Source organism: Pithys albifrons, chromosome 2, assembly GCF_047495875.1.
Source record: "Pithys albifrons albifrons isolate INPA30051 chromosome 2, PitAlb_v1, whole genome shotgun sequence".
In the NCBI taxonomy this organism is placed as follows: domain Eukaryota; kingdom Metazoa; phylum Chordata; class Aves; order Passeriformes; family Thamnophilidae; genus Pithys; species Pithys albifrons.
In genome coordinates this window covers 3,001,990-3,123,885 of record NC_092459.1, presented here as the reverse complement: position 1 = coordinate 3,123,885, position 121,896 = coordinate 3,001,990, and the positions used below count along the sequence as shown (strand labels likewise).

The 121,896-nt window shown below is 41.9% G+C and overlaps 2 protein-coding genes across 4 annotated transcripts; one reads left to right on the top strand and one right to left on the bottom strand.

Annotated features, from left to right (window-relative positions):
- Positions 1 to 518: 518 nt before the first annotated feature.
- ENPP4 (ectonucleotide pyrophosphatase/phosphodiesterase 4) lies at positions 519 to 9,818 on the bottom strand. Of its 2 annotated transcripts, none has more exons than XM_071548215.1 (4): positions 9,733 to 9,818; positions 7,215 to 8,063; positions 5,476 to 5,646; positions 519 to 2,393 (listed from the first exon to the last, which is right to left on the bottom strand). In XM_071548215.1, the coding sequence occupies exons 2-4, from the start codon at positions 8,023 to 8,025 to the stop codon at positions 2,029 to 2,031; spliced, it is 1,347 nt and encodes a 448-aa protein (XP_071404316.1). In that variant the 5' UTR covers positions 8,026 to 8,063; positions 9,733 to 9,818; the 3' UTR covers positions 519 to 2,028. The 2 variants fall into 2 exon arrangements, with proteins under 2 accessions (XP_071404316.1, XP_071404315.1); XM_071548214.1 differs by having other exon boundaries at positions 9,681 to 9,760.
- Positions 9,819 to 21,811: 11,993 nt separating this feature from the next.
- Positions 21,812 to 106,635, top strand: CLIC5 (chloride intracellular channel 5). 2 transcript variants are annotated; one of them, XM_071548211.1, is made up of 6 exons: positions 21,812 to 22,434; positions 73,872 to 73,981; positions 74,317 to 74,442; positions 75,743 to 75,849; positions 94,659 to 94,840; positions 97,626 to 106,635. In XM_071548211.1, the coding sequence occupies exons 1-6, from the start codon at positions 21,910 to 21,912 to the stop codon at positions 97,791 to 97,793; spliced, it is 1,218 nt and encodes a 405-aa protein (XP_071404312.1). In that variant the 5' UTR covers positions 21,812 to 21,909; the 3' UTR covers positions 97,794 to 106,635. The 2 variants fall into 2 exon arrangements, with proteins under 2 accessions (XP_071404312.1, XP_071404313.1); XM_071548212.1 differs by lacking the exon at positions 21,812 to 22,434 and adding an exon at positions 43,341 to 43,672.
- Positions 106,636 to 121,896: the final 15,261 nt, after the last annotated feature.

Genomic DNA, 121,896 nt, shown 5'->3' with positions numbered 1-121,896 from the left:
AATCAGTTTTAGCTTCTAGAAAAACCCACTAAACTCACAGGTAGAGACAGTACAGTTTGGTCTTACCAAGTCTGATGGAAAGGTTAGCTCAGTCTAGTCCAGCCTTTCCAAACAGATGATACAAAATATCTCGCAGTAATTTCACCACATTCTGAGGATCCCAGCCTGTGTTAGAATTAGGAGAACCTAACAAAGAACTCTCTCCAATGTCCTGCCTTTTACAGCATGTCTAAGCCTGGGTTCTACCGTGCAAAACATTCCCTTTGTAGTTGCTCATTAACTTAACCTCTTCATGCATCTAATTAATTACTTTAAACTTCCGGCAGGATAAGAAAGTGACTGTGCTCAGTCCAGCTACTGCTCTAGGATATCCGCAGGGTAGAATCCAGTACCCTGGCAGTAACAGCACACACTTTTTCTAGGGGCCTGAGCCTCTTTCAAGTTCAGATTTATCCAGAGTAAAGCATTAGTAAGTAGTAACTGGTACTTTAAGAAGGAGGGGAAAAAAACAGAACTGGTTAAGTTTTGGATTGTGTTTTTAATCAGTACAACAGAAGCCCCAGAGAGGAAGACACAAATTAGTACAACTTCCACACATTTCTAAAGCCCAAATGTATTTTTTTTTCAGTGGACAGTTAAAAGTAACCCTTCCCTCCACAGTCCCTGCTCCCTCCCTGCTGCATCAGTAAAAGGCAGGCTCTGGCCAATACCAAATTACACTGAACTGGAGCTTGTGAAAGAGAAACCACATTACACACTACCACATACCTCTGGCACTTGAAATTATTTTTAAAACCATCAAACTTGTAGAAAAAAGACTTGGTAACCAAAATTCTCTTTTGGGTGAGCATTAACAACCTCACATTCTCTCCTCAATGAAAGATAAGGTAGCATTTAAAGCTTTCTACATAAAATCCAGTTTTTTATGTCAAGTTACAAGATGGCCATTAACAAATAAGTAAGAGTTTTAAATAAGAAAATCATTAGCATTGGTCTTCATCAGAAATTTACATCTATACACCTCAAACACCACAGAGTATTTATTTCTTTTTTGAGATAAGATCTGTTAACTTTTCCCTTTACATTTCCAGGGTTTAAAATAAGATTTTGGAATCCTGGCTTGACGACTGCGTGTCAAACTTTCAATTGTTGCCTTTTAGCATGACAGCCTTCAAAAGACAATTATCAGCTTTATTACAAAACCACCTTCAGCAGAGTTCACATCTGAGAAACTTTCCCCGGGGTTTAGAAGCAGCAATTTCACGCCTACAGCCCATGAAACTGGGTAGTTCAAAGATTCTCAGATTAAACTGACAGCCTTGAGATAAGGTAGCAGTGCCATCTCAACTGGAACTGTGGATCTAACTCATACACAGACACATGTCCAGAAATGTCAGAGCCACCTGCTCAGTGTAACTGCTGAACCACATGGCTTTGCTCAAAATAGAAATGATACACACCACTCCTCACAGACTTCCATTTTCTTTCTCAGCAGTTTCTTGTTGTAGTACTGGCTTAGGGTAGAAACAAAAGTCTTGGATCTTTCTTATACACTCTATCCCCAAATTTAAGAGCAAACCAGAACATATTCTCCAAACAAAAGTAACTTTGAGCTCTCATAAAAAGAGATCTTCTCTCCAACACAGGTCCAAAAAGACTAAAAGACGTCAATATTAATTTTAATTTAATAAAAAAAGGAAATATAATTTACAAATATTAAAATATATTTAGTCTCTCCTGGCTAGTCATACTCTAGAATTTCATTCTGAAAGTGCTCAAAGGTTTTAATGAAAAACTAAGCATCTTTATTGTGTTAAGCAGCTCTTCCAGTGAAAAGCCAGCAGTTTCACTATTTTGTTCTGAAAATATTTCTACAGGACATTAATCAGGCAGAACAGAAACAAGTCAGCAAGGCCTGGCTGTACAGTATTAGACACAGATAAAGTGCATCACAGAATGCCCCCAGTGCAAGTTCAAACTGTTTTCCTGAAATCACAATGTAGCAAGCGAGGCTCTGCTCCCTCTGTGCTATCCAATTAAAGGTTCATCATCATCACTTTGCAACTGTAGCCGGGCAAAGGGCCGTGGGTGAACGACTCTGTTCTTGGAGATGATTATGATGCAGGTGAAGGTACTCAGGATCACGAATGCCCCAATAACTATCCCAATCGCTTCGGGAAGATTGATGCACCACTGGTCAGCCAGCAGGCACTTGGTGTTTCCCAAAGTGCCGTTGTGGGGCTGTGGTGTCAGCCCCAGGATGTGGCACATCATGGGATAGATGTCCACGTTGTTGATGGAGCTCTGGGTGTAGCCGCGGCGGAAGGCGGGCCCGTGCGCGGCCAGGAAGGGGTGCATGCTGGGGAGAGCGTTGTCATAGCCGTGGTCACCCACTGCAGGGAGCAAAAGGGATCAATTAATGTCACAGGGTCTGTCTGCACATCCAGCACCCCCCTCCCTATCTCCCTCCCCCCCTCCCAAAAGTGTGTTTTAACTAAAGCCTAGTGCAGAACATGAGCCAACAGTGTGCCCAGGTGGCCAAGAAGGCCAATGGGATCCTGTCCTGTATCAAAAATAGCGTGGCCAGCAGGCCCAGGGCAGTGACCCTTCCCCTGCACTCTGCATTGGTGAGGCCACACCTTGAGTATTGTGCTCAGTTCTGGGCCCCTCAGTTCAGAAAGGATATTGAGGGGCTGGAGCGAGTCCAGAGAAGAGCAACAAGGCTGGTGAAGGGACTGGAGCACAAGCCCTATGGGGAGAGGCTGAGGGAGCTGGGGGTGTTTAGCCTGGAGAAGAGGAGGCTCAGAGGTGACCTCATCACTGTCTAGAACTCCCTGAAGGGAAGTTATAGCCAGGTGGGGGCTGGTCTCTTCTCCCAGGCACTCAGCAATAGGACAAGGGGGCACGATGGGCTCAAGCTCTGCCAGGGGAAATTTAAGTTGGATATCAGAAAAAAATTCTTTCCAGAGAGAGTGCTCAGGCATTGGAATGGGCTGCCCAGAGAGGGGGTGGATTCACCATCCCTGGAGATTTTTAAACTGAGATTGGACGTGGCACTGAGTGCCATGATCTGGTAAAGGGACTGGAGTTGGACCAAGGGTTGGACTCGATGATCTTGGAGGTCTTTTCCAACCCAATCCATTCTATGGTTCATGATAAACACACACATCAGACCAAGCACTGAAGGAATCCAGAGTTCTTTCCCCAAACCCCAGAAGTCTTTTCCCATATTGGCCTTCAGCCACAGTTCTCCCCCTCATTATCTCTTTTCCTTTCAGTCCTTAACATTTTCAGCTATCCCCCTTCCCATTCCTCAAGCCAAAGTTGAAAAAGGAGGTTGCCACTCCACCACGAGTCAGTAGCTGGAATGGAAAGTTTTACTTCTCAGATTTTTGGTAAGTCATCTCTCCCTTGCATAGCAGATACTTTAATTACTTCTTAAAAGTCACACACCTGTCCCTTGATAGTGTTTGGTTTGGACATCTCAAGTACCCTCAAATCATGCTTATCAAGATTAAGTACTTCTGGTGAAGGGACACAGAGACAAACCCAAGAAACAAAGGATCACTGTGCCTCTGACAGACACACAATAAAACCTTTGTGGCTACGAGGTCAGCAGTACTTGGACATTCTGTAGGTTTTTAAGACGGAATATAAAAGAGCTAAAAAGCAGCCATAGTCAAATTTCCTAACAATATTGCTGAAAAACCTGTCCAAGATGCCAAAATTTCTCATAGCACACTCAGCATCATGTATGAGTGACTGCATTTAAGTCTGAGTCCATTTCTTAGTAACAGTTGACAAGATTCCCCGAGAACTGTCTCCTTGGGTGCTTCACTGGTGATGCAAAATGTCCAGACTCTGATTACCTTACACCACTTCAGTGAACTTCCACTAATCCCTTTTAATGTTTTCCACCATCCCCTTTGTTACCACAGAGATACCACTGCAGCACATCTTGTTTGTTTTAACACAATCCTATGTTTCTTGATTTTTTTTTCCTTTTTGCTACTTGGTTGTTTTGAGCAGAGCTCTTTCAACCCTGAGATCAGCTCAGTTGGTTAAAACTTGGTTTTAATAATGCCAAGGTCATGGGTTCAATCCCCTGTGTGGGCCATTGACTGAAGAGTTGGACTCGATGATCCTGTGGGTCCCTTCCAACTCAGAATAGTCTGTGTGATTCTGTGAAATGCTCCCCAATGAAGTTCCCAATCTTTCAGTCTGGAGTAGGATTCTGGTGTGACATATTGGTACACTTGGCATTCACTTTGTCCATGAAGACAATTAAACAGGATTTTAGGCTAAAACCTGCCATGCCTGATTCTGAGAATCAAGCACAATTGATTTGAAAAGTGATTCACTTCAACTGATACAACACTGTTCCTTATACAAGTTACTATCAATTTTAGGTTCATGACCAGAAACAAGAGACCTCTATTTGAGAACACCTGTGCTACATATTGTCAATAGGAAGATAATTGTAGCAAATCTGTGGGGAAATTAAAATGTAAACACATGTTGCATGAAAAGCAGCACTTTGGTACAAATGATAAGAAAACCTGAACTCAAATGTGCAAAGGGCAGACAGTAAGAACAGCCAAACTGGGTGAAAATGAGTTTCCACTGCCCAGCACCCTGTCTGACAGCACTCCTACAGGGAGTCTGGGGGTCTCCAGCAGGGAGAGCCCTGACATACCAGCCAGCCTGAAACTGTTGGCTGCTTAGAAACTTCCTGGAAGTTGGTACCTTTTAATTTAATTCCTATTAATGGATTTCCCTTCCAAAAATCTGTCCAATCTCTTTCTGAACAAATGTATACATATATATGTACACACACATCTGCAACCAGAATTATAAGTTGAATTATCTTACTATTACAACAATGAAATCTCTATGGAATTTCTTTTTTGAGATATACTTTTATGTGACTGTTGCATTTTTTCAGTAAATTATACGTGCCCCCTGTCTGCCAAAACAAAATCCTGCACATGGAACACCTGGAAAAATACACACATATGTATATACACACACACACTTTCATCAGGAAGCATCCAGCAGGAAGGAACAGCTTAGCAATGCACTGAGAAGTAACACCTGTTTTGAGTTTTGTCTTTCAAACATGCTATTTGATGCCCCAACAGGAAGAACTCTGACTTGTTATTATTGTTGTGTTCCTACTATTTCCTGCCATTTGGTTTTGCTTCCTAGTACATGTACTCTAACATTAAATGTTGTGTTAACTTGAACATGACAAAGTGTTTCAGCCAACAGAATATCCCCCACCTCTTCCTTGTCTCTTAAAACACTCCAGGCTCAGGCTGAGAACATGCTAGAAAATGCTGAGCTGTTCCCAAATGTGCACAGTGCCACGACTGCACTTGCTAAAAGAGGACCATCCTGCAGCTGGCTGGAATAGAAACAAGGGAGATTACCAACATAAACCACAGAGAGCACCAAAGGGGAACATACACTTACATTTGGAAAGTGACTCGTTCTGTACAATCGTCCAGCCTTCGTCTGCAACCAGAATTATGGGTTGGATTCTCTTGTTATGACTATAATGAAATCTGTCTGGAATTTCTTCTTTGAGATACACTTTCATGTGACTGTTGCATTTTTTCAGTAAGTTATACACATCTTCTTTGTCTGCCAACAAAAAAAAAAATGCATGTGAAACAGCTGGAAATTAACTCCTGTTTACTACAATTACGTGTCAGGAAACATAAGATCCATTATTTCAAAACAATCATATTTTAAAAAACCAATAGCAAATTATTTTTGTCATATCCCTAATGAAAGCAACATATGTCAAGGTGGATTTCACTATTTCCTTTTATTTTAAATCAGACACCTGACAGCTGTGGTTTTGGATCAACAACTCAACTTACCCTCTGGGCTTGCAGGGCAATATTCAAGCAGAGAAATCAAGAGAAAGCAATTCTCTCCAAGTAGTCAATATTTTATCCAATGCAGTAAATATCTTTTTTTTTTGTTACTGTATGAATCACTTTGTTCATTAGTCTGGCCACAGTTTTGGCAATGGAGGTGAGCAGTGTCATGGTTTGAGATAAATCTGTTGGGAACTACTCTGAGATACAAAAATTGAATACACACCATGAAACCTGAAGTTTCTCAGAAACAGAAGTGGTGAAATGTTCACAGTTGGGGTTAGATTTTTACTTTGATATTTACAGAATGGCATTTTTTATTCTAAATAAACACATGGGTTTATTTCATGCTCACCTTAAATTACAACTGCACAGACTAAGTGAGCAACAAGAGAGCAGGCACATGAAGTGCTTATCTAGTGGATGAGAAAGTAGATGTACCAGGATCATCCTTATGATGATAACCCATAGCAATTTGACAAGAAACTCTCATTGGCCCACTGATTACCAAAGCAAAGTAATTTCTAAATAAACCAACATTCCTTAGCTTATTCATTATGTTCTGCAATATGCACTCCACTGGCTTTGCAAAAGATGTGAACAGTCTACCATAGTGTGTACTTTTTAGAGGTAAGATAAACAAGACTTAATTCTCAGTGTATGACTGTCTTGGTTTGAGATAAGCAACTGCCAACCCCCCCAAGCACAGAGAGAAAAGCCTCCCTCATAACACCAGGGAAAGGGAGGAAAAGAGAGGGGAAAGAAAAAACCACTTCAAACCCCATTTATACTAAAACTGCATATATTTTTCACAGAAAGAAAGAGACAATTAGAAGAGAGCACAAATATTCACTCACACAAGTCTGCAACAACAAGTTCCCCACTTCAATTTCTTAACGAACACACAAATTCTACTGTCTTAACTACACATTACTTAAGAAAAGACTTATTGCCCAGGGAGACAAACTCAAGCAGAAAGGAGAGACCCAGAACAACACATTTTACTTTCCTGAGATACCCTGTGAGCCAGTGGTGGGCCTGGTCCTCTCCACCCCCCCCGGGACAGCATCGTGCGTCCTCCCAAGAGGAGGGCTGAGAAGCGACTGCCTTAACCACTCCCACACTGGTTCCTACTGCCCTGGAGATGATGCCATAATGTGGTATGGAATACAAAGTTACTGGCTAGGAGAGGTCAGCTGTTAGCTCAGCCCAGCTAAGGTCAGGTCAGCTGACAGCTTCGGCCTAGTCCAGACTTCAGAGCCCAAATCTAGGCCCACCTGGGTGAACCCATAACAATGACATTAAAAACAGCCAAACAAAACATACTCTGCCTTGGCAGCACTGCAGCAACCGGAGTCCTGTCTATCAGAGTGTAGTTACTGCGCCCAATGCACTTGTCCAGGACAATCAGCTTCTTTGCAGAGCAGGAGGCCATTCCATGATCACTTGTTATTATGATATTAATCGTGTCCCACAAACCTGATGCCTTCAGTTTATTTGTAAGGAAACCAATATGTTTATCCACTTCTTCCAATACTCTGCGCATGTTGGTGGTGTCGTCTGGTCCGTACTTGTGCCCACTGGCATCCGGTTCTTCCCAGTATAACACGGCAAAATTGACCACTGGGTCGGAGCTGTTCAGCCACGCAACAATCTTCTCCACTCTGTCCTCAAACTTCACTGAGAAGTTGTACTTCATAAAGAACTGAGGGGTTGTATCGTTGATTTTTACATCAGTAGCAGGCCACATTGCAGCAGCACTCGCTCCCTTTCCCTGCTGTTGATTTGTTACCCAAATTGGAACTGCCTCATCCCACCAGAAGGGATCTGAATCATTGAACTGTGAAAACTTTTTCCTGGCATCTGCATCGTACATGTCATTAGCCACGATGCCATGGCTTTCCTCATATAATCCTGTCACTATGGTGTAGTGGTTTGGGAAAGTTTTGGTGATAAAAGAATTCATGACTTGTTTTACAAGTACACCATCGTCAATGAGCTCCTGAAGATGAGGAAGTTTGTAGGTTTCCAAATAATCTGCCCTGAAGCCATCAAAGGACACAAGGAGTAACCTGGAAGCACCAGCTGAGCGAGCACAACAGGCAACTATTCCAGCAAAAAACAGTATTAAGCTCATTGTTGAGACTTGTACTTCCAGCAGGTAATCAGATGCACCTGAAAAATTAAAAAAGATAAGGCATGTAACCAAAATACTTGTACTGGAACCAGGTTCACTGGCTATACATTATGTACATCTCCCTTCTAGAAGGCCACCCAAGTCAACAGAAGATTTCCCTACTGACTTCAGAGGTTTCTCACACTGTCATGGTTTTTCATATATTAAAAGAAATGAGCAATGAGATTTTTTTTTCATTGCAGACTAAATGAAAGGAAGAATTGTTTTCTCTCTTTTGAGCATTTATTCCATCATTCTGTGTGTCTTACTACAATTCTACATTCCAAGACAGTCAGTATTTTGGCTCATGTTCAAGCACAGGCACCTCAACAATTCTGGCTCCACATTTAAGAGTCCTCTGCAGCTCTAAATCCTTATTACACATCACTGCTCAGACCAAAAGTCTGTTTCCTACTGTTTTTCAGCCCACCTTTCCTTTTACAGTTTCACCCTCTCAATTTGCTGGAAGACTTCTGAGCCTTTCAACATTCCTATTAATTCAGTACTTATTCTATATACAGAACTGCCAGGGGTAAGTTCTACTTCTGCTTTCCTTCTAAGCTCTTGTACATGTACCACAGCAGTATTTAAACCTGGTTTTTATGTATCATATTTTTCTCAAAACATTTTTTTTAAAAACCATTAGAAACCTTAACTACGAGACTGGTATTTCTCACCAAGGAATTCGTGACTACTACGAATGCAAGGTATGATGTGTCACCTTTTTATCCCCCTAAATTTATTATGTGTGACTGAAGCACTGTTTGGGAAGGTCAAGAATGATCCTCTGTCTTTAAGAAAGAGGAAGTGAAGTTCCAGGTTTCACAAAAACTTCTGCAATGTTGTTAGACAGTGTATTTTCTTCTCAATAAGAGCCTGATTCCAGCAAATTTCTCCTTTATCTCACTTCCACAAAGTGGGTGATTGAAGGAAGAGCAGCAGCTGTTTTCTCAACTTTTAATAACATCAGCCCTTTCAAACTGCGAGTGTATTATTTTAAAGGTGTAAGGAGCTTTAACTTCAGCTGTAGCTTTAGCAGTGAGGGGGATTCAAAGCATGGGAAATCATTCCCTCCGTCTCTAACAGTTAAAATTCCTTTAGAAGATACAAAAGTTAGAAGAAAGGATCATCAAAAACAGCATTAAAGCACCTCCTAGTAGAGAAGGCTTGGAGCACGGAGCACCTTTAAAGAAGAAAAGAAAAAGGAGACCAGAAATGAGGAGCGAAGCAGCGAATCACCCGCCTGATGTCCGGTGATTCAAAAAGCAGAACGAGAGTTTTGAACAGCGCGCTAAAAGGCAAAAACACAGCGTCCGCCTCCAAGTGCTCCAAAGCCGCTCAGCACTTCTGTTTTTATACGCAAACGTCGCGGTTTAACCAAAGATTCACTCCAGCCCAGGCAGAAACAACACCACTACCCAGCTGCGAAACGCTGCCAGCGCTAGTGCCACCTGCTCCGGAGCTTCCGCACGACCCGGCCGGGTCTGGGAGCTGCGCAGCCCGGTCAGGACGGAGCTGTCCCACCTGCCGAGCGCCGATCCCCGGCACCGCCGCCGCTCCGGGACGGCTCCCACACACCCGCCCCGCACCCGGCACCGCGCTCGGACCGGGCTCACCGTCCCTACAGCCTCTCGACGCGCGACACCCCCGCCTCCGCCCGGTGCCCACCGTGAGATCCCGCTCCGGCCCAACTCGGGAGGCGGCGCCGGAGGTGACCGGGGCAGCGCAGGGGGGGCCGGTGGGGCACTCAGCGCCTGCGCACCCGCCGCGCCCGCAGCCCCAACCGGCACTGACGGCCCGCGGAGGGGGGCGCGGGAGGTCGTCAGTGCGCGCGGCCTCCGCCCGTTGCGATTGGCTGCGGGCCCGCTGGCGGGAGATCCGATTGGCTGCGGCTCGGGGGGCGGGCGCGGGGGGCACGGAGGGTGGGGGGGGCGCTGAGGAGGGGTCATGGGAGGCAGCGAGAGGGTTTCACTTTCGCAGCGTTAATTAGATCGGAAAGCGGCTTTTTGTGCGACACTGAGTGGTCAACACTGTCAACTCAGTGTCATGTCCAGGGACGGTGACTGCACCACCTCCCTGCGCAGCCCATTCCAGAGCTTGACAACCGTTTGCGTGAAGAAAATTTTTCCTAATGTCCGATCTAAACCGCCCCTGGAGAAGTTTGACGTTGTTTCCTCTCGTCCTACCGCTGTTACCCAGGGAGAAGAGACTGACTCCCACCTGGCTACAATCTCAGGAAGCTTTAGAGAGTGAAAAGGACCCTCTTTGATCCTCCTTTTCTTCAGGCTGAGCCCCCCCAGCTCCCTCAGCTGCTCCTCATCAGACTTGTGCTCCAGACCCTTCTCCAGCTCCATTGCCCTTCCCTGGACATGCTCCAGCCCCTCAGTGTCTGTCCTGAACTGAGGGATCCAGGACTGGACACAGCACTGGAGCTGCCTCATCAGTGCCCAGCACAGGGGACAGTCCCTTCCCCAGTCTGGCTGGGCACACTGTTCCTGGTCCAGGCCAGGATGAGGGAGCAGAGCTGAGGGGAGCCATGGGGGCTGTGGGATGCAGCTGTCACAAGCTGGGAGATGTGACAGGTTGCAGAGAGCTTGGGGTTTTATGGGGGACATAGAATCATGGAATCATAGAATCAGTTGGGTTGGAAGAGACCTTCAAGATCATCAAGTCCACCCCTTAATCCAACCCCACTTTGATTACTAGATCATGGCACTAAGTGCCACCTCCAGGCTCACATGTTGTCCCCCAGGGCCGGCGGGAGGGTCACTTGGGGTACAGGGTGGTTGCTGGGTGCCCCTTGGCTGCAGAAGGCACCATGGGGTGAGATGAGGCTGTGATGGGATGAGTGAGTCCCTGGGAGTTTCCGTGTTTTCCCAGCACGCCCATAATCTGCCTCCTGTGTCCTTTGCAGGTGCCGCAGCAGCCCCAGGCTGTCACCTTTTCAAGGCAGTGGTGGTTGCCAGCGTGTCTTCTGCACCTCCCTTTTGGTCACACAGCTCTGAAAGTTGGCTGTTCTTACTCTTTCATGCATATGACCTTTTTGTAGTCTCTTGTGAAAAAACTGGTTTACCCTGAAACTCAGAATACAGGCAGGAAATAGTCAATGTATGTCGAGTGTACTCTCAGTGCAGCTTTTAGAAAAGCAGTGTGTGGTACAATGGGTTGAGGTCTGTGTTGGGTCCTGGTGTTTGCTTCATAAATTAAGGCAAATAGTTTACCTTCCCATGGTTTTTGTTTTTATTATAAGAAGGGATGAGTAATTCTGCAAAACCTGTTAAGTTACTGGTGCTGAATAACAATGAGATCTGCTCTATGTAAACGGAGAAATTAAATGTCCTTTAATAGCACAAAGCACAAATCATCACTCTTTTTCAAATTTCATCTTAAAAACTGAGAAAAAGACATGCCTGTAACTTCATGATTGACTGAAGCAGATCTGAATTGCATTCTGTGTATCCTGCCAGTGTGTTTATTCTGAATCCTGCATAGATTTCAGCTTGTTTCTTTCTAATGGCTTTCACATATGTATGAGTTAGGCACGTTGTGCTACATGCCTGTTCCAGCTGTGGAGTGGCTCCAAAATTGGCACAAAAGATGTGGTACAATAGGCTGAATAAAGTGACACGCCTTTGATTCACCTTAATTTATGGAATGTAGCAGGAGTGGCAAAGCACAAGACTGTCAAACGGGGTAAAAAAAACCTCCAGGTGAGCGAGATAAGACTTCTTGCAGCTTTTCAGGTGTTATGTGTGAAGGTCAAGTCAAGGTCTGTGTGTATTTTTTTCTCAATTTGGTTACACTAATTCAGCTTTGTGAATATGCACATGACAGTTGATCATATGGAGGAGGAATGTGCCCTTTACGAATGACTTTATTGTATTAAAGTAAATATTTATTACACAGAGTGACCTGGAGCTAGAGGAAATTCATAACAGGTGCAATCTTTTAGCCAGTTTCATCAAATTATGATTGAGTTCTTGTTACAAATTTTATGCACAGATTCAGACAAATTTTAAGCATCAAGGCTCTCCTGCCAACCTAGTTTGGCAACATACTCAGCCATTCAGTCCTGAAGGTGTGAGTAATCTCTTGTTTACACTTGCCCACATGCTTTGAAACCTATTTGCAGTATTCACCTATTCCTGAGCCAGCCTAATGTGATGTGTCCGATTTGTCACATCATGCAGGCAGCACAACGTACCAACTCTGGACTCTGAACTGGGACAGCCAATATGTATCTAATCATGTATTTAATGCAGCTCTTGGTTCCATTTGTGGTGTTTGCCTACAAGTTATGTGTATATTTACATTAAGAGAAGTAAATCTGGGACCTACCCAGATGTTTGTTTTTCATCACCTTGATCACTCTCTGTTTTGTATTTCACCCCACATTTGCCTGTAGAGACTGCAGGTCGAAGCAGTAGACCATCCTAAATCCTGCCAGAAACTGTACAGATTTCTTTGTTGGAGTATAACTGAGCATGCAGCTCGAAAATCATTGCATGCATTTCTTATGTCAGTGGAATTTAGTGAATCCCAGGAAGTAAAGTGTAGGCAAGCTCAAAATATTCTCGGTATTTGTTAGGTTTAATAAAGGACAATTACTGAATGGAAAACTATACTCTCCTCTTGGCAGTGTTGTGAAGGAGAAGCAACTCCAAAATTATTTGAATGAACTAACACTGGGTTTAAATTTGGATGAATTTAATTGGGATTTTTCAGCCTAGAAAAGAGAAGGCTTTGGGATGACCTGATTGCAGCTTTTCCAGAACCTGAAGGAAACCTACAAGAAAGATCATGGCCAGGCTTCGCGAACAAAGATATGAGAAGGGCACTACCCAGGCTTGCTGCAAGCTGCTGGTGGCTGAAAAGGCCGATACGGGACAGGCAGGTCCGGTCACAGAAGGCACAGCGGAACGTCTCCCTGGGTGACATTGGCAAGGAACGGTTCTGTCTGCGGTGTCTTTTCTCCTCCAGTCTGACTCTCCGTGCATTCTCAAAGGAAGCAGCAGCGTCGTGAATGGTGTGTCTCCATGAATCCCGATTGGAGGCCAGAGTGGACCACTGGTGGCAGTCAATATGGCCAAAGCTGAGGTGTTGTTTCAGGGAGTCCTTGTATCTCTTCTTCGGGGCTCCTCTCTTGCGGCAGCCGGTGGCGAGTTCACCATAGAGCACAATCTTTGGGAGGCAGTGGGTGATCCTCCATCCTGGAGACGTGCCCTGCCCAGCACAGCTGCGTTCTCATCAGCATGGCCTCCATACTGCTGACCCTGCCTGTTCAAGAACAGACACATTGGTCACGTAATCAGACCAGTGGATGTTTAGGATTGAACGAAGGCAGCGCTGATGGAAGCGTTCAAGAAGCCGCAGGTGGTGGAGGTAGATGACCCAGGATTCAGACCCATACAAAAGAGTAGACAGTACAATGGCTCTGCAGACACTGATCTTTGTACTTTTCTTCAGGTGTTTATTGGACCAGACTCTTTTATGGAGTTTTCCGAAGGCTCTGTATGCCTTTGCCAGCCTGTTGTCTATCTCTTTGTCAATCTTACCCTACGAGGAAATGATACTTCCCAGACAGGTGAACTGCTGGACTGACTTAAGCTCTGAATTGCCTATGGTGATGTGAGGATGATGGAAGACTTCTTGAGGTGCAGGTTGATAGAGAACTTCCGTCTTCTTCAGGCTGACTTCCAGCCCAAAAAGCTCAGCAGCCTCTGCAAAGCAGGATGTGAATTGCTGCAGAGCTGCTTCTGTGTGAGCAACGAGGGCGGCATCATCAGCAAACAGCAGCTCACGGACAAGGTGATTCAGGGGCTTGGTGTGGGCCTTCAGTCGCCTTAGGTTGAATAGGTTTCCATCAGTACTATATTGGATGTAGATGCCGTTTTCTTCATCGAGGTCTGCTGTGGCTCTTTGGAGCATCATGCTGAAGAAGATTGTGAACAAAGTTGGTGCAAGAACACAACCTTGTTTCACACCATTGGTTATTGGAAAGGGCTCAGAGAGTGCATCGCCATATCTGACTTGTCCACGCTGATCCTCATGTAGCAGGATGATCATTTTGAGGAACTTGGGGGGACATCCTAAACGTTCCAAGATCTGCCACAGGCCTTTTCTGCTCACAGTGTCGAAAGCTTTGGTGAGGTCAATGAAGGTTACATAGAGACCTTTGTTCTGTTCCCTACACTTCTCTTGCAGTTGTCTGAGAACAAACACCATGTCTGTGGTGCTCCTATTGGCTCTGAAACCACACTGGCTTTCAGGTAGAAGAACTTCTGCAATAGTGGGTACTAATCTGTTCAGAAGTATTCTTGCAAGGATTTTACCAGCAATGGAGAGCAAAGAAAGATAGATTATTTACAAAAACATGTAGTGACAGGACAAGGGGGAATGGCTTCAAACTGAAAGAGAGTAGGTTTATATTAGGAATTAGGAAAAAATTCTTTACTATGAGGCTGGTGAGGCCCTGGCCCAGGTTGCCCAGAGAAGCTGTGACTGCCCCATCCCTGGGATTGTTCAAGGCCAGGCTGGATGGGGCTCTGTGAAACCTGGTCTAGAGGAAGGTGTTCCTGCAGTTCCTTCCAATCCAAACCATTCTGTGATTCTTTGATTCTATGAAAACTTGATGTTGCACGTAAATAGTTCAGATACTTGTCTTAAGTCCTTTCTTAAGAAAAAACAACGCATTTTCACTACTTAATATTGAACAAGAAGTATTTCCTGTGTTTCTGATTTTGTTCTCAATTTTATCCACCTGACAGAGATATCTGCGATCATTTTTGCTCAGTGGTTTCTAAATCTGTCATTTACTGTGTTTTGATGCATCTTTATACAATTGAGAAAAAAAAATAAATAGAGAGGTTTAATGAAACCATGAAAGAGTTGGGTGACTTACAGCAGTTAAACTTTATTAGCTACTAAGCTTTTAGTGCCCATTTAATCCAAAGCATTGCTTGTATATGGAGGCCATAAACAAAGCAGGGCTCTTAACCTTGCTCTTTCTCTAAACTGTGTGAAAGGAGATCTCTAGAATGCATGACAGGCTGATACAGAAGACTGTGGCCTTCTCTGTATTGGTCACAGAGCCTTCACAGCAAACAGGGTTGGAGCTGGGTTGCTGGGCTTTTTAAAAGGGTGCTTAGTTGCAGAGATAGACAAGGATGTTGAAATGATGCCAGATCTTAAAGGTGAACAAAAATGTTTTGCTTGGAGCAGTTGGGCACATAAAAAGTCAGTATTTTGTAGTCTCTCAGGTATTCTAATGCAGTTTCCAACCATGGGGCTAGAGACCAAACCAAGTAAAGTTTTATAAAGGCAACTGGATGACCACAAATAAAGGACTTTGAAACATCCAAATTGGGAATAATTGTTTAAGCCTCGCAGCAGGTAAAGCAGGTTTTCAAATGTCGGTTGACAACAACTCCTGGTATTTTTAACAAATAAAAGCAGTTGGTAACATGAGAGTTGAGTGTCCTGTTCAGAGTAGTTTTCTAGTGTTTGTCTAGTGGAGAAGTGTCTGCCTAAGAGGATCAGATTTATGGATCTGTTTGCTTTAAATGTTCCTTTTGTGCAGTCAATAGCAAAGGAACATCTGGGTGAAGCCAAATCACCATTACTACAGTGGGGTCCTGTATTTGTGAACCAGCCCCTCCAGACAGCAGAATCCAGGTCAGTGTTAGCTGAGCCATAAATGGATTTCTGCAGTCCTGGATGTGCTGGCTCCTGTGTGCAATGGTGTCATGACTAACATCTACCAGTCTTCTGAAAAGTTTTTTTCCTGTGTGTTTTGTTTTCCTTGCTCCATTACAAATTGAATACAGATAAAGGTATAAAACATGGGATAAAGGTATTATCATCACGCTGTTTAGTGCAAGATTGGCAACAGATAAAGCATTGCCATTAGTGGACTGCGATGAGATGAGGTGCTGCTAACAAAACAAGTAAAAGCTGAGGCTGGAAATTATGAAAGGAAGTTTTTTTGCAGGTGATTTCATGCAGATATTGAGTGAAGCCTGGAGTGAAAACAAAAGTGTCATGATTTTATTTCAAGCCCCTTGTAATACATATGCAAACCATGACCAGTCTCTCTCACAGAGCCCACAGTGTAGTTGTGATAATGTCCTTGAACTACATGTTGCAAAGCTTTGAAAATTTTTGAGCTTTACAAATCAAAAAAGTTGCTTTTTTTCTTTTTTTTTTGTTTGTTTGTTTGGGTGGGGTTTTTGTTTTGGGTTTTTTGGGGTTTTTTGGTTGTTTTTTTTTTTTTGTTTGTTTGTTTGTTTTTTTGGTAAAACCACCATCCTGACCAGGAGCATTCATGATTTTTGCATTGAGTGTACTTAAGTGTAATTGAAGGGTCTGATCTTATGGGATGCCAAGATCCCATAGTAAAATTTGTTGGCCATCATTCAGTTTCAGGGTTAGCTGTTTCCAATAACTCTGAGTATTTTGTTTTAACTATTTGGGGGTTTTTTTGCAATTCTTCTGTCTGGAAAAAAAGACCCTTTGGAGTAAGTAAATGAAGGACCTCAATTTGTTGAGGTTATGAAGAAAGATTTACAAGTTCTTAAAATGTTGCAAGTATTTTCATGGAGGACAGATAAAACTGAAGGACTTAATTGAAGCACTAAAATCATAGCAACTGGAAATGATCTGAGAAATTCCAACAGAAACACGCTGCTATTTCTAAACAGGTGTTATGGGTTCACCCAGGTGGGCCTAGATTTGGGCTCTGAAGTCTGGACTAGGCCGAAGCTGTCAGCTGACTTGAGCTGGGCTGAGCTAACAGCTGACCTCTTCTAGCCAGTAATTTTGTATTCCATACCACATTATGACACCATCTCCAGGGAAGTAGGAACCAGTGTGGGAGTGGTTAAGGCAGTCGCTTCTCAGCCTCCTCTTGGGAGGACGCACGATGCTGTCCCAGGGGCGATGGAGAGGACCAGGCCCACCACTGGCTCACAGGGTACCTCAGAAAAGTCAAATGTGTTGTTCTGGGTCTCTCCTTTCTGCTTGAGTTTGTCTCCCTGGGGAATAAGTCTTTTCTTAAGTAATGTGTAGTTAAGACAGTAGAATTTGTGTGTTCGTTAAGAAGTTGAGGTGGGGAACTTGTTGTTGCAGACTTGTGTGAGTGAATATTTGTACTCTCTTCTAATTGTCTCTTTCTTTCTGTGAAAAATATATGTAGTTTTAGTATAAATGCCATTTGAAGTGTTTTTTTCCTTTCCCCTCTCTTCTCCTCCCTTTCCCTGGTGTTAAGAGGGAGGCTTTTCTCTCTGTGCTTGGGGGGCTGGCAGTTGCTTATCTCAAACCAAGACAAGGGGGTTGTGAACCACTGAAGCTATTTGTGGCACTGATGGATGAGTTGAATTTTCCAGTATTATGGAATGTCTAGAAGACATGCGAGTTATTTGCTTTAATAAAGGCGTACCCAGGTAAAAGTCTTGGGAATCTGTATTAAATAGTGTAATGTGGATTTTTGCCTCAAATAATTAATATCTGAGCAGATGTGAGGTATGCTGGTTAGAGGTCTGACATTTTTGTTACTCTTCGTTCTTTCCGTCCTTCTCTTCCACTCTGGAGGTGAGGGATAACTGACTCCAGCAACGCAGGAATTTCTTCTGCTTGTCATTTTAGAATAAGCCCAAGAGATGCTGATTTCTGTCAGGGTGACAGGATGAACAGAAAGTTTCAGTGGTTTTATTTTAACATCTGTTCTCCATGTGCCAGGGCCTTATTCTATCTACAGTTCTTCAGATAAAATCAAATTGGTCTAAGTGAACAACTTGAATACCAATAAATGTCTGTGTGTCTTTGGGTTGCTGAACTGATCTCTGTGTTTCTCTGCAGAGTGAACCCAGCAGTTATCTACGTTCCTAGTGTGAGTTTTGATGTCCACTTTTTTGGGCATCTAAATGTAGGTGAGTTCCAACCTTGCTGTCTAAACAGACATCTCTATTTTAGGGCTGTCTAATCACTGGGTTTTGCAATAATAAAGACCATCTCCAGAATACACTTAATTCCATTTTGATGGAATTATTTTCATCTCTTTCTGTCACATACTTTGAAATATCTATTGCTGTCCATTGGACTGTAAAGAGAATAAGTGTTTTGCTTATTCTAGGTGCTGGACACTAACAAAACTATAAGTTGTGTCTTACATATCCTAAGTGGAATTGTAGTCATGTCAACTCCACTATGCCTTGCTTTAAAAACAATAAGCTTAGAGTAAAAATTGAAACTCAGTCATAAAATAAAACATAAGCCTTGAAAATGAGGAATTCTGTTGCTCACATTCTTTGTCCTTATATGAATTTTGCTGCTTATATTTTTGTGGTTCTCTGTGTTTCTGCAAAGTGTTACCAATGGCTCATGTGGGTCTGGATGGTACAGACAATGGTCAGTGACACAACTTGCATTACCGAACTAACAGTACAAAGCGTTGGTATTACTAATTTCCACATTAAGTCAACGGTTTCTAGATTTGGGAGCAGAGGAATTTAGGGAATGGATGAAATTGGTGATCTCTGTTTTGTAATCTTCCATTCTCATGGCTTTGGGGCTGGGACTGTTTTCCAGAGAGCTTTGTTTAGTTGTGCTGAGATATTTTTCTGCTCTCCTGGCTTATACAATCTCTTCCCTCTCACTTCTGTGCAGCAGAGAAGTCTCATTTCACCTGACAGGTGTGCATGCAGCTCCTCTGCCCTGTTCCTTTGGTGGAGCAGAGTGGTTTTGGCTGGGGAATAGGGAGGGAGCAGCACTGGACATGGGGGGAGCAGGGCAGGATACCAGTGTCCCAGGTCATGGTGAGGGTGCCTCAGTTTGCTCAGATTTTGTTTGCTATCCTCAAACTCTTGAATTGTAACACAAAAACTGCTTCTGTCTCCTGCAAATGAAAAGTGAGGGTTGTAAACCAGCGGTGGGTTTGTGTATTTGTGATGTGAAATGCACCTGGGTTTCACCTGGGTAGTTTCCTACATGTGGTCAGGTTTCCTCTGGGGCTTTATCACTCTCTCACAAGAGTGACGTTGGGATCTTGGAGTGACTGATATTCTTCTTTGCTCTTGGAGTCAGGCAGAGAAAAGAAGAACTTGGGTAACTCACAATAAAGAAAGGCACATCAACTGAGTTTATTTTAAAATAATGCTCAAGTTACACTCTGATTCCTTGGTTTGCTTGTGATATTTTAAACCCTCCAGCAGGTGCTGCTGCATCCTGCAAATGTCATCTTTGTGGAGCAGAAAAAACCCCAGTAATTTGATTTAATATGATTGGACTTCGCTCTTTGTTTTGTGTCATGAATATTTCTGTGCTCTCTTTTTTCCTCAAGCTATTTGCCAGCAGAGTTACTAAGGAGGAATTTTTATGATCCCAGTATACTGTATCCTGCAAATACACTTTAAAATGGGGTTGAAGATCAGTGGGAATTGCTGATCAAGGTCATGCTCAGAGCAAGTTGAACTGACACAGGTAGAAATATGTTTGTCTTTCTGCAAAATATGAATAAATCCAAGTATTTCTTAAAAGTAAAAAAAATAATTAAAAAATAAATTGAAGTTATCAAAGTTTCTAGTTGGCTTACTGGTTTTCCCAAGTTTCTAGAACTTTGGTGATTTAGACTCATGATTTTAAAAGTCTTATCTTCAGCCTAGTAGCTGGTCTTGGATGCAAGAATTTTACAGTACAGATTACACAGCACACATTTCAGAATCTCTGATTATTTAGGATTTCCACATGAAGAATTGTTGCTGAGTTACATACAGAAAACATAAAGAATAGATGTGCTTTGTACTGTTTGCTAATGGACCACTTGTGCCAGGCAGGAATTTGTGAGTAGGATAACATATTCTTGAAGTCCTTGAGTTACATCAGGCCAGAAATGAATTTGTGAGCTGAGAGATCTCATTGATCTCTGATACTTACCTGCATCTTGTACTGTATGATCACTGTGATTAAATTTGGTTGTGACTATGATCCTGGCACTTTTCAGGTTATCTGGGAGCCTTGGAAGGTGGATCCAGGTTTAATAAGGTGAAAGATTGGTTTGCTTCTGATATTTAACTTTAGTAGTAATCTAAACTGTTCAATATAAGATTAAACTTGTTAACAACCATAAATCCCAGGCAGGCAGCACCTGCTACTCTCCCATGTGAACAGGGTATGTTACCTTGGTTGTTGTGTTTGGGATGACTGGAACTGCTGTCTTTATCTCTCACCTCTCTTCTGTGTTCAAGAAATCCGACTCGGCTGTGGCAGTTACTTCTCAGGAAGTTACAAGGATGGGTCAGGAGGAAAACACTTTTATCTTTGGGCTCAAATCCAAAACATGAAATTTAATCAGATTATAAGAGTTAGAATCATAGAATCATAGAATCGATTGGGTTGGAAAAGACCTCCAAGATCATCGAGTCCAACCCTTGGTCCAACTCCAGTCCCTTTACCAGATCATGGCACTCAGTGCCACGTCCAATCTCAGTTTAAAAATCTCCACGGATGGGGAATCCACCACCTCTCTGGGCAGCCCATTCCAATGCCTGATTACTCTCTCTGGAAAGAATTTTTTTCTGCTCTCCAATTTCCCCTGGCAGAGCTTGAGCCCATCTTGCCCCCTTGTCCTATTGCTGAGTGCCTGGGAGAAGAGACCAGCCCTCACCTGGCCAGAACTTCCCTTCAGGTATTTCCAGACAGTGCTGAGGTCACCTCTGAGCCTCCTCTTCTCCAGGCTAAACACCCCCAGCTTCCTCAGCCTCTCCCCATAGGGCTTGTGCTCCAGTCCCTTCACCAGCCTTGTTGCTCTTCTCTGGACTCGCTCCAGCACCTCAATATCCTTTCTGAACTGAGGGGCCCAGAACTGAACACAGTGCTCAAGGTGTGGCCTCACCAATGCAGAGTACAGGGGAAGGGTCACTGCCCTGGGCCTGCTGGCCACGCTATTTTTTGTTCTTGTTATAATCTACACAACCCAAATGCATTAAACATTGAGATAAAAAGTCTTTAATCAGTAAGGTCTGAAGTTCTCATGACTTAAATAAATGGATAACCTTGTACGGTTTGGATCTTTGGGGAGTTTCAACTCAGTTGATTTCAGTTTCTCTGGAATGTGTATCTGTCCTAGGAGGGTAGTTCATTTTAGGCTGATGCTGACAGCATTGATCCACTTTAGATTCTGTGCAGTTTGGTGTGTCTCTCCATTCTCTAGAGAAAAGGAACTGTATAGACAAGGAGGCAAATTACATGGCTGAAGTTACATCCTGTGACATGGATATACATAATCTAAATGTGATTATAATTAATCAATATATTAATTGTATGTAATAATAGCTAATGCTTATTCATTGCTCTTTCTTCCTACATTCCAAGGCAGCTCACAAGACTTTTTAGAGTTTGGCCCCAGTTTATAGATGAGAGGAGAAAATGGCTAAATGTGAGGTGTGTGGTGCCCAAAGTGAGCCAGTGGTAAAGCTGAAAAGACTTAAAATTTACCACTTCGTAATTTTTTTATTTGTAGGGTTTTTTTCAAATGATCATCATTTGTTGATGATGTTGTAAGTAACTACTGAAATGTTGCAAATGATTGTCAAGAACAACTGATTACAGCTCCTGAGATATCATTCTCAGCAGTCAGATCAACCAAGGGGTTAAAGTGAGACAGCTCTATCTTGTGCTTGATCCAAAGCTCTCAGTAAATGATTGTTGGAGCTCTGCCATGTGTAGCAGAGCATTTAGAAAGCGCACCACAGACTCTGCTTCCTCCTGAGGAGTGCTTGTCTGTCAACATCTCACTTTAGCTGCAGTCTTTTAAGATTCCAGCAGGCAGGCAAATCTCACCAGGCAGCAGCCATGGAAGATCCAGTCTTTACTGGCACCAGTCAAAATGTTAATGAGACCAATGTCTGTGAGGTCTCAGACTCTGAGGAAGGTAAAGGGGGTAACCTTTATGATGATGTCCACGAAGATTCAGCATCTCATTCTTCCATCACTAATATCCCAGAGAACATGGATGGTAGTCAAGAGAACTCAGAAGGCAGCTGTAGTAATTCTGTGGCATCTCTGCATGGAGATGATGAAGAGGATAATTCTTCATCTCACCACAGAGCTAATGGAGAAAATGATTCTTCATCTCCCCATGGTGCTGGAGAAGACCACCCATACCAGCAGATGGATCTGATAAGTCCAGCTCTGGAAGATACACATGTAGAGGGCACGATGTTTCAGAGCAACCTGCATTTTCCTCCAGATTTCCAGTTGCGTCTGAGACAGAGCACTTTTTCCAATTCTTCAACTTCCCTCAAGTTTCCCCTTAACAATAACTCTGGAAAAACTAACAACTTTCAGGAAGATTTTGAGATTTACATTTTTGTAAAGGTAAGAAATTGGGTGCTCCTAAGCATACCCTAGTTTTAACCCCCAAACCAATGCCTGTGTCCTCCAAATCAAGGCAATACCCTAATCACTGATTTGTTCCAACTCTGCTGCCTGTGTGCTGCAGGGAGCCAATACCTTCACTTACCTCTTGCATCTTAAGGCACAGAAAGAGGTGGTTTGTGTTATGTGGAGATGCTTGGGATTTCTTCATTTTGAGTGGAATTATAGTGAAAGTATTCTGATTGTTGCTGCAATTAATTTATTCTGTTAAATCTCCCTGCTGTTACAGCAAGACAGCTACTACTTGAATTGGTTTAGTTGATTTAGTTCAGTTATCCCTGCATTTCACTCTCTATGTAGTTGCTGACTGCTTGAAAGTGATAGTGATTCATGCTATGGAAGAAACTGAATATATAGTTACATAAAGCTTATGCCTGAAAGAAGTCTTTCTTCTATCTCTTTCAGTATTTAAATTGATGTATTTCTGTGACTTGTTGGATTAATCTATTTCTGTAACAATTTCAACATGTAATTTTCATTGATTTCCAGTTAGGTATAATTTACTGAAGGACTTTCCCACTTTCTCTAACCTTATGAAGTAATACTTACATTTTAAAACTGTAAACACCTGTGTTCTTGAACAAACACTATGTTTCCTTTCATAAAAACACTTGTATTTAACCATTCTCAGTATTTATTAAGCTGACAGTTCCTTCTTTTTAACTACATAAAAAAAAATAAATGTTTAAGGTTCTTGTTTTCCTTGAATAGGATGACAGAGCATAATACTCTGTTCTTTCACAAGAAGTCTCATGAAACTTGTCACATTTTGGCATAAATAATATTATCAGAATCTGTTCCTCACTTCCATGGGGTCTATGAAAGCAGGAGAAGGGATTTTGTCACCACACATAGTGAGAAGTGTTTTCAGCGATGTCATTATTTGGTTAGTTTAGTTTATTGAAGCGAGAATACACTATAAACTTGTGCTCCTGATTTCTGTGGAAGTGGCTGTGAAAGCCATGTGTGAGGGACCTTGACCTTTTTGTTACCTACACAGTACTTACACTGTGTGACTCTCTGAAGCAGCAGCTCCCCTATTTCTGTGACTGGATCATAGTCGTTGCTAAAAATATGTTAATGATACGGTCAAAGGAGGAGCTGTGGTGTTAGTTCTGGTTTGTATCTTTGCACGTAGACCTGCATGTGTGTGTTAAAAGTTGCAACAATTGAGTTTACTTTGTTAGCATCTATATGGTGTAAGCAACCTGAGTGTTGTATTTTGGCTTTAAAATCATCTCTATTCCTTATTCTTTCATGTTCCTCTTGCAAAATAACAAAGTCTTCTTTTCCTATTGATAAGAAAGGGATGGAGATGCTCCATTCAGGCAGAGTTGTTTAGGTTAATCTGAATTTCTGAAAAATGAGAAGGGGAGCATTTTGAAAAGAACTATCATGGAGAAGGTCTGAGGAAGTCCTTTTCCTTGCTTTTGTTGTGCAGAGTTTTTTATTATCCCATAAAGGAGCTTATCAGATAGTTTAGAAAGAAAGGCAGACTTTATACTCTTTCACTTGCCAAAGGTAAGTGCCTGGTGCCTTTGAGATGTCCTTGAATCCCAAGACATCCCTACCTGGCTGGGAGATGAGACATGAGGCTGTCAGGTGATCCATGCTGTGATCCTGATGGGCAGGGCACTGGACACTGCTGGGTGGGTGGCTGAACTGAACTCCTGTGACAGTGTTTTACTCCTTGAGAAATTGATGACGTTTAATTTTTGACTTTTTGCTTTTTCTTTCTTTATGATATCAAGGTAATAAAATGATAAGTCCCTGGAGTGCAGATCCAGCTTTGCTCTTTTTAATTATCTAGATAGTAAAAGTCAGCCTATAAATGAAAGGTCATAGAGTAATATATAACAAGAGTAGTGAAATACCTTGCACATGGAACCAGTATCTCAGTTGTGTCAATAAATATTACTCATGGGTGGTTCCCTTCTTGTCTGGTCTCTAGTCCACCTGGGGCCAGTGTTGCTCTGAAATTGGGTTCATCTTCTGGGTTTGCTCTTTTCTGCAGACACCAACAGTGACAGCAGGACGTTTTGCTGTGGGACAATAGTGGTCATGACAATTCTGCCACTATTTATTCCTTCCTTTGTTTGTAGCACTAATAAATCTCTGTGAGTGGCTGTAAACATGAGTGTCAGAGGTCACTGCTGACTGAAAACCAGAGAAAGTGGGAAGATAAAATGGTATCTAACTTAGAGTGCATCTGGCTAGAAGAGAAATTTAACTTTATTAGTATATTGCAAGTTCTGTTCCGTTAAGATCATGGTTTCAGTCAGGCTGGATAATCTTTACAGGAGTCTATTCTGTGTCATTAGACACCAAGAAAATGTTTACATAATATTAACTCATCTTTCACTGATTGTCAGTACTTGGTAACTGTGTCACATCAGTGGACTATTACAGGATGAGCCATAAGTAAAAAAAGGAATTCCCTGTACCTTTAAGAGCAGAATGTAGCAAATACCAACATGGAGATGTTTGTGTGAATCCAGCATGTCCAGGCTTGTCACAGCCACCTTAATGCCCTTTCAATAACAGTGTAATTTCTTCAGACAAAAGCCTTAGCAATTTGAGCAGAAATATGATGGACACACAGGCTGTGTTCCTGAGTGTACAGAACAACCTGATCTAATCAGAGCTCTGAGGTCCAGCCTTCTCTCTTGTACACTGTATTTCCCTGTTGAGCTGCGTGTTTGTCCTGAAGGTTTGGATTTCTCTAAAACTTTAACTTTTTGTTATCCTGGAGCTTGAGTTTTTATTTAAAGAGTAGTCCTCCTATTTTCTTTTCAGAAGGAAATTATCTCCCTTCTGGTTTACTGATGACCTGACAGGTTATACCCTCTCTGTACTCATTTGTGCCCTAGGAGCAGAGTTCCCAAGCAAAGGAAGGTAATTCTTTACCCGAGCAATAAGTGCCTTGTGTCATGCAGAAAATACCAATGCAATACAGTGGTTCAGCATCATGAACCTGCATGTTGGATCACTGCACTGGGGTGAGAGTTATGGATCCTGGAGGGCACCTCTGGAGGTCATCTGATCCAACCCCTTACTCAGAGCTGGATCACCTAGAGGGGGCTGCTAACAGCCAAGCCTGGACAAGTTTTCAACATTTCCAAAGATGAAAAATTCAGAATTTCTCTGTGCAACCATTCCAGTGTCCTACCCTCATGGTAAAGATGTGTTTTCCTATGTTTAAGAAGAATTCCTCATAGCTCAATTTGTGCTTGTTGTCCTTTCCATGGATACCAGTGCTTAAGAATGCTGTTTTGGGGAAGATATTTAAGCTTTTAACTTCTCTGCCTCAGAAATTAAACTTGCAGTGGTTTCCATGGGGATTATATCGTGCTTGTAAATTTTTTTAAGTCAATACCAGGGAAAGAAAGGACATTTCTGGTTTTCCAGCAAGATGCTTCCACTCCCTTATTTCCAAGTCAGGAAAATCTGAGGGCTCTAACTTGCTGACACAACCCTGTTCTAGCTCCCAACTGACACACAAAATTGAGCTGAATGACAGACCATTTTCTTAGTGGAACAGTGAGATTAACTGTTGTATCACTGCAAAAATCATGTTCTTTCCCATTGAGTTGGCTTTTTTCTTGTTTTATGGAGCATATTGGTATCTGTTGAGAAAATTCTGTTAAATGTTTATTAGTAGATTAGAACATGAAGTTACAGGACATAGATAATTTTCAGCATGTGCTATTTGAAGAGAGCAGAACCACATGGATGTCCAGTCATAAGTCAGTGGTTAAACTGGTGCTTTGCTGAACAGAACTGAGCATGTTTTGGAAGATGAAAAGTAAGAGAATTCGCAGAATAGATGAACCTTTCTAGCTTCCAGTAGGAAGACCTGCAGAGGGCTCAGATAAAGGGTGACAATGAGAATGCAAGTTTTTCAAATTTTCAACCACTTGTGTTTTACTACAGTCTTAATCTACAGAGTAGGCAGTTAAATGCCTCCCTGCCATCCGATCCCGTCAGATCTCGGAAGCTCAGCAGGGTCAGCCCCGGATTAGTACTTGGATGGGAGACCTCCTGGGAAATGCCGGGTGCTGTAGGTTCTAGTCCTGAGGAACTTCACTGGCACTGTCCAAGCTCGCTCGGCCGTGGCAGATGAACCTCAGGACTGAAACGGTGGGGCCAGTTCTGCGCACGCTGAGCCTCACCTAAAATCCACTGCGCAGGCTGGAAGGGCCCACCCACGTGGGGACAGCCCTGCCCAAATCTTCGTTCGCGAAGCTGAGCCACACACACAATCTACAGAGTAAAGCAACTGGATTTGCAGTTTTGGGCTGGTACATATTTGCAAGCACAATTGGGTGTCCAAGCACCTTTTAGCAATGCAAACCAGGTAGTATTTTAACTGACTCCAGTGGAGCACATAAAGATGGTGTTAAGCTATATCTTCTCCACTGAGGTTTGCAGGTAGTAAAATGAGTTCAGGCTGAAGCCAGGTGGCAGGTGTAACTCTCCATATGTACATAAAATTATAGTAGTTTGGCTTTTATGGCATTTTAGCTCTTGAAAATATTTTCATAATAAATCTAATGGAAGTAAGCAAATATTATTTTGGTCTTGTGAATAATCTTAGAAAAAGGTTGAATGTTTCATAGTCCACCTTTTAAACAGTATTAACTGAGCAACTTGAGCAAGGAAAAGATCCAAGAACTATTTTAGGAGTTTTCCAGTCTTGGCAGATTTGCAGAGCAAGATGCAACATGCTGAAGCTGTGCACAGCATGAAATGACTCATGGAGAGCCAATATTCATGATGTGATACCTTTTTTGATAATTATACTTAAATGGATAGTTGATTATTCCTTCAAATGGTCTTGAGAGAGCTTACAAGTACAATTAAGTATAGAAATACAAGTCTGAAATATCGAGTGATAAGATGTGTCCTCCTGTGCTCAGTCTTATCCAGACTATCCCTAACAGATGCTTCTTTGGTAACATTCAGTGATGCCAATTCAGCACTTCTACCAACTAGCCTCTGTCAGGGCTTAATTATTGTCCTGAGACAAACATTTTCTTTTATTAAAATTTAGTTTCTCTGAATTACGCTATTTTTCTTTTTTATAGACACCTCCTTTATGTGTATGGAAGATGGATAGCAAATGTACTTCCATCTTTGCTTTCTTAGACTGAAAAATTCAGTTCCTTCAGCTTGCCTTCAAGCTTGAGTCATCATTTCTAAATGTTGAGTGGTTTGGTTTCTTTTACCTTTTCTAGTCTTTTTCCAGTTAATTTATATAATTCTTAAGCTGCAGTTTTCAGGTACAGGTAGTGTATATAGCATTGCCAGTAAAAACTACTGCAGCAATTGCCTCTTTATTTTGTTATCTCTCCAAATTTCTAGTGAGAACACTTCATCTGCTGCATTTTAGCATATTTTTGAGTCCTTTGACATTTATATAGTTCATCTAGCCCTGGTGTTCTCCCAGTACATGCTTCTGTATGAGTCTTGACCATTTATTCCTCGGCCATTTGCAAGCAGGTGTAATGCACTACTGTTGCCCAGTTTGCAGCTGCTGTTTGATTTTTAGAGTGTTAGGTGTGCTGGTTTAAAGGTGAACCAGCAGGGGAAATGAACTCACCACGAGAGAGATTATAAGTCAGACCTAAAATTTAATAATAATATTACAATAAAAACACTGACACAAGAGGGAAATTGCTTTCAACTCACAAAAACCCAGCAGTATAACCCAGTGTCCTGGGGCACAAACCCAAAGGGGTTTGTTTGCCTTTGTGCTGAGACCCCTGTGGCTCCCCCAAGTCCAGAGCAAAAGGAAATGAAAAAAAAAACTGTTGGTGCAGGCAAGGCCTGTGGTCTGGGCAAGAGCGGTGATCTCCTCCTGTCGAGGTCCTGCTGCTCCTCTGGATCCGACGAGAAGTTCCCGAGGTCTTCTTACCCACCGCTTATGTACCCTCAGGGAGCACCCAGTCCCTCCCCCTGGGCGGGGACTCACACAATGGGTGATTAACTCTGGGAGCCAGGGGGTGTTGAACTGTTGATGGCCCATTGGCAGCTCTGCCCCCCTCAGGCTGGGTGTGAAGGTGCCAATGACTCCCTGGGCAGCTGCTGCTAATGGTCCATTGTCCTTGGGGAATGAATAGAGGGGGTAGAATACACAGCTTTGATCACCCCCACACAGTGTCAACTGGTCCCTCCTGCTCAACTAGGACATTAGGTTACCCTTCTGTGAGTGACAATTTGGGTTTCTCTTAGTGGTGTGATCAGACTCTGATGACTCGTCATTGAAAACAACATGGGTTTGGAGTCAGACAACTGCTATGATATAAATGCAGTGTGAAGGACACCACTACCAGTGCAGAAAATAGAGATATGACTCCTATAGCTCCACACCACACTGTGCAGACACAACGTGGCTTTATGGCTCCCTCCTCCACCCTGTCGTGGATAGGACATGGGTAATCTCTTAAGTCATAACATATAAACCTAATAGTTTGTAACCCCTATTTCAGAGGAGGAAAACTGTGCTGTGGGTCTCTTCACAGCTGGATTTCTGCCTATCCAAACTGCTCTGTGTGTGTGAGAGAGAAGATTTGCCAATGGCTGTTCTGTTACAGATAACATCCAGTTCCCCAACTATCAGTCATGAGCAGAACATGTCTTTTAGCAGCAGGGCAGAGCAGTTTACTTAATCTTTTGGATGCAAAGGGTAAAAGGTCTTGCTTCTGACCCTTGCTGAGGCTGTGCCTCACTCAGGCACCTTTCCTGCCTGCAGGAAGGTCTGTGAATCAATTCTCAGGTGACAGTCCTGTGCCACCCTCAGCGTGTGGCTCCAGCCATGGCAGTGACTGGGCACAGCACAGAGCAGTAGCATAGCAACAGCTTCAAAATACAGACCCGTATTATCTGGGAAAGGGTTCCTGCACAGTAATTGCAGCAATGGCAGGTACAATGCAAATATGTACATACAATGTAAATATGTAGAGAATATTAAAACAGGACTTATTGACTCACTTATTTTTCCATGTATTTTCCCTTTTGTGGTGCCTTCTTTGATGTTCTGAAAGCAAGACTATTATCCCAGCTTGGAATGTTCTTTTCCTTTTAAACATCTCAGTGCCTACATTTTAGGGTGTGAAAATGTTTGGATTTGTTGATTGATTACTTCCTTGCTGTTCATGAAAACTTATCTGGTAGCAACACTGTTATGTCACCTGTAAAATGGATTCTGTCCAATATAGACTGATATGTCTTGTTTCTAATTGCTTATTGCAGATGTACCTAAACAGAAGCTCTACTGAGACTGATGTTTTACAAACACAGAATAACATAATCCTTGCAAAGAAACTGGCAATGATATATGTAAATTATTTTGGAGTCTGCAAGAGGAAAGTAGCTTTTCTGCTCTGCCCTTTGTTTTCTTCAGATATCAAGGGTCAGATTTGGCTTATCCAACTTAAGGTGTGTCTGTAAGCCATTAACTACATCTCTGCAGGATGTCTAGGTTCCTTTTGCAACAAAAAGCCATCTAAAATAGCACAGTGGGATGTTAATTCCTGTGGCCAAGTGTAGGCATCTGCTCTAGGGTGAGGTTGGTTGTTCAGTAGACTCCATTTGTTGAATGGAGTAGGGGCCTTACTCAGTTTTCCAACTACAGGCATCCAGTGATGGTTTAATTACCTTAAGGCTTCCTTCCTGACCTCCAGCTGCCTCTGCAGAAGGCCACAGGTCTCCCACAGATCCTTTCTTGTATTTATTTTCAGATTTCCTCAGCTATCCCAGGGCCTTTCAAATGCTGCTGGACACTGAATGCAATGGCCTGGTCACCTGAAGTTAAATAATCCGAATGCCACCAGTGACAGTTTAAAGACCAATCTTGGATTACTAGATGAGACCAGAAGTGAATTCCAGTAATGGATATTTGGAAACAAACTTCAGATTTTTTTTTTCTCCAGGATATTTAATTTTCATTTTTGGTTCAGTCTCCACACTCAGCAACAATTAAAGTGCAATACTGAACAAACATTGCAGTGTTGGACATGTCTGCTGTTCACTGGGCAGTCTAACTTCACCAGATAAAATAATCTAATACATTTTAGCACCTTCCTGAGGCTGAGAACCAACACTCTAACTTCAGTCAACCTTTATCCTTTATCCTTTTTTTAACAGCAACTCCCATTTATGTGTCTTTCAACTGTATTTGTTTTGTAGTTTCTTTTTATTGTAGACACCCGAGTAGAAGAGGAAAGCCAACTGAACATACAAGATTTGAATTCCTAGGTACCAGTTAAAACACAGTTTAAGATTTTAATCATGAAAGGAAAATATGCTTTCTTTCCTTGAGGCATAAGACCCTGTATTGGAGAGAAGTTTTCCACTCTTCTGTCACTATTTACTGGTTCATTAAGAAATATTTTTGATATCTTCTCATGCCCTGTGGTTGTGGCTAAAAATAAACATTTGAATATTTTTCTGTATCAGTGGCAGTTTTAAAAATATTTCCCCCTGCTTAATAGCAAATGTTACAAACCTGTATGAAACTACCTTCTGTGGGAAAGAAAAAAAAAAGAGGCAGAACATCTGTCTAAAATGAATCATTGATTTGTCATCTGCAGGTGTGATTTTTATATTTAGATCCCAACAATCATGGTTGACTTCTTACTGATGGTATATCTCTGATAAGGTCAGACGTCAGTGACGTTCATGAAGTTACAATGATACAATTAGGGAGAGATGAGAAGGGAATTGGTTGGTGCACAGGTCTGGTTTCAGTACATCCAACTGAATGGTTTTTAATTCACAAGGTGATTGATTTTCTGTTGCAGCCTCCGTGCAGTCACCCCAAACCAGTCCACAGGTGCTAATGAAGCAAAACTTGAGAATACATTTTCTGAGAGAAAAACAGTATCTTCCTTCTTATATGTTTTTAAAAAGCAAGGCACAGAAAAATAAAAAATCTCCACGGTGACCAAGATGATTTTTTGAGGGTTTCTGGTAATCGGAAAAAGAAAAAAATGGGGGACTGGACGTGACCTTTTGGGACACGAAATAGGGTCCTTTTCTGTCACAGGCAGCCTCATAATGTAACACTTCATAAAGTGATCAAGGTCTATTTAGAAACTATTACTATTATTGCTATTTTTGGAAGTCTGTTTCAGAACATCACTGCTCTGATGGTTTTACTCCTTACTCTAATTTCCATATGACCTTTATTCATGTGCAGCTAATACATCCTTGCTCTTATGCCAGCATAAGCCATAGTCCATTCTTGCATTTAGCTCTTTTTAAAATCAGTTTAGCCTTAGGCATCCTCAGGTGCTTTGGGGCTAAACTAGCCAATCCTTTTTGTCTCCATTTCTGCCAGTTGTTGTAGTAATCCACTACTGCACATATTTTCTTTCCACATAGGTGCCTTTTCTTTCACAGCTGCATCCTGTCTCAGGTTGCTTCTGCTTTTATAGCTAGACTAAACAAGCAGCAAAAAAAAAAAAGAGATTCTTTTAATAACATCTTGGTTTGAGATACCTATGATTGTTTAAGTAAACATATCATTCTATTTGAGGTGAAATGTCTGTTACTGTGCTTTGGAAAATCTCAACACTGTATCCCTATAGCTTGAGGGCTGATTGAGAAGCAAATCAAAGAAGTGGAAGGTTTGCATCTGAATATATAGGTATTTGATCACTCTTCTGACTTTTGCTCACATGTATTTGTACCATTTTTTGTTTTATTTTAAAATCTAGTTGCTTACAAATCTGGCCAGCAGAGGCAATTTTTTTGCTCACATGTATTTGTACCATTTTTTGTTTTATTTTAAAATCTAGTTGCTTAAAAATCTGGCCAGCAGATGCCATTTATACTTGCCCCACACTTATACTTGCTCTATAAATATGTGCATCCTTGTCTGTAACTCTGATACTTTGGTGGCCCCTCATTACAGGAGTGTCTCTGTTAGCCAGAAACAGCCAGTGAAGTGTCCAAATAATAATGGCAAGCCCTTAGTCAACAAGAATACTAGGAGAAATAAATTAAACTTATAAAGTTTTTCTTTTTATTAATGTCATTGGAAATTTTTCCTAATTTTAATATCTATTAGCTAGAAACTTTGCAGATAAATACTGGAGAAAATCATTCAAGAATACTCAATTTCATAGAGTAAAATTGTTGAACCTGTGATTCAGGCATGATAGGTAACCTCACTTGCACATTTCATGGGCTTTTTCACAGGCAAGCAAGTGCCATTAAGAATGAAGACAGAACTTGTATCCCAGTTGTTTAAAAAAAAATTAAGTTGTCCAAGAGCTCAGTGTTGCAACATGCTGAATGCTTTGATGCTTATCCCTGAAACAAATAAACCACATGCCTAATGTTTTAGCATAAAAGAACTTTAATTCACATTTTTCTCAAAAAATTTTACATTAATAAAATTCTGTAAATACTTCCTTGTTTTGGGATAAGGAGGAAGAGAGAATGCCTCTTTTAATAAGCTAGTGGATCTTCACAGAAGAATCATAGCAGAGAAGAATCACAGTGTTTAAGATAAAGAAGAAGTTAAATCATAGAATCATAGAATGGTTTGTGTTGGAGGGGACCTGATAGACCATCTCATTCTGGTCTCACTGCCATGGGCAGGGACACCTTCCACTATTCCAGGTGGCTCCAAACCCCGTCCAACTTGGCCTTGAATACTTTCCAGGATAGGACATCCACAACTTCACTGGGCAACCTGTGCCAGGGCCTCACCACTCTCACAGTAAAGAATTTCTTTCTAATACCTAATCTAAACCTAGTCTCTGTCAGTTTGAAGCCATTCCCCCTTGTTCTGTCACTACATGCTGCTTCCTCCATCTTTCTTGTAGCCCCTTCAGATACTGGAAGGCCACAATTAAGTCACCCTGACTAATGGGGGACTCTGATCACCTGATAAATCTGGCCAGATAACATCTGAGGAAAAGCATCTTTCTTGAGGAAGTGATTCAGCTGCTGGGACACATAAGGCCTGATCCTAAGAAAAGCAGTGGCTGGAGGTTGGGCAGGATACCCCAGGACATCCAACACAGTTCTTGCGGTCTGTGTCTGAACACTCTACCTCACCATCAAGTTCTCAAAGTCTAAGGTTACTACAAGCTCAGACAAAAAATTGGAGAAAAGTCCAGTAAAAAATCTGTTATACACCATGTGGCCTATTTTGAGGAGGCTCCATTCTGTCTTCCCTTTCTTTGGCAAGCACACGGATTTGTAAATAATAAGCAGTAAGTAGTTTCTAGTTACATAATGCATAGTTACACAGTGATATAAAAAAGAACACCTTTGTAAAAGCCTCGCAGATTATTTTATATATATCACATTGCAGGGTTGCATGATTTAATGGGCTTTATGAGGCACCTTAAATTTCATAGAATCATAGAATCGATTGGGTTGGAAAAGACCTCCAAGATCATCGAGTCCAACCCTTGGTCCAACTCCAGTCCATTTACCAGATCATGGCACTCAGTGCCACGGCCAATCTGCGTTTAAAAATCTCTAGGGATGGTGAATCCACCACCTCTCTGGGCAGCCCATTCCAATGTCTGATTACTCTTTCTGGAAAGAATTTTTTTCTGATCTCCAACTTAAATTTCCCCTGGCAGAGCTTGAGCCCATCGTGCCCCCTTGTTCTATTGCTGAGTGCCTGGGAGAAGAGACCAGCCCCCACCCGGCCAGAACTTCCCTTCAGGTAGTTCTAGACAGTGATGAGGTCACCTCTGAGCCTCCTCTTCTCCAGGCTAAACAACCCCAGCTCCCTCAGCCTCTCCCCATGGGGCTTGTGCTCCAGTCCCTTCACCAGCCTTGTTGCTCTTCTCTGGACTCGCTCCAGCCCCTCAATATCCTTTCTGAACTGAGGGGCCCAGAACTGAACACAGTACTCAAGGTGTGGCCTCACCAATGCAGAGTACAGGGAAGGATCACTTCCCTGGTCCTGCTGGCCACGCTATTTTTGATTTTCAGCAAATACAGGCAGGATGCTTATCTGTTGAATCAGTAACTTCATCGTGGTCCGAGCTATTCACGTACTCGGTGTTCCGGCGCCTTGCCTTGTGTTAACGAGCTCTTATAACGAACTGCAGAAGTTCAGAGCACAAAACTCAGAGTCCCTTGGCTCCTCCCTGTGAGATTGCTGAGATTGAAGTTTGGACTGAGCAGAGTTTCTTGCCGGCATCGGGCGCGGATTGGCCCTGCACGCCACGGCTGATAACAGCTAAAAATAGCACCGCTATAAAAGCCTGGCCAGCGGCTCAGCTGCCCTGGCATTCCCTCCTCGACTGCCAGCCAGGGAGGAGACCGTGTTCTCCAAGTCCCAAATATGTGACCAAAGAACACCCTGCTGCCTAATTCCACTTAACAATTAACTTGTCAAGTAAAGACACACACTGGACTGTGTGACTCATGGAGGCAGTGACCAAGTTCTGGTTTATAGGAAAAGAAAAAGACAAAAACTGAAGGTCAGATTTTCCAAGCAAGTTTTCCAAGCACAGCATGACAGGTGGGCTGGTGGAATGTCTTTGGAAGTGTGCCCACAGAATATCTGTGGTTTTGTGTGCAGGAATGTTGTATATCTACTCACACAAACACCTGTATGGGGAGCATACTCTGGCGATGGAATTCTGAACACTTGGAAAAACAAATGTGTTTTTATTTGACAATGGTTTGACTAAGCTGGCATTGAGGAGTTTAGAAGTCTATTCTTAGCTTGCTGTTGATTCTGGGGAAATCGGGTCACTTCCTTGCATTTCTGTTCCCTCTCAAGCTCTGCCTGTCTTCTGTTTTAAGCTGTAGGCTTAAAGTGGCTGAGTGCCTTGCAAGATAAACCTTTGCTTGTCTGAATCACTCTGGATAAATAAAGAAGACTCTCCTTTTAAAGTCTGACAAAAGCTATGCTGAATTGAAAACAGGATGTAATCAGGGAAAGCATTAGGAAGTCTTAAAAATCAGTGGCACTATCAGCCCTAACAATAGTAAACTATTCCCACATATATTACTTGAGTTGCTTGAGTCCTCCTCTTTGATTTTCTTAAGCTTTGTACTGTGAAGTTTGAATGTGTGGATTCCCCTTCATTTTAGTTACAGTATTTTGTTTTTTCTGGTTTACAATAATACAGTGCAAGGTTCATAGTATCCTGCAAGACTGACAGATGACCTGGCTAACTTGCCTTCAGTTTTGATTTGATATACTTAATTTTCTGAAAAGGTCACTTGTAAGGACATTAAATTACCTTTTATTTTATTGTTGTAATTGCTAGATCTCTCATGGCAAACAAGATAATTGCTGAGGGTGATGGTTTGGTAGTTCTATAGCCTGAAGTCATCTTTTTTCTGGTCAGGAGACCCAGCAGGGGCAGAGGTGGTAGAAACTCTCACACACTGACGTCCACCTAGTTGAGATACAGAGCTGAGAGGAGTCAATCCTTACAACACATTTAACTTCCCCCTTATGAACTCTTTGCTTCTCCTTTCTGAAGGTCAATTTTCTGTGTTTACATGTAGTCAAGAGTTAACTGGAAAGTCTCTTATTGTTTCCATCCTCTACAGGGGCATTTAGGCTTCCTCTCAACATCATCAGATACCTTTTTATATATTATTAATTAGTCTGGCATAAAATCTGACTTGATGCTTGGCTAGAAAGGGGTTGAAGTTGCTAAAAATAAGTAAAAGGCTCCATGTCTCATTAGCACTTTTCTAACTAATGCAGGTTCTAGTCCCTTTGCTACAGAATTGTATCATCAAGGTCAAAGCAGTGAGACTGCAAAGAAGACCCCGGGTTTTGGTGTCCCAAGGGTTTATGAAGTTGTTTCCAGTTATTGCAGCTGGTGACCAAGGGTCCACACCTGCCTTATAGAAGTGATATCTGTTACATGCTCTATGAAAATTTTGTGATTTGGGGAAAAGATTAAAAATTGTTTGGAAAATCTTCCAATTAAGAGGAAAAAATCTTACGTCTTTGTAGTTAAAACTACCCTGTATTCCCAATTCTCACAGACTTAAACAAGACCCCAGTGCTACTGAGGCTGTACTCAGAGCTGAATTTCACAATAAGATTTATTCTCAGCCTTAAGATAAACTCTTTAAAAACTGTCACCACTACCTTTCTCTTAAGGATGTGGGATGTGGTCTCTGTGTTACCTGTGCTAACATGAGAGTGCACTTACAGAAGAGGAGTTCACAGAATCAGAATCCCAGACTATTCTGAGTTGGAAGGGACCCACAAGGATCATTGAAGTCCAACTCTTAAGTCAATGGCCCACACAAGGGATTGAACCCATGACCTTGGCATTATTACAATCAAGTTTTAACCAACTGAGCTAATCTCAAGGTCACATTTATGCTTATCTAACCACCTTCTTCCAGTTCATCCTGGTTGTCTGCATTAACTCTGCAGTGAAAAGGGTCCTCCAGTAAAGGAAGACTAAAATGAGATATCACCAAGTCAATGTCAGATGCTTCAAGGTGTTGAACTCTTATGGTGAAGTTCATAAGAAGGAAAAAAAGAAACAAACAACTCACCATTCATTTCAAAACAGCTTGAGGTGATGCAGTAAGGAAAGTGAGCTGGCAAACTTTGTGGAAACTTTATCACAGAAGAAGTACCAAAAGGTGAAATGAAAAATGAATGAGGGCAATTTTCTAAGGAGAATAGAAGAGTTCTCCAGTTCACTGTAAGGTTCAAGGTCTGCCAGCTGCATTAACCCTGCCATGCTGCACTGCCTTTGACCAGGTGGACCATAGGCAGTGGTTAAACTTTGCTCCATAGGGAAGTGTAAGGATGTTGGTGCACTTACTCACTTATGAAGCGTGAGTTTATCAGGGATCCAGAAGTCATAGGCACTTTTCTTAAGCCAAATAGTACATAGACCTCAGAGAATCCTGAAATCCACTGTACAGCTCCATGCACATAACCTGCTGTGCAGTTACCAATGCCAACATATGAACCCATGGGAATTAGACTGAGTCATGAGTAATTTAAAACTGAGTTGCTGAAGGCTTCATCTTTTAGAAATAATGTGCATCAGATTATAGAAAGTAATTCCTGCTTTCAGCCAAATTGGTAAACAAGAGTATGAAACACAAAGATATCCAATGAAATCAGCAGCAACTGTGCATTCTTTGGGTCTTATTTACTGGGAGAAATTGAAACCTACTCTGAGATCTGCATGGGTTGTACATGCCATTTTAAATACTTTCTGTAAATAATAATTCATAAATTGGGATTGGAGAAGTGTGTTGTGTGCTGCTCTTTTGCTTTGGGGGGATTTAATCCTAGTTTGCATTTACATGCTTCAAATCCTAATTAATTTAGACTTAGTTTATGACAAGAAACACCAAAAAGTGAACAGAAATAATCTAAACAGGGACTTGCAAAATGAACTGTTGTAAATTAAGACAGGGATTGGCACTAGTTACTGTGTTGCAGACTTGTAAGTAAAAACATGTAATTTTAGTTGTATGGCACTAGTGAGTCAACAATAATGGATACATCACACTTACCTGGTGCTGGTTTTCTTCATCATGCTTAACAGCATGGAGGATTTATTTTCAAAAGCAAAGGCTGAGGATTTCTACATTCCTCCTTTCATCAGCTACATTATCCATATAGCCCACAGGCTGGGACAATCTGTAATGCTCTCCATTGTATCCCCTACAATACCACTTTCCAGAGCAGTCTCAGTCCTGGTTAGAAGTATCTTTTGTTTTTAATTGAAATGACAGTTTTGGAATGATAGTAAAATAGAGGAATAAACCACTGTGCTCTAGAAGCCTCTTTACTGAATGCAGCATTAGGAGATGATTTTGTGCATTTTCCATGCCATTTCCTTGTAAAATGGGTACCTGTGGCTGTCACAGTGCAAGCACTGAGATAATTATCCATAATGAAATCCCTCTTCACACTGAACAGCAGTGGATTTTTCTCTTAAAAGTGTTAATGCTTACTAATGTTACATCAAAATCTGATACTGCATCCATGTGAAAACATGATTATATATAAAAATAGCTTCACGCTTTTGGACTAGAACATACTTTGCAGAACTCCAGTCTGAGCTGATTCCAGTGGTGTGCCTTTCTGTTAAACAGAAGAGTTTCATCCAAAGAACTTTAGAGCTAAAATAATATATTTTCATAATAAGATAAAGTAGAGCTGCTGTAGATCATGGCTGTGATGGATTCCTGATGCTTGGGTCTGAGTGTCATCTCAAATTTGCCAGTTGATGGAGTGCAAAGTTTTCTGATCTAGGTTTTGCCATCCCATCCCATCCCATGCCATGCCATGCCATGCCATGCCATGCCATGCCATGCCATGCCATGCCATGCCATGCCATCCCATCCCATCCCATGCCATCCCATGCCATGCCATGCCATCCCATGCCATCCCATCCCATGCCATCCCATCCCATGCCATCCCATGCCATGCCATCCCATGCCATCCCATCCCATGCCATCCCATCCCATGCCATCCCATGCCATCCCATCCCATGCCATCCCATGCCATCCCATCCCATCCCATCCCATCCCATCCCATCCCCATCCCATCCCATCCCATCCCCATCCCATCCCATCCCATCCCATCCCATCCCATGCCATCCCACGCCATGCCATGCCATGCCATGCCATGCCATGCCATGCCATGCCATGCCATCCCATCCCATCCCATCCCATCCCATCCCATCCCATCCCATCCCATCCCATCTTGTGGGACATTCAGGCTGCACTGCTCTTGTATTGCTTGATGTCTTTTGTTCCATGCCCTTGAGTGGGACAATTTATAAGAAGGAAAAAAAATTCCAGTTCTTTCATCAAACCAACACACTTTGAGGTACTGTGCATTTCTGGAGCTGAGGAGAAAATATCTTCTTGCCCAGCCTTGGCATGAGTCTGATGAGAAGAGCTTTGTACATCCTTACATGTCCTGTACATCTGTGAAGGGGAACATTCTGTCTGACCCCAAATATCTGAGACAAATCCTCTTGATTTTTCTGAAGATCAGTCAAGAAATTTATAGTGACACATTGTAATTTAAAAGCAATCTAAAATTACTGGATTGATCTGTGTCAGTTGTTGTTCAGTAACTAGCATGTCGAAGCTACCAGCATGCAATAAATGCAGCTGCAAATTGCCAGTAATTGAGAACTTTCTCTGGGAGAAGTACTTTCATAATCCACTCAAAGATGCTGGGTTAGTACCTGATTATGTTTAGGTGTGGGGGTTTTGGCAACTAAGCAGCTAAATAACTCCCAGCTGAAATCATAGCCCCACATACCATCTTCTGTAACTGCACCAAGTTTTTACTTCTTTTCATCACAGCGATGAAAAACATTGCCTTATATTGTATAAAACTTGGAATACCCCACTCTCATGGAATGAGCTGGATGGAAGCATTGGGAGATGGGTGTCCTTCGTGCCCTGATCCTTCTTGGTAACTTAGTGGTCTGCTGGAGAACTGCAGGATAGAATTACATTCTGGATGCTTAGCCTCTGATTCACCCCCTCAGGACAAATCTTTGCTGGAAGTGAAGCTTGGATCAGGCTTGTGTAAGCTGATAGTGCATCAGTTCACCTACAATAGGTCTTACGTGGAGACGTGGCTGTTCCTTTTCTGAAGCTGCCCTCTTCTTTTATTAATGGGATGACGTGCTCATACTTCTTTATATATCTCATAAACCTAAAACTATAATGACTTGGCTTATGAGGAGTTCATAATTCAGTGTCTAATATTCTTGTGTGTAACTCAAAGCCTCTGCTACTTCTGACTTGTGAGAAAACGATAGGCCAAACTAAGCAACTCATTCTTTGCAGTAAAATGAGAGTGTACTAATTATTTATCAGTAACTTACCCTTAATTTGTCTGAAGAAAGGGCTGATTTCATAATACAAAACTGAGCTGTGTAGGCAATAAAAACTATAATAGTCAAAGAGGTTCCACCCAGATGTAAGCAGTAAGTCAGTTTTATATGACAGAAAAGCAATAAATGCATGAATAGATTCCTAAAGTAGTGCATATATATATATATATATATATATATATATATATATATATATATATATATATGTATTCCCTCCTACTCACTGCCTTCTGCAATGTTTTATCCTAAATTCAGCTTTCAGGATCTCTTAAAAAAAATCCTTATATGAACAAGGACTCTCTTTTGCTTGGTCTCTTCTTGGGGTTCCATAGCGAGATTTTTGAAAATCAATTTTTGAAGTGGGCTGGATTATTCTCTGTGGATGCCTAAAAGCAGAGCTGGAACACCAGATGTGCAGTATTCTCTCTACAGCTTCTGTAGCCACTGAGCATCCCATATCACATCCTGGGGCAAGGGATGAGTGCAAGGTGGTGCCTTACAGGTGAAAATGGATGGAGAAGACACCTTCCAGGGGCACCAGTGTCCAGAAGCACCTTGAACCAGGTGGGGTCTGGCCCTTTCCTGCAGTAGTTTAGGTCAGGATGAAAATGGGTCCGGGGCATCTTAGCTCCTTTTCTCTGTATTGCAGTTTCCATTCTGCTTTGCTGAGTCTCAGCACAATAATCTTTATCTGCAAACTAATTATAACACACCACTAAACCAAGACAGTAATTGGGAGGGAAGGATTTAAATGTTTTGACACGTTGAGTCTCTACTGAAATTGCTACATCTGGAGTTTAACTTTCAGAAGCACAAGGCATGCACAACTTCTGAAGTGGGAGATGGCACGTGTGTAAAAATCAGACATCAAAGCCACAGATTTCTTTTACTTAATAATTACAGGAGAATTTGTCTGACCATTATGTGTTTATCTTGTTGCCCTGGCTTCCCTTTATTACCAGTGGAAAAAGTTAGACACTTCTAGGGCACATTTTTTCATTCTAAAATAGACATCTAAATAGGTCACAGGCATCACATCTTGTAAGTGCTGGTATCTTGAAAGCTGATTTTATTTCAACATTTTGGTTTAGCATTAGCAGTGTTATCTCCTTACTGTGCTCACAGCCTGTGGTATTTTCTTTTCCAGAGCCAATATATATGCTCCTGTGATATAAATTGTTCACAACACTTGCCTATATCAATACAGTGTTTTCAGTGAGGCTGGAGCTACAGGTAACCTCAGTCAAGATGACCCACTTCCCATAATTCCAAGGAAACCTTATTAAAGGGAAATTACATCATTGTGAGGTGCTAAACCAAAGCAAATTTTTAGCAAACCCCAAAATCTTATAATCTTATAGTTGGTAATACAGTAATTAGGGATGCATTTTAGAGATAAGGTGACTACACTTAAGTTTTGGCAGACTTTTATAACTGTAATGCCTAATTACCAGGCAATGATTCTTTCTGCCACATGTAAGTACACTTAGCCCATGTCCTTGGAAGCTTGCCAGTAGGCCTAAGAGTAATCATACTATAAATGTTTAGTAATTAATGTGCCTAGTCCAAGAATTACACTTAGAAATTTGAAATCAAAGGAGTAATAACACTTAATTCTCTTATAGTGAACCTTCCAGTTATTTGAATGAGTGCTAATTAGATCTAAAAACCATAAGCACACTTTTATAGTAATTATAATGTTGATTATGTTGTAATTGTGGTTGCAACAGCATAATGAGATTTACTCGTTAACCATTTCAGTCCTTCATGCACTGCATGTGAAGAAGGTGTTTTGGGAAATTCCCACAGAGTTTATCCAAGGGGCTGTGGAGATGTTGGCTGTGACTGCTCTGGATATGTGTCAAACGCCTAAAGGTCATGGAGGGAACTAGAGATCATCACAAAAGCACACAGCTAAGAGCACTTTCAGGAATGGCAAGTGTTTGATCATGTCAAAACCATCCCCAAAAGGCCTGTCTGTGTTGGAAGGGGAAGGTGAAACTGCTCGTGTCTGGCAGCTTGAGCAGCCAACAGCCTGCAAGCTGCTCCCAAAGCAGACTCAGGGGGCAGAAGTGCAGAAAGGGATTTCCCGAGGGCAGGTGGATATGATGTCCCTCCAGGCAGTGATGGTGATGAGGAGGAGGGCCCACTGCTCCCTTTGCCTCTGCCCACTGTCCCCTCCCATGCCAGCACTCCCTTCCTCCATGCCTTTTGGCTGTGTCAGGCCTTTCTACCCTGTGCCACCTTATGTTTAGGGTTGCTGTGCTGTGCCCTCTGAGTCATGCAAGGAATGCAGGGTGAAGGAAGGGAGTAGAGATGACAATAATATGTCAGCAGCAGGCTGAGGCCTTTGGAACTGTTCTCCATGCTCCACCTCAGTGAATCATCATTCTTCTGTCCCCCATCTACAACCAGCACCCCAAGGGACACACTGAGAAATAGTTATGGGGCCCAAACATTCCCCTTCCTCTGCTCCTGAACTCCATCAGCACTGCTGGAACCACGGGTACTTCTCTCACCTGAGTATTGAGTTTTGGCTTCTGTACCCCTTTGTACCACACACACGGTGGGTTTTGCTGAGGCAAAGCTCTGCTTTTCTGCACCCTTCTTGCACCGATGCAACAGCCAATGCACAGGCTCTGTTTTCTTTACCATTCTTAGCAAAAACAGCATTAGGATTTTGTACAGCGAGGTGCAGGGCACACACCCCTCAGAAAAGCAGGAATAACCATCACTGTTGCTTAAAGCACCAAACCCAGCCTTGCTGCAGAACCTCCTTCTCCCCTGTCCCTGGTGCTTCCAGCTGTACAATAAGGGAGGCTTATTCACAAGAGCTGAAAACGGGGAAGAGCAGAATTATTTGCTCAGAGACTGATTCTGCCGTAGGTACCAGGAGCTTGTCTCCTCCCCTTTTAGTTAACCCCACCCTCTTTTTTTATGCTCTGGGCTATTTTGGGCAGGCAGCGAGGACGGCAGCTCTGACAGATGAGGATACTGTACCAGAGCACAGCAGCACTTGTTGCTCTGAAGAACTACACAGCCGTAACAGGGACTGCTTCTCTGCTGCCTGCCTTTTTGAAATTATTATTAATTTATTAACCCGCAAACTTGTTTTCTTCACTGCTTCTGATCTTTATCATTACAAATGATATTTTAAGAGCTTTGTGAGAGCGGCTTGGAAGGGAAACCCACCTGCTGTGCAGTTGCAACCTCCTTTTGCCCCTTAATAGTGAGAGGTCAGCTGGTAGCCTTGGGGGTGAAAAATGACAGACTCTGTTGCTGCTAATGGGGAAGGAAAGGACCCTGAAATCGAGCTCTTTGTGAAGGTAAGTTGCACTATGAACTGAACACTGGTGTGACTCTCACATCAGCTCAGCTTCTACTGAATAATCAAACTTTAATTTTCTGGCACTGAGCTGAGGTGGTGCTTTGACTGCCTGTTATCTCTTGCACACACGCTCACACTCCTTTCTTCTTCGTGACATTAGAATTAGGTAATGTTGTGGAGGGAGAGCCAGAGTTCCTGTGTTTTATTGTTAATTCTCTCCTCATGAGTTTGTTCTGTTATTCTTAGCCTGCTGCCTGCAGTGTTCTGTGTCCTAACTTTAGACTTGGGGCTGTAGACTTCAGGTTTTCCACTCTGAATCCTGACTGGCTTCTCCATTTTTGGGAATTGCTGAGTGGTACCATGATTTGGTACTTCAGCAGAGGCTGTAAGGTCTGAAGTGCTGATGGACCATAAAACAGTAAGGATTGAGATAAGGTGTCAGTTTTCTGATTATTTCCTGCAATATTTTTTTCCCTAAACCAATAACAACTAAATCAGTTTTTACTCTCTATTTTCTCAGCCTGAAGTTCATTCTGATTTTATAGAAGGGTAACTGAGAACAGAAACTGATTTAATGAAGATAGAGAAAAATGAGCACACCTGTTATGTAGTAGAGTTTCAGAATGTTTCAGGTTGGGTCCGGCTGTTGCTCTTGTGCTGTGAAAGTCTTACCATTCAAATCAGTGGCACAGTTCTGACCCATGACACATACAACATTATTAATAGCAAACTTTGTGCAAACTCTGTCCCAGTGAAGAGCTCAGACATTTTGATGTTCAGAGCATGTTTTAAAGCCTCTACACATATTGAGGCTGAAATCTGCTATGCCCATGTAAAATTATGGAATCATAGAATGGCTTGGGTGGGAAGGGACCATCTTGTTCCATCCCCCTGCCATGAACACCTTCCACTACCCCAGGCTGCTCAAAGCCTCATGTAGCTGGCCTGGAACACTTGCAGGTGTTTTGTCTCTTCATGTGTAAACCATCCCTGTAAATCAATAAGATTATTATTAACATACAGGAGTTACCTCTGACTCTTCACAGAGTACTGAATGACCAGGAAAGCAAATTCCAACCCCTCCCTTCTGTCAGGTTGAGGATATATAATTGCTTTGCACTCCCTGATGGATGTTTTGGGCTGTAAGTTGAAATGTCAGCCACATCCATGATGTGTATACATGGCCTCTTCACACATCTTCCAAAACCAGTCAGTTCAGGTGTGGCTGTTGTGACCCAGCCAGCAGTGAGATACTTTTCCCAACAAACAAATTTTACTAGTATTTCTGGTTCTTAAATGCCCAGCAGATACTTTGTGCAGAGCTTAAGGTATTAAAATGGACCTAAATGTGTCCAGACATCCAGATACCTCTCTTCTGATATCTAGAAACAAGTTATTTCTACCAAAATGAGTTTAGTGGAGACATTTGTGGGCTAAAAAATAAGTTGGTGGGGTTGTTGAGCACTCTGTCATCACAAATGTATTCTGGTAGCCTTCAGACACTGGTTTGTTTTAGTGCCCACACTGTTTTACTGAGGCAGATGGGGATGTCTGTGATAGGTTGTTCCTTGTGACTGCATCAGCTGTTAAAGTGAAGGTCATTGCCCAGATTCATGGCATGAAGTTCTGGATCCATAAGATAGTGGAAAAAATGTGCACTGCATTAAACCAAGCCATGATATCACCTGAAGATTTATAACTCCAGAAAGAACATTTTTAGTAATGTGACTTCCTGCATAATGCATATTACAGAATTGCATAGAAACTCTTACATAAAACTCATCATTTGCAGAGCTGGAGCAAAAGAATTAATTGATATGTTCCTGGAGACTTTCCATTTGGAGTGAAAAATGTCGATTCTTGATGTTTTGGAAAGGTGCCACTATTTTAATAAAAAGTTTAAAAGGTTGTATAGTAAGGCATGTAACCAGAGTATTATATTATACAGCTCAGAAGCTGGAAAATAAAAAAGAGGAGAACACCCAAAGGAGAGATGAGCAGAAAGCTGAAAAATAGGAGCATGTAGGAGAATCATGAACAGGTGAAAACCTTTCTGGAACATGAATTTGAAAAGAATAGGATATTAGTAAGGGAAAATAAACAGGAAGGCTGATTCAGGAGAGACTCTGCAAAGGAAAAGGCACTTGGTCTGTCTGTTTTAAGGGTTAGAAGAAGAACAGAAAAGTTGCAGCTTCTGGAGGAGTATGAGATACTGGGACAAGTGGCAAATCTAATATACTAGACCAGACTTGAGGCAAGTTTTAATAGCAGAGGATGTTGGGATCATTCATGATTTAACTTTTTGAAATTATACTTAAGGAAAAGAGTTCTGTGCTGCATCCTTGGATGAACACAAATCCAGAAAACACAGAGATCAGTGAGAAAATGTAGGACAGTAGATGTGGCATGGAGGAAACTGTATCTTCCACAAGCACAAATAAACCAGAAAGGGCTGTTTTTTACCAGCCATAGAATCTCTAATAAAAGCAGTTTCTGTCCCAGGTTAAAAAAAAGAAAGGTGTTACACAATTGCTCTATTTCCCTTTTCTACTTGTCAACCAGCAGCACAGGAGCCTCAGAAAGACAAGCACAGAGCTCGTTGTAAACAACAGAGCCTCGCTGTAACCTAATGCAGGTTGGCTCAGGATCTCCTGAGCTGCACAGACAGGCTGGGCACTACCAGGACACAGCTGAGGTGCCGTGGCAGGGACAGGTTAAGTGGTTATCACACCTGTTTGTTATCATACCCATTGATTTCACTCTTCCTGACCAGGAGCTATGAGACGCTTTTTGTGTGCACAAGTGTTTGTTCTTGCAAGGTGCCTGGTTGAGAGCAAAGCATCCCAAGTCTGGGGCAGGACACAAGGAGACTGATGGTGGGAGCGGGCAGAGCTGAGGAGAGGTGAGGTCTGCCACTGCCTTGCTCAGTTGTGCAGTTTGTGTAAGCAGGCCTCTGCAGAACACTGAAACCCTCCAGCAGCAATTCCCTCTCTAAACTTGTTTGACAGGGAATTGGAAGAGGCTGCCAGAGGCTCGATATGTGGCAGTGTGAGATGCTGTCAGCAGCAGCTCTGGGGACATGAACATCAGGAGGCTGCGCTTGATCTGTGCTTAACCCAGCTTGTTGTAACTCAATTTTAATTCTTTGTGTGCTGGAGAAGCAAAGTGCTTCTGCATAAATGCCATCCCAATGACAGGTATATTTAGCTTTTCCTGGCAATCTTACACCTTTATACATGAACATAATGACTAAACTGAATTTGGGCTCTTTTCACATGCAATAACAAAATTCTAGTCCATAGGGGAGGTTTGCAGGACTTTTGTGGCTTTTTTCTGTTTGCAGTGGACACAGGTGTTTGGATATACATTCCTTGCCTTTCAGGATTAGAGTAGTGCCTCATGTCTAGAAAGTTACTTTAAAGGGAGGTACATTGTACCCATAGAAAACAAAACATGATGCAAAGAAAGCTGTCTGTTTGCATTGCTCAGAATGAGTGCAGTCTAGAAAGCAAACAAACCACACAAATGGGCCAGAGTACCTTCCATTTTAAAAATCCTCCTACTTTAGAAACATTCTTAACAAGATACATCCTAATCCATGCTTCTGGTAATTAAAAGATTGTGGTATCATCATGGTAGTAGGAGAATGTGTGGTGAGCTGGCAGGCAACTACTTCTAGAAGAGTTGTGGTATCAACAGATTAATATTATGGATATGTTCGGCAGCATCCTGGGCTGCATCAAGAGCAGTGTGATCAGCCAGTCGAGGGATCAGCCCCTCTACTCTGCTCTTGTGAGACCCCACCTGGAGTGCTGCATCCAGCTGTGGGGTCCCCAGCATAAGAAAGACCTGTTTCTGTTGGAATGAGAGTCCAGAAATGGCCACTAAGTTGACCATAGGGGTGGAGCACTCCTGCTATGGAGACAGGCCGAGAGAGTTGAGGTTCTTCATTCAACTTGGAGAAGAACAGGCTCTGGGGAGACCGTAGAGCCCTTCTAGAGCCTAAAGGGCCTCCAAGGACCTGGAGAGGGACTTTTGATGTGGGCATGGAATTATATGACAATGGGGAATGGCTTTAAACTGAAAAAGGGCAGATTTAGATTGGATGTTAGGAAGAAGTTCTTTACTGTGAGGGTGGTGAGCCCCTGGAACAGGTTGCCCAGAGAAGCTGCCTCATCCCTGGAAATGTTCAAGGCCAGTTTGGATGGGGCTTCAGGATGCCTGTCCTAGTGGAAGGTGTCCCTGCCAGTGGCAGGTGACTTGTAATGAGATGATCTGTAAGGGAGGGCCCTTCCAACCCAAACCATTCAATATTAGGTGTGCAAGAGCTTTTGCTTAAAAGGTGTAAGGCTTTACTTCTCAAAGTGTTCACCCTCAGTCCCGTCCAACACCCATCTAGAGAAAATTGGAAGGTACAAATCAAGAGCTCTCTCAAAGGTCTTGAGCTGCCACGCTCACTGCTTCAGACATTTAACACATTCCTAAAATGCACTGAATCTTCTGATCCTGTTCCTGTGTGACCAGGCACAGAGATGGCATGTTTGCAACATCTCAGGGAAACTGAACCAAGGTAAGGTTCAAGGACTAGCAGCAGCCAAGTATTGGTAGGGCACCTTGTGGTCATCCCTTGTTACAGGAGGATCAAAAAGAGAAGGGGTTAGTCCTGGAAGGCTCTTGGTCTCCTGGAACAGCAAACAGACATCCAGGGAACCTGTGAGTCCTTTTTCATCTCCACTGTTTCATTTCATGGATTTTTAGGGGCCTGTTAGGGTTATGTTTAAAAGCAATGGCAAGATTTAGCACCAAACTTCCTCTCCCTGAATGAATGGGTCAGTCAGAGAGAGCCTGCCTGTCAGGACAGAGCAGTCATCCTGCTTGTTTATTGTGCTTCATCAGAATCCCAGGATCTGCTGCTTTTGGGAAGAGGTTGCTGCTCCTCTTTTGGACAGAATTATCCCAGAAATTATCTCAGGGAGGTGCAAGATGTTTTTTGTTTTTTGAATTCTGGGATTTTTTTTGTTCATTTTTTAAAGTTACCTCTTCCGAAAGGTGATTTCAGACTAATCTTGGTTTGGAATTTGGTGAACTGTTGCCACATAGTCTTAGAGGAAGATGTAAATGTTACTCCTGGTACAAACAGTTGCCCTCCACCATTAAGGCTTTTACGGTTTTAACATAAGAGAGTCACTCTGGTAAGAAATTTGATTTCAGTTTTAGAATTTCAGGGTTATCAAACCCCTGGCTTTACAATCTGGGAGAGATAAGTTCATAGGAACCTTTTAACCCATTGTGGCGATATAGATTCTATAATGTATTTGATTCATAGACTGTCCTCAAGAAGTGTTTTGGTGATAAGTAGAAATCAGCATCAGATCTGGGGAGTGCAAAGTTAGTTTCTGTTTCTTGAGAAGTGTGAGTATTTCCTGGGTATTCTGAGCTCAGCTTTTGGCTTCCATACAAAGTCATTTGTATGTTTAGGAAAACTTTCTAAATAAAGAGAAAATAGCAAAGATAAAAAAAGCAAAAGGAATAATAATGATTCTGAAACATCTCCTTCAACCTGCCTGGTGCTCCAAGACTGACAATAACATTTTTTCATATCCTTGATATTGAGGTTGGCCAAGCCTTTCACATTTTGAGAGAGCCACAGCCACCCAACAAAGCAGACACATACAGTGTGTGCAGTCTCTGTCATCTCTCAGCTGTTGCCCTGGAACTGGCAAGAGCACAGACTTTTGTATGGATCTTGAATTTTTACACATTTGAAGCTGGCAAGCAGGTGATGGGCAGCACAGTTCTTGTCCCTTCCAAACTTGTTTTGGTGATGCAGTGAATGATCAGCAGCCTGAGTCTCCTCCTCCAGTGTACTGACCTTGTGCTTTGGTATTAAGGTTACAAAATTTACAAGGTTTACCTGTAGTCTGGACACCAGGGAGGAAAATAATTTTGTTAGATTTATTTAAATGTAAGTAAATGTGTTTCATAAGTTCCATGCAGGGGGACTCAGGTATTTCAGTGTAACCCTGGCTCTGATTAGAGTGACTGGCATGACAAATCAATAGCAACTCCACTACCAACCCAGTTAAATCAGGGAAATGCTGCCTGGGCAGATAGTTGCTTCTCTTCTCTTATTATTAAGCATTTCCAATAAAATAATAAAAATGTAGGGAAAAAATATCTAACTTGGCAAGACTTAATTTTGTTTTAAGCTTATGTTGTTAAAAGAAAACAATAAACTACCAAAAGCTGCCTAGCAAATGTTTTAAAATTATGAGTTGCTTGTTTTAGTTTGTGACAAAGAAAAACAATTCTTTAAAGAAGCTTTAGCCCAAGTTATACAACCCAGCGTCTGTGTGTCTGTGTGTCTGTTTTCTCTCTGAGCATTTGCAATTTTTGTTTTGTGTCAGGACAAGTGCCTCGTTGGTGGGAATTTTGGAAATGGGCAGTAAATAGTTCAAGCAGGCCAAGTTTATAAAAGGACTTGGCAGGGAAATATTCACTATCCCTGCTACCTTGAACCTAGTTTGGAATGCTTTTGAGATTGCTTGGGAAACTGGATCTCAAGTAAAGATGGGATTTCCAGCTCTATCTCATCCTGCCTAAGTTCATGATCTAATCATTATTTTATGGCTAAAGGTGAATGACACCCTGATCTGCCATGGTTTGCTTTCTTCCCCCCTCATATAAATGCCTATGATGACTTGCTTTTCATTAAACTTAATGGCACTGATATATATGTTAATTGTGATCGAAACTTCTGATTCAAATGAAACATATTCAAATGCTGTGTTCAATATGCATAACTTTACTTCTTTACATGCCTTGTAAATTGGATCTCTTCAAACGGACAAGAATTCAGAAGCATTCAGGTTTGGCTCATATCCCATGGCCATGAAAGCCAGTCATCTTTGTATTGCTGAGTTCAGTGGCAGCAGAGTTAGGCCAGCTTAAGTGTATTTGAGATCTTGTTTAAACTCACTTGCTAACTCCTTCCTTCATTCCAGCTTTTCTGCGCCTCGTAGTCAAATTGGGTAAATACTGTGCTTTAATTTTGCGATGAAGATCTGGTGAAATTCCTAATTTTTATTGCTTGCACTTAGAAATGGCCATTGCTGTGCTTTGGGTGCTCTATGTTTAGCTGCAGGTCGCTCTTTCTCCTTCTCTGGCAGCACACATCTCGCCAGGCTCACAGGTTGTTGTGTCGTGGTTCAGTGATGACACTGAAGCTCCAGTGAGTGTCCTCAGGGAACTTTTATCAGCAATATATGGCTCTGCTGAGGCTATTCCAGAGCAGCAAATGCCACCAAGATCATTTGACATAACCTCCCAAAAATACACAGGGCTCCTTTCCAAAAGAGCCAGTAGGAAGTGTGTCTGCTGATGCTCCAGAGTTTAATGTTAGTGTCAGTTCCCGTGGTTATGCCAAATAGAGTTTGATGGAAGGCTGTGTAAGGATTGCTTAGGAGGACATGCTGATCATCACAGCAACAATATCACTTACCTCTTGTGTGACACATAATTCTTTAAAATATGGCAGCAAAATAATTCCAGCAGTGATGCAAAGAGGTAACAAACACTATTTTATTACTAGTATTTCCATTTTTCAGCCTAGATCTCCAGTAAATTTTTCAAATTGCCCCTTTTTAACAGAGCCAGGTAGACATTAAAGGTCTGTGAGTTTGTGGGTTAGTTTTATACATGAATAGGTTTCAATGATAATGTTTTTTCAGCAAAGGCTGACTCAAAGTCAGGGAGAATCATTTGGAATAAGGAAGGGTTTTGTTTTGTGCTGAATTCCATCTATAAATCTTATGCACACTAGGAAATCCAAGCAGGTACCTAAAGTGCTATAGTAGGTACTTTGAAAATAGCTTGAAGAGATTTATTTGACACAGTAAAATTTAACATGGACACAGTCCAGAACAGATCTGTATTTCCTTTTCTCCCTTGTCCTTTGCTCTTCCCATTTGTTTACACTTCTGTATTGCTGACATACAGTAAAATTCATGTAGATATGGTAAAAGTGATATATATATATCTATATATATATAGATATATATATATGGAGCTATGAGTTAGAAAAAATCTGGGTTTTGTAGGTCTGAAGAGTTGAATCAGCACCATGTGTTCCTGGCATATTTTTTATACTAAACTTTAAGACTTGGAAATTATTACAGTGGAACAAAAGTAGTTCAAACTGTATCCAGCTGTGTTTTGCAGTTCCAAAGCCAGTAATTTTATCTAATAATACCTAAGAGTAGAACTTTCCCTAAGTGATTACATTTACAACGTCATTGCTGTTTGTTATGCAGCTTGATTGCAAGTTCACACATAAATGTAGAATGATGACTCCCTTAGATGTTTTCTCTCACTCTATTAAACTAAATTATTCTTTACAAATGAGTTTTATTCTGTCCCTCTTAAGAATAATTTCCTAACTTAGTTTTCAGGGTGTTAATGATTTTACCCTTCTATGTGCATTGCTTTTTAATGGTGGTCACTGGCTGAAGAGGATTCCTTTTCGATTCAGTGACTCTGATGCACCACAGAAATGTCATGGCTACAGTGTCAGAAGCAGATGTGCTCAGAAAAGAGACAGAGAAAGCACCTGAGATATAGTTCTGTAATGCACCATAGCAAAGCTTTGCCATGTTAAAAAGGCCCCAGTGTTGTCAAAATCCAAACCAACATTTTCTTTGACTTTCTATTCTGCAAACAAATCAGCATTTCAGCACTTTATTATAATAGAAAACAACAGCACAGCTCCCACCAGCTGTAAACTCTGATTTTTATTGTTTTTTTTTCTAGTCAAACTATGAAAAGGTCCCACCATGCAATTTTTTCAACATGTTAAGCTCTGTAATGTTGCCAGGTTTCTATCCAAATTCTTGGCAGGCTTTTATGACTTTTGGGCATTTCTGCTTCCTTCAGTGATCCAAGGCAAGGTATTCAGGCTTTGCTCACCTTGATAAAATGCTGATATCAGTCCTTCTCCAGCAGATGTGGACACACAGTAGCATCAGGGAACATTCTTCACCTTTAACTCAGGTCAGGTTTAGCATTCTCAACACTACTTAAAATAGAAGAGAAATATATGATGAGATCAGATCTCTAATATAGAACTGTCTCCTGACAAAGTATATTTAAAATCTCGATTTCCTGGGCATAAATGAAATCAAAGCAGAGGAAACTGTGTGTTTGTCTGCTGTTAGGTACAGGCTGTTGGGTGCTTTATTGTCTGGACAGGAGCTAGTTGTAGCTCAGTGTTTGTGCACGTGTGTGTTGTATCTTCTGTAGGACCAACTTCTCTGCTTTTTCTGATTCTTCTCACATGCATCCAGACTCATAAACTTATACCAGTCTCCTAAATCCCCATAATTTCTATTTTGGTCCCCAGGGTAACCTGGTTCAAGTCCTTTAGAGGTAGTGTATATCTGGAGCTCAGGTGCTTCTCCAATTTTTTCCCCCATGCCCCTGATTGCCAAAATATGTTAAAATAGATCCTTTGTATGTATTATTGGCAACTCTGAGAAAAGCTGAGATAAATCACTAACTGAAACTCATTTCAGGAGGGTTGTGTTGTCATAACTTATTAATGCATCTGTAGGATGGTAGAAGTTGAAGCTATTCCTCATATAGGTACTCTGGCATGAGAATATTATATTAAGGATGAGGTTGCTCAGGTAGTGGCAGTTGGCTCTTCTAAATCCTCATTCTGGATAAAAACTATTTTTTATATGCACAACAGATGACAGAAGCCCATGTCATTCACCTGCATGTGTTTGCTGCAAAATGTAACTAAAATGTTCACAGCCTAATATCCAAGGCCAAAGCTGATTTTCATTTACTTTAAGTTCTATAAATCTTACAAAGATTATATATGAGAATAGTAATATTTTCCCCCTTCCTTATGTAAGTCAGGCTGTAAACCAAACATTTCTTGACTATTTTTTGTTGTTTCTCTTGCATTTTGTAGAATTATAAAATCATAAAATCCTAGAGTGGTTTGGGGCATAAGAGAACTTAAAAATCTTTCAGTTCCAACCCCTTGCCATGGGCAGGGACACCTTCCAATAGACCAGTTTATTCAAAGCTCATCCAGCCTGGCCTTGAACACTTCCAGGAATGGAGCATCCACAACTACTCTAATTTTTTTGTTTCCTCTGCACTAAAAAAGAATTGACATGACTCAGTTCACCATTCACCAATACTTCAGGTGTTAAATCTACTCATGATGCTGTGAAGGGGGTTTATGTACATAGGAATTTTGCTTGATTTAGGTATGGCTTTAGTTTCCCTTTCTCTTAACCATGAAGATGCCAAAGCATATTTAAATTTGTCTAACTTCTGCTGCTAGAAAAGGCATATGTCTGTAATGCTCTACTGCTTGGAAAGTTCAGAGTATGATGAGCTAATCCATGTATGATCAATCCCAAAAACTACTGGGCAGCTAAGATCAACAACTGTCTGCAAGTCAGAAAACATAGTTTAGCACCCATTTTAAATGTTTTTGTTGTAAGTGTGGGTGTTTTTAGTACTTGGTAGTAAAAGGGTGATAATAGAAGATCTCTGCCCTTCCAAGATGCTGGTTCCTATTGCGTGTTCTTAGACTGCAGTTCTGAGAAGGGGGCTGTGCAGGCTGCTCTGTGCTTTGCCAACCATCTCTGAACATGATTGCAAAACCCAGTCCCTGAGATAAAAAACTACAGATGCCCTTTTTTAGCAATTCTGAAGCACTGCACAGTCATGGGCAGGACTTCAGAGGTGCAAAAGCTGAGAAGCAGTGGCCTTGTGGAAGGAGATCCAGCAAGAATTTCACTCTAGTCCTGTGCTATGTCCTTTAGCCATAGCTCTTACATATTTTGTGGTTTGTACAGCACTTAGCATGACTGATTCAGTGTTCATGTGCCACACCTGCTTAGTAACTCACAGTAAATATTCCAATAATAAACACACAAATCATACTAGTCAAAGCTGTGCATGTTTTTCTTTTTTATTTTGCCAGTACTACTAGTAGGGAGAGGTCAAGGTTTGGATTATCTTTTGGCTTGTCATTTTAAATGCACAGAGAGCTAATGTATGTTATGATATTGGAAAAGATGTAGAGAAGAATAATTTTAAGGCTTAAAAATACTGAGGATTGCCCTCCTTAAGGCAGTCTTTCTCATTTAAGTAAAAAAAGCAAACATCACTTGACTGCAGTATGAAATGTATCCTGGGGGCTTTTTAATACAGTAGTAACAAGTATAACAAGACACAGAATCATAGAATGGTTTGAGTTGGAAGGGAACCTTCAGGATCATCTAATTCCAAGCCCCCTACCATGGGCAGGGACTCCTTCCACTAGAACATGTTGAGGTCAAATGTAGTCAAGTTAGGAATAAGCTTAATAGTAGCTGTAAAGGTGATTAACTATTGGAATGAACCACCAAAGGACTCATGCCCTTTTTCCCTCTGATTCAGATCAAGACTAGATATGCTGTAATGAACACACAGGGTTAGGGACAGTAAAGGAATAAACAAGGCACAAAATCTACAAGCCAGGAAGGCATTACAATGGAGGAGATCTTGCCAAAGCAGAAGAAGGTTTGGTTCAAGCACAGAGGGAATCCTTGATTTCTGTGTCTCTGAAAGACAGTGCATATTTGGTTGAGGGTCAGTCTGATAGAAATGATGCTGAGAGGCTGCTTAGTTGTCCTGGTTGTGATAATGGGATGTGATTAATTCTGGTGGTGGTTAAATATGTGGTTGCTTAGCTTATATGCTTATCATGTCTGGGTTTGCAAGGGCCAGACTTTGGAAGGACCTCCAAAGGCTGAGAAGATGAGTGATGTGTGAGAACAGGTCAGACCTTGAAGATGAGATGAAGGAAGAGCTAAACTGGGAGATACGAGAGCTGAATTCCTTTACTGTCTGTCATGGTCTAAGTCACACCACAGCCCTGTGGCTTCATTTCCTATGAAACATTTGCATCATCAATCATTTTCATATCTGTATAGCCCAGGAGCATGTCCAGCTAAAATTGCATCCTTTCTTTTCTGTTTACATAGAGGAATGACTGTTAAAACTACTCAAATGTTGTGGTTTAACTCCTCACAAAATACAGAAGCAATTCTCAGGTTGGGCAGGTGCTTCTTTATATGAATTGACAAGCTTGTCCTCCCTATGACATTTTAACACCCAAATAAACACCCTGAATCTTGACACCCACTGCACAGAGCAGTCATTTTCTGTGCTGGTGCAAGTCTGTACCTGTGTATTGTTTAGAACAAGTGGAAATCAGAGAAACCAGCCCCAATGGATCATCACTATTGTTGTCAGTGTTTTTTCTAGATCATGATTCAATTTGTCTGGGTCAACAGGCACGTGGTGTTACTGCTTTCCTTTTGCTTTTAGCTGCTGAATGGGCAACTTCAAACAGATACGAATGCATATCATGGGAGAAAAATATTTTCTTTCACTGCCCTGTGTTTTGTGATGAACTGTTGCTGCTGATTCAGTGTGTGTGCCTGGAGACCTGTTTTGTTTGTTTATTTATAGTATTTTTTAAAAAGCTGTCCTTGTATGAATAGGGGTTGAAGCATGGCATATTCTTGCAGGTTCTAAGTTCTCTAGAATGGCAGTTTTAGTTGCTTTTCCATGCTCAGTTCTTTTAAATGTTCAGGACATGCCAAGAGGATCCAATGCACCAAACTCCTTAATTATCAAGCCTATTTTCAGTCTTCAATTAACATTTGGATCATTTTAATTCTCTTTTCATCTCTGAGTGCTGCCTCACCCATGCAGTTTGATAAGGAATTCCATTCCGCCTTGAGTTCCTGAGTTGCTATTTTTCATTCTGAGATGCTCTAACTTTGGATTTTTGGTTTTGTTTTCTCTATCAAGTCAGTATCTCTGAGTTTCCCATTTAAGCTCTAGATACAATCCTGCCTCCCTGACATCCGATCCCATCAGGTCTCGGAAGCTCAGCAGGGTCAGCCCTGGATTAGTACTTGGATGGGAGACCTCCTGGGAAATGCCGGGTGCTGTGACAGTCCTGAGGACTTCACTGTCACTGTCCAAGCTCGCTCGGCCGTGGCAGATGAACCTCAGGACTGAAACGGTGGGGCCAGTTCTGCGCACGCTGAGCCTCACCTAAAATCCACTGCGCAGGCTGGAAGGGCACACCCACGTGGGGACAGCCCTGCCCAAATCTGCGTTCACGAAGCTGAGCCACACACACACACACAATCCTGGAGCTATGTCTTGTTTGAGGTTCAGAAATGATCTGTTATTTTCTCTTCATTAAGCACTAAGAACTCCCCCTGCTCTGAGATGGAGCCACAAGATGCTTCTCAGAGTGCACAAATAATCTTTTGGGGTTAGATCATCTCCAATTATATATTTCTCTAAACACCCCATAAGTCTTCTCACTACTCAGGCTGTTCATAAAGGCAGATCGACATAAGTGAGGAAAATTTGTTTCAGACTGGGGAGGACCCACCTGCCCACCTTGGTACACTGAAACCAGCAGCCCCACGATATGTGTCCACAGGAACACCTTGTTCTCTTACCGTGCTGAGCAGAATCTCTGCCCAAAGGCCTCATGATTCAGTGTTATCTCAAAAGAGATGATTCAACAAGAATAATAATAATGTTAAAAATGCTGACTGTAGACAGCTACTCAGGTCCAACCTTGGAGAGCCAGGGACGGATATGACCAGGACAGGAACTTGGATGAACTGCAGTCCCAGTCTCCTGACAAAGAGACAAACCTTGAAACACGGATTTTCTTTCCTGGGGAAGGGAAATGCCTCTCTCCCCCGACCTCGGCCACTGCTCCCAGCCCCATCTGCACATATGGCAGCACCTTACTGCAGCTCCCATGGGCAAGAAGGGCTTTTTACTATTTGTCCCTGGACATCTCTTCCATCCTGGGCAGAAAACATTTTTTCATTTCTTAATTTATTTAAAAATTTATTTGACTGTTTATTTAACGCTTATTTAAAGCCATTTTCAAGGTCTTTGAGAATGAGTGTGGTTAGTAGTAATCACCTTGTGCCATGTTATCAGAAAGAGGGATTTTGTACTAACAGATGTTTAGCTTTTCAGTGGAAGTGTGAAATTATAGGATTTCTCAGTATTTTTTGTTTTTCAAGAACCACCTGTGTGCTTGACATTTCACAGTAATAGAAAAAAAATAAATCTTTGTTTCAGAGAGAATTGCAAGTAAAGATGAAAAAATAGCTGGTTCTGCAGAGCTTACTCAGGTACTTGAGGGAATTGGGCCTAGCCATACACAAAGGTATAAAAAATGTTCAGAAATTCCCTTGCCAAATGCTAGATTCTCAATTACCTCATTAACCTGGGTTTTCCAATAAGCTTTTTTTCAATGAATGTGTGGTGTGTGGAGTTCCAATGGCATTCTGCAGGCTGCAGCTGTTCAGGATAACAGCCCTCTGACAGCCTGAACGTGGGAACTGCTGTGGGAGCACAGGACAAGCCAAAATGCTGACAGAGAAATTTCTCAAATGAAGGAGAGTGAGATTCAGCCCTTCCCTAGATATGATGGTCAGGCCCAATTACCTGTGTAAGAGTATGGCACCTGAAGGTGGTAAGGTGTGAGTTATAATTGATTAACCAGTCTGGGAAGCAGGTTAACTAACCATGCCTCTTACAGACTGCAGGACAAACTGGAAACATAAACACATAAAAATAAAATAGTTTACGTAAGATAGAAATATTTAAGTATGACAGATATAAAAGTGATGTAGAGGACTAGAAAGATTGTAGATTGATGACATGAAATCTCTATTTAAGTCATGTAAGATAAAGTCTGTGTTTGAAGCACCAGCGTGGCATAGAAAGTATCATGTGCTCCTATGGAGAGCAGCCAGGCAGAAAGGGACCTTGGAGTACTAATTGACAGGAAGCTCAACATGAGCCAACAGTGTGCCCAGGTGGCCAAGAAGGCCAATGGGATCCTGGCCTGGATCAAAAATAGTGTGGCCAGCAGGAAAAGGGCAGTGACCCTTCCCCTGTACTCTGCGTTGGTGAGGCCACACCTTGAGTGTTGTGTTCAGTTCTGGACCCCTCAGTTCAGAAAGGATATTGAGGTGCTGGAGCGGGTCCAGAGAAGAGCAACAAGGCTGGTGAAGGGACTGGAGCACAAGCCCTATGGGGAGAGGCTGAGGGAGCTGGGGGTGTTTAGCCTGGAGAAGAGGAGGCTCAGAGGTGACCTCAGCACTGTCTGGAACTACCTGAAGGGAAGTTCTGGCCAGGTGGGGGCTGGTCTCTTCTCCCAGGCACTCAGCAATAGGACAAGGGGGCACGATGGGCTCAAGCTCTGCCAGGGGAAATTGAAGTTGGATATTAGAAAAAATTCATTCCAGAGAGAGTAATCAGGCATTGGAATGGGCTGCCCAGAGAGGTGGTGGATTCACCATCCCTAGAGATTTTTAAACGCAGATTGGCCGTGGCACTGAGTGCCATGATCTGGTAAATGGACTGGAGTTGGACCAAGGGTTGGACTCGATGATCTTGGAGGTCTTTTCCAACCCAATTGATTCTATGATTCTATGATTCTATGATTCTATGATTCTATGACAGCCCAAAATCCAGAACTGTCAGCCCAAATGTGAATGTTCAGACTAAACTGTAATGACAAGTCTTAGTGAATTTAGTGATTGTTTTCCTGTGGAACAGACAAGAGGACCAAGAAGGTTCAGATTATATTTTGTGTCTATTAAGCTGGAGAGAGGAAAAGTTGAGAGAAAGAGCTTGTTTGTAAGAGTGCCCAGCAGTGGTTAGGTCTGCAGGGCAGCAGGTCGTGAAGGAATCATGAAGGAATCATGAAGCCAGGGGGAAACAGGACAAAGATCTGACTTACAGAGTTAGGTTGGAGATTGTCTCCAGAGGAGAAGGTGGTACCTCCTTGTGAAATTAATGATAAATGACTGAGAGGAATTACAGGGCATGATCCCTATGGCACTCTCTATTTCCACCATATCAAAAAGGATTTGATTGATTTGAATAAAGCACCTGTGTGACAATGTCAGAGAAACAGATTGGACAGTCAGAGGAAGGGGTGGGAGGTGAGGGTAGATTTCAGTGTTGCCGACACCAACTCATTGGTGAAGCCAGTGAATGGGGTGTGGCTGGAAGGTGAGAGACATAAAATGAAAGTGATTATTTTTGTGGGGTGAAGAGAGTGAGCAGGAGAGATTAGGGGAGAAGGCTGTGGATTGCTTCTGAGGCAGGTATGACAGGGAAGAACCATCTGAAGGTCACTGCTGGTCTTGGAGAGCACTTCACTTGGAGCATGGGGGGCCTGGGTGTGAGAGACGCTCAGGAGTGATAAGAATAAAGAAAGAGTGGTTATATTGAGAATAAACAGCGTGGTGAAGGATCCCAGAAACCAGAGGACAGTAAGACTTGAAGAGGTGCTGTGCAATGGCATAGTTAAATAAGATTTTGTATAATGGGACAGAAAGTATGAATTATTTTAATAAATAGCATTGAGTTAAAGGCAATTAAGGCGTTTGGGGTTTTTTAATGCTGGATAGTAGAATAAAAGAAGAGAAAATTCAGTGTAAGCATCAAGTTAAAATGTGGTATGAGAAAATTGTTAAAATCATTTTCTATAGGAAGTTTGTGAAGTCACATCACTGGAGGCTTTCAGATGGATCCAAACAGTACAGACATGGGGGTTTAAGAAATCATTCTGCGCTGGGATGCTGTGTAAACAAGAAATGTAATCCAAACTCCACTCACTGATCCAACTATTTTTTTATTTACAACATTTATGTGACATTAATTCCAGAAGTCTGTACTGTAAAATACTGTAAATTACACTGCTACTAATGTACACACTTGTTCAAAATTTCTCAGTAGCTTTTGGAAAGCATCAGTGTTTGTTTTCTCCAGCATTTGCTACTGAACACAAGAATTGTTTTGCTTTTTGGTGAGTCCCAAGGAGTATTTGCTTGCTGGTTGTGAGTGTGCCTTAGACTCTTGTTTCCACTGCTGGTTTTTATATTCATAACCTCAGAACTTACACTCTGTTTCTTGGTTCATGAAATAGAGTTGCATCCCCCTCCTTTGTAGGTGGCTATCAGAAAAGACTGCCTTGTAGTGTAACACCCCTTTAATGGCTAAATATGTCTGTGTGTACAGATGATCAGATGAACAAATACAGCAATCCTGGCAAGTAAGAAGATGTTGAAAATGAAAAAACACTGTCTAATGACTAAACTCTTTAGTTATTTTCCTTTGAGTAGCTGGAAACCGGGAAATTTGTTTATGCTGCATTTGTATTCTCATGACAATAACTCCTGGTCAAAATGCTGGTAATATTTTATTGATAAATAGTTAATTTGAGGTATTGTGGGTTGCACAGGGAAGTCACACCGAGATGCAAACATCAAACCAAAGACTAGTCTGAGCCTGCCATGTGCTGCCCCTTCACAAAACAACTTGAGCTGCTTTTGGTGACAGTTTGAATCATAGAATCACAGAATCATAGAATCGATTGGGTTGGGAAAGACCTCCAAGATCATCGAGTCCAACCCTTGGTCCAACTCCAGTCCATTTACCAGATCATGGCACTCAGTGCCACATCCAATCTGCGTTTAAAAATCTCTAGGGATGGTGAATCCACCCCCTCTCTGGGCAGCCCATTCCAAGGCCTGATTACTCTCTCTGGAAAGAATTTTTTTCTGATATCCAGCTTAAATTTTCCCTGGCAGAGCTTGAGCCCATCGTGCCCCCTTGTTCTATTGCTGAGTGCCTGGGAGAAGAGACCAGCCCCCACCTGGCCAGAACTTCCCTTCAGGTATTTCCAGACAGTGATGAGGTCACCTCTGAGCCTCCTCTTCTCCAGGCTAAACAACCCCAGCTCCCTCAGCCTCTCCCCATAGGGCTTGTGCTCCAGTCCCTTCACCAGCCTTGTTGCTCCTCTCTGGACTCGCTCCAGCACCTCAATATCCTTTCTGAACTGAGGGGCCCAGAACTGAACACAACACTCAAGGTGTGGCCTCACCAACGCAGAGTCCAGGGGAAGGGTCACTGCCCTGGGCCTGCTGGCCACGCTATTTTTGATACAGGACAGGATCTCATCTCAACATGGAGCTTCTCCTGTACCCTCTGCAGCACCTTGAACTTTGGAGATGCAAAAGGAGATAGAAAAGGCCAGTCCTGCCCACTGGGGGACCCCTCCTGAGTGTTGCCAATTGCTCTTTTAATCCACTTAAGGTCACTGATGAACAATATTTCTATGATATTAAGTAAGATACAAAATGAGCCCCGCAACAGATTATGGCCTGTCCTGGGGTCAGCTGATGTGGTAAATGCCCTTTACCAGCAACATCCCACCATCTAGAGCTTTATTTGCAGTGCCTGCAAGTGACTCTGTCTTCTAATAGTGCAAATGAAGTAATGGAATTTCAATAAATAATTCAGCCCAGGATCTTATTTCGGGTTCAGCATTAACTTTCAGCACCTGGCTGCTGTTATTATTTGTTAGTCTGATACGCTGCTTAGGGGCTTGGAAATTTGGCTGCAATTCACCAACATTTGCAGAATATGCCATATGACCAGGTTACCCTGGTCAAAAATCCCTGGCTCAGAAGTTTTTAATGGACATGCAAATTCCAGATGTGCACAGATTTAATTCTTACAAGAAAAACTGCATTCAGGATTCTGGTACTGTAATGGGAGCTCTGCATAGAGCTTGCTTTGGAGAAATGACTCCTGTATTTGCACCTGATCTCTAAAGGAAACAGGAATAATTTGGCTATAATTTGCATTGCCTGTGACACCTTCTAACAGTGATCTGTCTCATTTTATTTTCTGCTGCTTTCCTGGGGGAATGGGTTTTTTATGTATCTAATTAGCTCTCAGGATACAGAATCATCAATATATGAAACTGTTAAAATTGGTACTTTGTGAATAGCTAAATAAGATGAAATCCTAAATTCTTTCTCCAGAGCACATAAAACCATATGTGGTTTTAGTAACTTGTTAGAAAGAAACTAGTGAATCCAAAGTATGACTCTGTTCTCACTTAGTCAGTGGGATATTTATCATCAGTGGGAATATTTTGTATGAATATTGACTGTTCTGAAATTAGATCAGGTATATTATCATAGAATCCTAGAATATTTTGGGCCAGAAGGGACCTTTTAAAGGTCATCTGGTCAGTCTGACTCCCCTGCAATGACCAGGGACATCTTCAACGAGATCAAGTTGCTGAGAGCCCTGTCCAGCCTGAACTTGAATGTTTCCAGGCATGGGGCACGTGCTACCTGTTATATTAGAATATAATAAACTAATAGGTGTGGCTCTAATAGGCCAAAACTAGAATATGACCATATAGGCATAAGTTTCCAAAATGTAGGAGCTGCATTTTGTATATACAGAGCATGAACAGCCACCCAGTATCAATACTTTGCAGAGCAAGATCCTTCCAGTATCTGAAGGGAGCCTACAAGAAACACAGAGCCTTTTTACAAAGGAAATTTGGTTAAAATTGAAAGAAAGTAGGTTTAGGTTAGATATTAGGAAGAAATTCTTTACTGTGAAGGTGGTGAGGCCCTGGCACAGGTTGCCCAGAGAAGCTGTGTCTGCCCCATCCCTGGGAGTGTTCAAGGCCAGGTTGGATGGAGCTTTGAGCACCCTGGTCTGGTGGAAGGTGTCCCTGCCCATGGCAGGGGGTTGGAATGAGATGATCTTTCAGGTCTCTTCCAACCCAAAGCATTGTATGATTCTATGACTCTAAGTTAATTTTCCTAAAAAGAGGATTTGTGACTTTCTTGTTCAGTGTCCTTACCTCTTCCTATGAGATACACCGTTGTATCCAAAATAACCAAACAGTAGCTGATGTTTCAACATCTCTTATTTTTTACTGAAATTGTAATGACTTTCTGAATACTGCTGTGTCCTGACTCCCCAAATCCTGTGAGTAAGGTTCCTTCCAGAACTGAAACCCACATGTGTAAACGCAACTGATAGATATGAAAAGAAGATTACACATGTAAGTGATGTGACAAGTTACCTGCCTTTAGGAAAGCCGCACAAACGGGATGGTGGTGGTGACTTCCCTGGGAGCAAGAACTTCTCCCTGCAATGCAAACAGGCAACGCTAGAGGGGATTTTACTACCACTCTATGTCAGGCATGTGCCTCTCCCGAAAAACCTTCCAAAACATATGTTCTAGTTCAGCAACAAGATGTTGCCTACAGGCTGAGCGAAATCTATGTTTGTATGATGCAAAAGGTCAGGAAAGATTATTATAATTGCCCCTTCTGGCCATGAAACCTCAGAGTGAAATTCTGGTCCTGTCAAAGGCATGGGCAAAACTGCTGATTTCATGCAGCCAGACTTCATCCTGTGCAGGTCAGAGCGAAGCAAAAGTCTGTGCCACCAAGCATCCAGCACTGACAGCAGGGACAGCTTTATTGTGAGTCACTAATACAGACTGTTAGAAAGGATTTTAAAAACATCTTATGCTCCCTCTTCACTCTGCAGCAGGATAAAATAAATCGAGACCAGTTTGACCAACTTCTCTTCTTTTGAGTTCTTCAAAGCCTCCACTGAATGCAGATTGCACAACCTCCTTAGAAAGCCTTTTTTGTGTTTAATTAGTCCTATAATTACACTGGATTTCTTTCCCCCCCTCCGAAAGCTTTATTGTTGCAAATTAAGCAAAACACTTAATCCCATCCTCTGTAGGCATGAACAACAATGGATCATCATCCTCTTTGTGAAACAGCCTTTTACATGCTTGAAGACTGTTATGTTGTGGTAGAACATTGCATGTACATCACATTCTCCCTGCCATCCGATCCCGTCAGATCTCGGAAGCTCAGCAGGGTCAGCCCCGGATTAGTACTTGGATGGGAGACCTCCTGGGAAATGCCGGGTGCTGTAGGTTCTAGTCCTGAGGACTTCACTGGCACTGTCCAAGCTCGCTCGGCCGTGGCAGATGAACCTCAGGACTGAAACGGTGGGGCCAGTTCTGCGCAGGCTGAGCCTCACCTAAAATCCACTGCGCAGGCTGGAAGGGCACAGCCACGTGGGGACAGCCCTGCCCAAATCTTCGTTCGTGAAGATGAGCCACACACATCACCTTACCTTGTTGTTGTTGCCTGTAGATGCGTTAGCTGATGATTCCGATTGTTTGTGATTTACATAAAACCTCTTTCTCTTCACCCTTGCAGCCTCACCAGCCCATCCTGCATTTGCATGTCACATTTTGTTCTTCTCATATATCACACCTTGAGGTTAATTTTCCTAAATTTCATTTAAGTGACTTCAGACACTTTGTTCCAACTTCTTAGCATCACTTGCTCCTCTCCTGGGAAATACTGATAACCTCTCCGTGCTTGTTGTTGTCAGGAGATTTTGTAAGGTTCTGTCTGTTCCTTCCCCCATTTTCCTAATGGAAACATTAAATATGACTCATCTTGTCACAGACCCTTATGGTACCTCTATTTGTTGTGTGTTTGTAGAGTAACAGAAAACTTTCTTATTGCTACTTCATAAATATTTTTTCAACCACTTATACCAGCGCTTTGCAGTGGATTTCATAGAGGTCCCATCTCCTTACTTTGTTGTGAAAATACAGTCTGGAGCTGATGTTGAAAACCTTAGAGGTCAACTTCCAGGTACCTGCTGCTTCCTTCCTACCTGCAGTGCTGGGAACCCTGGCAGAGAACAAAATGTACTTGGGTTAATTAATGTAATTTGTTCCTATTAAGTCCATATTGTCTTTTCTTACCAGCTTCAGGTTTACACATGTGCTTGTGAGTTACTGTTTAATGGTTTGTTCTGGTAACTTTCTATATGTTAAGCTTATATAGCTGACATTTCTTTAGTTCTTTTCTCGTTCCTGTGGTGTGTCAATGAATTATTGATGGGACACCAAAAAGCAAAGCATTTATTTTTCTGAGGTTACATCCAGTGGCTAAGGTGGGTACCCAGGATCCTCTGCCATGATAATGGTGAGTGATGGGAGCACAATTGCTTTATTAGATTGGAAAAGGCTCAGGAAGAAGTGTAAAGGATAATTGTTGTTTTTCAATCAAGAAAGAAACTCCTGTCTTTTCAGTCCAGTATGTCCAGAAGCACAAGAGACTTGTGCACGATCTGCTATCAAGGGCTGTGATGAGAATGGCAATTTTTGGCAGTTTGGAGTTTTATAGGATTTCAAGATTTTGCTTTGAATTTCTCTAAGTCTAAAAAAATAATTTTAACACATTCACAGCGTTTTTGAACAGAAGCTGTGGTGGGTTTTCTGTGAGGAGGGAAGCTGTAATTGTGAAAGGAAATTTTGGCTGGTGGGTGGGCTGCTGGTCAGCCAGGAACCCTGGGAGCCCTGCTGAGCTACACGTTGGGACCCCATGCTCTTATGTCTCTGTGTGGTTCCAGCACTCTGCCTTTCCTCTTCCAAGGACCACAACTCCAGGCATATTTCTAAGGTGGTATGGCCAAAGCCACTGAACATCTCCATCAGGTGTTTTTCAGATTCTGAGTGGGCTCCTCATAGAATATTCTTCCAGTAGAGATTTTCAACACTTTTAATTTCTTGTCTAGTTGCTCAAGAAGCTCACAGTCAGTGATACTCCCTTCTTACTAAGGCTTTTAAAAGCAGATTTTTCAGTCTCGGTGGCTTGTGGCCTGATTTTTCCAAGTGTGGGGAAGTGATACTTGTGTGAAGTCAGCTGCCTTCCAATTGTCTCACAGGATCTAAAACTTCTAGCCACTTTGGAAATGTTAGCCTGCATTTGCCACCCATCTTTTAGCTCATAGTTTGCTGACATTAAAAGAATATAAATTAAATACACGCTCTATGTGATTTCTTTATACAATACTGCTGATGTTACTGAAGGACTCTCACTCTTCTGGGGGCTTTTGTCTTGTACATCACCATGTGAAAGTCAGTCTTGGTGTGCAGAGAGTCCTCACAGCAGAGCATGCTGGAATATGGTCTCCTGGGAAAAATATATGTTGATCCCAGCCTTGACTCCTATGTATACTACCTTTGATTATCTAATATTAATTGCTCATTCAGCTAACTACAACAAGGATAAGTAAGGGATCTACAAATATAAATGAGAACAAAATAATTTGTCTATGATATCAGACCACTCTGTGCTTCTCTACTCCTTTGATATTTGTTGAAGTCTTTGGCCTCTAGTTCTTTGAAGAAAGAAGTGGTAATGGAATAGCATAAAACCAATTTCACATGATGGGTTCAAACTGAAAGAGGAGGAATTTAGGTTAGATATACAGAAGAAATTATTTACTGTGAAGGTGGTGAGGCATTGGAATGGGTTACCCAGAGAAGCTGTAGGTGCCTCATCCCTGGAAGTGTTCAAGGCCTGATTGGATGGGGCTCTGGGTAACCTGATCTAGTGGAAGGTGTCCCTGCCATGGTAGGGGTTTGGAATGAGGTGATCTTTAAGGTCCCTTCCAACGCAGACCATTCTGTGGTTCTGTGAGACTATTTACCTCTGTTTAGTCTGTAGTTTTCTACATCTATATTGGACCTGACTGGTTGGAGTTCTCGAGCATGTCAGAATTTATTTCAGAGCAAAACCTGTTTCATGCAGAACACAAGCAGTGACCAATGGCTCTAACAAAGCCCTTGAGGAAACGGGGACCTATTTGTGCATGTTGATTACTGTGCATGCAGATGTTCTGCTGCCAGGACCTCAGCTGATGTGGAAGATGACTCTGATTGTTAGTGGTGAATATCCTTAGCCATAATGAAAAGATCCCTAGGAAGAAGCTGACATTCTGCCCATACTGACACTCATGTGAATAAAAAAGTTGGAAAATTCTGACTTGCCAAACCTAAAGATATTTGTCCTGTTCGCAGGGTCTCCAACCTGCAATTCCATCTTAGAAAACCGTGAATGTCTCAAGAGTACAAACACTTCTTTCACAAAGCTGCATGGATTTGAGAAGTGCAGTGACAGCTCCTTGGAGATCCTCAGCTCTGCTGACATGCTGCCCAGCTGGTCTGAACCCAGTGGAACAAGCCAAGTTGGCCCCTCAAATTGGTCAGCAGCACAGACCAAGTTAAGCTTATGTGCACTATAGTATGTGCCTGTATGTAATGCCAAACTTGGACAACATTTTGGCTGGCTTTTGGGGAGCTGGCTGAAGAGTTTCACCACTTCCTTTTTGTTTTGTCACTACTCTGACAATCTTTCAGGCAAATACTCTATTTTTATTTAACATACATGCACATAGTCTATTTCTGTGTGTGTGTCCTTAGGAATATAGTCCTGTTCTATCTTGCCCTCCCTTGGAAGGCTTCTGCTCAGAGCTTCTCATAGCAAAATAAAATCTCAGAAAAAAGTCCAGTGAAGTTAAAATGCTGCACAGCAAATTTATTATTGTTGTTATAGGCCCCTGTTCAGGAAAGTGCTTAAGTATGTGCTTAAGTCCATTGAAATCATCAGGACTTAAGAACATGCTTAATGTCAAGCATATACTTCCTCTGAATTGGGATGTATTTCAGCACATGCTTAAATGCTTTCCTGAACCAGAGCCACAGTCAACAAGAGTGTCCTGTGATAGACAGGGCTTGTGCAATGAGATTTACTTCATACTTGAGACCTACCAGTGCTGCTCTATGAATGTGCACTTCTTAGCTGGCCTCTCTGTTGGTGGCACTCCAAATTGCTCACTGGCGTTTACATTTGGATGAGAAGCTGGGAAAGAAAAAAGACAAGAAACTGGGAAAAAAGTATCCTTACTAAAGCAATACCTTGGCATGTCTGATCTCATGTTGCAACCAATGATTTTCCCCTACAATGGAGATCTGTGCTATTGTGTGTGTGGTATAATTACTAAGACAGATTTTTTTTCTTAATGGCGCAATAAATAGGATATTTCCTGGCCTGCTCTGCATTTTGCATGGGATTTTCACTTCCCCTTCGGGTTCTGAGCGTAAGGAGAGTAAGTGTCAAAAGGCAGGAGCTTTCCCAATTTTAAAACAGAGAGGGTGTAACCAAGTGTGAGTCTCAATTTTGATTGTAGGGATGATGAAATCAAATCCCTCCTTAATCTTTACTGGGAAACACTGAGGTGAATTAGGCTGACTGCTTTTGTTAGCTTGTTAAAAATCCTTTTGAAAAAAGAAACATGTTTTAGTGTCATCAGAAGTATCTCCCTGCTTTACCCCCAAGTCTTACAGAACCCTGGACCACATGAAGAGTGGCCTCAGTGCAGTGAAAAATGAAAGCAGAAGGAGGATAGATAAAACCAAGTATATTATTTGCCTAGAGAAAGCACATTGTTCCGTGCTGTGCAACTCTTCCCACCACTGCCAGTTTTAAGATAGATGCTTAGTCATTGTTAATAGTGGTGTATTTCTTTAAAGTTCTATATTTTGGGGATAACTGAAACTAAAACTTACCTTTTTACCTCCCTTGAGGTTAATTAAAATAATACACAGTTTTCTGTGTGCGTTGCAATCCCTGTGCATGTACCAGTTGGAGTATTTTTGGAATATGTGAGGGAGTTTATTCCAGTTATTTAATTTACAGCAAAGTATTAGCTTGAACTTGAGAAAAGCTCCCTGCTCACATCGTTCAGCTCTGCTGTGCAGTGGTTGGAGGCTCTTGAAACTACCATGACTCTACAAAAACACTTGATACAAACTCATAAAATCATCAAGACTGTTTTTCCTCCCTCTTGAAATGTCCTTAATTTCCTTAATTGATAATGTGTCTGTACAGCCCCCACTTGTGCACACAACTGTCTGTAAGGTTTAATTAATTCATTAAAAATAGCTGAAGTATTTCAGGAGGAGTTCCTTATAATTAATAAATGAGAACATCTTGTTCATTCTTGCCATTACTCAGACAGAGGCAAGCAGCTGGTATAACAGTGGACTTTTCCTGATGTGATTATATCAAGTTCCAGGGCAAGACCTTGCATCAGTTGGTGTGAAGGACGTAAATAGCTGGATATTAAGCAGAAAAACTTACTTTTCTAGTAGGTAAACTAATCAAAGTAAGCTTGTAGGAAAAAATGGGAGCAGAAAGTAATGTTTCCAAGATGGAGCAAAATAATTATCTTTAAATTCTGCATCCACAAACTCCAGGCTTTTCTATTGCTGCAGTCCATATCCTTCCCACATAAAATCAGATACTCAGTGGATTCAGTCAAAATGAAAGGTGGCCACGTTCATCTTTCAGATGTGCATCTTGGTCTTACTTGCACAGAAGACCTTCCCTTAGGCATCACAGTTAAACTTCCGTGGGATGAGCATTGGCCGAAGAGTCTCACCCAGCAAATCTCCAAATCTCTTTTACTCTTTGTCACTCTGGGAATTTGCCTTTTCAGATAAGGTTCTTCTCCATTGGGAGAAGGAGACTCTAAAACCCTTTCACAGCTGTGGGGCTTATAGTGCACTTTAACAAGTATGTCCACAACGCCTCAAGTCTATCCCTGGGTGCAATCTTTAAATCAGAATTGCCAGAACTGTCCCTAGTTGCAATTATTATATCAGAAATATCTGGCACTGCTGGCAGGGAGAGTGCATATATCATCAACTTGCTCGTTTTTATAAGTGGTTCATCACTTTTACTGTGCTTCAGGGAAGCTTTTGTGCTCATTTGGGAACAGCAGGGATAAATGGTCATTCTCCAGCTTGTCAATTATTTGCTCTTTTCTTTCCATCCACTGTTTGAGTTCTTGATCTTGATTAAGGTGTTATTTAATTCCTGCCTTTCTGAGCCCTTACCCTTGGACAGATATGTAATAGGTTTGTATTTAGGCACTACCAGGATGCTCTAAGAAAGCTGTTTTTCTTTCAAGAGTGGCTAAGCCTGGGAAGTTCTTTCTTCTTTCTCATCTCCTCCTGGTAGTTAATAGACTTCACCAGGGATCTCACCACACTCTGATAAAGCCTTTGAAGTTATTACCTACTAAGGTTTTGCTCTTTCTGAGTGCTGAACATTGAATTACTGACTGCTGTTAGAAGCAATGACAAAGGATTCACAGAACTGACAGCCTTGCCTGTAATTTCTGCAGAAAAAGAGATTAATTTAATGGACAAATTGTGTTGCTGGGGAGATTTTGATTCTGTTCCCTCCTCTGTCACCAGTTTGCCTTGTGATTTGTGGTAGTGTTTTCAGTTATGCCAGTCACATGAGATCAAAACGCACGAGTCAGTCTCCACCCAAATCATGAGCCTGGCTTCCAGATCCAGAAGCTTTGAACAGAGACCATACCATGCTTTTTCTTTAGTTTATCTTTTGTTTCTGGAATTTCCTCTGTCTATTCCCAGTGTGTCTCTAGCAATTAATGTTTCCCATTACTTTGGAAGTGTTGAGAAGATATTTTGTCTATTTGGTTCTGTTGGAGGCCTCAATTGACCTACACAATTAATTTTATTTTTGATCACCAAGTGAATCTTATTTCTTCCACATTTCACATCTCCTTTCCCCAATGACGTCTACATCCCTTTGCCTCACAGGACCCATCACTTCTGTTTCTTCCTTGTAATTCAACTGCTCTGTCCCCCCTTTAGTCCTCTGGTCTTGCGAGAGTTTTTTTACCATTTCCTCGAAGGACAGAGAATGTGTAAAAGATGCAGATCTGGGTAACCCTTGACCTTTGCATGAGAATATATAGTTGGAGAGAACAGGGAAATGAGTCTCTCCTGAAATTGTTGCTTGCAGCACAAGAAGAGGGTGATGAGGTCAGGCAGGACGTTGCCTTCAAGCAGCATAGAGACTTGCAGGAGAGCTGGAGCTTTGCATGGTATAGTGAGACAAGATTCTTTTGCTGTCAAGGTGTTGGCAGAACTTGGCAAACCAGAGTTTTGCACTTGCTTTGAAGGCAGTCAGGTGAAGAAAAAAACAGAACCAATGAATGTATAAGCCAAAGTAATTCCAGAGAAGGTAAGATGAGAATCAGCCCTTCTGCCTGCACTCTTTCACCCTCTGATTCAGTCATCAATCTGTTTTTCCTCAAATTCTAGTTTCTGGTGTCATATTCCTGTTTTCTCCCATAGCATTTGCCTCTTTTCAGGAAGGGTAAGAAGTCAAAAGTTCTTGGCAATGGTTTAACAAGCCAATGCCTAATCAACAACTGGATTTTTTTGCAGTAATTATGGCATGCACTATTGGTGGTGCCTATTCCCATGGTGACATTGTTGCTGTTGCCATGAAATTTGCAGAACAGTGCCAACTATTTAACTCATAAAATTTTACAGAATCAGGCTACTCACACCTCAGGTAGATGGGAAAATGCATCTTCTTATCCTCAAGTCCTGCCACTCTTTCATCCACATTGTTTGCTGATTCTTACATATTCCATGTGCCAGACATATTGCAGATCCAGAATTTCAAGTAAAACTGCAGCTAAACTGTTCTCCCTTGTAGCCAAATACCTCTAGAGTTTGAGTATTTCAGACTGACTCTGAATCCAGAGCAAAACTCAATACATGGCCCTAAACGTTATGGCAGTTTGTCTCCAAGCCTTGAATCCACACAGTCTCCACGGTTTGGTGACAGAAAGTGTCATTTCACAGGTAAAGCCTGAATTTTTAGCAGCAGGACAATGTTTCTAGTCTCAAAATGTTTCTAGTTGTGCTGTGGATGTTTCACAGAGATGCAAGAATTATAGAATCATAGATTGGGTTGGAAAAGACCTCCGAGATCATCGAGTCCAACCCTTGGTCCAACTCCAGTCCCTTTACCAGATCATGGCACTCAGTGCCACGTCCAATCTGCGTTTAAAAATCTCTAGGGATGGTGAATCCACCACCTCTCTGAGCAGCCCATTCCAATGCCTGATTACTCTCTCTGGAAAGAATTTTTTTCTGATATCCAACTTAAATTTCCCCTGGCAGAGCTTAAGCCCGTGCCCTCTTGTCCTATTGCTGAGTGCCTGGGAGAAGAGACCAGCCCCCACCTGGCCAGAACTTCCCTTCAGGTAGTTCTAGACAGTGATGAGGTCACCTCTGAGCCTCCTCTTCTCCAGGCTAAACACCCCCAGCTCCCTCAGCCTCTCCCCATAGGGCTTGTGCTCCAGTCCCTTCACCAGCCTTGTTGCTCTTCTCTGGCCCCGCTCCAGCACCTCAATTAGAAGTGATTCTTTCTGTGAGACAGAGAAATGCTACCTCACAGCTTGAATATTAATAAGACAAAATTTATGAGAACCAACAGAGTAATATAATATTGTCTCCAAAGGAAAAGGGCATTCATTTGCTCAGCTCTTTCATCAGCCGTATTCGGACACACACTGTGTGCATAAAATACAGTTATGCAACACATGTGGATCAACAGCGGAAGGTTGGTTGCTTCACCAGGATTATAGGAATCTTTTAAACACAATGGTACCACAAATTAAAATGGAAATCTATCAAAACCATTATCGTCCTGAAAGCTTTGGCCACAAGCATAATTATTGTAGAAGGATGTTGTCCTTGGACGCAGCTTTGGCTCAGTTCAGCTGGTGTTATTTGTATCCCTCCATGGCTCAAAGTCAGAATTTGCATGGCTAAGGACATAAATTTTTAGAGGAAAAAATAGGCTGTTTCCTCAATGCTAACACTAGCAATTTTTTATTGTTTTGTAGTGGTTTGTAGGCAACTCATTAGGTGCTGGAGGTAGGAACAGGCTGAACGTGGTGGCTAAAATCTTCCTTGAACCACCGAAGGATTCGGGTGCGGGTTTGTTTCTGGATCTGGTTGTGTTTGAAGCGGTTGCTTTACTGGATGTGAACAAGAACGAGTCAATGGCTGCAGTTTTTGGGTTTAAATATAAAGTACACATTTTAGATAGTAAAACAGTAAAGCAGATATTCAGTTGATATAATCTGCAGCCCACAGACTTAAATAGAGCAGAAAACCTGTGCTGAGTTTTTCTGTTCTGTCCATGAGGCAGGCAGTCCTGGAGGGATAAGAGTAATTGAAAGAACATACTGGATGTTCCTTATCATCAGAAAGGAACACATCTCCTTACCCAGAGCTTCCCTCAGAAGGGGCTCCGCATTGCATTCTCAAGCTCTTGACAAAGGCTGAATCCTGCAGTAACTCCATTCTGGTGTTGATGATAAACTGTATTAAATAACAGGCACTGCTGGTTATTTTTAAACTGGTTCTTTTTCTTGCAACATCCAAATTTCCATCTTGAGGGAAGTAAATGACTAACAAGTCTGAAATCCATTTTTCCTCTCTTCCCATCCCTTAGGCTGGTATAGATGGAGAGAGCATTGGGAACTGCCCGTTCTCCCAGCGTCTCTTCATGATCCTGTGGCTCAAAGGAGTTGTGTTCAATGTCACCACTGTTGATCTGAAAAGGTAAAAGTTGTTCAGTTTAATTGAAAATAGTTAAATGATCCAGTGTTTGCCATATACAAAAGCCCCACCAAGTTCAATCAGTTTTGAATCTAAACTAGAGAGCCTGTGGTGCACAACAAAATAGTTGGGATTTGGGTTTGGTTGTTGGTTTTTTTTTCACTTGTGGAATGTTTTTATATTAAACAGAGTGCTTGGGGTAGTTTCAAAGTCTTCCAACCACAAATTACAGAAAGAAAAAAAAGAGGGCAGACTGATTTTGCAGGAACTATAAATATCTGTGCAACTACCTGACCATAAAGATTAGTGATTTCATGACTTTTTTTCTCTGTCTGCAGAAAGCCAGCTGACCTGCACAATCTGGCTCCTGGGACCCACCCACCTTTCCTGACATTTAATGGAGAAGTCAAGACAGATGTTAACAAGATTGAGGAATTCTTGGAAGAGATTCTTGCACCTCCAAAGTAAGAACTTGAGCCTTTTTCCAGTCAATATTCCATTTCCTAGGAATGAAAGATGTCCTAAGAAGAGTTCCTAAAAAGCGCTCCTTCCTACAACCTTTACTTACAGGAGTAATATTTATTTGTGAAACTTGCTGGCTTCAGTGAGATGACTTCCATGTGTGAAGGTTACTTGTGTGACTAATAACTGCAGAATGTTTTCTCTGTACACATTTCAGGATGCCCTTGTATGCAGAATTAAGGAGACCAGTACAAGAAAAATTTCGTAGGGGTCTGGTGGCCACATTTTGCAAAGCTAAAAATAACTTGGAGTAGATGCCGAGAATGGCCACACAAAGCATCTGTGCCAGGAAAAGCATTTTAAAGTGAAAAACTAGAGGTTTCTGAACTGTATGGTGTATTAGGAAGTTTGGAAGGGGAACTGATTACAGAGGACAAGAGTCTCTGGAGGCAGAAAAGTGCTCATTATTCTAGTCAAGAAATGACAGGAGCCCCTGACTGGAAGTTATAACCAAACCAATTCAGATTAGAAATAAGGCCCAGATTTTTTCAGTATGAGAAAGCTACAAGGAAAGGTTTAGATTTACCAGATATGCCTTAGTTAGTCAAATGTTTTGGACTTAATACAAGGGTAATGGGAAAAAGAAATCCTTGGGTTGTGAGTTGGACCTGAGAATCTATGAATCAATGAAATTTGGCTCGGTTCCTTATGGAGTGTTTTACCTCCAAGTGAATCAGCAATAGGACAGTCCTAAGGCAAGAGATCAGATATTTAAATTTTCTATACTCTGCTCCAAGACCTCTAAAGTCTGTAGGAGTCGTTGGTTTGTGTTTATCTTTTAAAGTGATACTTTCCTTTGCACCACCATTATGTTCCCTCACCTGGGTCATCCTAACATGCCTTGCTGTTCCATCCTGGAGTACATTTTCAGCATGAGGGATTGGACACGACTGCCACTGCTAATGGAGAGAGCTGATACCAAACTCCCCCACATCTCTCTGGAAATTAATGCCTCCTTCTGATTTAAGGCCATTGTGTCTTGGATTGTGGTAACACAAAGCACAAGTGCAATTACCTTTGTCTTGAAACTATCCCTTGTAACTCTCAAAATGCCTGCCTTGACAGACAGATAACAGATATTATTAAGAGGGGCTTGCCAAGCTGTTGTTTTGAGTTAAATGATGGTATTAATTACAGTTCCTTGTACAGGAGCCTTTGTCTTTCTTCTATTAAATTTTAGTTGTATCATCCCTATGATGCTGGTAACAAGATGTTACTCTTCACACTGCTTTGCTTTTTCAGGTACCCCAAGCTGGCTGCGAAGCACCGGGAATCAAACACTGCTGGAATTGATATCTTTTCCAAATTTTCTGCATACATCAAAAATACCAAGCAGCAGGATAATGCTGGTGAGTAGGATCTCTGCCAAATGTGCTGAGGACTTTGTGTCCTTACAAGTGGAATAATTTTGCCATTCCCTCACCATTTTATTGTAAGGTCTGTTCAGATGACATCAGGTTCAGCTGCTGATCAGAGTGAGTTGATTGGTTCAGTGAACTAAATTCACATGTTCACAGCTGAATTAACTACATCTGTAGTAGTAAATAAAACAGGCCACAAAGTGTTTAGTAACCTCTATACCACCAGTCATGACTTGACTCCTGTCCCTACAGCCCCACTTCCTCACCAGAACAGGATCCTTACTGCTAATTGTGATTAGTGGCCTGTGCTACACCTCCTCTACTCTGCCCAGGCACTGCTTAGAGGAGTGTGTCCTGGACTCAAAACTGTGACAGCAACTCATGCCATGACCCCTCATACTTTGGCAGATGAGGCCATGAGGCTCTTGGCCCACTTATTTCATGATTATGTTATGCTGCTGTAGCTAATTTGTTCATACAAACTGAGTTACATCCAGACATCAATTATAAAGTAATTAAATGAAAGAAGGGGCTTTAAGAAATGTAATTGCACTTGGTAAGGTCCAGACTTTCCTTCTCATGTTTGTTTGTCAAAGAAAGAACCCCCCCAGAAGCCAGATGCCATTCATATTTACAAGCATCCCACACTGTCTTCTTAATGAAATTACTGTTCTTCTCCACATTCCTTTCGCCTCGAGAAGCAACATTTCAGCTAGACTGAACTCCTGTTGCTCTGTGTAAGCTAAGGAATTGCACATCCCTATCTCTTGAGGTGATCCAGCAGAATATTTGCAGTCTCTCACTGATGATGTACTTCTTGTCTTATGTTACTGGTTTCACAATCAGAGACCTAGGCATGTTGAACACCATGTGCTCATATCATTCAGAGAAAACTAGATTTTTTCAGGCTCCAGTTCTGCCCCACATTTCATCTGTGCAATTATATATCATTGCCCAGGGCTAACCCATGAGATAAAAGTTGGTAAATGGTGATTTATGTCAGATAGCAATCTCCTCCTTCATATTTTTGTGTTGTTAACAGAAGGAAATAATTACAGTGCTTCATTTCTCAGTGATTCTAAAATGTTGGGGTTTTTTTGTCTAATGCTAATGGGATGCTCAGCTAACCTCTGTAGGAAGTTGTAAAAGGAAAATAATTTCAGAGTTAGACTAAATAGATTTTACAATGAAAGTAAAATATCTTTGCCATTTACAAGGAATTTTTATGGTCTGCAATGGTAAATCTTCAGATTGTATCCTAAAACAGCCACGAGTATCTGTCCACATGTAGAATCTCACTTCTCAGTGACTCTGCCATATGCAAATCCCTGGACTCACAAGGGCTGGCAGCTCCAGACAGGAATAAATGGCTGTCCTAGAATTGTCTGCCTTTGGCCATAAGCAGAGCTGGAATTTGAGGTCAGATATCTGCTACTGTGAGATAAGGAATCGAACCCCACAAAGAACTCCACACTTTGGGAACCGCAGTATGATTGATGGGAGCTTTCCCTAGTTCTGCCTAACAAACTCTTGGTTTAGGTACTCTTGAAAATAAAAGGAAAATGTATGCAATGGCAATGAAGCACATCAATGTTATAGAGAAAAGAGATATTAAACTGCAGGAGAGCAACAGTCCTTGTTCCCTGCAAACATCCTCACTCCATTTTTGTTACCTGGTTTGTTCTCCTTCATATCACTGCAATCTCTGAATGTACTGATGCTCAGCTTTTGTTTTTGAAGTAGTGAAAAGTTTTTAGCTTAATTCTTTTTACAGCTGGAGTGCTGCAGTGCAAGGAGAATAAAGCACAGACAAGCATAGTATCAGTAGTACCTGCATGTTCTTTCTATCAACAGAATAAAGTACCTGAGGACCTCGAGATCCTTGGGACTGTCAGTGCAGACTTGCACTGTGCAGGGCATAGACCTCAATTTCAGCAGAGTGATTGACTTTTAGTTTTCAAGGGCTAAGCAAGAATATCTTTTCCCTCATCCCAGGGGCGTTTCACCCACCTTCCTATCCAGTTCATCTGAACAAGAGCAGGTATTCTGAAGGCTGATTTGGATGAGTTAATCAAAAAGTTGTTTTGTTAGATTTCTGGAGCAGTGAAAAGACTATGTCTGAAAAGGAAGGGACAGCACCACTGTATACATATTTTCACATAAACACATTTCTTTTTGAATGGTATTTTGTAAAATTGCAACACTGATCCAAAAGGGATATAAGGTTCTAGCCCCAATTTGATCCATGTCCTTTAACAGCAGGTTCTGATGCATTATCTTTCCTACATAACAGTATATATAGTAGTATATAGTTCTGGAGTAATAAAAACATTTTAAAACATAAAATGTAATTATTTAGGTGAAATCTCTTTCCCTCTTTCCATATGAGCAGGTGAGATCCAAAAAGAACAGTGATTTCTGGTAATCAGATAATAGTTAAATGTATTTAAAAGTTTTCCTCTATATTTGCTCCCAACTCCAGCTGACTCAAGTGCTTGGGTTAATCCAGCAGGTCACATCAGCGACTGGGACATCAGTTTCACAGGATCAAAACACAAATAGAAAAAGACTTGTTAATAATTTAAAAATAGATCATTCAGTCCTGGCCACAATAATTTTAATTTATTTTCATTGGTAATAGGGGAGTGCTGAACACCAAGTAAGCTAAAGTACCAAACATCAGGTTGTTTAAAATACATTTTCTTAACTGAAGAGTCAGGGAAGTGAACTCAATTACGTGTGGGATATCAGGCTGGAAATCTGTAGCATTAGCCTATCTCTGCCTGTGAGAAGTGTGGTTAAGGTGTAATTATATGTGATCATTCTTCATAGTGTACAGGTTTAGCAGAGATTGTGTGCTCTGTGCAACATGAGCTCTCACTACAGCCTGTGGCTGTTACACCTGTGTGGAAAAGTGGCATGAAATGATTGGGGTAATTAATGAGGTTTACACAGCGTGAGGATACTGGATGTAAGGATTAATGAGAGCCTAATGGCCACTGAAGATAAGCCCAAGCTGCTGCTCTGCCCAGGAGGGTTTACAGAAGGGCCATGCAGCAATGTCAGGCTTCAGGTGATGCCATCTCTTGGCTGTATCATTGCAGTATCACCTGTCCTGTGACAGGGAGATGGCTCTGCTAACACAGTCTGTTAAGTAGCTAAACGACTTTTTTCTTTCAATAATGGGAAAGTTAATGAAGAAAACAGAAGACTGGTGACTTCTTCGTTCAGTGTGTGTGTCTGAATCCTCACATGTAAATGACTAGATTCAATACCTATGTACATCTGTTTCTAAGATTGTGATACCCTCTGCTGGCAAATATGTGAATGTATAAAGCAAGGCGATTTACACAAGTAGCTTTACAATCAGGGCCACAACATCTCCTTCACAAAAATAGGCTTCCTTCTGCCAAGAAAGTTTCCTCTTACAAATGCAACATCATCAAAAGAGGAGTGTTTCATAGCAACCTATCATTTTTGACAAATGGAAAAAATAATGTTTTTTCTGGAAAAGTTAAATTTACTTTGAACTACAGAGAAAAATAGTGATTTTTTTTCTGGATTCATGCAGTACTTCATTAGCCACACACCGTTATGTTTTATGCCTGGCACAGGAGCAGGTGATAACCTTCTCCTCTAAGTCTGCATGGCAATATGTTATTGATCATGATTCTTTTACTTACCAAAGGTATTTGGCAGCAAGGCTGCCCTGATTAATAGTTCCCTGAATTTCTGATTCTTTTTTTCCATCTTTGTTTTCCTAACTTTTCTGTCTTATAATATAAAAATGTTGAAAGTTTTGGAAGGGGCTGGCAAGGGCTGTAAGCCCAGAAGCAAACATGCTCATGCCATATCAAAGTCCCACCACTTTTAAGCTTCATGAAAGGGAAGGAATTGATTCCAGATTCTCAGGATGTGGCAAGCTGTGTTTAAAGAAAGTGTCTGCATTTATTATTTCAAGTCAGTTCAATTAGAACTTGATTCCTTCCACCCCCTGTGCCACTCGATAATTTTATAACAGGCCTATTTGAAGGAGTCATCTCCTCACTGTGGGATTAGATCCACGTCTTGCTTCGGGTTGTTCAGTTCTCTGGCTGTTGTTATCAGGCTTCACCCCTTGTACTTGAAATGACAAGTGCTCCTTCACACAAGGACAGGAGTCCTTGCGAGGGTTCAGTGGCAGTAGCCTTGAAAACTATTCCCTGGATGCTCTTGCTCAAATTTTCACAGCCAGTTTGAATGTTTCTGGTTGCTCAGTGATTGTTTAATATTGAGAAGGAGGACTTGTCTGAGCACAGGAAAGTAAACCAAGGTCTTGTATGTTTACTTTGCTTCCTTTGGTTGATGCTGAGCAAGTCACTCAAGCTCTGTTCGGTCACCAGAGTAGCAACAATTTATGTATTCATTGGAGGAGGATGAAATTTAATTAATTGGAATGCTGTGTACATATTCAGTATCCTGCTTATTATTTTTTCCTGCGAGACTGTGTACTGTAAACCAAGGGGACAACGTGGACTAACCACCCATTAACTGTCCCGCCTAAAATTGTAAGTTCTTTGGCTCATAGAATGAGCTCTTTGATTTCATGTATGAGTTTAAAAAGTTGTTCTTGAATTGAGTTCTTAGGGGGCACCAGCTCCAGTGTGGGTGGGCGCATTCATTAGTGGTACGGAAGGATATTTCACTGTACGGCTCTTCAGAAGGCGCTGAGCTGGGAGACCACCAACATGATTTCATGCAGAGGAATTTCCAGCCGTCTGACCAGAGGACTCCGCTTGTCTGGTTTGGATTTACATCAAGAGGCCAAAAATAAAAGCACATTTAAATCATTAACTCACATGTGATTAAATGCTGTTCACCTCTTTCAGTAGCTCCATCACACTTTGTGGTTAAGTGCGTGAGGTGGGAAATGTCTGTCCCCCTGTGCTGTGTCTGTGTGTGTACAGTAGATATGCACACACACGTACAGGGCTGGAATTTAAACTGCTCTACAGCAGTGTTAGGCTGTGGAGTTACTCCTGCTAAACAGAGAGTCAGACCTGTAGTAAAGGTACAGGCACAGGCTGAACAGTGCATGCTGATCCTTCCTGGAAGCCTCTTTAAATAAGTGCACTCCAAAACCCAGTGTACAATATTTACAGTAATATTAGCCCTGTGGTGCAAACCCTTCGTGACACCTGAACTGGGGTAGGAGATTCTGGATGTGGTGGGGCAGCCTGTGTCATCCTGACAAGAGTGGTCTGGTCTGGATCCAGCAGCAGGTTGGTGTAGGAGAGCCAAACATCTCTCCCCAGAGCATCTCCGTGCATGGTGGGGAAGCGCAGGGGGTTACCTCTCTTCCTTCCAGCCTGGCTTCTCTCATCCAAAGGGATCACATTATAACTGTAAATGTGATATGCCTTGTTCTGAGGCTTTGGTTCTTCTGACCTGTTCTGTGCCTAAAGGCTTCACCCTGTGCTCAGCAAAGTTCCTGGCAAAGCTCCTCTTGACTTCACCCAGGCCAAGTTTGAAAAGCTGTTTGAATGCCCTTGTACTAATGGGGAGTTTCCTGAGGCCGGAATCTTGGATCAGACTCTACTTGGGACCAACATTAATGCTGTCTGCTTTTTGAGCAGGTATCCAAAGTGCCATAGAAATACATACAGGCATAAACATAAATATATAAATATGTGTGTGATATCTCTGTATCAACATGCCATTAAATTTTTTCCTTCTTCCTTTTTAGTTGCAGATTTTCCCTTTCCCACTACAAAACCCCACATCTATCCAAGGCCCAGCAGGAGCCACAATTTGTCCTGTGCTGTGACAATACCAAGTTTTCTCTGATATGCAACCAGGAAGGACTAGAAACAACTTTTAAAATTGTTTGAGGGAAAATGGACTTGCTTTGTGATATAATATGTCAAGATGACAGTTCTTGTAGTGGAAGGTGTCCCTGCCCATGGCAGGGGTGTTGGAACAAGATGATTTTTTAAGCCTCTTCCAACACAGGTCATTCTATGAATCTATGAAAGCTCTTTCAGAACATTTTAAATAAGTTTTTATGACTCCCCCTGAGCTGAATAATGTTGAGCTCGTGGTAGCTGAAGTGCCTGGCAGCTTTACAAAACCAGGCCTAATATAAAAAATACACAGTCTTTAAAACATATGTAAAATAGCTTTTCTGCAACATTTGTGGCACATAAAGTCCCAAATACATGTTGGTGAGTGTGATATAAAGCTTTTATTGCCATCCATTTGGGATGACCCACATAACTCACTCATGATATGTTAATAAAACTGTTCACTCTGTCTCCTTATAAAAACACACATATAAAGACCACTAAAACTGTGGTGATAGCTGTGTGCTAACTTGTTAAGAAGTGCTGCAAGTTGCATTTATCATCTGTCCTAAATTGTTTCATCTGCTTTCTGCCCAGTAATCAAAGACTGATTCTAAAATGCCCAGAAACAGCAGTTTGCAAAATAACTTTGCTTGAGAAATAACTGTTTGAAAGTTCTCCTCAAAATCATGTTGGCTGGAGGCCCAGAGCCATCAATATTCTGTCTGGACCAGTGACAGCTTTAAGGACCAATATCTTCTGACCTGCTCGAACTGAGAACTGAAATTTTATGCCATTAGAAAGAGGAGGGTTTCTGTTCTCTAAAATGATAACACACCATCATCTTAATTTGAGAAGTCAACATCTTAATCTGAGAAATATGAACCTTATTAGGGAATCTTTCTGAACTTTCCTTCTTCTGAGACCTTGCTAATTGAAGCACAAAGATTTCCTGGTGGAAATGTGAAAAACACTGTGTAAAAACAGCACAAAACTAAGATTCTCCATAAGTCCAGATGTGATCAGACTGCATGCTCTCCAAGGAGGAACTTGCTATGCTTGATTACCAGTCTCAGATGCAGAATGGGAATAATAAATATTTGCAATTATTTTACTAACAGACATAATTTTATGACACATCTGTGCTGAAGAAACTTTGAAGACATAGCTTACCACAGGGAGGAAAGGGGAAAAAAAAGAAAAAAAGATATGTATTTCTATGAATTAAAATTACAGAATTTACTGAAGTCAGCAGGATTAATTAAATGCTGAAATTAAGGCAGTTCTCAAGCCTTTGCTGAATCAGGGCCTATAAGCACAGGCCAGGCCTAGACTGCAGCACTTGCAGTGGGAACAGTAGTTGGCAGACTCTCTTCTTTAAGAGGGAATTATTTCCCCTGTGTGTTTGAATATTCCTCCAAGTGCTGCTGGCTTTACTGGGATGCTTTGTTCTGTTTCCCAGCTGAGCTCCCATGCTCGCACACAGGAGCAGTAGCACAGCTGGAAATGGATTAGAGCAATCTGGCAGCAGCAGTCCTGGGAAGAATTAAGCGCCTCACTGCTGGAATGGGAAGCCTAAATTACATTATTATTTAGGGTTGAGTTTTAACTTCATTGCTCTATGGTTTTGCCCTGGTGGGTGACTCCCCTCAGCACGTTATACTTGGTGTATCTTAAGTATGTTCCCCACACTGAGGACTTAGATGAAGTTATGGCCTTACTCAGTACAGTGTCCAAATCTTATATAAGCAAATGTTCAGTTTTAAACACCCAACTGCTCTCAATGTCCTGAGAGGATTGTTCACAGGCTTATATTTAGCCACTGCAGAGCAAGCTATCACATGATAGAGAGCCCAGTGACTGGCTTCTGGAAGTCAGTTTGCAAAACTGGTGTTGACTTCAAAGGCAGAAAAATTGGCCCAGAATTTGTTTTTCCCAAAACAGATTTTTTGTTTTATGCATGCAAATGTTCTTCATAAAATAACAGGGAAAACAAGAACGAGACATAAATGAAAATCGATGTTGTTAATTTTCTTTATTAAATCAGTTCTTAAATAGTTGAAAATAGTGCTGGGAATAAGGTAACAAATGGAATTTGGAGACGTAACTAATATATCCTGATTTGTCAAAATATCCTGATTTTTCTGACTGCAGAAAAAAAATTCTGAATTTCATGGACTTTGCACCTAGGAGGACCTTTGGATTATTTGCTATCATCTCCTGCAGATCCCATCCCAGTCAGTTTTGCCATTGAACAAGCATGTCAGCATTTCATCCTTAAAGGGCTTTGATTTGACTGAGCAGAAAATGGGAAAAACTGAAGTGTCTTTGGTGCACTGAAGTGTCTTTAGTCTTTGAGGGTTTTTTCCAGTTCTTGAACATTGTATTATTGTTTTCCTTTGACCTCTTGCTGAAATGCCTAATGCCTTTTTTTTTAATTGGGGACACCAGAAAGCAGAAAAATGTTCTTAATACTTGCCACAGCAGTAAAGTTGCAACAGAGGGAATGTGACCTCCCTACTAATGATTTTTTTTCATACATCCAGACATCATTACAGCTCTTTATGCTTCTGCTCCTTTCAGAGAGGTTGAGGCATAATCAGAATGATCCCTAAGTCATTTCATGGGACTTGAAACAAAAAAATCTCAGAAGGAGAGAAACAATGGAAAAGAATTAAGATGTGAGTCATTTGCAGATCTCATCATCTCATGGCTTTTTGTGCCTCAGTAACAACTTCTGAACACAAAGGACAAAAAATACTGGAAACATGAAATAAATCAGTTTGAGACTGAGATTTTCTAAGTGAACTAAGGGATTTGGGAACTTAATAGGTTTAAAATTTCATCCTCAGGTGCTTCTAGCTAAGCAGTGCTGTGCCTCCCTCTCAGGTATCTTCACCACTGCTGGAATTGGTGAACATTGAAGTTCCATTGCAGTTTTTGTGGAGTAAACAAAAGCAGACTTTATTCTTCTACATGCCTGGAATCAAAAGAAATTGATATTACAGATTCAAGTGCCAACAGACTGTAGAGTAACAAACTTTTAAAAAGTTTTTAAAGTCCTTAAATCTTGGAACACAAGGGGTCCCCACAGCACTGTTGCTAAAGCCCAGCTTCCCTCTACCAGAAGCTCATTTTACTGATACTTTAATGCAGATACATGTAGGTAAGTGTTCCTTTGTTAGTCCCAGAATCATCATTTTTCCTCTGAGTGAACACACAGCATCTCAAAAATCAAGACAGCAGAGTGATAATCTCATACTATAAATAATATGGTTTTATAAACTGCAGAGCTTGATTTTATTTTTTTTTTAAGTTTCTGATGCGAATCAGCTGTTGGTTTAGGGACACCTGCTCAAGACTGGCACGGCAGAGGTCAGGATTAGGCCCTCGGGGAGTGCCCTAGAAATGATGCTTGTCACTTACGTGCTGCTACAGAGTTACAAAGCTTTGTGAAAGGCAAGTTCGGTGCTGCTCTTCCCGGGGCACTTGTAGGCCAGTAGTTTTACATTCACTTGCTTCCTGCCCTCAGGGGCTCTTGGAGTCCTGAGAGACTTGGAAATGAGGCTTTCTTTTGGTGTCATTTGAACACCTGGGCTTTCTTCTTAAAACCCAGCATTTTAAGGTGCTCCAACTGCATTCTTTGTGATAATGTTACAAGTATTGCATTTGTTTCTTGGCTCCAGTGTAAAACTGAATAAAGAAAGGGAAGGAGGAAACCTGAGTTTTCAGTATAAAACTAGAAACAAGTCAAAACAATCTTTCTAAATCCTTGAAAAACATGTGTTTATTTTATAAAAGACATTATTGATTCACCTGTTTCACTGGGTTTAATTTGGGGTCAGACAGATGGGATCACGAAAACAAGAGGATGCCAAGATACTTCTCCTTTTTCTTATATTTACAGTTTATCTCCCTCTAACCTGAAACATATGTCCATGGGTGGTGTATCACTGCTTTACTAATGTAAAGTTTGTGGCTGAAGTGTACTTTTATTCTTATTTTGGATATAGGAAATTGCAAGGCAAATGGATTAAATATTTTTTATAATGTCATGTAGAAAAGCATGAGAAGAAGAGACTCAGGTCTTCCAAATCCAGTAACCTCTAAACACTTGGATCATTGTGCTCTATCTTAGGAAAAGGTACCTGGGGATTCAAGATTTCAGCCTCTGTGAGACATATTCAGTGGACTTTTTTTGAGACAGGTCTGTCAAAATATCAAAAAAATTTGGGATGAAGCTCTAATTGATCAATCCACATCATCAAGGGTTTGTAGATGGGGTTGGGAGGGAAGGGAAGAGGGATTATAAGGGAGGGATCATCTCAGCTAAGTCTGTCTAAAATTAGTAATTCAATAATCTTGCCTTCTTTTGTGATGAATGGAGAGGGACATCAATCCATTTCTAAAGAGCACTTTAATTTAAAATATGGATCTAAAGCTGGGTGATCTTCCTTTGACCTTCCTTTGGAGGTGCTTGTCTTTCATTGCTATCTATAGAGGAGACTTGAACAACTAGGTGGGACTAATTACCTAACAATTAGATGGCTGAAGGTAGACAAGGTGAATCTTACCCATGAGTAAATCAATAGATTTTTGATGTGTCTGAGTTCCTAAGGTTGCTTATGGTATCTATCAGTTGTATTTCAGCTCCATGTTCCTCTGAGTCCTGGGCGAAGTGTTCCCGGGATTTAGCACCTCCCTGTCTCTCACTGGCCATACACAGAGTGACACAAATGCACATCTATATATGGAAAACATGTCCCTATTTATGCCTGATTTAGACCATGTCTGAAAGGCGAGTTATGACCAAAGTTGTGTGGCTGTTTGCATGTGTGCACCTGAGTTTGTGTGACTCACCCCACTCCTGGTGTACAGTTACCTGAGCACTGACCAGGAACGAAAAATCCCTTTGCAAGTCCCAGCTCTGACTTGTCTGGAGGACGAGTATGAACCTCTGTCGCCTAAAACAACCCCCCAACCAGGAAAGTGGAGTTGAGGAATAAGAGACACTAATCTATTTCTCTTCTGTTTACACAACTAGGTATTTGTTGATTCATTAAGTGAGTAGAAACAGATCACAGCTTTGCAACATGGACATGTGGGCATTTACCTTTATTGTGGGAACATGCACAAGTCTCTGTTCCAGTGAATATTGAATTATTTATCTGGAGTGGAAAATCTTTAATAGCAGAAGTGAATCACCCCAGAAACTCCCTTTGGCCCAGAGTTAGGCATCTAAATGCCTTGGATGCATAGGAGCACACAGCCTTCATCCTCCTCTGCATTTCCAATGGCTCTCAATGACTGCCCACTCATTTGCTGTTCAGAGCTGGGGATTTTACAAGGCAGAAACATGCCTGGAAAGGATGTTGCAATGCTCAAATTGGCCATGTATTTGCCCTTTGGGGAGTAAGCCCTAATATTTAAGTAACTTTTAAAAAAAATGGGTGGTATTATCCTACATCACTTGGGTGAACTGTGAAATTATATTCAAAGGGTAGGATTCATCTCATCTAACTTCTCCTCCCTAAAAGTGAGGTGTCTAGTCTGAGCTAGTCCTTTAGGTTTCATGTCTAATTGATGCAGCAAGAAGGGCATGAGTGGAGTGAGTCATGCTGGTTTAAATCAGGTGTCTCAGGCAGTTGGATGGAATTACCCTCTTGAGATGCTTAGTCCCTCTGAGTAGAGGGGGAACCTACACAACCAGCTTAGACAAGGCACCTGACTCTCAAGTGGCTGAACAGAAGAAGTCAAGGCAGCGCTCAAATCTCAAGGGTTATATTGAAATCACAGGGGAAAAGATAAACTGTTCAATATGTAATGCAGAGCCATGTGTATTGCAGCCACAGCTCCTCCATGGAGAAGAATTCATATATACAGATTATTGTTATAATACTCTGTTGAGCTGCTCTGAAAAAAACCTGAACAGGATGGAAGAAAAGGGGAGTGAAAATATGAATCCTTGGTCTTTAATCAGACTGTCAGACTCGTTAATCAGACTGTCAGACTCGTAGAATATTATTTTCTTACCTTAAATTGCTGTTTCTTAGGTGGTTCCTCTTTTCTACCAGAAAACAGTATTGGGTCTCATATAGTATCAAACTCTGTGAATCTGGAAGTGATCAGGAAAGGTGGTTTGTTTTTTTAAAGGAAAAATAAATCGCAGATTGTTTGGTTGAGACTGTGAATATTTATGTACTGTTCCCCCTTTTCCCTCATTGCATATTTCACCAAGTTCATTAGCGTGTGTTCCAGGATAAATCTTACTGCAGGGCAGTGGGAGAAAGCAGGAAAAAGGGAAAGCATCAGTCAGTGATCCAGGGTAGCAGCAGGAATGGTTGTTCATATTTGTACATGGCTCATAGTTTGTTGAACTTGCCTGGGCCTGACAATTAAGAACCTTGCAGTTCTGCCAAGGTCAGTCTCAGGTAGTTTCAGTTGTTGGCTACAAAAGCCATGATGTTGCTGGACTTCATGACTTTGAAGCCTTGTCACTGTGCTTACAATAGTAATCACTTAGGAAGAGGGCCACATATATCCGACCCTGACTTGGAGAAGATGTTTGTGGCAAAATGGCTTTTTTACAAAAATTGCCATGGGTAGTGTGAGCAACATGAATTATTGCAAATGTGGGTGGAACTTTGTGAATAATAACTTGCTTTGAAAAGTAAACGTATTTTCTCTTAAACTTTTTGAAACAAAAGACTATTCTCTTTTTAATTTGGAAATGATATGTTGTTTTGAAGATTGCCAATGTTTTAAAAGTGTTGTGAAAATGATTAAATGTCTAGACATAATGCACTTGACCAACCATCCCAAAACATGACTTTCTTGTTTTCATGTTTGTTTGGATATCTTATGTTATTTTGCTTAAAGCATGTTTAAGAAAATAACTAGTTTTAGTCTCTTTTCATGTAAATCAAGTAGTTTTTATGTACAATTTTTCTAAAGATTTGACTGTTCTTACTGATCTGATTGTGCCCTCTATGCTTCGCATCTCTACCCATAATAACTATCAGGTGAAATCTTCATCCTGCAAAGGGTTCCACTCAGACCATAAAACAGGAGCCATCTCATTTTAGCTCTTTTATATTTAGGTAACCAGTCTGCCTGTTCTCAAAAGAGAAAAAGAGAGACATTGAGGCTTCTCTGGTGGTAATTCAGCTTTTCCTAGGCTACTATTTTAGGATAGAATGATTTGCCTTCCAGCGGCTCATTCAGGCCACAGAGATTGGCATTTATGTGCTTTGTCTGCTTTGCTATTTCTCCTTGTCCCAACATTAAACAAGGAAGGAAATACTTGGAGTTCAAGGAAGGGGAAGAAGAGTCCTCATCTGACCTCTGCAAATGCTGTGGGTGTGGGCAGCCTGAATTGGTTTTACTTTTTCCGAACGATTTTTCTTTTACTACTTTCTAGTTACTTTCCATTTTACTTCAGCCTCATTTGACCCACAGAAAATAAGAGATGGAAATGACCAAAGATGCTGGAGGTTTTATGGCTGGTGTTATTTCAGGGGTCAGATTAACTGATTGCAATATTCTCTTTTGGCTTTAAAAGCTGCTGAAGAAATCCTAAGCCTGCTGTAGTCAACAGCAGAACTTCCATGGCTTCAGTATGCACAGAATTTCACACTGAATACCTACTAATGAATATTTGCCCTCTGGCTCTCCACTTGACTTGCAGGATTGCTCCATGCATTACATTTTCCAATGTTTGCACTTCAAGACACGAGGATTTAACTCCATCCCCTGGAAACGGTTGCACAGGCTAATAGTTTAAGGAAGTTTTTGCTTGAAGAGTTCAGTAAGAGAGCCAAAGTCTGTTCTTGGTTGAACTGGAGTAAATATGGAATAGATTGTTGACAATGCAGAGTTACTCCTCTTTTATGTCAGTGTAACCGAGAGCACATTTTAGCCAATTATTAACTTTTGTTACATTATTTGTATTTCTGTGCATGTCAGAATCTGTTAATCTCATTGTTCAACATCAAGTAACCTTTCGCTGAAAACAGGACGTCATTGTGAATTAGGTATCATCAACTAAATTGAACCTCACCCTGTGCATTTGACAGATGGTAATACATTCATTAAGTGTTCTGTGGTTGCTTTGAGGTTGGAAAGTGCTATTTTTCTGGCTTCTAACTCTGAATTCTTAAGTACAGTTGTTTAAAAGCCTAGTTTTGAAGAGAGAAGGAAAATGACAAAGAGCTCATAAGGTTTTTTATTAATATCTTTGTTTACTGTTGGGGGGATGACAGGACAGGACTATGATTGCTATAAGTTGTCTTTGGCTACATGAGTAGCCCAGAGTGAAGTAGTGAAGGCTGAGAGAGATGGTTCCACCATGAATTTTGAATATACATGGGTAGAACTTTTTGAAATTTGAAGTTATATTAAATATATCCCCATGAAGGCAATACGATGCTGAGGCCTTTATGCTTGGTGATATCACTGTTCAGAAGGGATGATTTCCATGAGTTCAGACCTTGCAGCTGTTGATGGATATGCTGATGACAGGGTTCCTTTCACAGAGCTGGGATCTCTAAGTTCATACAGAAAGTCTACAGGGTGGGGAAGCAATTGGAGATAGAAATTTCAAAAGCAGCACAGAGCCACATTCTCAGGCATAGTTCCACTTGGTGTTGTAATACTGGCTCCTCCCCCCTGAAGTTATCAAAATAATGCAAGGGTGAAGGTTAGACACTTCAGGAAAGGTTCTCCCCACGGCTGATTTAGGGGTCACTGAAACCAAGCGTAGAAGAGGAGACTCCACTAAACACAGAAGAAGCTCGAATTCAGACTTAGTCATTGAACTTACTCACTTCAGGGAAGATTAATTCCACCCATTGGCTGTTCTCAGCAAATGCATTTAGTTATTTCATGATGTTTCCCAGAGGAAAAGTTGCCAGGTGAGTAAGGTGCTTAACCACTTCTGGAATTCATTGTGGGTGGTACTTCCACTAATGAGAATTAGTGATTTTTTAGTCACATCTTTTTAAAAGTCTTCATCCAGTCTAGTGCTGTGACTGCTGTTCATATGACCTCTGCCCTGGTGAGTGCATCCTTTCCCCTGTGTTCTAAGCAGAGAGAATGTATAGAGTCATCCGAATTTTCATGAAATAGCTGTAGTATGGGAGGTTTGGAATTTAGTCTTTCTTCTGCTGAGTTTGCTCAGTAATACAAATCCAGACAGCTCTGTCCTCAGCAAAACTCCCAGAGCATTCAAAGCTGCAGGATATTCTGAAGGAGTTATTTTTTCCCCAGGTCTCTGTTCACATTCTCTCACCTTTCACATAGTGCTTCAATATCTACCAGGTAAGAGGGAAAATTAGATTCTTTTACAGATCCTCCTACTTTGAGTGGGGAATTCCCTGAGTACCTTCTCAAGGAACATAAGACTTCAAATCATACAGATAAATTTGAATGTGTCAGGGCACTCAGAAGGTGGGATTTGTAACATGGATATTTGCATATGGATTTCAAAACATGTCTTTCAAAACAATCAACAGGCTTTAAAAATCTGAGCCTGTTCACCTAAAAACCATTTGATATTGCAATTTTAGGATCTTAGTTATCTTTGTTTTCAAAATTCTGTCACTATTCAGTTGGTAGAAGAGCAGTTCTCCCTCGTTCAGTACTCTTCTATTTTTCTGGCTGTTCTGAGAGATTTACTAGGATCAGAAGAGTTTTGGTTAAATAAATGGGGTTATTGCTGTCACAAGTATTGGTCCAATTCTTGACTATCAGAGTATAAGATGGTAATATAGGATGGTGTAGACCATGTAGTGATTTCCCAGTGAAGATGTCAGAATCCTGTGGGCTCCAGCAGAGCCTGTGAATTAGGTCACATATGTATTGAACCCTGAACATATGTTTATTTCTGCCCTAAAGCTGCTGTATGCAAGTGCCAAGTATGAATTCAGATAGATGTTTTCCCACTGTCACAAACAGGCTTCACTCCAGGCATTGTTTTTGGGACAGCCATGATGCACTTTGATATAGCAGTAAGAGCAAAAAACAAACCCAAACATAATAAGTTCCAGCAAAGTTACATAAACACATCTCACCTGCTACTCCTGTCTCTGTACACACACCTGACTCACCCCATGGGCTAATACAAAGCAGCTAATATCCTGCTGTTACTGGAACATTGTTCAGATGACTTGGAGAACCAATGATCCTACCAGGTGAAGGAAATACTGGAAAATGCCCAGTGTTAAGCCAGTCCTCTGAAATCTGGATGAGCAAAATTGGATTAAATCACAGTAATTCAAGTCTATTGTCTCAACATGAATGCATTGTAAGAGGACACAGTCTGAGGCTGACCAAGAGAAGAACTATCTATTCAACAGGTGTTATAGGTCAAACCAAAGAGAGATTGCTAAATCTTTTGAGTGTTGCCACATGGGGGTAAATGACACACTGCAGAGTTTAGTAACCCTCCAGCAGACGTTGTGTGACAGCTGCAGGCAATTAAAGACACCACTGCCAGCATCTGACAGCAGAATGTCAGTGTCAAAATTCAGTTTGAATTGATTAAATGGGGGATGGCAACACTTTTGTTTTATGGATGGCAGCACTTCAGTCGCTTTAGATGCTCTGCTTTCAGAAATAAAATTCTTTTCCTCCCTGCTATGTTTGTGGGGGTGTTTTCAGTTGGATCACAGTCATTTCTCCAGTCAATCAATTAAGCCAGGGTTTGCCACTGTGTCTCAGAGTCAGCCACAAAAGAGCTGGTATGGTTCCCTGGTGCTGGGCCAAGAGGCTTCAGTGGGAGAAAAGCATCAGGCAGCTTAATTTGACTTCCACCGCTGGCACAGGTTTAATGGATGTTAGGGCAGCAGAGAAATCGTGTTCTGTGGTGTTCAGCTCCTGCTGTCTCAGTGACCCTGGATACACTGCCTTTCTCTCTGTGCCAAAAATATAGGCATGGCTGACAGCAGGGCCTGTAGAGCTACCTGTCCCAGCAAGCCTCTCTATGAAGGGTGATCACTGCAGCCCTGTCAAGCTTCTGTTGTGCTCCATAAATATATTTAGAATCATAGAATGGTTTGCGTTGCAATGGACCTTAAAGATCCTGTAGTTCCAAATCTCCTGCCATGGACACGTTCCACTATCCCAGGTTGCTCCAAACCCAATCAACCTGGCCTTGAACACTGTCAGGGATGGGGCATCTACAACTTCTCTGGCCAACCTGTTCCAGTGCCTCACTGCCCTCACAGTAAAGAATTGCATCTGTGTTACTAACCAAATTTACCCTCTTTCAGTTTGAACCCATTGCTCTTGGTACTTTATCTCCACAGGCCTTGTATTGCTGCACCGCTTGAGTAACTTGACCCATTGAGTAGACTCTCCTAAGTTCAGTGGCACTAAGTTACTCAGAGATACAAGATTTTAAAGGATTGGGCTTTTAATTCTGACTCAAGGCCAGATCTGCAGCAGGTATAAATCACTGCAGGTAATTTTCACCAGCTGAAATTCTGGCCCTGAGCCCATGAGCCATGTTGTTATTTTTTCACATTGTAAATTTTTGCTGTTTCTTATTTATGTTGCTTTAGCACTTTGGGACACTTGCTGGGAACCAGGACTCCATCGTGCTCATCACCCTTCCAACAGAATTGCAAAAGACCCTTCTTGCCCCAGAGTGTTTGTGGTTTAAGTAACACATAAACCTGTGTAGAGTTACTCAGTTTTTTGTAAGTGCATTATTGCAATCAGGTTTTTCTGTTATCCTGCCAGTGAAGCATAAGGACACAAATTCTGTGCCTGGGTGAAAAATTTGCTCTCTGCTGTAGAGGTCTGAGTGTTATTTAAAGACTGGAATTTGTTGAGCCAGGAGGAGTGTGGGACTTGGTTCTTTATTAACTGAACTGAGAGGTCTGAATTTTCCTCTCCATTGTGACACCCTATTGAGACATCTCAAAAAGAGTATTGGGACCTAAGGTTGAACCTGAGGTAAATGTGAATCTTAGCACTGGCTGAAAATCTCACCTTCATTGTAGTATATCTTCCAGCTCCACAGAGATCTGGTTAGCATCTTTGAAATTACTGATATTGCCTTTAATTACTCCAGAAAGAGGTTGGAGGAAGTAAACTGAGACTTCTCTGAGCTGAAGTAATCCTAGAAAATTCAGCTTCATTGCAGTCCTCTGTGGCTGCTTAGATGAATAAAGCAGCAGTGTGCAGTTTACTGTGTGGCAGCCTCAACAGAGCAGAGGGGTATCACAGGGCATAGGGGTTTTATTGGTGTATCATACTGGCAAGTTGTTCTTTCCTTCTGGCCTCAGTTTCACTGTTTTTTTGTTGTTTGTCTAGTCAGGAGAAGACATGGCATGAGGGGTTTCTGTCCCCACTTTTCCTGTTGCAGGATGAGCTTTACCCTCGGGCAGACGTACCTTGCTGGGCTACTTTGCCATTGGATTGTGTAGTCTTTGGAGCACAAATTAACAACAAATATATGGTTCTGTTGTTACAGTAAAATCAAAAGTGAGCAATTCAGATCTGTAGAAAACCCTGTGAGACTCAGCTATCAGCCAGAAGCAGCAAGGAGCTCAGCTGCTGAGCTCCTTGCTGCTTCTGGCTGACAGGGAGGAGGCTACTCCCCAAGAATTCACATAGTAGGAATTCACAGGACTCTGCAGGGGCACGAAAACAGCCAGGATGAAATAATATAAACATAGGACTTGTGAGAGACAGGCTTTAACCAATTGATGTATCTGGCGTGGTGGTGTGTTAACTCTTTTAGCCAATAAGCTGTAGTCCTAACCCCATATAAACTGTGTGCTTTGTGTAATAAAATGTCTTCACTATAAACTTCATAAGCTTGTTGGTGAAGTCCTTTCTCTGCGCCGAAAATTGTTTACTTTAAGGTTCTTGGCTTTTTGTCTATATATTACCATGGCCATTGACAATGACTTTTTATAAACAATTCTTACTCTGCACTAATCACTTATTCTTTGATTTCTGGCAAAGCTCTTGAAAGAGGCTTGGTGAAGGCTCTGAAGAAGCTTGATGACTACCTGAGAACCCCTCTGCCAGAGGAGATCGATGCAAATAGCACTGAAGAGGAGAAAGTGTCTAAACGCAAGTTTCTGGATGGAGATGACCTGACTCTTGCTGACTGCAACCTTCTGCCCAAACTCCATGTTGTCAAGGTAAAAGATGTCATGTAATAGTTTAAGAAACCTTATCTGACAATGGTGTGCCCTGCTCTGACAGCCAAGTCCTAAAGCCAATGTGTATTCCAGCAGAGCGTTATTAGGTCCTAGAAGAGCAGTTTCAAACATACTTTTGTTCTGCAGTGTTTCCTAGAATTTAACTAAGGGAACTTTATATTTAGTACATGGGAAAACTGTCCCATCACTAATTAGTGGCAAAGACAATGTTAAGTTCTAGATCTCTCATCTCTCTATTTTTACTCAGCTGCAAGTAACAGCAGTCTTTCATATTAATGAGTTCCTAATATTCTTAAGAGACTTGTCAAAACTTTAGACAGTTCCCACTCATTTGCAACTTAAGAGCAGCAGTCCATCTTTTTTGGGAAGATTTATTCCATCTGGTGTTTCATACAGAAAACTTAACAAATCAAAGTCGCTGCTGAGGATTTAAGATATAATATGGTTGCTGTTCTAGTGCAAATGGTGTACATCATCTTGACTTCTAAATGTTGCATTTATTTAATTTATCAGATGACATGTTGCTTTAGAATAACGTAAGTACCTGGCAGACCCTGGCAAGCAAGTGAGCTAGGAATGAAAGCCAAGTCATGCATCTAATTTGGCTCTGTGAGCCAAAACATAAACTGAGCCAGGGAGCTGCCTGCACACAGGCAAAAACTAAAAAAAAATTGAAAAAAGTGCATAAGTTATCAGGTACGAAATGTGATAATATCCTCACAGGTTTAGCACTTTCTTTGGCTCATCTTCATTGATGACACTGGAGTCAGACAATGCAAAATGAATGTGTGGCCCCTTACTGATTTCTGTCTCCTTGTGAAGAAATGAAAGATGTTAAAAGAGAATAAAAGTTTTTATCAGACAAGCATAGGCTAAGGATATTACCTGAAAAGCATTTTACAGATAGAAGAAAAGGGTAAATTATTTTTTCATTTGATGGAAGATGTGTGCTGGAAATTTTGAAAATCTTGACTGAAGTGTCTCAGCAGGTTTTATCTTCCCCATATGTGTGTAAAGCATCATTGAAGGCAAGAATGCTTAATTAAATGCAGTTTAGGACAGGATTTGGACTTGCATATATGAAGTGAATTCTCGTAATAAAAACAAATCACAGTCATTTCTGAGAACATGACTGTCCTAAGATATTTGAGATGGAAAACAGCTCTACCATGTGCTTTAAAAATAAAGGAGAACCCTGTGGCACAGATGTATGTAATTTATGCCCAGAAACAATTTTATACTGTCAGAAAAACTAGAGATTGGAAGCACTCATTAAATTAGCTAATCCCTCCCTTCCTATCAGCTAGTTCACTCTGTCACCACAGGCTTATTCTATATGGTATATTCTTACAGGGAAACTGAAATATCCCAATCCAGAAAGGTACTTAACCAACCAACAAGCTTTAAGCACAGATTAATCCCATTGACTTCAATGGGACTGTACAGGTGCTTAAAATTAAGTATGCACTTCAGTATTTTCCTGAAAAAGGGTCTAAGTGTTTTTAGAAATCGAAAATTTCCCTTGACAGACAATTTCCTAGTCTAACAAGCCTTGAAATAACTGTTTTCTCACCCAGTTTATCCCAATGCTCCTGTTTCTAATATCTGCTAAATCATCTTGGTTTCTTAATCATGGTACCCATACCACCCTGAGTTTTTCTTTTTCATGAACACAGATAGAGCCTCCCAACAGCTGTAGCTGGTTATATTCTCTGGCACCATTGGCCAGGCATAATATATATATTAAAAACTAAGATATAGTATGTATGTATAAAGTAATATTAAATATAAACATAATCATTAATATGAAAATATACATAATTTATTACAAATACTTTTCTCTCAAACCTGTCTTTCTTTTTATGATTCAGCTCTTTCCTATGTGGCATCTCAGCTTTCAGTGATATACTAAAAACTGACAAAAAGTGCCCCAAGACCCAGTAAGATAAAATTAATTAATTTCAGGTAACATGAAAGGAGTAATTTGTTGGCAGTAGCCAGGTCATCAACTTAGAGTTTCCTTAACCAAAATAGCATCTTTGCAATGGGACAACAAACAATCTCCAATTCTCCTGATGCCAAAGGGGTTTTTGTTCTGATTTTCACATTTTGTAGATTTTAGGAACACAGTAGTTGTAGATTTTTAGAGATTTCTAAGAGTTTAAGTTTAATGCCTTTCTATCACTACCCCTGTCCCAGAACAGGGAGCTCAAATTCCTTTAGTTAATTAATCTTGTTTAGACTCCTTTCCAAGGTAGAGCTGAAGGATATCAGAAGGCCTACAGAATGAAACATAAACACAGGTCAGAGTGACCCAAAAGCCAGAACTGGATGAGCTCCAAGAGACCTTTGTGTGCCTGAGGAAGAAGAGTTGATGAAGACAGAGGGTCTTGATGACCCCAGACCCAATTCTGGGGGGTTGGACCAGGGGTGGGACTGGGGCTGAACTGAGAAATGTGTAAAGCAATGATTGGAGGGATCTTATTATAAAAGCCATGGAAACAAGAACTGGGGTACATGCATGTCATCCTGTATTCCTGTGGGCTGTAGGCCCTGTGTTATTAAAGGACCTTTACTTTTTATCTTACCCTACACTAATGTGCTCAGAGTCCTTTTTTGGGGGGAAGGGTCATTTACGGCATCACTCCAAACATTTTTCTCATTTGCAATTAATTATATGGCAGGAAAGAGTAAGAAGCTCTATAAGAAGGAATCTCTAGATATATCTTGAACAAGATGATTTATTCCCTCTTTCTTGTTTTAGATTGTTGCAAAGAGATACCGCAACTTTGAGTTCCCGACGGAGATGACGGGGCTGTGGCGGTACCTGAAGAACGCCTATGCCAGGGACGAGTTCACCAACACCTGTGCAGCAGACAAGGAGATCGAGCAAGCCTATGCAGACGTGGCCAAGCGGCTCAGCAAGTCCTAACTGACCTCAGTGGTGGCTCAGTATCCCCTTTTACAGACTCTTCTCCTTGTTGCCTTAAGATATACTTTATTGTTATGCTGTCTGGTTGGCATCCCTATGACTTCATCTGTTCCAAGTGTATTGGTCAGGGACAAATCTGCTTCTCCCTGGAGAAAGGAGAAGGCAGCTCTAGTGGAGTGGGTGGAGACTCTTTGAAGTCTAACTTAAGATCTGGCTCAACTAGTATTATTTGCAATCAGTATTGGAAATGAGTCCACTTTAAAAGTTTCTTGTTTCATGTGGAGGTATATCAGCACCTGTAGTCTTTAGGGTTTTAAAAATAAGATATTAGCTGAAATTTCAGGTAAGGGAGTGAGGAACACATAGAACTGGTTTTTCTGTAGGTTACTTCAAGGACGCTTTTTCTCCAAGTGCTATTGGGAACCTTGAGGCATGAACAAAATACAAGAGGGGGAAAATAAGAGTTTGACCCTCAAGCAGAAACACTCTGAGGAGTTATATTTTAATAAACTCTCTGAATGCATATTCTGTCTTAGCAGGCCCAGGAGTTTATAGGGTATTTATTTTTAACTCGGCACAAGAAGGGGAAGCCTGAGTGAATATGTCAGACTTGCAGATGCTACTCTGCATAAAATTTGCATGGTGCTGTTGGATCCAAATGTTTAAAGCAAAAGAGCGTGAATGAGCAATTGAGCAGGCAGCCCTTGGAAGAGCAGGGCTTGTGCCAAAATGCCCACTGGATCTGCTGGTGGGTAGAGACAGAGAGACACAGCAATAATGGGGGCAGCAGATTGACTCCAGCACCCACAGAGGGAATTGGCACAGCTAAGCAAACCACGTAGGAAATTGTCATCTTGACTGTATGGCTGCCAGTTCCTTTATAATTGCTATCTTGGGAAACTTGGATCAGCAGTAGAAAGCTGTCACAGCACACGAATTCCAGGCAGGGAAGGGCTTTCTTTGCCTTGGGCTCCAGATGGGTCACTTTCAAGCGCTCATCATCTCACCCCAGGAGAAGTTTGCTCTGAGAGCCTCAAAGAGGGCAGGCTGAGACAGTGAGAGGCACGTTTCCAGCCAGAAATTCAGCAAGTATGCCACTAGAAATCCATGCAAAATGCTTCAGTCCCACTCATCCAGGGTTTACAGACCCAGGTTCCATGATTCTGAATTAGGAATTCTTTTCTAACACTGATGATTTTGTTCTATCTGCAGTTCCTGCCTGGCACATCTGCTTTATACTAGTGATTATTTACACATTCTTGTAGCAAATTCAGAATGACAGGTCTTTCACTTGAAACTCGTGTGCCCCAATATGTGCAGCAGTGCACATGGCTCGTGATTTTCAGGCTGGGGGGATTTATTGCTGTTTTCAAAGACAAAATAAAGCTGAGCTCTAACTCAATGTGGCTCCCCTTCTGATCAGAGCTGCTAGAGCTGCACTGATTTGAGGGGAACCACAAGCTTGACCAAGGAGAACCTCCCAGCAGGTTTCTTTGCAGCCCAAGAGCTGGAGACGTGGAGACAGCATGGAAAGCTGTGTGATGCTGTTGACAATCTGAAACCATCCTCTTGTTTTGGTGGGATAATTCCACTTTTCACTCTAATCCAGCTGGGAGCAGAGTGCTGCTCGTTGACTGTGAAGATAGTTTGTGGTTGACTATTGTTTCTCATGCAATGGTCAATTTGTTCTGAACTTTCAAAACCATGTGAAAAAATCCATGAACTCCCAAAATTTTCTCCTGGAATAGGCTATTTTATCAGTGGTTACACTGGAGGGCAAAGGCTTGCAATCTTTAAAATATTGCTGAGAAATCAGCTGCCTCAGAAGACTAACAGCAGCCAGAAAAATCTAATGAGATTAGAAGTGTCTGCACAAGCACGTGTGGCTTTTCAAAAACATTTTTTCATGAGATTGGAATTATCATTCGTGATATTATTTTATTTTTTCCCTTGCTTTTATTCCAGCATTTATTTATTTATTTATTTCTCTTAATTGACTTGGTCCTTTCTGTCTGTCTGTTTCGTTTTGTTTTCACTCAGCACGTCAGTCAAGATGGCTCACTTAGTTTAGAAAAGTGTTATTAGCAAAGCTCTGGCAATTTTGTTCCTAGCAAAGTCTTCTATCTGAGCAATGGTTACAGGGCTTTTTAAACTTCCACTATGATCTCATTTGGAGCATGTTGATCAACAGAACCTAATTTTTTCTCAGATTTGTACTTCAATCAGTACCTTTGCTTAATCACAGTTGCAGTGAATTTTTGAATAAAAGGCACAGAGGTGGATGCAGAGTCTCTCTGCTCATTATATTTAGCTCCTAAAAGAAGAGTGTCCAAACATGCAGCAGCTCTCAGGCAGGGGAAGCAACCCATCTCTGAATCTTCCCCAGTGTGCTAAATCCCATGGTTCTGAAATATTCTTATATGTTTTTCTGTAGTTTTAATAGACCAGGACCAAGTCACAATCAGTTGGTCCCAGCAACCTCAAATTGCATCTGTTTTTTAAAAATTATGTTTAAAAATGGTTGGGTTGATACCAAAAAGAAAATGAGCTGTAAGTGCAATGAGCACTAAGATGATTTGCATGTTCTTGAAAAGTTTTTAAGATTTCATTATAAAATCTGAAAATCCCCAAGCTACCTTCTTTTTAATTAATAACAAAAAAAATGTTTAAATATTTTCATTTTCCTAGCAACGCCTCCTAAATATCTAGATAAGATGTAATGATGGATATGAGAAAGAAGAAGAGGAAAATGGAGCAATTTTCAGCTACCATGCCTGTTCTGCCTGAATTCAAGTCTCACTCTGTATCCTAACTTTGCATTTTACTCATAACTCTGTTGTAGGCTGATCCAAGATTATGGACAGGTTCAGGCATTCCCTGACCTTTGTTTGGGTTTGAAATCCAAGTTCATGTTTTCAGATCTGTAACTTTTGCTCACCTTTGTGCTTTTTGGCATTCATAGTCAGAAGCAGGAAATACTGGAAATCCTACATAGAAAAGTGTTTTGCTAAGATTTTGAGCTCTATTCTCAAGACTCAGGATCCATCACCAATGAGATTTTAAAGGGCTCCAGACTCTAGGCAGGGTATTTTTGGTGACCTTCCATTGTATTTAGAATTATAAGTAATAAATATTAATCATACAGGACTGTATATCTACATTGTCAAGGCAGCATTTCTGAAAAGAATATAAGTGACAAGACAGACATTGCAGATTTACAATAACTTTGTTCATAAATTTTTTGCAAGATGTAAAGAAAGACATAGTGCAGAGGGGGAAGAAGCCAACAATGTGGATTTAATAATCTACATTTCAAAAATGCAGACCAAATGTCTGTGAAGATGTCCATTTCATCCAAACATTTCTTAGATATTTATTTCAAAGCTCCCTGCTCAGTCAATCCAACACTCCATTCATATTGGAACTAATATTGATTTTCTTCCATTAGCAGTGGTATGGGGGTGCCAGGGGATCCCACAGATTAGTTGCTCTTATTCTCTGTTAGACTGTTTGAATTGCCAAGAGGTTATTTTGCCATACAGGTAGGACTAGAGAGAATCTGTTTCAAGTCTGTTAAAATTTCCAGTAGAAATCACATTGCTTTATCAGACCTAGTGTGGAATATAGAGCCACAGGTTACTCCTCTGTTTGCATCAGCTGAGAAGACACTGCTTGGGGGGAGAATGATAGTCTATATCACAGAGCAATTAGACAACTTTGTTTATTTACTACAAGAAAGTTCAGCTGAATTTCACGTAGCATTTATTTTGAATATTTATTTATTTCATTTTAACCCCTAGCTACCCTTCCTCCTGTCTTGGCCTTGCTCAAATGCAGCTCCAAGTTAGCCACAACCATTTCCTCTGTGCTAAGTAGCAGGGTGCTCATGGATGGGCACATGGGGAACTGTATTTAAGTGTAACCCCTCTGTCTGGTAGGTTGAAACCCCCTTTCTGCATCCACTGAGTTTGTCTAATGAGCTGAGTCTAAAGTGTTGCAAAAATTTAGCCAGTGGAAGTCACACTCATGTAAATCCAGAAGCACATGGAATCATTAATTTTTTTAAAATAAATTGGTGTTTTAAGGAAAATAATAATCCCAAAGTCTTGTTTCTTCCTTCATTCTTTCAGGAAGTTTGCATTGAATTACTATTCTTCTAGATATATTCATTATTCTTGAATTGCTTTTGATATTAAGAAATATTTTTCCAGAAAGATTTTTGTTTTTTTGCTGGATCTTTCACCTCTTCATTAATTTTGATGTCTGCAATGACTGGTAATTCCAGAGGCGGCAGAAAAGTTGTGAGGTTTATACTTGTTGAGAAGTTGAAGAAGGTAGTGATTTTTTTTCTTTTAAGAAAACAGTATTAAAAGCATTTTAAAAAATGTGTTTTTTCATCTGGGCTACTTTAACAGTGATAGGTTGTTTAGTCAACTACGGATTTCAGCACAGACATGAACAAGGCACATGTTGAAGATGTCTTTCCCTAGGGATTTCTCTGAGATAGTAGGACCTCTGAGTCACAAAATTTCTCATCTTCTTGGTCAGGAGGGATCTGATGGTTTGGACACTCACTTGGTGCTCAGCAGTTAAAAGAGAGGTCTTGTTCCCTGTTCTCCCCTTCCAAGCTCATGTGCAGGGAAAGCAGAGAGCACTGAGCTGTTTGGTTTCCTTGTCCCACGTCCAAGCAACTCTCAGCCTCAGGAAAGCACAGAGATCACATCCAGTCCTGGTTTCCAAAGCTTGATCAGTCCATGTTTTAAGATGTGACATGAAGGCCTGAAGAGCTCTGTGTAACCCCTCAGGCATTCTCTACATGGGACTCAGCAGCCTCTCAGAGACCACAGCAGTCATCTTACTCCCCTGTTGCCCCAAATCATTCCCCTTTCAGCATTCATTGGAGAGATGCTAACGCTGAAAACACTGCAGAGGATGAGTTTGAATGTGGTGTGTTTGAGCTGTGCTCATCAGCTAAGCAGCTCTGAATGATGGCATTGTCACCGCTCAGCAGGTCGTGCCTCTGCTGCCAAGGGAACAACCCATCTCCCGCTAGAGGAGCAGAAACTGCTTTGCCAGTGATGGTGCAACCACCATGAAAGGTTTGAGGGTCACCTTTCCTCCAGCCCAGCTCCCTTGCTAGAGTGTGTTAGAGCTCAGCTGGGGCCACGATCCAGCCCTAATGAGCATTTCTAGCTTGCAGCATGTGAATAGAGACTACTCATGTGTTTAATGCTAAACATGTGCCTGCCTGCTTGCCTGGAGAGGGGCCTAAAAGACATGACAGTAAAGCCTATATTAATGAAGGGCATTATTATTCTCTTTTCTTTGAAACCCAGTGGCAGAATTCCCAGTGGAGGAATTCCCAATCGGAATGCCCAGAAAAGCCAAAGGCTACATAAGCATGAAGATGTTTCAAGATGTGAAGATGCCCTTGAGAGAACAGAAAGCACTCAAGGAGAGAAGGGAGCAGCAGTGATATACAGGGTCTTAGTGCAGAAGAAGGACAGCAGGTGGTGACTGGAGGGACATGACCAGGCTCCATTCTGGTATAATGGGGAGGTTCAAAGTGGAGCTGGGACTGGGCTATGATAGCAGTGCAATGCCAAGGCATGTTCTGCTGTATCTCCAGCCACGCTCCCTGTGGTGGTGTCCCACAGCATAATGACTCCTCCGTGCTATCTGCCTCACTCTTATTATGAAGTAGGTCCTCTAAAGAAAGGGTGGGGTATTTATCTATATATATATATATATATATACACACACAGAGTAAAAACAATCCAAATCTGCTTTAATGGTTCTCAACATGATACTGTCAATGCTCACCACAGGGTGGAATTTGTTGGTGGAAATTAAATTAAATGAAATTAAAACAGAAAAGCTTGGCTATTGCTAATGGGTACTACTGGGAGCCCTAAAAGCAGTTTTCACTGTAGAACCATAACAGGAGTGAACATCCTTTATTCCCAGAATTGCTTGGATTTCACAGGGTCATTTTAGCCTATTCTGCTGCACTGCTGAGAAATTGCTCTTTCCCTGTCTCCCTAGGTCTATAAACTGAAGAATTTGGGCAATGGTTACGAGCACCATGTTAGTAATTTTCTTTTTCACTCTTTTTTTTTTCCTCCTTCATTAAATTAACTACTTTACTTTGGAAGTAAGCAATAAGTAAATAGAACTTGCAAACAGCAGATTTCTCTACTTTTGCATTAAGAAAGTTTTTAACAGCTTTCAGGAAATGAGAGGTTATCCCCAGCTTTGGGAATAAATTGTGGTATAAAATATATATGGAAGTGGGATTCTGATTAAATAATTGAAGTAGAAAGATTGCAGTTTGTTTTAAAGAGGATGCTTAGGACTAAAGGAACAGAAGGCTCCAGATATTACATTAAAGACTTAAGATTCAGTTCTAATTTTTTTTACCTACTTACTGTACAACATAGAAACTATACATATATATATATGTATATATCTTCTGTTTATTTTATGGCATTATTTAATTCAATAATGCAGTGAAGTTTGTTGGGATGGAAGGTGGCATAAAGAGGAAAACTTACACTCTTAAAACAGTGCTGTTACTTCTGTGTCTTTGATTTGGTTCCCATTGGAATAAAACAAGAACCACACTATTTTGTTGTGTAGACGCAGGATCTCAACTTCACAGATCCCGAAAGTTTGGCAGTCCCTTGGAGGACCAGCTAATTTGCTGCTCAGCAATCTGAGCCTTGCAGCAGGCACAGAGCATTTCGGAAGGCGTCCAGGACAGTCCTTGGGTGAAGGAGTGTGTTGCTGGAAAAGCAGCCCAGTGAATCCCCTGCTGTTATAAAATGAGATTAAGCCATCATGAGACATGGACCGGCTAACCCCGAACCAGACACACTCGCCTGCAGCGCAGCCGCTAAATTGGTCTGACGTCGGGAACCGCAGCGAAGGAGCTTGGCCTCAGTAGTGAGTCAAAGCAGCATCTTTGTCACCAGTCATTTTCTATTTATAATGACACAGATCTAGTTTATAATCACGGGGAGGCACAACAGGAGTGTGCTTTGTTCTGCCTAAATCGCATTTCTCGTGCGGGTGCGTTTAAACACAGCCCCTGGCCCTTTGCCGCAGCCACACACACCCAGGGCGGGCTGCTCTGGCACAACAATGCACACCCTGTCGTGTTTCAGTGCTCAAAGCCTCCTGTGCTGGAGCAATAAACTCCTGCTAAATGGCTTCAAAACGTTCCCTTAAGCGCACTGAGCTGCCGCGCTGCCTCACTTCTCATTTGCAGTGCCGTTCTGTGTCTAAGCCTTCCGTTTCAAAGAAACCAGTATATTGTGTTGTTTAGTGATGGAAATTATTTGGCATTATTAACTGTAAGAAATTGGGGTGGAAACCCCTCTTTCCTAGTGCAAAACTGACAGCTTGTGCTCCTGACTGTGTTTTTAGAGGCTATGAACAAATTCCCAATAGCTGCTTGGAGAAGGGTCCTCATCTGTACAAACTCTTGGAGCTATGATGGTAACTCCCTTTGCTCTTTTCTTTATTTGTTTTGTTTTGTTTTTACGCAAGGATCCTGTTCTGTATTTCATAGAAAATTTATGATCTAGTGATCAAAGATTTATTTTTGTAATCTGTTTTCAGTTCTAAAGCCTGAAGATCAAAACCAAGTTGAATAGCAAGATTTAGGGGTGAACAGAAGTGCTTTTTTCCCCCACAAACCCACTTGCTTTCAAATTCTGACTCATTTGGGGCACAATCCTGGTTACTTTGAGGGGTCTGAGGCTGAAGGAGAGGAAGGGGAGCCCACTCCACATGCTACTGTCCTTCCACTGAGAGAGGATAACAGGAACCAGTCTGGAAGTCCTGGGATGTGTGACAAGTTTCTTATCTTCAGTGTGTGAGCAACCTGTGCTGAGACCTGCATGGCCTCCACTGACCTACAGTTGCTTAAAAACTGCATTGCTATTCACAAGCAAAATTTGGGCTGTGGACCATGACACAGTGATCAGACATGGTACCTTTTCAGGGCATTATTTGGGCAAAAAATTGCTCATTTGAAAGGACACAAATTTTTAACTACTGGCCATGACCCAAGTGAATGACTGGATTTTCTCCTCCAAAATGTCATTAATCTCAGAAATGCCTAATGGCTTTGGGGCTACCACCTGAAGTACTGGACTAAAAGCAAGATCATAAACTTGTACAAAGAAAGCAGGAATTACCTTTAAACTTATACCTGCTAAGCTTCAAAGAAAAGTAATTTATTTGTAAACAACCATTTTACAGTGGCTGACAGTGAAAAGTAACTGTGTGTCTGGGGGTCTCCATCAGATAAGAAAGCAAGCCAGGATAAATCCCTTTGCAAACTTGTGTTTTTCAGTTGAGGCACATCCTCTCTTAATGGGCAATTTTAGATTAGATTGCAACCTTTTGGGGTAGGAACTACACCACTTTTCTGCATGTGCAGCTCCTTACACAACAGGAGCCTAATTAGGGTCTTTGTGTGCTGCTCTAACCCTCATAATCTGTAATAATAGGAGAAATATAAATAAAATGTCATTGCAGTTCACCTTTAATATTATGATTGTGTGACTCTGTCAACTGTGAATAAAATAGTGTCCTTTTTGTATAATAGGTAGTATATTTTATTATTGAAGAAAGAGTTTAATTTTTGAACTCAAAGTATCTGCTCATTGTTTTATTTTAAGCTTCTAAATATATTACAAATATTTCTTTTGTATCCTTCAAATGAGTACATGTTAAATGAAGAAATCCACCTTCCTGAATTGGAGCTGTTTATAATTATATTTGAAGAGTGATTAGCACCTGATAATTTCAATAAAAGTGGTTTATTTTCTCATTGGGTTATTCTTGAAATTTTTTTAAAATTTAGTTAACTTTTTTTTTTTAGACATACAAGTCTTCCTTGGCTGCAAGAAAAAAATGTGTGCTCACAGCTTGAATACAACTATACTTCTCCATCTAAAAATGGGATATGAGAACTGGTGGGGTTATAACATGCCTAGAAAATAATAGATGGGGTAAAATGGGGAATGATTATTCACTGTTTCTCATATCACAGGTTATACGTTCCTAATCAAATAATCAAGAAGCAAGATTAAAGCAATCAGAAAGAAATGCCATTTTACACAGCGTGTAATTAAACTTTGGAGCCCTTTACCAGAGAATGCTGTGCAGATCAAAATGAATATGGGGTTCATGTATGGACATAGTAACTTCCTGAAGAACAGATCCATTAATGTCATTAAATAAGAAACTTTGGAAGCAATTTTCACATTGTCCTAGTTCAGCAGGTGGGACCAGTTGACACTGTGTAAGGGTGATCAAAGCTGTGTATTCTACCCCCTCTATTCATTCCCCAAGGACAATGGGCCATTAGCAGCAGCTGCCCAGGGAGTCATTATCACCTTCACACCCAGCCTGAGGGGGCGGAGCTGCCAATGGGCCATCAACAGTTCAATACCCCTTGGCTCCCAGAGTTAATCCCCCATTGTGTGAGTCCCTGCCCAGGGGGAGGGACTGGGTGCTACCTGAGGGTACATAAGTGGTGGGTAAGAAGACTTTGGGAACCTCTCGTCGGATCCAGAGGAGCAGCAGGACCTTGACAGGAGGAGATCACCGCTCTCGCCCAGACCACAGCCCTCGCCTGCACCAACAGGTTTTCCATTTCCTTTTGCTCTGGACTTGGGGGAGCCACAGGGGTCTCAGCACAAAGGCAAACAAACCCCCTTGGGTTTGTGCCCCAGGACACTGGATTATACTGCTGGGTTTTTGTGAGCTGAAAGCAATTTCCCTTTCGTGTCAGTGTTTTTAGTGTAATATTGTTATTAAATTTTAGGTCTGACTTATAATCTCTCTCGTGGTGAGTTCATTTCCCCTGCTGGTTTTCCTTTAAACCAGCACACAGGTCAAGAAGTCCCTAAATACCAAGGCTTAGAGAAGGTCCCTGAGGAAGTAGACTTCCATTTGTTTTCTTACATTGCTTCTGCTGTGAGAGGTTAGACACAGCTGAGGGAGGGCTGGGTGCCTTGGCTCTAGGATGGCCTTTCTGATGTTATAACACTACAGATTATGAAATGTGAAGTATTGTAAATTGAATTCCAGCACAAAACTTTGAATTTATCTTCCTCAAAGCAAACCACTTCCAGAGAGGCATTAGAGAGAGAGGCTTGGAATCCCTCTTACAGCAAATGACAGGGAATCACATTCCATCTAAAGCAACAAGAGTTCATTATCCAGCAGCTGCGACTGGAGAGGAACAACAAGTAGGATTTCTCCGAGCTTACGTGTCGACTTCTCTTCTGGTCACCCAAGGTTGTACCCAATGGGCCACATCTCTCTAGTACTGCATCACTGGAGTACTACATCTCTTTGATGTTATGTGTGATATAAAAATGGGCATCTAGTACAAATTCTCCAAACCCAATGTGGTAAGAGCTAGCCTTATGTTTCTGCTTTAACTGGCACAGAAATTCTTATTCACTTGTCGAGAATTGTAGGAATCCAGGGCCTTGGCTGATTGCTTTTGGGCTGAGCATTCAGTGTGCAAGCACCCAGGTGCTCTTTCAGAGCAGACATGGTCTTTTCCCTCTTCTCTCCAATTGCGGCAGGATGAAGGAAAATGAAGGAATCTGAAACAACTTGCCATTAGACATATCAAAGAATTAATAAACATCTTTTTTTGCCCATTTTGTAACCAGCCCTGAATGGAAGTTCAGCTTTGCTCTTTGGTCACTCAGGTGCCCATGGCCAGTGCTGTTATTGGTGACACTGCTGTGCATTTTCTGACAGAAACTCACACCTTGCACAGCTCCATCATGTCACTGCCTTTCCAGAACCACAGGTATGAGACTGTTCCATCCCGATGAGGGTGGTCAGTACTGAAAGCTTCACAGGGGCTTGCCAGGAGTGCCAGCCCTTGGGTTTTGACTTACTGACCACACACACAAAAAAGTTGCACACTGGTGGCATTTTTTTAGTGTTTATTACATTGAAAATATTGCCTGTAGCTCTGGCTTCTCTCACTGTACCAAAAATCCTGACACTGGTCTCAGGCTCTCTGGATGCTGAACTACAGCAGTAAAACTGAGAGCAACAGATACATTAGGCACTGTGTAAAATAAGAGGTTTCTGTGCATAAGTGATTGTGATTGCAGCCCTGAATGATGAAAAATGGGGTGAGTAACAACCTGGATCACTTATCATGTTTCCTGTCTTTATTTTATCATTCCTTATGCATTTGTTCTGAAAGAGCCAAATCTTTCCCCTTTCCACAGCAATGTCTTGCTGCTGCTGGTCATTTTTTTGGTCATTCAGTCTCTGAAGGATCTTTTCTACCCAGCTAATCGCTCTCTCTGATGAGGATTTGTGCTCCTATCTCTCCTGTCTGTCTTTGCCATGTGAAAAATAGAGCCCTTGATGCTCTCCATGGAGCTGCTGGCACCTCTTCCTTCAGGGGTGGGGTCGAGGGAAGCTTTGTCAAGGAGGGTTTAGTTTGGTTTTTCTTTTTATCTCAATACCTGATGTAACACTCTACACATCCTGCTAGACTGGCTGCAATCAGTCCAGTCTGCACCAGGCAAGAGTTTAGACATTTCAGGTGTCATCCATCCTTCATCTCTCGTGCATGCCTTTCCTTTCATGAGCCCAGCAGATGCCTTTAATTGCCAGCCTTTGCTTCTTGGCTTTCCAAGAAGTAGCAGAGGAACTATGGAGACCCTCTGGCAAAGGATGAAACAAAGGGGCCTAACACTGTTATGACATTTTCTTGCACTGAATTGGCTTTGGGAAGAATGGGCTCTTTCCTCCTGTTAGATAAGCACAGAAATCTTAAGCAGATGCTTGCAAAACATCAAACAAATATATACTTTAAAAAAATAAATATAGGCTATACCCACATGCCCCATAATCTGGCCAATATTCAGCCACCGCTGACAGGATCTTGCCTTTCTCTGGTGAAGCCTGGAGGAAAAGGAAAACCCGCAGTCTAGTCTCTCCTCAGCAGGACTGGAGCTGGCTCCTCCAGTATCCCAGAGCTGAGTGTGGCAATGCCAGCGGCTGGTGGCCGATCTCCAACCCACCCTGTTGTTCAGCAACTAGAGGGAAATGCAGCCCTTCACTCCTGAGTGTTATGTGTACACCTCAGGGACTTCAATCTCTTTAAGTTTCTCCCTAAATCAGCATTGCAGAATCCAAAGGGGAATTTAATGCCATAGGGAAGAAGGTACAGCAGTTTGAAAAGTCTAAACTGCCAAAAACAAAAAGAAAGGCTGTTTTCTTCAGTGCACATGTAACCCTTCTGCTCCTGATTTCTAGAGCAGAGAGAATAGGGAGGATTTCTTCTGGTTCCCTTGCATCAAAAGGCACAGGTTTTGGGAAAAGCTGGATGGAAGTATATACACTGAGAAGTGTGAGAAGGAATTTATTGCAAGAAGGCCCCCTACCCTCAACCCTTTGCTAAAACAATATTAAACAACATTATTGGTTCCAAGGAAAGGACTTTGAAAAACCTGTTAGAGTTCAGGTCACCCATGTAATCCTCATTCAGCAACTTTTACGGATGGGTTGTGGTACCATTTTTCATCAGCTCATGTGCCACATCCCGAGCAACTCCTGCCCTCTTCAGCACTCTCAATGGGTGATACAATTTGTTTTATTGGCACAATGTGATGCTGGGCCTTCTTTATTCCTTGTTTATCAGCCTATTAGGAAGCTCTTTAAAATAGTCATGCTATCAATGCAGCATCGTTGTTTGTAACAGCTTCACAAACGTTCATTAGATCACTTAATGTGTCCCCAGGGAGCACGGGATGGTGTTTCACAGCCTGGGAGCAGGTAGAAGTTTTCACTTTGGACGCTTGGCTTCACCTACTAAAGACATGATTTTTCTCGGTATGTTGCATTGTGCTGCAATTTCAGGGTACTACTGCACCAATAAATTCCATGAGCTGGGATCACGCCCTGTCTCTGGGACAAACTGGCACAAAATGGTTCTTGTCCATACTGGTTTGCCCTCCTAAACTGAATGGCTGCCTTCAAATGACTGATTAGAACCCCCCCCCTGGACAAATGATCTTCTAAATGATTCTGAAACTTTGTTTGGGAGGGTACTAGGAGGCTTAAGCCAAGAGAATTCTCACAGGCAGTACGTGTGTGGCTCGGCTTCGCGAACGAAGATTTGGGCAGGGCTGTCCCCACGTGGGTGTGCCCTTCCAGCCTGCGCAGTGGATTTTAGGTGAGGCTCAGCGTGTGCAGAACTGGCCCCACCGTTTCAGTCCTGAGGTTCATCTGCCACAGCCGAGCGAGCTTGGACAGTGCCAGTGAAGTCCTCAGGACTAGAACCTACTGCACCCGGCATTTCCCAGGAGGTCTCCCATCCAAGGGACTGACCCAATCCGGGGCTGACCCTGCTGAGCTTCCGAGATCTGACGGGATCGGATGGCAGGGAGGCATTTAACTGCCCTGACAGGCAGTACATACACACATACATATATATGTATATATATATATGGTGTATATATACACTAAGAGGTAAAGGCAGGTTATGTCCCCAGTGCTTTCAAGTGCAACCAGGAGTGCTCAGAAGCTCTTGCCTCTCAACTGTTGCCTCAGGTCCCAGTGCCATCATGATTCTTCTATATAAAAAGTAGCACATTTGGGGCAGATGAGCAGCATTTGATTTTTTGTAGCTTTGGAGTGTTTGACTTTGCAAGTATATAATGTTTGACTTTGCAAGTATAAGCATTATATGCAATGCTTTGCACACATATGTACATCTATTTCTACATGCATGTGCATACACGTACAGTGACATCCTTCCCTCTGCACAGCATTTTAATTCTGGGTATCCTTAATCACCGCAGAAAATCATTGCAGTTGGTATTTCAGCTGCCACAGGGGCCCAGCTGGCTTTGGCAACACATCTCTGCTGGAGCCTGAGCCCTCAGGAGGTTATTTATCACATTGCAACGAGTCGTGCTGCCGTGCCCGCTCAGCTGGGAACATTCACCATCCCTTGCCATGGGCATAATTCCCCAGGGAGAGCCCCACAGCTGTCAGAGCCAGTTGGATGCCTTGCTCTGCATCCAGTGGGAGTAGCACTCATATTTATGGTGTATGGGCTAAAATCTTTATTCATAAAGCAGCCAGCTTCAGCTTTTCCTTGTCAACTTGGATGTTGAACTAATCAGAAAGGGGGGCAGGGGAAGGGTGGGGACAGGAAAAGAGGAGTTTGTGGGAATATAACAATGTTACAGAAAAAAACTCTGCTTGCTGTCAGTTAAGTCTCTCCATTAGTTACCTCTACCATTATGGATTCATTTTAAGATCCAGACTTCAATATACATAACTTTAAATCACTAACATCCTTCATGGCTGTGTGATTTGCTGGTTCCATATGTAGCCTCTTGGCCCATTGCATTGGCACAGGTTCAACTCTTGTTCTTCCTTTGGGTTATGGTTTCCTCGCTTTGATGGGCGGGTTGGGAGGGGAAGAAGAGGGAAAGAGCAAGAAAGGGGTGGTGAGACAGAAGGCAAGTGATGGGAGAGAGGGAAGAATGGGAGGAAAAGAGAGGAGCAAAAGGAGAAGCAGAAATAATACAAAGGGAGATAAACAGCTTAAAATAAATCAGAAGTAAAGAAGCAGCATGGAAAAAGCATAAAATGGAAAACAATGAGAAATGGTGTCATGAGCAGCTGTTCCCATCCTGCTGCTTGCGGCAGCACTGGGATGCTGCGGAGTGGCAGGAGAGGGCTGATGCAGCCTTTCCCGAGTGACTGGAATGGCAGTGCCATGCTGCCGCATGTCCCCTCTCGAGGAGGCTCAGTCCCTGCCTGAACTTTATAATTAAGCTCCCAGAGATTTTGCTTGGGGGTCTGGGCTGACAGCTGTATCGAATTTTGGTTTATTGTGTGATTTATCAGGGCCATCGATGGGCGTTTGGATGATTTAGTACTGCAAAAATACCTCGGAATGCAACGCACAGCAATATCTGCATTATTAATAACAATAATAATAAAGATAAATGTCCCTCCCCAGAGCCTCTGATGGCCATGCCACTCAATTTAACATTTTAACAGTGGCATGTGGCCTCTCCATGGCACCTGGTAGCGTCTGATGGATTTGAGCAGGCAAAGAAAAGGTTATTTGTCAAACACTCAGCCTCAACTGTACAGTATTTTGAAAGCTCCAGGTCAGAGCAGCCTGAACCACATTCCTGTCCCTGACATCCATCGAGACTGAACTTTGTCATGTTATTAAGCTGTCAGCAGCGCTGGGGCGTTATTTGGATTTCTGGTGGGAACTCCTTGCACATGCTTGGGGTGCTCTAGTGGGATTAGGTCAACACCATTGTAAAACACACACAAATGAGCTGTGCTGTAATTACCACATGGAGACCTCACTTGACTGGGTTAATCAGCAGAGAATAGAAATACCAGATAAACACAAATGGCCCACCAGGATGTTTATTCCAGTGGCAACAATGCCATTGTTTCCTAGGAGATCAGCCTGATTCTGGGGCTCCTCTGGCAGCCAAACCACTGAATATTGATCAGCTGTGCCATGGAGAAGCAACCTGAGGCTCTGCTTCATCCTCTGCACCAGCATCCTACAGGCATAACTGGCAGGACAAAGGCTGGAAAGATGCAAAGGGTCCAAGGTATTTACAGGTATTACAAGTATCTGTGACACTTGCTGATTAAAATAAAAAATAAAAAAAGAAGTTTTATCTACAACCTTGCACCAGTTCCACTCAAAGATCTGCTTTGGCTGAAAGTCCTGTGCCCACCAGGCAAAACAGAGACTGCCTTCTGTGCACCCCTCCCCATGGTGCTCTCTGAAGTGGAAGGGGCAATCACAGTTTTATCACTTCCAGCTGATGAAGGGAATGCTTGGTAAAAGCATCTGTCTGGGGCAGTTTTTTCTGTTGGTTACCATTCAGCAAATCACATTTTAGTGTGCTTTTACCATTTGCCTTTTGGGAGAGACATAACCTGAATTAAATTGATGGCACTTCCCAATACCACAAGTTACAGTGGCCATGTGGGATCTTGGTGGCACCAACCACCCTGGGCAGTGCAGAGGGCCAAGCTCCTCCTTCACAAATCCTCCTTTCTCTGCCCAGTACATCAGACTTATTTTGCCTACAGAGCACCTGGAGACTGTGACTGATGCCGTGGGGGGCGGTTTGCTAAGCAAACTACTGAGCTGCTGGAAAATGTCTTTGTCCCAGGTGTTTGCTACAACCTCTGTGACTCTGACCATGGACAAGGAGTTGCCTTAGCACCCCCTAAGTCAATGATGGTGTTTATCTAGAGTAGTTTGGATGCACAGTGAGGATGGTAGTGCCCAAGCCTGCCTGGCTCTGTCAGGAGGGGATGGCAGAGCACTTGGTAAATCCCTTCCTCTAGAAAACTACAGGAAAGCATAAGGAATGGTGAAAAATTGACAGTGGTAACACCAGCATCACTTGGCACAACAGGCTTTGAAAGAGGCTTTCCACACAGTCTGACATCCTATTATAGTAATGTAGCAAGACAATAATGAAAACATATGACACTCTATGTCAATAATGTAACTTAATGCTAGGGTTTAGTTGACATGGTGGTGTTTGCTCAAAGGTTGGACTCAATGATCTTGGAGGTCTTTTCTAATCTTAATGATTCTGTGATTTTATGACTTTAAGTTCTTGAAGTGATTGAGCTAGTTCATTGAATTTGCAATCTAGATGAATTAAAGCTTTCATACTGTAGCCTCCATTTACAGTGAGGGGATTGTCCAGACATGGTCACCCATCAAAAGGCCATGTTAATAGTTCAGGTCTCATTTCCCGGACATGTATGAAGGACAGGATCATAAGTACCTTCCAATTCCTGTCTTGCAGGAGAGTTTGCTCCTCCACAGAAAGGAGGGGGAGAGGAAAAGGGTGGTGGCCAGAGGCAAGAGACATTGAGACAGTGGGTTTGGAATACAAAGCCAGAGGCAAGAAGGAATGGTGTTTCCATAGGGCCTTTTTGCCACCTGCTGGTTCTACAGAAAAGAGTAGATAGACCATGCTCTGGAAAGTTCCTTTCTGAGCCCCCAGGCATCCTTGTCTTCACTTATTTCTGAGACTATATAGGACAGCAGATGGAATAACCATGATAATCTCATTACCTTTTCTTCCTTCCTGTTCTCTTTGCCACATCTCTCTGTTCCATGTTCCATGTTAGCTCTTTGCTTCCCATCTCATGGAGAGGGTTGAGGTCCACCATGCATTAGGACTAAATGCAATGATAAATAATATACTGATCGAGGAGCCTTTATCTCCTCAGTGCCACCACCACTACAGCAGCCTTTTAGGCTTTAAGTGCATCCAGCAGCTGAGCTCAACTTCTTCCAGTGGGATGGGAGAGAAAAGAGCAAAAGCAAGAGAACTCACGGGTTGAGATAAAGACAGTTTAACAGGTAAAACAAAAGCCACACAATGAAGCAAAGCAAAACAAGGAATTCATTAACCACTTCCCATGGGCAGGCAGATATTCAGCCAACCCCAGGACGGAAAGGCACCATCATGGGAAACGGTGACTTGGGAAGACAAACAACCTGTCTTCCTTCTTATTCCCCCAGCTCAATATGCTGGGCATGATGCTCTATGATCTGGAATATCCCTCGAGTCAGTTGGGATCAGCTGTCCCAGTTGTGTCCCCTCCCAACTCCTTGTGCACCCTTTTCTGCTCCACATTGCTGGGATGAGGAGCAGAAGAGGCCTTGGTGTTATGTAAACCCTGATCAGCAGTAACAAAAACATCCTTGTGTTATCAGCACTGTTTCCAGCACAAACCCAAAAGGGCCCCATACCAGCTACTGTGAAGAAAAGTAACTCCATCCCAGCCAAAACCAACACACAGCCAAAGGAATGGACATCCCAGGCCTGCTCTTTTCCTGCCTTTATCCACTCTGTAGTGAGGCCAGTGAAATCCTGATGTCTTCTATGAGAGTGGTTCATCACCTGTAGACATCTAGTCATGAACCTCTTGCTGCACTGGTGGCCTGGGGTCCCAGGGGAATTGCTAAATGCTGTCATCAGTTTTTGAAAATTTGAATGCAAGGCTGACAGGTCTTCTGTGTGTGGCTCCTCAGCTAAGGGATCTTCTGAGCATTGTGTATCCCAGATACACAGTTTTTCAGTCAAAAGGAAATTCTGATTAAAAAAAATGTACTCCTGTCAAAATTTTCCATATAAGATTTCTAGTTTGGACACCTTAACCCACCAAAACAGTTAATATTCATTTACTAACCAGGATACCAAAGTTTGGGCCCCTCAGGATAAGAAAGACACTGAAGTGCTGGGGTGAGTCCAGAGAAGGGCAATGGAGCTTTGGAAGAGTGTGGAGCACAAGTCTGATGAGGAACAGATGAGGGGTCTGGGGAGGCTCAGCCTGGAGAAAAGGAGGCTCAGGAGGGACCTTGCTCTCTGCAACTACATGAAAGGAGATTGTGGAGGGGTGAGGGTCAGTCTCCTTGCCAAAATTACAAGTGAGAAGGGGAAATGAAAAGCTCTTTCAGTGGATGTTTAGACTGGATATTAGGAAAAATTTATTCACAGAGAGGGTTGTGAGGCATTGGGACAGGCTGCCCAGGGCAGTGGTAGAGTTGCCATCGCTGGAGGTATTTAGAAGACATGTAGATGTGGTGATGAGTAACATACTTTACTGGTGGGATTGGCAGTGCTGGGGTAGTGGTTGGACTTCATGAATCTAAACAGTCTTTTTCAACCTAAATGCTTATTCTGTGATTCTGTGGTAAATGATCACTGCCTTGGACTCAGGTAGCCCTGGCTTCTTTTTTCAGGTGCCCAAAGCTGGCCAGATGCAGCTTGGGTTGGATCTTTTGTTTCTTTGACTCCCACTTGAAAAGATGCATGGGCACATACTTATCCTTAAATTCAGGGCTGGAGTCAAGGGGATTATATGGTCTGTGGATCTGGGATGGAGTGTGCTTGAAGACATGCTTGGTTTTTGAATGGGAGCATTTCCATGAAAAAAACCCCACAGGGTAATGGAAAACGTCAATGTCACTGGACAGGGGTGACACAGCAGGAGAAGTGCCTTCAGATATCTCCATGCTCTGACTAGCACTGATAGCACCTTCAAAAGCAGTTTCTTAAGTGTCCACAGCCAGGCACTAAAAATTAGTAAAAAACAAATCATTAGGGATACCTGAAACATAAAGATATGTAGACAACAGAATTTGGAATAACGGGGAGTGAAGTGGTGATTAATTGTTCACTATGTAACCTGTGTTTTCCTTGAGGTTTTATGAAATGTCCTAAGCAGGAAAATGAGAAAGTAAAAACCTTTTCTCCCAGCATGCCCAAGTGTTGCATGTTTCATATCCCACAGTACCAAGATTTCTTGCCCTGGTACTTGCTTTCTCTTTGCCGCCAGTCAAGATCAGCAGCTTCAGAGGAAAAGACATCACATATTATTTTCCTAATAGCTGCAAAACCAAAGGATTTAAGTGAAAATGTAGAGTTCACTTGAAAAAGAGGGTTAGAAGTTCCCCCACAAAAGAGAAAGTGACATTTGAAAGATTATTCTTCCTGGGATTCAAGGTTTTTACCAGTGATCTGCATCTGTAGTCTTTCCCAAAACACTCTGTCATCAAATGATTCAATGTCATCATCAAAGAATTTTTGGCTACTGACTTTCCTTTAATAATAGTTGAGAAGCTTAATGAAAGGAAAGGTCTGCATAGATTTCTTCCTAAATTGGATGAAATCCTGCCTTTTTACTTTTTTCTTTTTTGGTAATATTTCTGCTCAAAGAAAATTACAGCCTCTGGTGCCAGTGATGTGCTCTGTATGTTTTGTTTATTACCGCGGTTTTAACTGGAACCATGGGCGAGGGAGTATCATTATAAAATTCTTGATACCCCTCATCTATTTGTGCAAACATAGTTGTGGGCGCCAAAGGCAGTGGTGGAGATGGCAGTTTCAAAGAGTTTTCTCCTTGTTTTAAAAATGTGGTCCATGCCCACATGCTCTCTAGGCAGAGAGAAACCGAGGTCCTGGTTCAGACCGGACGTCTGACCTTGTGTGTCCAACCCCACATGGGGTGAAGCTGAGTTTCTGCTGTTGCCTCTCCAGCTGAGCCATGGCCTGATGGTGGCATCCAGTGGTCAACCCCTTCCTGGTGTTTGCCATCAGGAGCATGGTGAGGAGCTATGTGGCTTCTCCCAGGCGGACAGCCTGGAATAGTACAAACCAGGAGTGACTGCAGTTTGTAGTAAAAAACTCACAGCTGTGTAGGTTGCACACAGGCAGTGGTTGAGAGGAACAGGTGGTTCTACCACCTTTGTTAATAGCAAGTGTTAGGGCCCAGAGAGCTACAAATTCATGCTATGTCTTCAGCACCAGCAAAGATGAACTCTGGAAATAAGGTCTGCTGGTACTGTCTTTGCAGTTCTCCATATTTCTTCACTATTTTCTAGCAGTGACTTGCTTCTGACTCCTTGTAGGACTGGAAGAGGTAAAAACTGTGGAGGAGATAAACAAGAAACTGTTTGAAAAGCAACTGTTTTCTAAAGAACCAGGAACTGGATTTCTTCCCATTCAGTGTCTACAGTCTGGGACAGATTTTTCAGTGGATTGAGCCAGCAACAGTGAGAGTCTCCCACTAGGACACTGCTATCCTACTCTGCAAAGACCTTCAATCACAAAGATGTTAAACCCTCTTAGAAATCTGGCACATGTGAATCACAGATCTGCTGGATTTTTTTATATTTCTTTGTTATCAAACCCTGGAACAAGCTGCCCAGGGAAGTGGTAGAGTCACCATCCCTGGAGGGCTTTAAAAAATGTGTGCATGTGGCACTGAGAGACATGGGTTAGTTGTGGAGTTGGCAGTGCTGGGTTAATGGTTGGATTTGGTGATCTTAAAGGTTGTTTCTGACCTAAATGATTCTTTGATTCTGTGAACCATGAGGATCACTTAGTTAATGACAATGTGGAGCAGGAGGGGACTGATTATTTTTATTTATCTTCAGGATCTTCTGTGTCAGTAAGGGCTGAGTGTTGCCTCTGCAGAGCCCAGTGCCCCTTGGTGTGACCTTGTTAAGATGAGGGCTTACACCAAACCCTTCAGGTGGGCTTGTCCTCACCTCATGTTGACTACCTCAAACCAAAGTGTCTCTGCCATCAGTGAGGTGAGATGAGCACCACCAAAAAAGCATTTTCCTTGTTGGTTGTAGACACATCCCCTAGGGTAGGAGGAGCACTTTTCTGTTCCAGAGCACCACCTCAGATTATGCATTTATCTTTGTGATGGGTGAAGTCAAGTGGGAAAAATCTACCTGTGCACACGAATGGGACTCTGGGTGGCCTGAACTGAAATTCTAGGGGTTTACACTTTGCTGAACTGGGTAGTCAGCAGCTGCTATAACCAGCTCCCAAGTTTATCTGTGGTTCCAATGACTCAAACATCCCTCTGAAAGTGACAAATTCTGCTCAAGCCCCAGAAGGGTTCCTCTCACTGTACTGTTATTGGCAAATATTCAGGAGATGTATAACCAAGTGTACCTGCAGTGTAGAGGTAGCTGCCAACAAAATGTGATGAGTAGGAAGCAAACCAGGGAAGAGTCATAGACATCCCCCACTGGAGCCAGGGGAAAAGCTCTTATTGACATCTCTGCAACTCAGGGCTGAGCCAGATGAAAGCTGTGAAGAGAGAGGCCTCTCTGCTGTAAGGTTTTATTGATCTACAATCATGGAGGGGAATATTCTGTAGACTGCAAGATCCCTGCTGAGGATCACCAAGAGAAATTTTTCATTCATCAGCACAACTGGAATTAAAATGGACTTGTTCTAGTGCAAAAGAAGAAATAAATTTACTCTCTATGTTTTCCCTTTTCTCTCCTTACCCCACCCCCTGAACATGTATTAAAAATGAGTTCTGAGTTCTGCGCTGAAGTGACCACTTGAGGTGCACGTGCTGGGGGTGTTTGGGAAATGTTTATATGACAGGGTCATCGCTACAAAGAGGAGTGGGGAGATGGAACAAAATCACCAAGAAAGGAAGAAAATAAATAAAAGACTGGTCACTCAAACCTGGGATAGAGAACAAATAAGTCAGTAAATACCTTGTTGACTCAAGGCATCTTGTTAGAAGGACTCTGAAATAAAAATGTGAATGTAGACCACAGTGTCTTGGGAAAGCAGTAGTGGTTTTGGTTGCTTTGGTTGATCTAGGTCTCTGTGTTGCTGGTGCTATTGTTCATTTGTTTGTTTGTCTGACAGAGACAGTGTCTACACCTATGCTGACATTACCCAGTGTCAAGGAGCATTTTAGGTGCAGCCCCTTGGTTGTCTCTGCTGGTAAATTGCCTGAATTTTGCCCAGCATGCTTCTGGCCTGATCCCAGCTGGGGCCAGTTGTGAGCTGGAAGCTAGAAGAGAGCTAAGACTGATCCCAGTAGCAGTCCAGGTGCAGCTTCCTACTTTTGGGAGAGCATTTAGCGGTGTGGACACGGACATCCATTGCTCCCATGTTTAGATATGAGTATAAATGCAGTTGGTGTGTTTATGCTAAAAATAAAGTGAAATCCTTAAATACATATCCATCATAAGCAACTGGTGGCAGATTTCTGTAGGGTGTTGGAGTGGGAATTTATGGGACAGCTGAGCATCAGGGTCCTGCAGTCCTGCACCTCTGCTTGGGTGCCTCTACTGCATGTCCCACCCCTGTGTGAGCCGAGTTCCCCCTGTAAAATGGCAGGAAATGGCACTCTTCCATGCTTTTTTTGTTGGATACGTCTTCTGACACTTTAATGAGCTGAATTAGCTCATCAAAAGGTCAACAAAGAAGGCCTGAAGCAAGAGCTGCAAGGCTGGAAGAATGAGAAGCAGAGATCCACAAGGGGTACTGTAGGGATACCCAAGGGTCTCAGTGGGAGTTGAGCCTGGGCCATCAATATTGAGCCATTGATGCTTACAAGATCCCACACACAGCTTACACACCTTCCTCACCTAAGACTTCCCATTCAAAAGGTTCATTTTTATGAGTTTTAGGTTTTCTCTTCCCTCTCACAACATATCAAATATTTCCATCTTCCCTTTCTCTGCTCTGTTGTGTCTTTGCCCATGTTTTCATAGGGAACGTGTATTTCATGAGTATCAGTCTTTCACATATGTGGCTCATGCTAAGTATGAGCTATTCTGTATCACAAAAAAGTCATTTATGGGACAGGGAGTAGTCAAAAGATTGCTATTAATAGCTGTGCTGGTTTAAAGATGAACCAGCAGGGAAAATGAACTCACCACGAGAGAGATTATAAGTCAGACCTAAAATTTAATAATAATATTACAATAACAACACTGACACACAAGGGAAAATGCTTTCAACTCACAAAACCCCAGCAGTATGACCCAGTGTCCTGGGGCACAAACCCAAGGGGGTTTGTTTGCCCTTGTACTGAGACCCCTGTGGCTCCCCCAAGTCCAGAGCAAAAGGAAAAGAAAAACCTGTTGGTGCAGGTGAGGGCTGTGGTCTGGCTGAGAGCAGTGATCTCCTCCTGTCAAGGTCCTGCTGCTGCTCTGGATCCGACGAGAGGTTCCCAAGGTCTTCTTACCCACCCCTTATGTACCCTCAGGGAGCACCCAGTCCCTCCCCCTGGGCGGGGACTCACACAATGGGTGATTAACTCTGGGAGCCAGGGGGTGTTGAGCTGTTGATGGCCCATTGGCAGCTCCGCCCCCTCAGGCTGGGTGTGAAGTGATAATGGTTCCCTGGGCAGCTGCTGCTAATGGCCCATTGTCCTTGGGGAATGAATAGAGGGGGTAGAATACACAGTTTTGATCACCCCCACACAGGGTTAGCTGGTCCCTCCTGCTGAACTAGGACAATAGCAAATCCTGACATTTGGCAGTGAGTGTTCAAAATCTTTGGATGCTGGGAACATATAATTTATTGCAACTGCCTCCAACTAGCCCACATGAAGAAATCAAGTTTTAGCACAATACAAAAAACCTATTCTCAGGTTGCATCTTATTTATTTTAAGGGATTTGATTTATTTTAAGTCCAATTATACTTTAAAAAGACAGGAAAAATGCCTATTGTCCAT

What these genes read in the sequence shown, in the direction of transcription:
- ENPP4 (XM_071548215.1), bottom strand. Translation starts at nt 8,025, where the DNA reads ATGAGCTTAATACTGTTTTTTGCTGGAATAGTTGCCTGTTGTGCTCGC. An exon ending in TGCAGTGCTGCCAAGGCAGA is followed by an intron (nt 5,647 to 7,214) that starts GTATGTTTTGTT and finishes TTTTGTTGGCAG; the next exon opens with ACAAAGAAGATGTGTATAAC. An exon ending in GAACGAGTCACTTTCCAAAT is followed by an intron (nt 2,394 to 5,475) that starts GTAAGTGTATGT and finishes TGCTCCCTGCAG; the next exon opens with TGGGTGACCACGGCTATGAC.
- CLIC5 (XM_071548211.1), top strand. Translation starts at nt 21,910, where the DNA reads ATGGAAGATCCAGTCTTTACTGGCACCAGTCAAAATGTTAATGAGACC. An exon ending in ACCACTGTTGATCTGAAAAG is followed by an intron (nt 73,982 to 74,316) that starts GTAAAAGTTGTT and finishes CTCTGTCTGCAG; the next exon opens with AAAGCCAGCTGACCTGCACA. An exon ending in GAGATTCTTGCACCTCCAAA is followed by an intron (nt 74,443 to 75,742) that starts GTAAGAACTTGA and finishes TTGCTTTTTCAG; the next exon opens with GTACCCCAAGCTGGCTGCGA.